We start from the raw sequence: 144,179 nt of genomic DNA, 5'->3' as shown, positions 1-144,179 counted from the left end.
AAAATAGAAAGTATAAACATTCAAATGATCAGAATTATTGAGAAGGGAAGTTTGAAAATTTGCTGTTTCTATCTTTTCATTAGATTTTGGGACGTCTCCCCTCCCACCCAAGAGCTTTGTAGCTTTGATGTTTTAATTAATATTTAATATCTGTCTTTGTAATTAATATCATTAATATTGGATATCAATATCTAGTCATCTGAGTTCTTTCTAATGAGGTTAAGTGTCTAGAACATGAAATGTCAAAGTCTTCTTAAATTGAGCTCCAGAGTTTAGTTTTAAATTACATGAAATTAGAGTAGGATACACACAGTTAGTTAGTGTTCCCATTAAACAGAAGGATAATATTGAGGTAGGAGCAGTCAGAAAACAAGGCATCTTTCTCTATGCTTTAAAACTTATTTTCTCCATTTTGGCACTGCTGATGTCCTCAAAATGATATCCTTGTAAACCACCATGTAAAGATGTAATTCTTTCACAGCAGAACCAGTAAGGAAAGTCTGTATGTCCTTGATTGCTTGTTATTCATCGAGGGTGAATACTGCAAATACTTACCATGGAGAGGAGGGAAAAATGGAAAGTTAGTGTGTGTCTTAAACATCCCAAGAAGAAAGTAATAAAATCTAACAGAGGTTAGTCATTCTGTACCTGGTCTTTCCTTCACTGTAATTAATTGGAAATTTTTCATTTTCTTGAACAGTACCAACACTAGGCCCTGCAGCCTCTAAGCAAACCTGCTGTAAAATACTTTCTATTATCTCTCTTCTATTAATGTGTTCATACAAATATCAGGTATGAATACTTCACCAGTCATTTTGTTCAGCTAAACTGCTGTGCTAAAAAAAAAAAAAAAAAAAAAAAAAAAAAAAAAAAAAGGATTTTTTATTTACACCATTGATTTAAAGATAACTTGTTCAATGTCACAAATGGCATTTGAAGGTAGAAGAGTTCCTCATTATACAAACACACTGAAAATGGTTAGGATCATACATCAAGAAAAACTAGTATCTTGGATTCTATTAAGGAGTTTACATGCTTAAGCTTGAAATCATGAAAACATTTTTTTTTTTTTTTTAATGTGCATTTTGAGAGAGGATTCAAAGAATTAAAAATAATAATAATAATAATAATGTAAATGCATCCACTGAAAGATTAATTCCCCAGCATAATACGTGTTCTTTTAGAACTTTTCAGAAGTCCAAAACCAAAAGTAAAAATTATTGTTTATCAAGGACTAAAATAGCTGCTTCAGGCATAAACCAGATGCAAAGTATATTCCATAATCTAACTTCCATTAGTGAGATCATTAGCAGATTTTGTAAACACTAGCTGTAAGCATATTTATGAGATCCTTTATTCACTTCTATTGAAAATATATATATATATTCTATACCACTAATGAATATTTTTTTAAGTGTGTGAAACTTCTGTTCAAAAGAAAATGTGAGTATTGCAAAATCTATCCTTAAGTTAGGAAATAATTCCATTTTTGCACTTTGTTTTACTAAAAGCCAGGACCAAAATGCTTGTGGTCTCTACAATTGCTTTCAACATTTCACACTTCACAAAATGGAGTGAGAATGTAAACAACCATATCTAAATTAGCATCCTGAACTTACTAGTTTGTATATTCTTTAAGTTTGTTTGAATTTGTTACTTTGAACTAGAAAGGCATGATATATGTTGAAGAAACCTCTAAAAATATTCTTTGTGAAGTGATTCCAATTTAGGATAAAATACCCCTCTCCCTCTCACTCACAGATAAATTACAATAATCTGAACATTCTCTTTTTCCAGCTGATATTGAGGGGACTGTCTTTCTGGAAAGCTAAAAGAAATGCATACATTGCCCATCGATCACAAAGTTCATATTGAATATATACTAAATGACTAATTTCTTGCACTTGCATCACAGCTTTCTTATCATCCTGGCCCACCTTTCCTCTTCCCTATTTTTCTCCCACTTGTATATTTGCTCTAGAGGACAAGATCAAAAAGAACTAATCAGTAGCCAATCCTCTGCAAACAGCTACAAAACAATCAGACTTATCCCCAGTTAATTCTGAATCACAGGCAGGTGATTAGTCCTGTAAGGGGCCTGATCTGCAGCGAGTGCAAGCCAGCACTACTTCACATGAATACAATTAGACTAACTCACACCGTCTAAGAATAATGCTTTGGGATTTAGTTTAGCTAATGCCAGAGCCAACAAAAAGCAATCCTTGATTCTTAAACCTGAGGTCAACTTAGGCAAGCAGTAAGTTATTGCTTGCTTTTGTTTATTTATCATTCAGAGCGTGTTGTTGTTTTATGTTTTATTAAAAAAGGAAAGATAGTGCACTAAGGTGTATCTTTCAACCCTAAAAACGTTTTATAGGTCTGTGTAGACAACTGATGCTATCTTCAAAGACAATAATAAGAAAATGTACTCTGTAAATTGTATTTTACCCTCATCATTTAAGGATTTAAAGTTTTTTGTTTGTTTTTGTTATAGCTGCAGGGTTTCATAATGCAGGTATATGAGAATTAGAATTTCTTCACATTCTGCAAACATTTTATTATACATGCTATAGGCAAGCTAGAAAAATAGGTATGCCAGTGATCAGGAAGGGATACATTATTGCTACATTATAATGCACAAACAGGTTTTATGTTCTTCCACATAATATTAGAAGCTCAGATTTATCGAGTCAAAGCATCTTATCATCACTCAGCTTTTAAATTTAGGCAGTAATCATTGATTTGTATCAGGCGTAAAGAAGTTCCCTTGTCACATTACTTACTGATACATGGAGTATAATTCTGATAAAGTATGGGAGTATGAAATAGGGTCATTAAGAATTATTTGCATGCATGTAAATATATATACATTCATTTTTACTATTAGCCTCTTCAAAGTGACATTCTCTTGTTATCTACTATTAGATGTTAAAAAAACATAAAACTATAAACATTCAAGAAGTCTGTGTAAATAATTTTCACTTTGTAGAGTTTAAAGATAAAATGTAAATGCAATATACTTAAAAAGTTAAAAATACATCTACAATAAAGAGATGCAATCATATGTTGTACTGTTAGATATTGCAGGAGTTCATGACAGAACCTACTTTGATAGATAAAAAGTAATTCAGTGCTCTAGCTAGTAATAATGAGAGACTTTACTCTACTTCTTAAATTAGTGAACAAATGCCCAGTGGGTGAAAGTGTCTGTTGTGTGTGGTTAATTCATTTTCACCTTTCCTCTACAGACTGCACATGTGAGGAGTTTTGTGGGCTTTATTTGTTTCCTTGAAGGAAGCTTGCAGACCATGTTTTCTGTGGTTATGTGCATTCTTGTTGGTGTTTCATACTTACTGGTATCATCATATTCATGAAGAATAATAGTGAACATTTTGAGAGCTCTTGTGGTAAATATATCTAAACCTATTTGCAGAGTAATTTGCTGCTCAAGAAAGAGAAGACACCATAGACAATAGTCCAGTCCCATACTTACAATCCCTTTAAAAAAAAGAAAGAAAAAAAAGTACAAAAAAAGTGCAAAGCTTCCATTTACATCTTTTTAGAGATTTTAATCAAGATTCCTGAAAGTGAAATTAATACCTAGCCATTTCTACTTCAAAATTTTATTAAGCTAAATGCCCGCTTCTGCAAGACATTATCGATTAGGGCAGCTGGTTCTTAAAATTGATCGTTATTTTCTGGTTCATTTGGAAAACTACAGAGAAAGAACAGATTTACAATGATGATAAATCAGCTACCAATAACAATATAGGTAACATTCTATACTGTGATATTTTAAGATATTCTTAGGCAGCTGATTTCATAAATTCTAACACCCCAGTGCCAAGATATATACAAGTCATAAATAAATGCCTCCTAGGTCCCACAAAATGCATATAGTTTAATATTTAAATAAAACTATAGAGCGATAGAATATATGATTTTGATACTGTATTTGTAACCCTTTGATTTGAGGCTTACTGCTCTTGTTCCAGTTAACACAACTGTCATACAGTTTAAAATGTAAAAAATATGCTCAAATTAATTTCTGAGAGTGGCTGAAATAGTTTCCAAATGTATGTGTGAAAAGAGGCATATGCTTAGAGGATTGTTTTCTCTTAATGATACAATTTGGCATTGTACTAGGTGGTTGGTATTATTTCTTACATCAGTTGTCCATAATTTTTGGAAAGGAATTATCATCTCTGTCATTCAATGCATTGTGATTCCTCAAGTGTGAATGAGCATAATTTAATTAGTATTCCATTATTCACTAGATCTTAATGGGGAAACAGTATTAAGCTTTTATAAGTTATATTTTGGTCTTTTAAAACACTGTTTACATTATTTTTGCGGTTTCAGTTAATCAAATTATTATTTACAGGTTCATTAAATAATGTCCACGTGTCTGTTATTCAGGTTGAAAAATAGCTGGAGTCCCTTAAATACCAGAGTTACTTGAGTAGAAGAAGACAGACATCAGAGATGTTCAATTGCTCTTTGGTTTCCTTTAAAAGTCAGCCCAGTTATTTTATCCTACATGGGGAACAGTGTTTAAAATAACTCAGCTGCCATTGCATGGAAGCTGATGCAAGATGATTGTGTGAGCTTTTCATCTTTCCAGCAGACTGGCAATAATAAAGAATTGCAACACTGGTAATGTCTTAAAATGGCATATCTATTTCTTTAATGAATATCTGATTATGGCTTCATTTCTAAAGAGTCCTCTGTCAGGATTTCTTAGATACAAGAGTCAAAGGATAGATAGACACTATGAGGCACTATACCTCAGATTCTGGATATGTCAGGTAAAATCATCTTTTATTCTTTTTTGGTGGAAGCTGAATTACTTTGAATTATAAATGAATATGCGGGAAATCTTCAGTAGAATATCTTTTTAAAACTGATATTTGTATGCCACAACTGCTGATCCAAAATCTAGCTGAATTTTACTATCTTTCTTCCCTAATCTGGAAAAAAAATAAAAAAATAAAGTGAACTGATGATTAATTGTTCGACTCGAAAGCTGAGTCATATTTATATCATATTTATTGACTAATGTCATGTTGATGCTACCTGATGTTAAGATGAACATCTGCGAAAATGATTCTGAAAATAACATCTTTTTTTTCATTAGAAGGCTAACTCCACTGTTTGTTAATAGCCCTGGACTATTATATCCCCTAGCTAATATACAGTGTTGGGATAATTTGTTATCCATAGTAGAGATTTTACTATTGGGTCCGTGTTTGCTTTTACTCCACCACATTCATTTGGACACTCTGGTGGAAACCAAAAATTTATTTTAATATGTACACTCTAATTCATCTTTAATAATGGTGCTCACTGTTTTCAAATAAAACATTTATAAGATTACAACAACAGATCTAATTTTACTTAGCATATTTCTGCTATTCAAGAGAAGTTACAGAATAAACCATTAAACCAAATTATTCAACTTAAAGCAAAAAAAAGCTATTCCAGTGTTCTGTTCAGTCATACCTTATCTATTTTTTTTTTTTTTTGAATCATTTTAAAATCAGTTTTAACTTTATACTGGAGCCTACATCTAGAAAACCCCAAAGTGAGGAAAGAAATAAAAATGAAGCAAATGCATAGACTTCTAAAATTCTGATACAGTTAAAACATACTTTTTTCTGTATTTACTGTCTCAAAATGTTTTTACCTGTACTAAACTTGTTTTCTGCCAATGTTAAATAAATCAATAAGACCCAGAGACTTAAGTAAAAATCATGCCTTACAACTTAATTTTCTAATTTACACAGAATGCCATACTACTATTTCAAGAAATATCAGATCATGGAATTATAGAACAGCTTGGGTTGGGAAGAACCTTAAAGATCATCTAGTTCCTACCTCCCTGCCATCATCAAGGGTGCCACTCACTAGATCAGGTTGCCCAGGGTCTTGAACACCTCTATGGATCCACAACCTCTCTCTCATCTTTTAGTTTAAAACCATTCCCCCTCACATTGTCAAGATTATGTGTATGTTTATGTGGAGCAGAGGTGATAAGAGAATTGTTTTACTCAATTTTTAATACAGGTTAAACAAAACAAATTGGAATAGATATTCTTATTGAAGTCAGTTCAGGACAAGATTTTTCATAGGCAGTTAGGAAAACGTGTAGGCAGCAAGTCTTACAGAAAATAATTGTTGAGATGACTCTAGTTTGTATTTATTTATGCATAATTTAAATACCATTTAGTCTGTGTTATATTCATATGCCATAACAGAAATCAAAGTTGTATTATGGTTTTCTCAACAAGTGAATTGTAGTTACTCTTCACATGGTGTATTCATCTGTCCAGGTGATCTGTTGATTCAAGATATGTAGCTGATTAAATATAGATAGGTAGTAAACATCCATATCATATCTTTCAAATAAATTATGACTTGCCTGTCATAGTGATGCAAGGATATCTAAAAATGATAACACCTTGAGGAGCTAACACAGTTTGTATTTTGCACAAAAAATGCAAGTGAATGTTACAGATTTTGATCTTTCTTTAATTACTTTTACTTCCTATTATTTGTCTGTGATACACTGTGTATAGAGGAAAAATCAAACAATTTTAACTATCTTCAGTATGTTAAAAGCACTATACTTTACAGAGGAGGCTTGGGTCAAGAAGTACAAAAGATTCTGTATGTAAGATTTGTCCTTATGACAGAACTAGTTGTCTTGAACACAAGACAAGACAACAGATGCATTAAAAAATATGTACATAATATACATATATATATATTTATTGCATACCTAGTGTGTCAGGAAATAAATATTGGGCATTACTTTTTTCTCACTGCTACATGTAGTTGCAGATCTACAGAACTTTACACTTTCCTTTTAGAGACAACCTTTCAAATTTGTCAATATACATAATGCCTAAATTGATGCAAGCATAAATAAAATCAAATAAAATAAATGAGTAAATAAACAGTAAGAGAAAGGAAGATTGCACTGGCTTTTTTGTTATTGTTGTGTTTGTTGTTGTTCTTATTTTTGGTGGTGGTGGTGGTGTTTTTTGTTTTGTTTTGTTTTTAGTTAAGGATATTATAGTTTATAAAGAAAGCTCCTAGAGAAGAATAAAATGTTTATGTGCACATTCCTTACAGATGATAGTCATTAGGAGGGGCTTTGTGGTAAACCTTTATCAAATAGAATGTGTGGATTTTAGTAGGAAAGAGAATTATGTATTATCACAGTTTGTAAGAAAGTTTTATTTTTAAAGCATTGACCATTTAAAAAGATGTTTGAGGAGAGTACTATCAAAGTGAGGATTTGTTCTTGCTCTTGCTGAAATCAGTAGATGAAATAAGCCCCTCTAAATGGAGAAAAATCTAGGTCAAGAAATTTTATGCCAAAGGTAAGACCATTTTTAAGTTTCTATACAATTTACATCATGTTTTTAAGTTCCTATACAATTTACATCATGTTTCTATATCCTTAAAAGGAATATGAGGATAATCTTAAAAAAAAAAAAAAAAAAAAAAAATCATTTTAAATATATTACAACTTCTCTAGGTCAGAAAGTTATTTTGGTAAATATCAGACTTTCAGTTATCAGAATTCTTTGGGGAATTATTTTGTGATAAAATTATTTTGTGGTAGAAATCAAATCAGAAATATATAGTTTTTTAAAACTGTATAATAATATTTTAGAGTAAGCAGTTCACCTTTGCTATTTGATGGATTGACTTCCTGAAGATAAAAAAAGAAAGAAAAAACAAAACAAAAAAAAGTGAATCATTTAAGGAATTACAGAGTCATGAAAAGAACCCCTTCTAGGGTTTTATTTCAGATTTTACTTTCCAGAAGCCATATAACCTTTCTGCTGCTGAAATTATGGTGAACAGATACAGAACACTTTACACATGTTGTTGCTTGCTGACAGACCTCCCCCAGAAGTCTGACCACATATCTAATCTTGATTAGATGTTAATAAGATTTAGAGAGAAAGAAGATGATATATGAAGTTTAATCTCTTCTTATGTCTTAAGAAGGACAACCAGGGCTAAATTTCCAAAAGACATCTTAAGAAGTTGTGTAATAAAGTGTGATGTGGTAAAAACTGTTAATTCTTTAAAGAAAGTAACATGTATCTACATTAGAGCAATAGTGCAAATTGGGGCTAATATTCCAATTATGTGCATATTATTCCAAATATGTGCATACACATATAAACAGTATATACACAAATCTGAATATTTTGTAGGAATAAAGGAACTGTCCAAAATGCTCTTGATATTGGAAGAAAGCAGAAAGCCTGCATGAAAATAAATAAATAAATAAATCTAAAAAGCACATTTCTGTGGAAAAATTGTAATTCTTCTCCTTAAAATTAATAACAACTCTCTAAAGAATCCTCTAAAGTTTTAGGATTTTCACAATGTAGGTTACATTTTGAAAAGTTCCTAAGTTAATTGTCCCATTCTCACTGAAATCAATAGCAATCAGGTCTGGCTGTGTGCAAGAGACTCAGTCTTATTTAAGCAATTTTTCATGGCAATTTTTCATTTGAAGGTGCTTCCTTGTCTCTCCATAATCTGGGCACCTTATATCTTCAAGTGCTCAGTCTATATGACGTGCATGAAATCAGGAGTTCAGGAAAAAAGAAATCAGGAAAAAAAAACTTTTTTTTTTTTTTTTCCAAAATAATAAAATAAAACTGGTTTTGCATGTGAGGCAAAATGTTTATCTAATAGGTTGGAGCTTGTCCTTTTTTCCTGAAGATGAAACCCTAACTGTTCTATAAGAGTGTTCAATCCACCAGCTATTTAAAGAGAAAGGGGAAAAAGTCATTTTCTCCTTTTGAACCTGTTTCTCTAAAGGGAAAAAATAAAAATAAAAATTCTCTATTGTGACAGAGCAAGACAGAGGGATTGCAACTATGACAATTTAACATGAATCATTTGGGACATTCAAATCTTCATCCTTGACCAGTTTAGAGAAGTTTCTTGCATCTGATTCTCAGAAGGTGTGTGCTTATGCCTTGTCCCTTGGGCAGTAAACTTCATCCCAGCTGCCTTTTTACTCCATTAATATCAAATTGGGCAATACAAATTTCAGCTGTTTCAGTAAAAAAGTATAATACTATTTGGAACATTCAGGAAAGCAGTGAATTCAAACATTCTGTAGACATTATATTTTGTTCTTCAGTGGTGAAGTTAGTTGTTTACAAACCTACACCACTGTTCCTTCCCTTATAATAATACAATAGTTTGTCAGCAGGCACTGTCGACAGAATGACTAAATAAATTGGAGTTGATAATCAAAGAACATTTGGCATCCAGGGAACTTCCAACCACATTCAACCACTGAGGAAAGGCCTAAAACTGTAGAACTTGTCTACATTTATCCATATAATGCTGCTGGGAGATATCTAGTTAGTGCCAACTACAGTAGCTCCAAAACTGGAAGTGGTGTAGCTCCATCAGTATGATGTTGCACCCTACTTAATCCTACCAATCAGTGAAGAGAATGAGAGAAAATATGATGTTGCCTTTTGTCAAATTCACCTGTGATAACCTGGGGCAAATCTGCATATCTTCCAGTCCATCGGGTAGCATCTAACTTGGCTCTGTGTAGCACTGTTTGCATGAACACTTTAATTGAGACATCTTTGGTGCAGCACTGCACAGGATGGGAGTGTCACTTCTGGTGACACTGCACAATACAGTTTTTCACAGTCAAGGATCATATCAAGGATCGTAGTAAGCCAAACTAAATATGCAATGGGTTTCAATACAAGTAGTGTTATAAGATGGGGTTGATAGTCACGGGTCCAGAACTGCAGTTGTTAAAAGAGGATACTGGTGTTGTAGCAGTAACTTGGAACTGCTTTGATTTAAGCAGGGTGCTTCCTTTTTATCTTTTATTTAATTATTTATTTATTTTAATCTGTCTTATTCTTTTCATCATAATCATTGTTTTTGACACCTTTTGTCTGCCTCTTTGCCCAACCCTTTCTTTATCTATTCACCTATCTTAAGGCATTTTATGTTATTGCAGTTTGTGAATTAACTTAAAATTTAAACCTTGAAAGATAATGATCACATTATGCAAGACTTTGTTTAGGCCTCATCTAAAATCATCAGGAGCAGAATATGTTATATTGGGAGAAAAAAAAAAAAAAAAAAGACAATGAGGAGAGGTTTAATAACATATGAAAGGTTGCTGAGGGAAGTGAAGATGTGAACCAAGAATGAACTCACTTTCACTTCTTTATTGAAATATAAATATACGCTAAAAGGATGAACACAGACATGAAAGGGGAAGGAAAAGGGAAGGGATTAAAGTTTCTTGAGACAGAAAGAGATGTCTGAAAACTTTGCATATGACATATTTAGAATGGGAACAATAGGTAAAAGCACTGTATTGTATGAATTCCACCTTACATTAAACAGGAAAACACTGAGAGATGGGAAAGACAAGCCCAGCACAAAACATTTATCAGTTACAAACCCAGTACTACTTTACATGGTGTTACTGCTCAAAACAAATGTTTAAAGCCCTTTCTGCAGTTTCTGAAAGGATAGTAACAGTATTAGCATCATCAAACAATTATGTCTTTTCCTGCTAACTGGAAGATATGACATTATAACTGTATTAAAAAGCTGCTGTGAAAACAATGATACAGAGTAATGTCTTAAAGCATTTGTTAGGACATTTTTTCATCTCATGGTCTTATGTGCTCAGGGCGCAGTTCTTGAAAGGAACAGATATAAGATTGCATTCTGATGGCTGAAGATACCTTCAAAAGTAACAGATACAAAATTGCAAAGCCTTTTTCTTCAACATGTCACAATGCTTTTTAGTGGAAAAAGAGCAGCTTGTAAAAGAGATGCAGAAGAGGGTGAGTATAAGTACAACCTACCCTCTTAAGGAGGGGAGCAGAGCTGCAGCAGTGAGTTTGAAAACTTAAAAAGTATTTAAGAAAATAATGAAGAAAATCATTTCGCTGTGTTCTGCCCTAGAGAAAGCAATGGATGAAAAAGAAAATATCTGCCATTTTACTAGTGAACAGCAATTAACCAGCTCTTAGACCCTGCACCCATACTTACAGGTTAACCACACTTAAAAAAAAAGTCCTGAACTTCTTGGGTTTTGCTAATTTCTTTTGTAGTCAATGCACAGACTTAGATTCTTGGATTGCTTCTCTTATTTAACCATACTTATACTAAATTGTTAAAGAACTCAGTCTGTTTCGAAACAGTGTACCCTTATACATTTCTATCATTATATACTTGGCTTGAAGCTACAACAGGGCTGGTTCAAGCTAGATATCAGGAAAAGGTTCTTCACCGAGGGAGTGATTGGACACTGAAAACAGGCTCCCCAGGGAACTGGTCACAGCACCGAGCCTCACAGACTTCAATAAATGTTTGGACAATACTCTCAGACACATGACCTGATATTTTTGTGTGGTCCTCTGGGGACTCAGGACTCAATGATCCTTGTTGGTCCCTTCTAGCCTGGGAGACTCTATGATTCTATTTACTGTAAGGAATTTCACTATTGTTCATTTTCTGAACATAAAGAAATATGCAAAGACTTTTTATACCTACATGTCTACATTTATATATATATATATACATGAATATATACATATACACACACCTATAGTAAAAGATATGCATGAGGCATTTCTGACAACCAAGTATCTACTGGAAGAGCAGGCGATACAACTACACATAACAGAACAGGTCAGTTACTTTACTGCTCATAATGAAGAATAGCATGGTTTGATTACAGCAGAGGAATAGTAGAGGAATAGAACTACTGTGGAAAATAAAGGTTAAAGACTAAGCTGGCTATTTTGAAGAGGAAAAAAATACCATCAGTAGCTGACTGAGCATTCACCCAAGTATGGAAGAACTTGACCCATACAGCTTCTCACATATGTCAACATGGGAAACACTCCAACAGGATCTCTGTTTTTTTATGAAACTCGGATGCTAGAGTACCTGAAACAGGATTGATATTTGCTTCTCCATTTTTCTTACAGTTCTATGTTTTCTCAATTCTGATCTTCCCAGACATGTATGCATATGGGGCAGCAGGATCCCATGCAGACATTTTGCAGCTTGCTGAGACAGACACCATCTCTGCAGTGCTGCTGCCACACACTGATCCTTTGCTTACTCACTGCAGTTTGATCTAGATCACCATAGCAAATATAGTGGATCTAGAATACTGGAAAGAGTGCAGGTGAAAAGAATCGAAGATGAACCAGCTCCAGAGGATACACAGAGTGTAAAAAATGTCCATTAAAAAAAAAAAAAGGTCAATAATGTAAAGCCAGATTACTCCATATGGCTTAGAAATCTGAGCCTAATGAAAAACTAGAGCATCTAAAATCAGCTGAAACTAGAAGAAAAAAAAATAAATAGGCAAACAAAAAACCCTCAGCCCACATTCTGTAAACCAGATCGGACCAACATACTGTAAACTGTTCATTTTATATACTTGAGTTACAAAGCAAGGGCCAAATTATCTGTATGACATGCCTCCTGGAAATAAATTTTATTTCCCGTGGCTGCAAAATGAAAACCTTGCCTTTAAGATATCCATGGAAGAGGTGTGGGGGTGGATGGAAGTTATTTGTTTTTGTTTTTTTTTTTTCACCTCAGTGACATCTCTTCAGTAACAGGCAGGATTTTGCCCTTTGTTTTCAGTTTGTATAATATCATACTGTGCTTAAATAACCTAGAGGGTGAAATTCAACCTGATGCAGCTTCAATTCCTTCAGGAAAATACAGCTATATTTTCCTTAACAAGCTAGTCTTCAGAGGTGTGATATAACATCTGAAATACAGCATTCTAAAGATCAGAGAGAAGTATCACCCATGGGGTACAGTGATGCTGAGAAATACAGAAGCCACAGCTCCTCATAGAGGAACAAAGTTTAAATAAAGATACAACAAACCCAACAATGCTGGGTCACACTACACTGAGAAAAGTCAAGCAAACATGAATGGGTCATGCTTTACTCACATCCCTAAAAAACACATCCAGCAAACATCCTTCAAACAAAACGATAAATTTAGTGTACTTTTCTAAAATTTGGGTGTGTTTATATCCTTTAGACAGAAGCATAAAACCAATTAAATTGAGGAGCACTAATTAGTCAAATTTCTAAAAGGATTATGACATTCTGCTTGGGTCCTCAAATACAAGCCTATACAGCATTCCTAGGAAGTAAAAATGTGGAAATGGAATTAAGGAAATAAAAATAACAGAAGGAAAATTTAGGGATGTTTTATCTTAAAACTACTGTGTAAGCAGGAAATTACAAATAGATGTGATTTTCCACAGCAAAGGATGAATCCAATGAATGTATCATGGTTTTGCTTTTGTGTTATCCAATAATCAATAACAGCAGCTGCATCTGTATCCCTAATTCATAGGTATGGATCAGTAGCTGGAAAACTGTTGACATAAGCAGTAAGTTCTTTGCAAGTCTGCTTGGTCAGTCTCCCCGGATTATTGGCAGTAGTCACTAAAGTCACATGGTGTTTTTGTTATTGTCTTGCCGGATGACAGGAAACTTTTAAAACAGGAGTATAATGAATAAAAAATGACAAGAATAATGCGGAGCAAAAGTCCTTACATCTACTAGCTATTTTGAATGTGAAAATCAGATATGTTTGAACTAATTTACATTACGAAGACTTTATATGTTACATAAATCTCAATTACACCTTTTTCCCTGAGGAGAAAGAATATATTGCTTAGTCTTTAGGAAATATTTAGGATTTATCTATAGATAGAAAGACTGCAGATATTGCTATTTTTACAAGAAAATCATAATTAACATTCATTTTTTTTCTTCAGAAATCCGGTACTTTGCAGAATCATGTTCTGGAGATACTGTGAAGCCTGTGCTCTTCAATGCTACCTTTCACCCTTAAAGATCTTCCTTCTAATTAAACATTATTAAACAAGAGAATGCAGACAGGTTTTCCCACTTTCAGCTACACAAAGTTAGTAATTCAATGGCTACATGCACATTAATTTACCTAGAACTTAATGGAATTTGCCCACACAGTTTCAATTCATACTCACACTTGCAGAACTATGCTGAAACTCTGTTCACATTCCATATATTCTTGCCTAGTGAAAAAATAGTTGCACATGCATGTGATTGCCTTGCTGGATCCCTTTCAAAGCCTTCTTTAGGAATCTGAATACGCCCTTCTGTGGGAAAAACTGCAGAAACAAAAAAGGAATGAAAACTCTTTAAGACTGTCCTTCCTCCCAGAAGTTTCTCAGAACTTGATTGAGGGCTTCAGATACAAGGGATCCTAAAAGAGCAGGAAGGATCAAAGCCCCCAGCATCAAAACATTTTGGTTTCACCTTTCACTGCACCTCCTACTTACAGCCATTGGTGTAGAAACAGTAAAGCAGGGAGAAGGAAGTGATGCAGCTCTGGGAAAGATGTTCAAATGGGAATTCCACTGTGAAGGGAGCCTGGCAGAAAGGTTATCTAAGTTGTACTATTTTTCTGCTTTGAATCCTGCTGGGAAAATATGCACCTTTCACTTTCTTAATGTCTGCTATCTCAGAGAAATTGCAGAGTATCCAGAGCTACAAAAGAACTGCGTGAGCTATACATATACACATAAAAACACACTCAAACATACTGAGAGCATAGATCAGCAGACGTTTTCAGTAATTCATTTTCTGTGAAATCATACTCTGCAATAGCAATGAGTTACTGCGGTGTAACCAAAGGTAAAATTTTACTCATCACAGACAATTCATTTCTATTGTGCTACATATAAAAAGCAGGATTATACAAAGCAGGAGTTTGTTGAAAAGTAATTGAAAAAATTGAATGTACATTATATATGAATAATAATGTAAATATCACAGACTATAATGTAAAAGATAACATTAAAGTTTTAGTTTTGAAGTACAGCATTTTAAACACAGTGAAAGAAGTTGAAGTGTATTTGGTAGTTACATGAAAATTTTCATTAAAAAAAAAAAAAAGTGGGTTTATTTTATGCTTCCTTTTATACCTAGATCAAAGAAACTTGTGATGTGCCTCATGATTCTAAATAAGATTATGCCTGTCCCCAAGGTTTTCACATATCGCAAAGGAATTGGCAATATACATCAATTGCTGTATAGGTGTAAAGTGTGATAAATGGATCTTGGTACACTGGACTTTATAAATTACAGCAGCTCACGTTTTACTGATTTCTAGGAGAGCATCTGTATTGACTTACAAATGATGCTCAGAGAAGCACATAGACGTTCTACCTGCTTATGAGCTGAATTACTGAAAAGCTTTTGGAAGATGAATGCTTCTCAGACCCTACATAGTGTAAATAAACTGAAAAATCATATATAACCTGTTTTAACCTCTTTCCTGATGCTTGAACTGTAGGTGTCCAAGTTTTCACATTTGTAAGGCATGACAAAAAAAAAAAAAAAAAAAAAAGCAAACAAAAAAACTGTTCATACGTTGTTATTAATCATTTACAGTAAAGTAACTATTGCACATTTGTATAAGCTAAATCTATCCAATGTGCAATTAATTAGATGTGAGGATCAAAGCTGCTCATTCCTTTTGATGTTTTTTTTTTTTTTTAATAATATATTTTAAATGTTCTGTCTTTTTTTATCTTTTGTGCCAGCAAAGAATAATAGAATGGCATGAGACATGTGACCATAGATGTTCACACTGAGTTAATACAACACATACAGATGTTGAAGCTAAATAAGAAATCTTGCACTGATATATTCATTATGAAATGTAAAGAAAATTATGGTAAAGAAGGTCATTCAGAAAGGCATACATTTATTTCTATGGACCTTGTTCACGGGCTAGAATTGTCAAGGCCATGTAAAGGACATAGGTGTTCAGCATGAACATTAAATAAATAGCAACTGGATATTCAGGTAATCTTTGCTGTTTTTGTTGTTGTTGTTTTTCATAAAATCATAGAATACCCCAAGTTGAAAGGGACCCACAGGGATCATCAAGTCCAACTCCTGGGTCCCCAAAGGACCACACAAAAAATCAGACCATGTGTCTGACAGCATTGTCCGAACACTTACTGAACTCTGTGAGGCTAAGTGCCATGACCACTTCCCTGAGGATCTTGTTTCAGTATCCAACCACCCCTTCAGTGAAGAACCTTCTCTTAATATCCAACTTGAACTGCTCCTGTCGTAGCTTCAAGCCATTTCCTCAGGTTGTAGCTTTTGTCTTTTTGTTTGTTTGGTTGGTTTTGTTTGTTTTTTCTGTTTGTTTTCCTTGTTTGTTTGTTTTGCCAGGGAACTTAAAACAGCACAAATTTATCGATATCCCATCTTTTTAATATCAAGAAAAGGGCACTTTGGTCCAAGTGGTTCTCATTATATGCTTGGAATATGATTATAGAAAATCTCTTCATGGCACTTCTTGTTTTTTGGATGCTTGGGATGGCAGATGGTCCTGGAGGTACGTTTTTAAAAAACGCATCTCTTTCTACCTCTGTTATCAAACCAAGAGTATAAGAATGGTCACAAGTGGTCCATATAGCCCAGTATCCTGTGTTCTAACAGTGGACAACAGAGGTGCCTAAAGAAGGATATTAATATAAGTTAGCAGCCAAACAGCTGAGCCCAGAAGGTTTTGATCAGCAACAAAAGTCTAGCTGGAGGGAAATGTATACTCCAGAGGCCAATGTTATTTTATATCTCCATTAATAACCTGAACACTCCTCATGGGAGGAGAGACTGAGTGGGCTGGGACTTTTCAGCTCAGAGAAGGAAAGGCTCGTAGGGATCTTATCAATGTTTATTAATATTATATAGGAGGAAATGAAGATGAAGGAACTAGACTCTTCTCAGTGGTGGCCAGTGACAGAAGCCAGTGGGTGCATATTAAAACACATTAAATTCCCTCAGAATGTTAGTACAGTGCAATAGCACAATGTGTGACATCTTAAATGATGGCCATATGCTTGAGAGTGAAACAAATAAATAAATAAATTATATATAAAAAAAAAAAAAAAAGACTTGATTTGAAGCTATTTATCAGTTCCGGTCTCACACAATAGCTTTAAGAGTACATAGAGTCACCACAGTTTCCACTGTTCCCACTGTTTAGGTTCAGATGGAACACCAGCAGTAACAGCTAAAGAGCATAGCAACATGGAGTTGGTTCTGATCATATACATTTTTAATTATTGTTCTGACATTATTAACCTATTTTTGATGTCTCAGTGTTTCACAGCTAATAATTTAAGATATGGCCCTTAGGTGCTTGAATATCAATACTCTGAGATTTTGGCGTCTAGGAATCAAAGTAATTTTAAAATAGGATTTGGGTATGTTAATAAAAGCTCTCCTTTGTGTTTCTCTTCCTCAGGTATGAAATGAATATACTAAAACCTTCTAACCACAAAGGGCTATTATAAAAAGAAACAAGTTGAACTTGTGAAGTAAACAATGTTTATATGACAATGTCAGATGGTAGTCACATGGACTCTTAGCACTGGATTTTGAGATAGATCAATTCTATATTCATATGATAGTTTCACACTAAAATGACTTAATTTATATTAGATGGATAGCTTTACTATACCTTTTACTTTTCTCCTGTAAAGTAAATAAATCTCAAATGGAACCAGTGCTTTTCAATATCTTCATCAATGACATAGACAATGAAATTGAGTGCATCCTCAGCAAGTTTGCAGAAGACATCAAGCTGTGTTGTGGTTTAAACCAAAGAAGGAAGAGATACCTTTCAAAGGAACCTGGACAGACTGGAGGAGAGGGGGACAAGTGAACTGCATTGAGGTTCAACAAGTCCAAGTTCAAGGTGCTGCACCTGGTTTGGGGCAATCACAGGCAGGAGTACAGACTGGGAGAAGAACTTATTGAGAGCAGCCCTGTGGAGAAAGAAGGAGACTTGGGGGTTCTGGTGGACAAAAGGCTTGACCTGAGCCAGTAGTGTGCACTTGCAACCCAGAAGTACAACTGTGTCCTGGGCTACGTTAAAAGAGGTGTAACCAGCAAGTTGAGGGAGGTGATTGTCCCCCTCTATGCTGCCTCGTGAGGGGAGAGCAGTAGATGTGGTCTACCTTGACTCCAGCAAGGCTTTTGACACTGTCTTCCATAACATCCTCATAGACAAACTCAGGAAGTGCAGCCTAGATGAGTGGATGGTGAGGTAGATTGGCAATTGGCTGGGTGGCAGAGCTCAGAGGGTTGTGCTCAGTGGTGCAGAATCTAGTTGGAGGCCTGTAGCTAACAGAGTCCCCCAGAGGTCAGTACTGGGTCCAGTGTTGTTCAACTTATTCATCAGCAACCTAAATGATGGAACAGAGTGCACCCTTAGCAAGTTTGCTGATGACACAAAGGCTTGGAGGAGTGGTTGATATCTCAGAGGGCTGTGCTGCCGTTCAGAGGGACCTCAACAGGCTTCAGGGTTGGGCCAAGAGGAACTTCATGAAGTTCAACAAAGGCAAGTGCAGTGCCCTTCACCTGGGAAAGAATAAACCCAAGCACCTGTACAGGCTGGGGGCTGACCTGCTGGAGAGCAGCTCTGCAGAGAGGGACCCGGGAGCCCTGGTGGACAGCAAGCTGACCACAAGCCAGCAATGTGCCCTGGTGGCCAAGAAGGCCAACGGTTTCTAGGGCTGCATTCAGAAGAGTGTTGCCAGCAGGTCAAGGGAGGTGATCCTCCCCCTCTACTCAGCCCTGGTGAGGCCATAACTGGAGTACTGTGGCCAGTTCTGAGTTCTCCAGTACCAGAGGGATGCAGAACTAACTACTGGAGCAAGTTCAGAGGACTGGAGCACCTGTTATATGAGGACAATCTGAAAGAACTGCTCCTGTTCAGCCTGAAATAGAGAAGACTGAGGGGAGAACTCATTAATGCATATAAATATCTGAGGGGAAGGTGTTGAGCCAGTCTCTTTTCAGTTGTGCCCAGAGACAGAATGAGAGGCAATGGGCACAAACTGAAGCACAGGAAGTTTCAGCTCAATATGGGAGTAAATATCTTTACTGTGAGGGTGACAGAGCACTGAAACAGGTTGCCCAGAGAAGTTGTGGAGTCTCCTTTTCTGGAGATATTCAAAACCTGCCTGGATGCCATTCTGCACAACATGCTGTAGGTGATCCTGCTCGACTGGGGGATTGGACTAGATGATCTTCAGATGTCCTTTCCAACCTCAGATGTTCTGTCAGTGCTGTGTCCAGGTTTGGGGTCCCCAGCACAAGAAAGATGTGTACCTGTTAGAGCAAGTCCAAAGAAGGCTACAAAGATGATCAGAGGACTGGAGCACCTTCTTAGGAAGAACTTCTTTACCGAAAGGGTTGTTAGACACTGGAACAGACTGCCCAGGGAAGTGGTGGAGTCACCATCCCTGGAAGTCTTTAAAAGACGTTTAGACGTAGAGCTTAGGGATATGGTTTAGTGGGGACTGTTAGTGTTAGGTCAGAGGTTGGACTCGATGATCTTGAGGTCTATTCCAACCTAGAAATTCTGTGTGAAATTCTGTGTGAAAACCTCTCCTGTGAAAAAAAGCTGAGAGACCTGGGGATGTTCAGCCTGGAGAAGAGAAGGCTCTGGGGAGACCGCATTGTGACCTTTCAGTGCTTAAAGGAGTCTTGTAAAAAAGATGGAGAAGGATTCTTTACTTGCATAGATAGTGATAGGACAAGGGGGAATGGTCTTAAACTAAAAGAGGATAGATTTAGACTAGAGATTAGGTGGATATTTTTCACTGTAACGGTAGTGAGGCACTGGAACAGGTTGCCCAGAGAAGGTGTAGATGATCAATTCAATTATTTTAAGGGTCTTGTTGTTCATATTTGTCACAGGAAAAAAAAAAAAAAAAAAAGACAAAATGGATAGAATATGTCAATCGAGATGTGGTTATTTTATTTTATTTTATTTTTTTAAGTAACTTCTATTTATACAAAGGAAAATAGTGACTCTGTTAGCAAAAAGAGGCACCCAGGCTGACCAGTTAATCCTAACTTTTGTTTTTGTTTGTTTGTTTGTTTGTTTTGGGGGGGTGTTAAGGGGAAGGAACATGAGCACTGAGTGTAACAGAGGTGGCAATTCAACAAAAAAATTTGTGCTCTGAACTTGGTTGCAAACTTTTCCTCATCAGCACTGTGGTGTTTTCTTCCTCTCAATTCATCTCTCATAAATCATTTCTACACCTTAATGGCAGACACATGACAGAGATCATGGAGAGATCATTTTTAGCACTTTAGGATGTACAATCATTTTCAAATTGTATTTAGTGTTGTTATTTTTACAGACATTCCCATATTGCTATCTGGAAACAGGCAACACAGCACAACACATTGAAAATTATTTCAATGGACAGCCATCCCCTGACATTCTTCAAGTATCCTTAGGATATAAAATGTTCAATTATTAAAATGTCTAGCACTGTGGTTTATTTGAACACTCTCTGGCCCACAATATCAGCCTCTCCTGTAAATGTTTTCAAAATATCTTGTTAAAATCCTTCTGAACTGACCTACAAAGTCTCCAGTGTTTACAATACTCCTGACAAAAATTAGGTTACTGACAGTGATACTTAGTTCACTCTAGCTGACTAGCACCATCTCACTGTTTCTGACTTCTTCTCACATGGTATTAAGAAGCCAAACAAAATGTTTATTTAACAGCAGAATGAAAGGCACACATAAATAAACTATGGACATCTCACTTAGAATAGACCATATTACACAGACTAGCTTGAAGAAATATTTCAAAAATTTAACTGAAGGGAAAAAGCAGTTAAAAAAAGATCAGTAATAGGCTATGTTCCTTTTTGATTGCTGCCTACTTCTCAACTGGAAATCTGGAAAGTAAATTCCTAATAAATTAGGCGAAAGTTTTCCTTGGATTTATGTTAAACACATTTTTCCTGAATTTATTTTAATTAATTCAGTCTGTACTCTTATACAAAATGGTAAACATGTTTAGATCTTGAATTTTGCTTAGGATCCAATTCTGCATCAGTTGCTTACACTGAATTTTGCTTATGGAAATAGTTTTGTTCAGTGGTGGTTACAGAACTTCTCCTTAAGTTTAACCAGGTATCTTTTAATATAAATTATTTAAAATAATTATTGCTTGTAGTAATCTGTGAACAGTCTAAGAAACTGAAGTTCTTGATCCACAAGGCTTACACAGAGGCATGACAGTACAGGCTTCACTATATTGTTATTAGCCACTTAATATCTGCATTTTCAGCTAAAATGTTAGTGTTATGATAAAGTCTTTAGAAGTATCCATTTTTATTGGACATGTCTTTTCTGAATCCTAACGCATATCTACACAGAACTAGATAAACCACAAATTTCATACAGCCAGCAATGAGCTATCAGATGGTACCTGCATTCAGTCTCCACTGAAATGGGTCAGCTTCAAGCCAGTGACCTGACAGTGAAAAATCCATTCTCGCTCCCCTGAGCATCCATCATCTCAGATAGCCTTTTTACTCTGCAATTATTTATTTTCACTAAACTCAGAAGTACCCTATGATGCTTGGTAAGATACAGGCAATTTAACTTTTATATTTGATATTTCATCAAAATGCAGAAAACTCTTTCATGGTCAGAGCTTTTACTCTTCTGGGCAGTGATCTTTGCAATTAGAACACAACTGCAGAAAATACAAGAGAACAAATACAGTCCTCTGTGTGTGAAGATATGCTGGAAAAACACTTTAATCAGAACTGAAGGCAACAGTCAATGTTGCCAAATATATATATATACACATATTTTACAAAAGAGCAAAATCTTCATAGCATATTTTACAAATACTTCACAGTTAACATAATGCAATCATAAAGTGCTCTTATAGCCACAGTAATTTAATTATGGAGAACCTTATTTCAATGAGTTTACCTGATAGAAAACACACATTTTCATCAGAAAGGCCAGAAAAACTATATCAAAATCATTGTAATGAGTATTTTCATTTATGCAGTAAGATACTTTCACAGTCTATGTCACCACATAGCCTAAGCACTTAGTTTAATAATATCTTTGAGTGTTTAAATTCAATGAAATGAGAAGACTTGTATACAGCAATGTATAAAGTTTATAGAATGTAGTTTCTGCTTCCCCCGCCTCCCTGGACCAGTAATGAAATAAAGAGATAACAGGAATATTTCAAGCACTTGAGGTAAAAATTTATCTTCTGCCATCTCAAACATAGTTACTTATTCAATATAAAAAAATATTATATTTCTGGGAAAGTAGTTGAGTCTTTTCCAGTGTTCATTTTCCTTTCATTTTGTAAAAGATTATGAAAGCATTATAGCAGTGACTTCATGAGATACAAACACTTAGTTGATTTTGATTCCTTGACATACCTTGGGATTCCCTGACAGGAAAGTGGTGGGTGATAAATTCTAGCATTTATTTTGTCTTACTTTCTTTGGATCATAAATTAATAATGTTTCTATCTCAATATATCCTTTCCTTAAAATTGTTTCATTTGAATAGTGTCTTAATATCAAATAAAAGGGATCTTCATTATAGCAAAGAAACAATTAAAAAAAAAATGTATTCACTGCATTTATGGGGGAAGAAAGTTTCAAAACCAACACCTCTTGAAACAGAAAGGTCTCCTATTTATATTGAGGAAACACTGGATAGATATTCTGCTGATCTTGGGTAGATTTTCAGCAAAAGTTCAAATGAAAGCACAGTGGAATACCCCACTCCTGAACACTTAAGGTAGTAACACTAATAGGGCAGAAAACTGGGCAAAGAGGAAAGTTGATAATTTGAGAGCAGAGAAGGAGTTATCATTAAAGCCAGCTTTCTATCATGTACTCAGATCATGATTTCTATTGCCATCATGGGATGGTAAGTGCACAGAAAAATTAAGACAGATAGCGTTAGTTGAAATGTTCTTAAAATCAGGATAAAAAAGGAGGAGGAGGGAGACAATACAAATAAAATGCCAACCAAAGAAAGGTGGGATCAGGTATATTTTTTCTTCAAAATTATTTTGTTTGATAAATTGCCTTGGAAATGCCAAGTGTAAAATGTAAACCAACATTTCCCCTCATACTTCTGTCTCACTAGACTTCTCTCAAATTAACTGAAATATATTTTCCTGTGGGTATTAATTAATAAGTTTGTGTTGGATAAAATCCATGTTGTAGTATTCTTTAATCCAGTTTTTGGGCAGCACCATGAGTTATTCAGAATATAGGAAAGGGCTTGGTAAGGTTTTTGACTCAACAGCCTTGAACAATGTGTCTAAAATTCTATTCATTGGTCTGAAAACTTCCATCTGTGTGAGCCATATATAGCTGAACATGCCACCACAAGCATTTATTACTGTCTACATCATGCTATGAAGGTACATCTAGACCTAGTTATATTGATCTATCAAAACAAAATATGTATGTTTATGCATAAAACATGCAAAAAATGCCTGGTACAATGATAAGTTTGAAATACTGAATGTCACCTCTGTAGCTTTCATAGTACCTCTTCTGAAAGTTAAAAAAATCTTTCTTTTTCATGCATCATCTATCGAACTCTACCCAGTCCACCTCACCATCTGTCTTCTCTTTCTTCTTTCTGCTCTCCAGATAAGATACTATTGACGTGTGTCTATTTAGTATGAACTAAAACAACGGTAAGTTTTTTTCTGAAGTTAAAGGAACTCGATGAGAAGTTGAGCGTAGGTGGTGTACAAGTTTTATTACACGTCCTGTTTCTGAGATACTAGCTTTATAAAGATTGTCAATATAAAATAATAGAACAGTAGAATTTTATTTTAAGAGCAATTCATGCCTGAAGGCATGCTCTGTAACTTGCTCTAGGTAAACAAAAGATGATGTTGCAATTACAAAAAGAAAAGGACACGATATATGTCTTGAGACTGACAATTTTATATAGGCTGATGACGTGAAAATTGGATATATTGATATTGATTCTTATGTAGATCCTATTTTGATATATGCTTTTATTTTACAGGCATTGACCTTTATGTGATCCCATTTATATGAATGTGCTGAATTCTTCAGTGCATTCAGAGTGTTACAATATTGGTCTGAATGAACACTTCCACAGTATTCATTATCTGGATAATTTACATAGAAATAACCCTATCTGATGTGCCATAACAGTACTAAAGATGGTATAGTGTAGTAAAGATAGTACAGAGAGATTAAGGCTTAAGTATAAGACATTGCTTTGTTATGGAGGATAGTTCATTAGATTGATCTTAGATGCTCTGTGAAGCTTCTAATGATTTACTTATGTAAAATGCAGAGCTCTGCAAAAAAAGGGGGAGGGGGGAGTAAAGAAGGCATCAAACCATGCTATCTACATTTATAACAAAAGAGAAGAAGTTTTGTAAGTGCTGAAAAAGTAAGAGAAAAAAACAGGTTGTCAAATCCTATTCAATAATACAGAACACATGGAAAAAGGAGAACAAATAGGTACATCTCATGCTGAACATATATATTAACCTTTTCATTTTAAAGTTTAGATTTTGATAACACGATTCCCCTGCGTATACCAGAAAAGAAATGCTGCAGTTTTGTGAGGAGTACAGTGATGGAAACCCAGATCATGTGAGTTTCAAGTGGGTAGGCCAAAAACTTTCTTACACCAACCTTCCAAAAAGGATAGTAAATTACATTCAAGTACAGGAAAAGTAAATGTTATTAACATTTAACATAGAAGAGTTGACATCATAAACAGAAAAATAAATAAATAAGTAAAAAGGGTTCATAATTCTTTCCATGCCCACTGTGCCCTTGCAGAAGGGATCCTAGTCCCCCCTTTCAGGGCTTATTTCATCCAATTGAGTAACATTTTGAGTAGCAAAGAGTTGCCCTCTGGTACTTTCTAACACCCCTGGCAGCCAGCTCAGTATCTGCTCTCTGTTCCTTCCAGCAAACTCTCCTTAAAGAACCAACTCTTGTTTCTTTGCTACGACATTGTGCCTGGCCTAGACAGCTAATAGGAACACAGATTTGTCATGCTGAGAACCTTCTGTTAGTTAATTGTGTATTCCGGCACTTGTATGATCCAGTAGTCATTCACCAAACTCAGATTCCTTTCACTGATTGAAGTTGGATTTTGATTAATAACATAGAGAACACCGTGTAAGCAAATGAAGTAAGGGCCTTTGTACATACGTATTTCTGAATCAGGCATCCCCGTTTAAAATAGGTAAGATGCCACATGGGATAGAAATGTCTAGTCATCAGAGTCTTTCCTTCCACCCTTCCATGGAAAGAAATAATATACCTAAATATATTGGACCCCAGAAGGTTGATCCATGTACAAAACACATACTTGGAAATGAATCCTAACACTACTAAAATGGGATCAAACCATCAATAAAGACCGGGAATCTTCATTGTGATGAAATTCAAGGGCTCAGAACCTACAGTAAAAGAAAACATAAATATTCACACACACACTGGAGATTAAACCTCTGCAGCATACAGGTGATCACCAGGTTCTCAATTCTTTATTTTTGAAAACCCTAATCTTAGACATTAGTCTACACTAATAGTAGCAGAAGGATCAAGCACAGTATTTCATACTACTGAATAAAACAATCCACCTTAGTGAGAGCAGTTTCCTTTTAACTATCCGCTTTTCAAAATCCTGAAGTCATCTAAGTTTTTAACTATTTTGATTTGCAAATCCTAAGCCAAAGCATAACCAAAGATTAATTAAAGCTAGAGGAGAAAGCCACACCTTCTAAAGAAACATGAGGTTTACAATACTGTAGACACCAGCTCAATCAAAATCTCTTTGAGGCCTACAGTACACTGAAGTCAATTCAGTTTCAGAGTTATATGCTATATATATATATATATTAATGCAAGAAGTTTATAAGCTGTGACTCTAAAACCAGTGATTATAAAAGGACAAGTGACCACAATAAAAGGGTAATAATGACTTAGTCCCTGTAGAGACCTATGCTTTTCCTTCTTCTTTATGACTTGAAGAATTTTTAAGTCATTCAGAGTATTGAAGTCCAGCATTAATCATTCTAGACTAAATTAAAATTGAGCTACCAATCCATGAACACTAAGCAAGTTCATGGCTTATGCAGCAATCAGCCTTATTCCTCACATTTATTAGTACCACAGGCACTGAGGCTCTCTGTTTTTCTCTATGTTTCTTCAAATCCTAATTCTAGTTTTAGGACCAGTTTTAGAACCAGAAGGACCAGTATTGCACTATAAAACAGAACATTGTACTTTGACATGTGCTGCTTTCAGCTGGGATAGTGTTTATTTTCTTCCTAGTAGCTGGTATGTTGCTGTGTTATGGATTTAGGATAAGAATAATGCTGGTAACACACAAATGTTTTAGTTGTTGCAGAGTGGTGCTTGTACAGAGCCAAGGACTTTCCAGCTCCTCTTGCTGCCCTGCCAGCAAGGGGGCTGGGGGTGCACCGGGAGCTGGGAGGGAACACAGCCAGGACAGCTGGCCCAGACTGGTCAAAGGAATGTCCCACAACATGTGGCTTCATGCTCAGCAATAAAACTGGGGGAGTTGACCAGGGGACTGCTGCTGCTTGGGGTCTGCTTGGGCATCAGTGGCTGGTGGTAAGAAATTGCATCACACATCATTTGTTTTGTTTATTCTTTTTGTGTTATTGTTAGTCGTTGTTGTTGTTGTTGCTCTTTTCCCCTTTCTTATTGAACTGTCCTTATCTCAACCCAAGAGTTCTTGTACTTTTCAGTTTTCTCCCCCTTCCCACTGCGGGGGCTGAGGAGTGCGCAAATAGCTGTGTGGTGCTTAGCTATCTGCCAGGTTAAACCACAACAAACAACAGCTCTTCTTTTTACTTCAGTCAGCCCTATGTAATACTGAAGCTCTTAACATTTTAATTTTCTGAACTTCCCCCAGCTCTGGAACAGAACGTAGAGGAACAATTCAGAATGCTCAAAACAGAGAAAGCTAAGTTCTGTATTTATAACAGTATTTTAGCACTATGATATACTAACATCAACTAGACTCCAACATTTTCAGTTTCAAAATCCCTAAGCTTCAACTTGCTTAATTTATGGCTCAGGAAGACCCAGCTCAAGAAAACAGAAGGTTTAAGACCCAGTGGAGAGCAGATTTTTTGTCCTGCAGAGAGACTCCCCATTGCTCTTATTTCTTTGGCCACTGAAAATTCAGCTCAGCTGGGCTCTAACTTCTTTCATTTTTCCCAGACCAGCCTTCATCCTATGCTTTCCCTCCTAAAAAGTATGGACATGTCACATGGGCACTTGACCCTTTTATCTACTAGGCTCATTCCTAGTCTTGACTAGATTTGAAGTATCAGTGTCTAAAATATAGAAATGTACAGTGCTTTAGCTGAGCTTGAAGCCACCTAAATACCTTGCACTTCTAGGAACACTGAAGATAAGTGGGATGCTGCAATTTGGTTTTGCATACACTAGCACAAACCGTTATCCTAATATCTGTCCAGACCTTGAATAAAAATACCAGGGCTGTTCATAACTTTGTAGCTTGTTTCATTCAAGTTTACCAGTAAGACACAGAGAAGGATAAATGCCATGAAAGCAGACTTCACTTATGTGGTGGGTTTTGGTTAAACCAATCTATTTGGCTAGCTCTTAGCCTAAGACAGGTTGGTGAAAAAAGTGCAATGTGGAAACGTGTCTCATTTCTGAAGTGAAGCAAAAATGCTTCTCAAAAGTTGAGATACACAGAGGCAATCTGTAGGATCAAAAATTTGTAAATATGAAGCTGCCTAGCCTACTTTTGGTTAGATAGCATATTTTTCATTCCTGTTATTTTTAATAACAACAACAACAACAATAATAATAATAATAATAATAATAAAATAATTCCTTTACAGATCCAATTGTTTGAAGGCTCAAATATTTGGGTGTCCTGCCCAGAGTCCCCACCAAAGAACTTGTTGTACCAAGAAACTGTAAATAACCTTTTAAGTGTTCTTTCCATTTTTTTTTCCTATCTGGAATTGCTCCAGGCTTTCTTTACTATTGCATATGTGTGTATTTAATGAATATCCACAAATAGCTGTAGCTCACAGGTCTAATGATTGAGTTGCCTCAGTAAAATGCTCCTTAGGTTCACAGGGCATACGAGGGATTGTCAAGTAGCTGAGATTGTCTAGCATTTCATTATACTGACACTGATATATGACTATTATTTTGACAGTGCTGCTTTGAAAGTCTTGAAAAGCACAATGAAAGGGTTCCTAATCAAATAGCCAATGTTATTTTACACTGTGAGAACTCTCTAGGGTAACAGAAAGTCAATAAAAATAATTAAACTATGAAAAGGCGAATATTCTTGCTCAAATTTAGCCAGGTACAGAAGTGCAATCAAAAGCAATCCTAAAGATTTTAAAGAAGTTTGAAAAAGTTTTGGTAGAAAAAGCACAACATTGTCTCAGTTGTGTACCTTATACAAACTGCACTTTTTTCCCCTATAAAAAGGTGTGGGGGGAAAGTGGACCAGTCTGGTTCAGCTCAAGTTTGCAGAGAGAAGGAGAAAGAACAGCCAGAAAGAACAGGCTGAATTGGATTTTATTCCCCAGGTCTGCATTTACAAGAAAAAAAAAATAAATGTATATATCTATATATAGGATGGTAAAGGAATACACATCCTTTGCTGTAGCACAATGAAAGGATGATTACAAAGTTGTTTTTTTTTATTATTTGATTTGATTTGATTTTTTTTTTTTCCTAAATACAGCAACTAATTGAAATGCTTGGAAGTTCTTCCCAAAGTTCTGTTATAAAAGACTGGGGCTAGATGAAGATAAGAATGGCTGGAGCAGAACTTCTACTAATCAGACTTCTCCCCTCTGTGTAAATAAGATTTAGATACGGTACAGGTTTTATGCTAGCTTCTTGTACAGTAGAGAATTTTATTTTTACATTAAAACCATTGTCAGACCGGTTCCTACAGTTCCTATTTAATTGACTGAGAACTTGCTTGAAACTGCGCCTGACCCTATTACTAAGAAGATGTATTTGCCCTCTGTCACAGAGGCTCAATGTTTATTGGCCCTTGATTGCTCCTGAGTCACGGACTGCTAGTTTGGTTTGTTGGTTGCTTTTTTCTTTTTTTTTTTTTTTAGCTGCACTTGGTGTAGCAATTGCAACTGTTTCTGCCCCATAGAGACTGAGCCGTAATTATCCTTGCCTTTGCCATCAGTTTGAGCCGGTACAATTCAAAGTACTGATATCAATCTTTAATGCTTTATGTAGCTTAAAGTCCCTACACATTGAGATTAACTTCTCTTCTCCAAAATGGGAGCTGGGAGATCAGTCCAAAGTACTCGAGATAGCATTCCCTGTGTGCATACGTGGGGCTGGAGGACACTTGACTTCAGTATTTACTTCCTAATTATTGACTTGCCCAGTTCATATATCAGCTCCTGTTTGTTAAATACATAGCAAATAAGAGTTGAGATCTACAATGTTAGGCTTTGAGGTGGATTAGTGAGAGTGTTAGTGCTACAATGTCCTACAGGGAGAGGATAATTAAGAGGGAATGCCATTTCTGATTTTCTTATTCTTTTATGACAAAGATTCTCTAACACAACTGTTCACTGGCAGTCTGATACCAGATTTCTATTCCAGTTCTTGGGAACTAAGTCTGAATTTGAAGTATCTATATGTCTCTTAAAAGAAAACTATCTAATCCGAATAACTGTATTTATTTATTTTCCATTTACAAAATGAGCCAAAAATTGCTTCATCTTAGACAGTATCATAAGAACAAGGGTATGTTAATAGATCATAGCTAACACCAAGTCTAGAACATATTTTGCCACAATGGTTGTAAGACTGGAAGCTTTTTACAGCAGTGTATTGAGCCCTAGGCACTGAAGTGTGATTTCAAGTATTCCCTTTCATAACAGCCCTATAGATTATGCATTGTATGCACAATGCATACATTAGAATATACTAATATACCACAGAATATATTAATTTATTTAGCACATTATATTAAAAAAATACTATGGGAGGATTCATCCTTAAAAGCATAACAATGATTGTACACTATTTCTGAGGGGGGGGGGGGGAAAGAAGGAAAAAAAAAAAAAGAAAAAAAAAGAGAGAGAGAGAGCAGAGAAAACAGGAAAAGAAAATGTAATATCAAGCAACTATGTTATCAGAATGGCTTTGTCAATATTATTCACGATATTAGAAACCTGTTTCAGAAGTTAAAATTATATATATCAAGAAGACTTATGTATGCACTTGCTTGGACATCTTGGCTCCAATGTTTATCTGAAGTGCTAAGCCACTGCCCACTGATAGAGAATGACAGCATATCCTTTTATTCTTCATCTAAAGTATCTTTATCTGTCAGCATAGCATGAATATACCAGAAAATCCAAAAGCCCCTACATTTTGTCTAAATTTACCAGATACTTTTGAAAGATGCTTCTGCCCCACTTATAGGAGGTTAGTTTAATTAACCACTAACCTTCATTACTCATCTCAGAAATCAGCAATAACATGGCTATAAATCTGAACAATAGCTAATTTTATACTCTGAAAATATGAAGTATTTGCAACTTTACTGAGTAGTTGTTTCTAGCCCTCAACTATGAAGTCTTTAAAATGTTCCCTTGTCTATCTCTTTTCAGGAATGCTATTTTCAGTGCAGTTTACTTTACGAAGATCCCTTTGAAGGAGTCCTCACAGAAGGAAAGATCATTTGGCCCAGTAGCACTTGGATAAGGACTTAGTATAATTCCATTTAGGATCTTCAGAAAGTACCTCTGAGATGCTCACTAAATCAATCAGCTGTGTCTGTTGTGGAAATCTACAAGGCCAGAGAATTTTGACATTAAACTTTCCAGACAGGTTCATTCAAAGTGATCGTTCCCAGGGTGAATTGGCTTGCGTGCACTATTTGGAAATGTACTTAGTATTTATGCGCTGCAGTATGTATCTGCTCTTCCTAATACAGAATGTACTGCATGCTCATTTGGCTGGTAGATTTCACTGGTGTATCTTATAGGAAACAATGACCCAATGACTTCAGAAGACAGTTTGAGTTTTGGAGGAAGGTCCAAACTTCTAGGTCCTTAGGGATAAACGGTGTCACAAAATAAGATTTTACTTTCTGAGAATCTCAGAGTGCTTTACAAATTTAACGTTACTCTCTCTCTCAGGTGAGCTGCTTTTAAAGCCATTTCTGTAGTTTTTCCAAAATCTGATAAACCCCACCATTCAGTATTGACTCAGCCCCTGCTTGCAGCTCACTTTGACTTCACAATGCCACCTCTTCAGGTCTGTATCAAGAGTGACTGATCGGTGGTCATTCAAAATGAGGGGGCAGCACAGTGTAAATATGATAACCATGCCTTGCTTGGTTGTGCTTTAGTGCTGTTTTTTTTTGAGAAGGAACAGCCTTTTTTAAATTGTTGTTCAAGGTGGGAGGTAGACAGGAAGCCGTTTGTGGAGAGGAGAGTTCAGTCAGAAAGGACCCACAAAAGACGGAGAGGGAGAAGGAGAGAGAGAAAGGGAGAGGGACAGGAGATCTCCAGCCCTGGCGTGCCTCCGGGAGGCGATCCCGGCAGCCAGGCGTCCCTTCCAGCGGCAGTGCCCCGCCGCGGACCCGCTGTGCAGAAGGGGTCGCGCTGTCCGGCCGGCGCGGCGACGGCGGCGGGGTCGCCCCCGCGGCACGGTCCTGCGGGGGCAGGGGGGCAGCGGAGGGGGCCGCCTCGCCCCGCCTCACCTGCGGCCGGCCGCGGCCCAGGTGCGCGGCAGCGGCCCCGCGCGGAGCCCTGTCGGAGCGGCCGAGGGGAGCCCGGCGGGGTGCGCGCCGCCGCCGCGGTGAGGGGAAGGAGGGGGTGGCGCCGCCGGCAGCAGGGTCCGGGGGGCGGACGGAGCTCCAGAGAAGGGGGAGAGGGAGGGAAGGAGGCGGGGGAAGGAGGGAGGGAGGGAACCAGCGATCCGTCGCAGCTTCCCCACTCACTCTCTCCGGCGCTGCAACTCCGCAACTCTCCCGTTCTTTGCCTGGACATGTCTTGAGAAAGTTGGATCTCTCCTTTTCGCCTTCTTTTCCTCCTTTTTATTTTTATTTTTTTCCTTCTCCTTTTATTTTTTTCCCTCCCTCCCCATCTCTTCTCCCCCCTTCCCACCGCCGTTCGAGTAGCAGGCAGCCGATGGGGGGGAGCCGACATGCCGCGCTGTGGCGATGGGGACGGGCGCCGCGCTCGCTGAGCGCCGGGGCCGCGGCCGGCTGCCCGCTGTAGAGGTGCGCGGCCGCCCGGGCTGTTCCCGTTCCTTCGCCGAAGGCCAGGAAAAAATAAGAAAGAAAAAGAGGAAAAAAAGAAAAAGGAAAAGGAGGGGAGGGAAAAGGACGCGCGCGGAGATGAACTGAGCTGTGGAGCAGACTTTGAGAGGGGAGCGCCGAGTCCAGCTGGCCTGGTGAGTTCTTTGTTTGAGGAGTTTATTCGCAGCGGGGCGCCCGCAGAGGTGCTTCACGTGGGGCTCGCCGCGCTGCTCAGCGGCAGCGCTCGGGGGGCTTGCGCCTCAACCCCGGCTGCTGCAGGTTAAAGCTGCCGTGTGCGTGTATCTTTGTATATATGCACTCACGTATATACGGGTATATATATATAAATATATATAGGCACGGAGACTTGACCTAGACGCACCCGAGGCACCACCGCCGCCTTCCCGGACCGACCCGGGAGCCGGGCTGTGCTCCGCGGGGCTCGGCGCCGGGCTGGGGGCTGGCGGCCGGCAGCGTGCCCGGCCTGCGGTGCGCTGTGGCGCGGCGCCCCCTGGCCGGCCGCTGCGGAACTGCGGCGCCGCCGGGGGCTGCGAGGGGGCTCCGGGGGGCTGCCCCGGGAGGGGGCGAGGGCGGCTGAGGGGAGCGGAGCGGCGCTCCCCGAGGGAAGGAGCCGCCCCCCCGAGGGAAGGGACGGCTCCGGGAAGGGGCCGCTGTTTGAAGGCGCCGCTCTCTTCTGATCTCCAGCCCCGGGGCGCGCAGGGCTCCGCTGAGGGAGGGTCCCCCCCTCCGCACAGCTGGCGTTATTTATGTACGGGGCTAATAAAGGGCCCCACTCGCGCCCCCGCCGGCTCCTCCCGCCCGCAGCCGAGCCGGGAGGGATTCCCCGGCGAACGTTTGATCGCTGCCGAGCGCGATCGCTTCTGAAGGAGCGGGGAGTGCTCCTGCGGGGCGTTCATCTGCAAAGCCGGGCCCCTCCAGCGAGCCCCGCGGGCGCCGGTCGCTGGAGGCAGAGGAGGGCAGCGGCTGTTAAATGCCCGCTGGGCTGCGCGCCCTGAGCGGGGACTGCGCGTCCCGGCGGCGTCCCTCGAGCTCCCCTTCCCTCTGCAGCCGCCGCTGCCCGGGCGAACTTTCCCAGCCGCCTCCCCCAACCTCCCCCCCCCTCCTCCCCGTTCCGCACTTCACCGCCCGGGGGAGCGGCCGCCGGCCCCGCTCCCGCCTACCCCGCGCCTGGCCCGGCCCCGGGCGGGGCGGAGGGGCCGGGGTGCGGGGGCCGCTCCCGCGGAACGCCGGCACAAACGAGATCCGGAGCGGCCGGCGCGGCGGAGGAATACGGAGCTGGGGGTGGTGGAGTCGTGGGGGGGACACGGCCCGGCGCCGAGGGGCAGCGAGCGGCGGGACGGGCGGCCGGCGGCGGAGGAAGGCGAGCGGAGCGCGCTGCGGAGCCGCCCGGTGCGGGGTCGCCATGCGGGGCTGGTCCCCGCCCCGCGGGCACTGAGGTGGGGGCGGCCGGGAGAGTCGGGGGAAGTTTTTTGGGGTCGGCCGGCCGAGAGGAGAGGGGAGGGGAGGGGAGGGGAAGGAGGGAGGCGAGGCGGCAGGTTGCTCCGAAGTTATGTCGAGGAAAAAAAAAAAAAAAAGGTGGTGATCATATTTTCCCCCTGGGGGCAAGGTGTCTGCCGTGGGATGTGTGTAATGGGCCATTGTGAACTTAATTCCCGGGTAAGCCGCGGGGAGAGGCTGGCAGCGAAGAAGTGTCTCGGGGTGATTTTCTCCCTTTGTTCCCGCTGGAGCGCGGCGCCTCCCGGTGCTCCCCTCGCCGGATTCCTCGGCGAGATGAAGGCGAGGAGGCGGCTCTCGGGGACCCCGGCAGCTCGCCTCGCTCCGCCTGGCTTCTCTGGCAGCGCAGACAAAACCAAGCTTTGTTGGGAAGGTGTGCTTAGTTTCCTGGGGTCAGCAAGTGGCAGTGGAGCTTCCCATAGCCAATGCTTATGAACTTTTTTTTTTTTTTTTGGGGGGGGGGGATGCATTAAGAAATTAAAAAAAAAAAATCAGCGCTGGCTTCTAACAGCAGTTTTTCCTGCGGTTTGAGCTACTTACAAGTTGTTCCCAGGCGGCCGCATGGGAAATACTGCTCCTGCTGTCTTGCTGTGAAAGAAAGGAATAGTGTGTAATGGCTGTGTCTCCTGCTCGCTGTGTACTGCCTTTTTACCTGTCTAAGCATGTGGTTATATTATCCAGCTATTTAGTGTGTAAAATTCCCTGTTTTATCGCTGAATAAGACTATTTCAAAGCTTTTTGTTCTCTGTGAGATCCTGAAATCTCGCATTTAGGACACTGGAAGGTGAGCTTTAGTAGTTGCAGCAGTACGATAGGCTACTGCTTTTATAACTTAGCATGAGAAAGAACCTTATATGGCCAAGTTATAACTGGTTTCAGTGAAAGCAAGGAAGCAAAAGAAAAAGCAAAGCTCTAAAACAGTGAAGATTTATATCTGTTATTTATTTTAGTTTAAAGCTGAGTGCAAGCTCAGTAAAACTATTTTTGGTCCTTGAAAAGTTGTCATCACGTTGAATTTCAACCAGACTTCTTAATTCCCAAAGATCTGCTTTTCTGTGTACAATGGATGAGTTCAGTATTAGACACACGGCAGTTACTGGTGTATGTAAATAGCCAAAATTGCCGGTGTGAAACTTTGTTTTGCTCAAGCTTGGGAATCTTTGCATGCTGTTTGAATACAGCAGCTGCATTTCCTTTAACAGCAGAGATCTTGACTGCACAAATCAAAGTATCTCATGAGATTAAATCCTACTGTGGGGAATATAAACATAAACCTTGCTGGAGTTTAGTCACAAGATGGAACTGCTAAGTTAATCTCTACGGCAACGTACATTTTTTGAATAACTTACTAGCTTTACTTAAGTAACTTTACTGTATGCTTTCATCATGTGTTAATTTTCTGTCTACCAACACACAGATGTCTCCCACTGTTGTCCCCGTCCCTTCCCCCTATCCCCAAAATCAATGAAAGCCTCTTTCAGTATTTATTTCAAAAGAAAATCAGATATTTATTAAGTTTTTGATTGGAGTCCTGAGAATGTTGAAATGGTTAAACCTGACTGGTCTACATAAATGATTGCTTTTAAAAAAATGAAAGAGAAGGTGTAACTGTACAGTTAGTACAGCCCACAAAGCCACATGATCTCCCTTAGACTTCTACAATAGGAACCCTGTCATGACAGTTTAGTTACTGCGGTAATAACTTTTCATAGTGAGTTTGTGTCAAATGGCATCACTTGTACGTGCTGATCAAAATTGACCTTTAAAGTAAATTGGCGATGTTTTGATCAGTAGAGACATTTTAGTGTTAATAATGTAAAGTTGCTATTCAGGGAAGTTGGTGTGCATGTGCCAAAAAAACATAGAGAACAAAGCAAAGTGCTACCTCATTTGTTAGAAATTAGTAAAAGTTTTCAGAAGACAATCATTGCACAAACAGCACTAAAGGACTTATTTTAGTCCCCAAAATGCTCCCTGGTGTTTCCCAAGTGCAGTGTTCACAGGCCGTGTTCTGAGTCTGGTTTGGCTAACACAAGCAATGTAGCGTAGTGTTGCAGGAAGTCCTTCTGGGCTTAACTGGCAGATCTTGTGTGTAGAAAGGGGATAACAATGGCACTGAGGCTCGTAGTAACAGCCTGTCTGGCCCAGTTAAGGGGCTTTTTCTGCCCGTGATTTTTCTGTGATTGGTTGGGGAGTAACTCCCACAATGTGTATTCACTCTTGATACATTTTGTGGAAGACAAAGCTTGTTTTGCCTGTTTGGCATTGAGGTTGCTACATACTGTGTTTGATGCTTAAAACTTGCAAGTTTCAAACTATACAGATTGAAGTAGATGTACTGCAAGCATTCCGCAAAGAGAAACATGTATATAACTTGCATCTTACCCAAATTATCAGCATTTGGAAGCTTTCAGTATAAGGTCACCCAGCCCACCTGATTCTCTGATTCTGTTGCCTTTACTGTGAAGTTAGTTCATATTTCTAAGTTGTGTTAGTTTGTTTTTTTTTCCCCATATGTGAGTGACACTGAGTTAAATCATTTTGTTAATGCAGTATCTAAGTAGTAAAACTGTCATTGGTATGAATATGCACATAATAATAACCATTCTTCCAAATAGGAAATTAGAGTTTGTTTGAGATCAGACTTCCAGAATAAATACGATGTACTTCTTGTAAACCTAGGGCTATGATGTTTTATTAAGCAAACAGTTGCGTTATGTCTTGGAAATGGATGCAGAAAATCCTAAAGTGGTGATACTCCAAAGATTTATTTAAAAAAAAAAAAAGTAGTTCAAAGCGTAGCCTTTGGCTAAAATGTTTGTGAAATTTAGTCATTCTGGCTCGCTGTAATGAGCCATCTGAGTTTGCATCTAACACGTTATCATTTTATCTTAATGCTTTCATGCTTTCTCTTAGTCGATAACTTTTTACATTAATACTTCAGATATTTATCAAGATTATATTATATGTGGATTATAGTCTTGGTTCAACAATTTTTAATTTCTGGTAGCTCTCCAAATTATGGCACAAGATGGGGAAAATATGTAACAGAAATATCTAACTTCTTTTTATTTAGCGCAGTTAACTGTCCGGTTGAGGGATGCTCTTCAGTTGTAGGTTGTGACTCAGCAGACATTAGAGGTTGCTGCTACAGAATGGGCTCTTACTGGTAGTTGCATAACCGTGTTCAGTAGCCTGCCTGTTGCCAGTTCTGAGCAGTTATTACAGAAAATAAGCAAAGAGTACTTAAGGTATTATGGCACAGAAAAATATTTATGTAATAGTAAAACCTACACATATGTTCAACTTAGAATTTTAATGAGGAGCTTGGATATCTTAGTGCAGTCTAATGCATCATAGTCTAATGTGCCTGAGATACGAGGAACAAATGATAAAAGATGCAGACAGATAGTGTTTTACATAATAAACACACCAGTTCTGACAGCGTATTGCCAACTGCTAGTAAGTAAGGGCTGTGAGTTACAGGATGCTATAGCTTCAGAAGACAAATGGGGTTTTGGATTTCAGCATAAATAAAAACAAACAAACAAAAAATCCTGGTGCAACTGACGAAGGAAAAGAGGGAAACTATGCAGTATAAGACCTGATCAATAAGTAGCTTTTGGTAGTGAAGAGCTGCTAAAATTCCAACAAATGGAGTAAAAGAACTAATAGCAGCCCTATAAATACAGAATCAGAGTTGATGCTCTTTGCTACTGAATTTTAATAGATTATAGGCCTAAAATGTGTCCAGTTTTGACAAGAGTGCAAAATGACTGGTGAAAGCTTAAGGAATTGTATTGAAGTGACTTGAGGAGCTACCTTGGCTCCAAGAAGAATGCAAGAGTTTCACAGAGAAATGTTCTGATAGGTAGGAAAGACTAGACAGTAAATTCTGTTTCCCTGAGTGTATGGTTTTGGAAGTACCACAGTTTTTGGAAGGCTCTTGTGGAACAAGTCAGGTGGTGAGCATTTTCTCTTTAACACTTTAATTTATTTGATAGAGCAGAGCTCCTTTCACCTGTCAGTTGAAGGTCCCAAGACTTCCACAGGGAAAGTTGTTTCTGTTGATTACTTCAAATGATGTAATCACTTCTGATGTGTGTCTTAGTGCAGTATAATGACTTCTTAAATTGCTTGAAATTTTAGAGGTATTGATATAGGTTATTTATTGCAGTAATTTTTGTGATGAAAATATTCGTTTATTTAGTAGCATATTAAGAAAATGAAGCCCCGGAGTCCCAAGTGTCTGCTTATTCTAAGGATAAACCATAGCCTAGGGAAAACAGTAGAAAAGAGAGAAATGATATTGTTAACCCATTGAAATCATGATTGTTGCAACCTCGCTCATTTGCCCTCCCAACCTTTCATTCTTCCAGCTTTAAGACCTTTTAAGTAGTGGTTCTAGCTAGTGACTTACCTTTTATTTTCTGCTATGGTTATAGCCTTAATCAAGTAAGTTAATTGCTAGATTTGAAAGACAGACCACAGATTTTTGCTTTTTTTCTTCCCCAGATGGATTTTTATTATTCCTCTCTAATATTTCCTTTAGCTTTGTGAATCCGACTCCTAAGTCCTTAGGACTTAGGACTTCTCAAAAGCGCTGATTTAATAATGGCTGTGATAGAATCAGCTGCTTCTGAGGCTTTGGAGTGAACTGTTAACACAGGCAGGTTAATTTGCTCTAATATCTCCTAGTGAGCAGAGATGATCCGTGGAATTTCAGCCAATATGATATTTCAGGTATCTAATCAAGCAGGTAGGAATTAAGGGAGAGACAAACAGCAGAAAATGTGTGTGGTGGAAGACGACAGCAGAATGAGATGCACTTAGAGCTGAGGTGAGCAGAACCAGTGTGAGGATAGGCACAGAGGAAAGTCTGGCAGGCAGAGGTAGAGAGGGGGAGAATAGGGATAAAATGGGGGAGAAAAGGTCGGGAAGAATGAAAGGAGGGTATGGTTGGGAATTAGTATGCAAGTTGTATGAAAAAGACCAGCCAGGGAAGGAAAGACTAAAGAAGAGGCAAGGGAAAAATGCTGAAGATAAGTAGGGGAAGGTAAAAGAGAAGAATGTATGGTACTTAATCAAGTTAAAGATGAATGGCTTTCTACTTGCTGCAAATAAATCCACCCCCCACACTTTTTTTTTTTTGAAAGCCTGGGTTTGTTGAGGAAGAATTTTAAAGCTTTGATTTATCATCCTGTGAGACATCTGGGAGTAACAACTCTTGCTGTAAACCCAGATGAAGAGGGTGGTCTTGAAGGGTCTTGTTCCTGAGGTTTCTACCTTTCGTTATGCTGCAGTCTTGCCTGGATTTAGGCATTGGAAATTATATACTGACTTCTTCCTCAAAAGGTAGAGCTGATGAGGCATGTCTCCATGTCTGTCTTGCTGTTTCAGGTGCTTTCCCTGTCATTTCTGGAGTGTGTTTAAAAGAAACGCATCTCCATAGATCTTCCAGTTATTTTTGTAGATTCATGTTCCCATAGCTCTTGATCCTCATTTTTCAGATCTGTTCAGAGAGGGGAATAAAGGAATATGCCTCATTCTTTATTGATGGTCGTACAGCTTAGTGATGAGCTTTTTTTTTTTTTTTTTTTTTACTTCTGCATCATTAGATATTAGTCATTTTACAATCTAAGTGAAATGAGCGAGAATAATTTACTATCAGAAAACTAGAACTAGAGGACTGGAGAGAAAGTTCAGTACTCCAAATTCATGCAGATCGAGTTTGCTCACTTGCTCGCTTTAGTACTGGCATATTTCTCCTAACAGTGTTGCTTCATGAAGTGTTTCAGATGAAGTTAACTGAGTGCATCCTCCTTGTGTCTAATTCTTAGAATTTGGTCTTAAGGATTCTTGAGAATTTGGGGGGATTTTAATTTACCTGCTTTTTTGTTACTGGAAATCACGTGGAAACTTTCAGCAAAAATGGTTATAACGTAGATGTATAACTAATAGTTTTCTTGCAAGTGTTTGTTCTAAACTAAGCATCAAGGTCATCTAAGTAGTATTTGAACAGTCATAGGTCTTAATTCTTCTTTCTCTTGTTTCAGGTTTTTTTTTGTAATTGCTGCCATGGGAAGATACTTGACTATGCTGTCGCTGCTGATGCTGCTGGTGCAGCATTTTGGAAACTGTGAAGGAAATCAAATCCCACATCATGCTCCACCAATGCAATTTACACAAGTACAGTATAATGCCACTGTGTATGAGAATTCTGCAGCCAAGACTTACGTTGGGCATCCAGTGAAAATGGGCATTTACATCACAAATCCGTTATGGGACATAAGATACAAAATTATTTCTGGAGACAATGAGAATTTGTTTAAAGCTGAAGAATATGTTCTTGGAAATTTCTGCTTTTTGAGAATACGGACCAAGGGAGGAAACACAGCTATCCTTAACAGAGAGGTAAAAGACCATTATATGCTGACTGTTAAAGCAGTTGAAAAAAATACAAATGCTGAAACACGCACGAAGGTCAGGATACAGGTACTGGATACAAATGACTTGCGGCCTTTGTTTTCTCCAACATCTTACAGTGTTTCTTTGCCTGAAAACACAGCAATAAGGACAAGCATCGCAAGAGTCAGTGCAACAGATGCAGATATAGGAACCAATGGAGAGTTCTACTATAGCTTTAAAGAAAGAACAGATGTGTTTGCTATTCATCCAACTAGTGGTGTGATAGTGCTAACTGGTAGACTCGACTACTCGGACACTAAGCGTTATGAAATGGAAATTCTTGCAGTGGATCGTGGACTGAAGCTGTATGGTAGCAGTGGCATCAGCAGTATGGCAAAACTAACTGTGCACGTAGAGCAAGCAAATGAATATGCGCCCGTTATTACAGCTGTTACACTGACTCCCTCAGAATCAGATAAGGATCCAACTTACGCAGTTGTAACTGTAGAGGACAATGATCAAGGTCCAAATGGAGAAATAGCATCATTAAATATTGTTGCAGGTGATCCACTTCAGCAGTTCAGAACAGTGAGGTCTGTTCCAGGAGGTAAAGAATACAGAATCAAAGCCATTGGTCCCATCGACTGGGAGAGCCACCCCTTTGGATACAACCTTACCCTTCAAGCTAAAGATAAAGGAAATCCTCCACAGTTTTCATCTGTAAAAGTTGTTCATGTGACATCACCACTGTTTAAGTCTGGTCCCGTCAGATTTGAAAAAGAGATATATAGAGCTGAAATAAGTGAATTTGCTCCTCCAAACACACCTGTGATAATGGTAAAAGCTCTGCCTAGTTACCCCCATTTAAAATATATATTTAAAAACACACCTGGCAAAGTAAAATTCAATTTAAACACTCACACTGGTCTCATTACCACTTCAGAACCCATAAAAGCACAATACTCATCCCATTTTGAACTTGAAGTTGTGACAAGTGACAGAAGAGCTTCTGCAAAAGTATTAATTAAGGTACTAGGCATGAACAGCAATCCTCCTGAATTTACTCAGACATCCTATAAAGCTTCTTTTGATGAGAATGTGCCAATAGGTACTAGTGTCATGAGAGTAAGTGCAAAAGATCCTGATGAAGGGGAAAATGGTTACGTGACTTACAGCATCGCAAACCTAAATCCTTTGCCCTTTGTGATAAACCATTTCAGTGGGGTTATTAGTACCTCAGAAGACTTAGATTATGAATTGATGCCAAGGCTTTACAATTTAAGGATTCGAGCTTCTGATTGGGGTATACCATATCGTCGAGAAGTTGAAGTTCCTGTTACTATTATTTTAAATAACCTGAATGACAATGTACCTCTGTTTGAGAAAATAAATTGTGAGGGAACAATCCCCAGGGATCTTGGTGTTGGAGAACAAATAACAACAGTATCTGCCATTGATGCTGATGAGCTTCAGTTGGTGAGATACCAAATTGAATCTGGAAATGAACTGGATTTATTCAGCCTAAATCCAAATTCTGGAGTACTTTCCCTCAAGCAGCCGCTAACAGATGGCCTAGGTGCTAAAATTTCTTTTCACAGTTTGAAAATTACAGCTACAGATGGAGAAAACTTTGCAAAACCATTGTATATCAACATAACTGTAGCTACTAGTCGCAAACCGGTCAACTTGCAATGTGAAGAAACTGGCGTTGCCAAAATGCTCGCAGAGAAGCTTTTGCAAGCAAATAAATTGCATAGCCGTGGAGAAGTTGAGGATGTTTTCTTTGACACTCACTCAGTGAATCTGCATGCACCTCAGTTTAGAAGTACACTCCCCAGTAGCATTGAGGTAAGAGAAGACCAACCTGTGGGCTCCAGCATAATACTTATGAATGCTACTGATCTTGATACTGGCTTCAATGGAAAGTTAGTGTATGTTATCTCTGGAGGTAATGAAGATAGTAGTTTCATTGTTGACATGGAAAGTGGAATGCTGAAAATCTTGTCTCCCCTTGACCGCGAAGTAAAAGATAAATATACACTGAACATTACTGTCTACGATCTTGGAATACCACAGAAGTCTGCCTGGCACCTTCTAGATGTAAGAATTTTGGATGCTAATGACAACCCACCAGTGTTCCTACAAGACAGCTATTTTGTAGAAGTGAGTGAAAACAAAGAGCTGAACAGTGAAATTATTCAAATTGAAGCTACAGATAAAGATTTGGGGGCTAATAGAGAAGTAAAATACTCTCTTCTTACAGATACAGACAAGTTTACTATTAATGCTGTGACAGGAGTTGTGAAAGTTGTGGGGGTTCTGGATCGTGAGGAACAGCATGTCTATTTCTTGAAAATAGAGGCTAGGGACCAACCTACTGAAGAACCTCAATTATTTTCAACAGTTATTTTGAAAGTGTCTATAGAAGATGTTAACGATAATCCTCCTAAATTTATTCCTTCAAATTATCATGTGAAAATTCGAGAAGATCTTCCTGAGGGAACAATTATTACATGGCTAGAAGCCTATGATCCTGATTTAGGCCAGTCAGGTCAAGTACGGTACAGTCTTTTGGACAGTGGAGATGGCACCTTTGATGTTGATAAAATAAGCGGAGCACTACGTATTGTACAAAGACTGGATTATGAAAAGAAACAACTTTATAACCTGACTGTGCGGGCCAAGGACAAAGGAAAACCCATTTCATTGTCCTCTACGTGTTATGTTGAAGTGGAGGTAGTTGATGTGAATGAGAACTTGCACCCGCCACGGTTCTCTATATTTGCTGATAAAGGCTTTATAAAAGAAGATGCTCCTGTTGGCTCCTCAGTAATGACAGTATCTGCTTATGACGAAGACACAGGACGAGATGGGGAGATTCGATATTCTATCAGAGATGGGTCTGGTATAGGAGTCTTCCGCATAGATGAAGAAAAAGGTAAGGCATTTTTCTGTTATCTTTATGCTTTAAGTAAAATGATATGCTGGCAAAGAGATGATAAAAGCTGCATTGTCACTGTTGAGAGAGGTGTTTTTGTTAGGACCAAAAAATAAAAAGTCACCAATAACAAGTACAGTTCCATCTGCCACTAGTGAAATTGTAAGTGTATATTTGATAAGTACTTTTCCTCTGTCCTCATTTTCATCCAGCATACCTAAATGCATTCTTAGATCTTAAAATATCTACCATGTGGCAAAAAGAAGAATGCTGTTGATATAAAATGAAGGTCTGCTTCACGTAAACAGTTGTCTTGTGGACTGTGGGGGGTGTGAAATTGAGGGATTAAATTGATTTCTGTCCAAGGACTGAATTCTGACATTTTTATGCTTTGCGTTCCTAAACTACAGCTCTGGTGCTTCATTTACTAGAAGTATTTATCAGTGCAGGTATTTATACTGCCATACTTGCTGTTTTTGTAGCTACCTTTTATGGTTATAGGTGCTCATGTTTATGTTAGTAATCAGTACTTTCTTCATGGAAAGGCTCTTGTAAAAAAAACATTGATGCAGCCTTTAAAAAGCTTGTATAAATCAAACAGACTGAATTGTTGACTTACCTCATTAGTGATGCATAAATTGAGGAGCAACTTTGAGTTATTCAAATGCCATGTATTCAGAAAAAAGCAGAAGGATGGCTTCTGAAGAAATCTAGTGCTGACTTCTAGTAGTGCATCTCTGTAACTACCTGTTCTTTTACATATCTGATAAAGATAGAGAACACTGATATTGTGTTACTCTTCGGTGGGGGTATGAAGAGGGGTTGCTTTTTTTTTTTTTTTTTAATCTTAGGGAACAAATTCCCTCCTAAACACTAGAGTGGGGAAGAATTCGTTTGCATTTGGTGGATGTGTTTGTCTTCAAACTTTGATCTAAACCAAGAAGCTGGTGAAAGAATGTAGAGCATTTTAAAGCTTGACAATGTAACTTAAAATGTCTTTTTTTTTCCTAAGAAATCACCAGCATTGTTACAGAAGGCACTCTTTGTGCCTAACTATCTGAATATTTTTAATTCTTTTCAAAATGAACTGTCCTTGATATAAGGTACAGCCTGATAATTAGTCAAGAAAGCATATTAAAGAATTTGTGGAAAGATGAGATGCAGGAAGCAACTTGGTGACTTTTTCAGCTTGGTAAAAGGCTCTTCTGACTTCACCTTTTAAGTTTCCTGCTGTCTGAGAGAATAGTACTGTGTTTCCAGTTCAAAATTTGATAAACTGGATTTTGGAAGTCTACTATTTTCAGTGGTTGAAAATTGTTTTATCCCCTGCTTCTAGGAATTGAGGACAACAGTCACATTTTCAGGAAAAAAAAAAGATTACTGATGGTGTTAGAAGCATCAAGTTCTAGGCATGGAATTGTTGCTGGCTTTCAAGCTATTGTTTCCATGTTAGTAGTTTTTATTCTATGCTTCAGAAGGTATGAAATTGTATTAGTGTTTGGTATTTTTACCCTTAATTCTGAAATGTTCTGGCATTTTTCCAAAGAGAACTTAATATAACTTTGCCACCTTTTTTTTTTTTTTAAGACTTACCATTGACTTAGGCCAGCTGTTTTTCATAGGTTGTCTGACTGTCTGCAGTTCTGTCCAAAACCTTAGAAGTAAATATCTTAATGGGGGCCCTAATGTGCCCATACTGCTAAACTTAGGAGTTGCTTTGATTACTTTGTTGTCTAATTGCTTCAATCTGTGATGCTCTTCAAGAAGACACAGAAAAAGTGCATTAGGAATGAATTGGTAGGTGGTCATATTATAGCTTTCAAATAAATATTTCTTAGCTCATAAATATGACAACAGTAGGGAAAGGTAGAGAGCAAGTTGATAGCCTATAAAATTGCAATAGTTTCTGTAGCACCTTCCCCATCTCACTTTCTATGTAAGAAATGGTTGCATACAGTTAACATGCAGCCAACCTAAAAGGAAGTATTTTTCACATGCGGTGTAATAAAGTCAAGAAGCTCATTTCCCCAGGAAGTTATAGAGACCAAAAGTATGACTAAAGTAAATAAAATATACTAATGAGTTTATTTTGAGGTTCAGCCTTATGCTATCTCCAGCTTATAAATTGTTAATTGGAAGCCAAGTGGGTGAGGAAGGAGATCATAATTTGCTACTTGACCTGTTCTTTTATCCTTGTACTAAGTATCAGTGAGCTGTTACTTCTAGGGAGGGCACTGAGCCAAAGGTCATGTTACAGAAGTTCTTAGGTGGTCATAAGGATGTCTGAAACGTAGAGTGTTTCCTGTTTTCACTGCCACTTCAGAGATGAGGAAGATGGAAAATCCTTTCTGTTTTTGCTGTACACATCATCTTAGGGTGCTTTATGAGTCACTCATACAGAGTGCATGCTGAGATAATTAAAGTGAAACTGTTGGTTATCACTGTAGTCAATTAGGGGTTTAGCAAACTCCATCTCCAGAGACCACTTAAAGTGGGAGGTCATACAGGGAGAGCGTGTCAGGGAGGGTTGCTGACATTCACTCATGATGCTAGAAATGAAAGCAAGTGTAGGATTTGATAGATTGAGTCAGACAATTCAGTTTTACAACAAATGAGTGAATCTAACAAATGAGAGAAGAAATGCCTGGAGTAGAACCTAAAGCAGAAGTTATATGGTACTAAGGCAACATTGAGTCCTTTTTCTTTCTCCTCCCAGATACCATACCAGCAGGCAATAAGGTAAAATGTCTTCCTATTTGTTGTTGTTACATATAAAGATAAGTGTTTTCATTAAGTATTTGCACTTCTCAAAGGTGAAATAAAAGATGGAAGTGAAAAAAGGTGTTGGAAAGAACTGCTAGTATTTCTTCCAGTTGTATAGGTTAGGTGAACAAGGCCATTCAGTGTTACCCACCGGGGTGTATGTGACACTATTGTAGGATCAGCAGCATCTGGTGAACTAGTTTCCACGTAGATCTTCAGTTGTTAAATGAGAGGAACCATTACTAGTTTTGCGCAGTATCTGCTTGTCCTTCTCCAAGGAATTTGTGCCAAGCAGGCTGTTCTCTTCCTGAAGATAGCAGGACTTCTGGGTTATTACTGTGAGCTAGTTTTTATCTCATATCAGAGTTTTCTTCTTTTGGTTTTGGTTTTCTTTCTAGTTCTCAGAATCTAGACAGCTGAGGGAATCAGCAGGCTTAGGGAGTATAGATGCCCTAGGACATTGCAGTGTTTGTGGAAAACAGGAGCCCATCTTGAAAGCTGTTCAGAAATGAAGGAAGTTTCAAACTGAATTCCTTTGTGTCCAGTTGCGTCTAACCTGATGTGTACTGGAGTGGCTGGACTCTAAGCACTTTTGCTTCCAGTAAAGTTTCCCTAGTGATGATTTATTTGAACTATTTTAATAAACCATGGATAATTTTACAAACATCTTTATCAGAAAATTCCCATGTAGGTCAACTGGCAAGGCTACCACCAGCAGGTGTTTTCTCAGTTTCTGCAGTTGTGGATATTTCCCAGAAGGTAGCCTAGTTCCAGAATGGTGTCAAGGGTGATGTGGCAGTCTGAAGTTTGTGCCTGATAACCTTTGTACTGCTCTTGAATCACGTAATTTAGTTACCTGTTACTAGGAATCTTAGTTTTTGTTTTTTTTTCAGTAACCTGTGTTTAAGTTGCTGTGTGTGAGGCTTACAGAATAATAATTCAATTCTAACAGTAACAACAATTTCAGATGATAAAACTAATTTGCTGCTTGGAAAAGACACAAGTAATACTGTGTTTAATTAGAACAAGGGTCTGTTTAACCTGCTATACCATCTCTAGCAGTTTAAGTAAGAACTTGAACCGAGCAGACAGGTGGTACTTATTTCTAATAGTTTCCCAAACTGGTTGCTTTCTGTTATGGAGTTCTTGAATTAAGTGGGGCTTGCAAATATTCAGTGGCCGTTAGTGGATTCTTTCTTGTGTTGTGCTCCCTTGGAGTCATATAATTTTTGGGTGTAACCTTACTACCTTAATAAGGAAAGATTATTTGTTTTGGTGAAGAATGTTAAGGGAGCAAGTAAAAAAATATTAAGGGGGGGGGGGGGAATGTGGAGGAAAACTCATTTTACTGCACTATCTCTGTGCATAAAATACCATCAATAAAGCTTTATGGCTATGAGACACTTTTTAATATTACCAGAACTATTTCCAGCAGGGAAGACAGTAATTCATTAAGGAGAATGAATAGGATTTTAACTACATGGAGCAAAGTACTGAATTATGTTCTTAAAAGGTACAGAGTATTGCTAACACATAATAACCATGTTAACATTTCTTTGTAGTGCTCTCAAAATTGCATTAATTAAAAGGCAGGGTATGGTTTACATTTGCACCTAAGGGACAACTTCAAATTCTGTATCTTCAGCACTCATTGGCTTTTGAGCTTTTTTTAATCATCCTACCGCTCGCTGGTTTTGAGTTTTAATAATGAAGACAGGCATTAGCAAATATTAGATACATATCATCAGTGGAGCAGAACACGTAAGTACCTTTTGAATATCTACTGAACCAGCGGTGTTTTCTGGAACAGAAGCCAAACGGGCTTTGTCTGACCTAACGGCTGTGGTACCTTCCAAACAGGGTGGCTGCACCCAGACTGTTGGGCACGGTCGCTGCTGCTCGTCAGTTCCTAGTTCCGTCCTGGCACTGTCTGGGAGAGCAGTGCCTGGCACAGGCCAAAAGCTGTTTAGCAATACAGAAAAGCAAGTTCCAATGCCTGAGAACATTTTCTAGGCTTGTTTTACTAATACAGTCTTAAACCATGTGAAGGTGGAAGTGGTGTTTTTAATAAAAGCTGAGAATGGTATGATTTTGGTTTTTAAGTTGATTGTAGTTCGGCAACCTCATACTTGAGTTCAGCAGCCTTACAAATATGGGCCTTTCTTTTCACTTTCAGTGAGTGCCTCATGTTGAAGTTTTCCCTTCTGTTTACCTCTGTTTGTTACTTTGTTTATATAAGTCATAAACACCAGTATATGTAACAACTTAATTTCATTCAGGTTACATTTAAAACAAACAAAAACCCCAGGGGTTCCTAACAATCTCCAATTTTCTACTATGCATATTCCAGCCACGCTGCTGTCAAAGCTGTGTGGTGACTATATGCTCTGTTTATCCGTAATTGTTACATTCTGTAATTCTGTGATCTATCAGATTAATAGTTTTCAGTGACCTATGACCTGAGAAAGTGTTGAACAAATCATGTTTTATAAGAAACGGTTAAACAAGAGATTTAAAAACTGCAATTGATGAAGTTGGTGTTGATAGCCAGGAAAGAATATTCCTGGTGGGTTTGTTATGGCAGACTATGAGGATGTGTTTTAAAATTTCCTGATTGCTTGCATTTGTCAGTGACATTTCTAGCTTAGCTTCTGTCCATGACTAGTCTCATCGACACGTAGGTTTTGACATTAAAACTTCTCATGTGAATATTTTGACTAGGTAAAAATGAGAAGTAAATGGGGAAAAAGACCTTCTCTGAGGGGATTCTCAGTGTTTTCAACTTGCAAAGTTCAATGCTTCTTTCCACTTTTTTTGAAGAGAGAACTGGATTAGGAGGTGCTCTATTTCTGAAGAATACTAAATGGTTGCAGCTTTTTGCACAGGAAATTCTTGCTCTAGCTAGTTCAGGTACTGAAGTCAATAAAACTCAGAGCACAGACTAATCTCCCAAGTATCTAATTAGCTTTGCAGAAGTTTTTTCAGCCTCCCACTGAATTCTGTACTGCCACATTACTTTGCTAGTGGTACTTATGGTAAATGATCTGCCCATGTAGCTATTGCAGCTAACCTCCTTCAGTGACTGAGGTCTAAATGTACCAGATTGAGAATTTTTAAGATTATTCTGAAGCATTTTGTTCAAAACAAAGTCTTGTGGAACAATGACTTGGTTCTATAAACTCTAATTTAAAATTAAATTCTTAGGACTATGGATGTTGATTTGGAAGGTTAATCTTTTCAGTAAGGGTCTGTGTCAGCACTTCAGTTAACATCTGAGAGCTGAAACCTGACTGTAGTGTGTACACTGGAGATTTGAGTGAAATTCAAATTTCACTCAGATGAGAGTATGAGGAGTTTCTTTTAATCACAGGATTTATGGAGGTTGTTCTTGGATTCTGGGATTGATCGGTCAGCTGCCACGCTAGCATCTGAAACAGAATTTCAAGTCAAAATGTGGAACTCAAGTGCAACTTATTAAACTCATTCTTTGGAAAATTATACAAGAACTGACATCTTTTATTTGTTTGAAGAGGGTATGATTAAAGCTCTTAAATTCAAAGGACATTTTCTGAGTTTGTGATAGATGTCTTCTATGCCTTTTTTTTTTTTTTTGTAGAAGTGTCAGAGTTACTATTTAAAACAAACATAGGCAACTGTCCATGCTCCGGAAACAGGAAGCAGTTTAGGTCAGAGATCAGAAAGACATTCTAGACATTCTCTTTGTAAACTCTACTTTTATGGAAAGCTTAACAAAATTGTGTGTGTGTATATATATATTTATATATAGATATATATATATAGAGAGAGAGAGAGAATATTTTAAAAAGGTGAAGAGGGGCAAGCAAAGACAGATTTTGTAGCTTCCTGCTCTTGAAAGATGTTTTCATGCTGATGTATTTGGTGTTTTTTCCAGTGGCATGTTTATTTTATGCTGTAGCTGGGCATTCCCTAGCTTTGATATTGAATTGGGAAAGAACAGCAGCATAAGATCAAGTTGAATTAATATAACTGAAAGACAAGGTTTGCCCATTTCAACTCCTCCATTGGTAGTCTTTTGAGTCCTTACCAAACTTCTCCAAAGCCCAGCAGAAGAAAAGGGTAGATCAAGTTGAATTAATATAACTGAAAGACAAGGTTTGCCCATTTCAACTCCTCCATTGGTAGTCTTTTGAGTCCTTACCAAACTTCTCCAAAGCCCAGCAGAAGAAAAGGGTGGTTGTGGCAATACCTGTTGAAGGCAGTTAGCAAATTATAGCCACTCAAAGTCAATAATTTGTCTTCTAAAGCATTTATCCCGTATTTTAATGACTTATTTTCCATACCAGAATCTTCAATGATAGTCAAACATGCAATAAGTAGAGCAGAGCTGAAAACCTAGTTTAGTCTGCATGAGGAAAGAGACGATTGTGTCTGTTGTGTGCAGGACATTTAATTTGTGGAGGCATATTATGGTGGTTGATTACAGCTATCTTAAAATTTCATTGTGTAGGCTATTCTTAGAATGGGATATCTTCTGCTTTCTAGGTAATGATATGTGTTGGATTTGAATGTGCTCAGCATCATCTCTGTATAATCTTCACTCTTATTTTCAAGGAAGATCTGCATGCCTTCACTCTTACAGAATTTTTCTTCAGTGGCATTGAGCCAAACTGGGGCCATTCTGCAAGGCAAAATTATTTATGTTTAAAAAGAAAAAAACAAAAACACCCCACACATTTGTATACTTTGTGCCTAGATTGAGTAATAATTTGCGTTCAAAAACATTTGTTTAAAATTTCATGCAACTAAAATATATTTTCCACCAATTTGTTATGGTTTTAAAAACGAAGTGTTTGGCACATAGATTTAATTTTACTAGACAGAACAAATAGCTGTAACAGAAGCTTACTAAGAGTAACTTTTATCTTTAAATCCTTTTTAGTATTGTGAGAAATTTCAAATTTTTTTTTTGAAGATGTATAAAACCACTTCAGCACAATTTGTGTCTGTTCAAAGAAGTAAAGGTTAGAGCCAGAGACCTGCTGTCAGCTAGACTGAAGACAAGTCCTAAATTCACTGCTATCCAGAAAGCAATCCAGAAAGCTTTTCTTTAGGAGATAGCTTTCTGTGAGTGTTGTGTTGCATTATTGCTGGTACCTACAGCCTGGCTGGGTGCTCACGTTTAGTTGTGCTTGTAAATACTCACATTCAGAAGGAATTACCTGGTTAATTTTTCAGTCCGGTCACAGCTCCAGCCTGCAGTTATTTAAAGCCTAATTATGTTCATTCAGGCTAAGATCTGGCAGTGAAGGTGCAGCTGGGTTAATTTTGGGTTGATTCTGTTATGTTTGGGTTACTGTTCAGATGGGTAGATGGTGCTAGAGTTGAGCATGGCATTTGGAGCTAAGTTTGTTTGGCAGTAATTAAGGAGCCCTGGATTATGCCCAGGTTTGCACCAGGGTAAACGAGGTCCTATCTGACCTGGAGCTAGCTGGATTACCTTGCCTTCCTAGGCTTGAAGGAAATCGTATGATTTGCATTTGTGATGGTGGTAAATCAGAGTGCTATTAGGTTGTTAATGTGGCTTTGACAAGGTGGCTTTGGAAGAAGCTAAATTAGTTTTAGACAAACATATTTATCTTGTGTTTTACTATTGGCAAGGGGATCTTCCAAAGCAGTTTGAGAGTTGTTTTAGGTATCCTGCTGAGCAAAACATCACCTCAACTGCCAAATAGAGATTCTATACAAAAGCTTGGGTTCCCATCCTCTTCTGCTTCTGCTGAAAGTGAGGGATTGTTTTGTTGTGCAAGATGTTGATTGGGCTGCAACTTGGTCTGATGAAAACAGAGCAGCCTAGGGGCTGCCTCTCTGTAGGAGATGAGCTGAAGCTGAGCCCCATGTGGTTGCAAAGATTACCTTATAAGCAGCAATCAATTCAGGCAGTGGAGTACATATTAAGGGCCTATTAACTTGTTTAGGCCTCTCTTTGACTTGAAAAGCACTTGTGAGCAGAGGAATAATAAAAGGGAAGGCTTGCCAAAAGCTATGGAAGGTGCATCTTGCCATATTGCTGTTGGTACATCTGTTGAGTTGGGGAATTTATTTCCTACTAAGCATCTGCTTAGCTTTTGAAGTACATATTAAGGTCAAAAGAGAGGAGCTTGAAAATGGTTACGTAATGTTTATTCTGTTCTTTGAAGATTTTAAACTTTAATCATACAGCATTTGGACATATTTAACAAAGGACAAACCTACATGAGTACTTGGCAAACTTCCACAGTTCATAACACGCGGTATTGCAGCTTTAGATCTTGGACCTAAAAATACTTTTGGCCTTGCTGAAACTACAGTTTGCAGGTCCATTTTACAATCTCTGTGTAATTCGTGTTTCATCTGTGATTTTATCGCACCAGTCATCCAAAAGTGACCAAGAATAAAGATCCAACTCAGCAGTCTCTGTGTGGCCCAACAAAAATAAAAAAAAATCTCTAGCATTCCAGTGTCATCAAAAAGGAATTTGGGGAAAACCAAAAGTGGCCAAAGAATCTAGCCACAGGACTGTAACAGATAATTTCCTTACTCAGAAAGGAGGTTTCCCTGCTTTGTTTTATCCATGCTTCTACTAGCTGCTTCTGTTTAATTTTAAATTTTGTGAACAAGGATAAATGATACATTTGCAGGTTTTGTAAAGAGTTGCCTAATTTTAATAGACGTTAGGGCTAAAGAGCAAACTGCTGAGCTAGTGGGTATAAATTGTCTTGAGCTACCAGTAGAGATGAGCATTTGAGTTCTTTCTGCTTAGAGCGGTGTCCATGCAGACTTGTAGTTGTGGCATCACTGACGCCAGAAAAGAATCTCGCCTGCCTGACAGGCGACGTTACACACAGAACATTTTGTAGTTGCATTGTTCTAAGGCCCAGTGTACTTTTTAGAGTAATCTTGTTGGCATGGATTGGCTCCAAAATCTGCATGTTTCCTAAATCAAGCTTTAGATTATTTATACAAAAGGCTATTTTAATTTTGCTGATGTAAAAAGCCTGAATCCACCTCTACGTGGTAAACTAAGAACAAACAACAACAAAAATATTCCTGGAATTAAATATATGTACAGAAATTATTATACAAAATTCATATTCTGTACAGGATTTAAGGATTAGGAGATTATGATATTAAAAATTCTCAGAAGGCTATTCTGTTACCTATATGTTTTACACTGACTGTTGTGTTAATGTGTATGAGCACTACAGAACTGCTACAGTTGTATGGGTAAAGAAATGAAGAATTTGGTAACCTAGTGTGCTAAAAATGAACACAATTCTAATGTGTCGCCTGTAGTCCCAGATGTATTTATGCACAGAGGGAGTTCTTGGTAGTTCAGCTTGAAAGAGTTGCATTATAAAGAAGCTATGATGGAATGTATGAATGGAGCTATGTATGGGATCTTATATTTTTATACCTTGTCCCCTCTATTTCTCCAAAGTTGTGAGAGTGAGGTGCATAGCTTTTTCAGTTAGAATACATTTCCATTCTACAGATTTATACCCCTGTCGTCCCATCCTGTCCCCCCTCCCCTCCCCCCAATCCTTTGCCTGTAGATTTGCCATGACAGGGTATATCCTGTCTCTATGAAAATTAGAGATTGCTGTCTAATGATAAGGGTTTAATCTGCAACGAATCAGACATGTGGAAACTTCTGTCTATGGAATTTTCTGTTTGATCTGAGAGGAATGCCCTTGCTGTGCCCTTCCTGTAATGAAAGCAAGGTAGAGTGAATCAAAGTGATTCTAGATAAGGTTGGAATGTGTTCATTGGTTATGCCTCTATTATATTTGGTGTTAAAATTTTGGTTATATGTATTATTTTACTTCCCAAGAACATCATAGTTCATCTTTTTAAATATACCTTTTTTCTGTTTTAGTTCAAGTGCTGTTTTTATTGATTAAATTCCTGAGCTAATTACTCAGCTTTGAACCTTGGAGGTGTCAAAAAGACAGATATTCTTGTCAAACATTGAGCATGCTCTGATAATACAACAGATTTGTTGTTACTTTAAATAATTTCACACTATTCATTAAATCTTCTGTCTTAAAGATTTCTTTGTGTAACGTTGTGAAGAACAGCTAACAGTTTCTTTCCCTGTGCCTTTTTTTTTTTTTTTTTACACAAACAGTTAATGATTAACAAATGTCCAGCTGCCTGTGCAAGGAATGTTAATTACTTCGGGTGGGGGAAAAAGATGACATGCCTTTGCATAAGGATGTTTGGTATCATAGTTCACTTTAAAGGTACTTTGAATAGTACAGAACCAATTTCAGCAAATTAACCAGAAATGGAAGAAAATGATGTATGTCTCTCTTCAATGGCTGTTTGGATGTGTACTTCCATACCTGTGCTACTAGCTAGGACAGGAATATTTCTGGGTTGCCTGGGTTTGTGTAGAACATTTTAAAGCAAAAAAGTGTGTAAGAAGAAATAGAAGCTTGCTACGAAGTCCTCAGAATTGTTTTGTGTATGCATTTAGGGAAAACATGGCTCCGGGAGGAGAGGAGGGGAAATAATAAAGACCTAACCAGTTCTTAGTCCCCACTATTTCATACCATTTCTGACTAGTTTTCCAAAGTTGGACTTGTGTGTCAAGTAAGGACGGAAGCCCAGAGATCAAAAACTGTGCTTGCAAATGCTAAAAAAAATATCTTGGAACCTGTACTTTTCAATTTAGTTTCTTGCTTACATTAAAAAATATTCATGCTGAATGGTGATGTTTTGGACTGACTTAAATCTTCCAAAGGATGGCAGCAAAAAGAAGTAATTAAAAGATCTGACATGGAAGAATGCCTTTGTTAAAATTAGTGTTAAAAATAAATACAGGTGCTACAGTATTAGGGGAAAAAAGATGAGTTGTCAAGCTGACAAGTCAATTTTGAGGTGCACTGTTTCTCAATAAGAGAATAATGATTACAGTGAGAACAAGATTACTGCAGATTATGTGGATTAAATTTGAAGTGAATATTGACCTAGCATGTGATGATAGGAGCAAATGGAGTTAGAAATGTATGCCATGTAATGTCTGTAATTCCAGAGGTGATTAAAAATCCTTTTGAAACTGAGTAGCTCAGTCTAGTCAAACACAAGAATGGCCAGCATTTTTGAGAACAGTCCTGCACAAATAAGAAGACTTGAGGAGATCACCTGATGCAATTCCACCTCTAGTTTCTGCATATTATTTTAATTACTTAAAACAAGGAAAAACATTCAGTGGTCCAGGAGCAAAATACATTTTGTGCCTAAATAGTCTGCCAGTTACCTACAATATCATAGTACCCTTTCACTTGCATTAAATGTTCTACTGTAGAAGGAGTTGATCAAGGTTTTATCATGATTTTATGACAGTTAAACTTGTTTGACCAAGAGTTTTTCAGTCACATAACTCATTCTCTTTGATGTATTCACTAAAGGTGCAGAATCATCTTCATTGAAAAATGTTTCTGTGGAGAGTAATTAGTGGAGGTTTCCAGCAGAAATTCTAACAGAGATGCTCTGTGTTTATGCAAATGCTTGCAAGTTCTATTATTAAGCAATAAATATGGGACAAATGAAATCTATAGATTAAATAATTTTTAAACTATTAACTTGCATTAGCTTCTACTACCTTTAGTTATTCATTTTTTTTCCTTCCAGAAAAGTTCTAATAAAACTCTGCAGGCAGTTATACATTATTTATGTGAAGGAAAACAAGCAGAAAAAAATCACACCAGGAAACTTGCAATTAAGCAAGTTTGAGATCTAGTAAGTCATTTATAGTTTTCTAGGTGTAACTGTACTTTTTACTTGTTAAGTATTGATTCTTCAGTGTATGTGTAATAATTTGTTTATATGTGGAGGATTTCTCATTTTCCTGTTATGATCATTGTAACCAAAGAAAATTAACTTTTTTCAAATCTCAAAGTTCTTTGTCTTCATGAATGATCTGTTCTCTCCTGTAGTCAGTGTTCACTCAGAAGCAAGTTCAGAAACACTTCTTTGACTGGCATTTTGTTTATTTTGAATCATACACAAAGGCAAATAACATAAAATTAGTATGGCAATTACTGATTGGTACTAGATCCCCTCTAGATACATGAGTAGAAATAAAGTCTGAATAAATAAATGAATACTTTGAAGGTTAATAAAACTGACTGTGTCAGAACGAGGATGAATGTCTTTTGATGTCACTGGATCCCAGATGCTTTAATCTCATGACTTCATTGATTTGCTTTGTTCTCTAACACTCCCATACCCACAGGTACACCAGCTCTTCTTTGTACACACTAAGCTGTTTAGGAACAGTGTTTCTTTTGGCAGTCATAGGGTGCCGTTGTGCATACAGCTACCTGGAGTAATAACACGAACAGCAATGGCAGCCTGGGTTGCAGTACTTCCACAGCATGCTTTTCTTGTCTTTTCATGTGTATCAGTATGCTTTCTAGCACAGACTTGCTCTGGCAACTGTCACTGTTCCCAATTAGTTTCTGCACCTGAAAATAGGCTGGAGACTGAAAGCTTGAACCACAATTGCAGTAGTTCAATACACAAATTAGTATAGCTACCACGCACGTGCTAAACTTCTGTTCCTGCATGTAATAAGTCATGAGCCAGTGGTGCTGTGAAACGCGGCTGTAATTGCTTCTTACTGCACAATGGGACTGCTCTGCATAACTTGTTAGGCTTTCAAAATTATTTATATGGAAGTAGTATGAGGTAGACTGCAATTGTTCAAATTGCAACCAAAAAGGGAATGTGAGAGAAATGTGCTGTATGCTGGAGAAAGATTTTTGGGTTGCTTAGGACAATTTTCCTTATTTAGGACAGTTGTTGAACTTTGAGATTTACAGACAAAAAGCAAATATACTTGTAGAACTGTCCAGGTATTTTAATAGTTTGCAGAGGCCTAAACAACTGCATCCTTCTGGATCAACAAAATCACTTTCTGTACAATTAAATATGTTTTTCCTGTGTGTAATTGGCTTCCCCGTGTGTCTCATTATTTTCCTTGTAGCCTCTTCTTCTGCCTAAGGGGGGACCTAGGTTAATCTGTCAACTCCAGTTAGTTTTGAAATTCCTGAGGCTGTTTGCAGAGGAATTTCCCCTTCAGAGGCTCCCCGTTTCCCAGTTAAATTTATTGGAGTGGTAACACAACTATTCACATTGTCAACAATTCTTTAGTACTGGGAAGGCTGACAGCAAAGTTAAGATTCTTACTGGGTGAAGCTGCAGTTCTTAAGGATACTTGCTTATTTATATGTGAGTATACATACACATTCTTACAAACTTGCTGATACACAAGCAAGTACATACACACACACGCTAAAAATTTGATGAAGTAACATTTCGTTCTTGGGTAAACAAATCCTAGGCCCATACAACCCTTTATTTGTTTCTAAATTTCAGACAGCTTCAGTCAAACTTCTACAATTGCATGACCAGTGTTTAAGAGAGCAGGATTTAAAGGTAACTGAATAGTGTAGCCAACATTATCCCAAAGTATTTTTGTTTAAATATATTGAATGATTCCAATTTTTATGACAATTGTGTAATTATATTTCTTGGGACACAGAAACCTGTTGTGTCTAACTGAAGACAAGTGTTCACCCTGAGTAAGGGGGTGGACAACTGGGACTATGATGTGCATCACATTTCTGCAGTTTGCTCGTGCTAGAGGGTGAGATGAACTGCTTTTGTGGATACTGAGAACAGCATTCGGCCCACAATCTGCTGGCCATTTCTGTGTTCGCTAATATTTCACAAACCTGCAGTAATGCTGGTTTCCAAAAGCTTCCATGGTGGAGTCATGTTTTGCAGCATGTTTTCTCTCAAATAACATATGACTGATCGCATCAGTATCAAAGCTTGTTTTACATGCTCTCTTCAAAGAAATATAGTTTGTATGTAGTAGTATTACAATAATTTTTCTCATTGTCATAGGAGTTGATGCTTTGTTTCCCTAATGTCATCGGGGGAGGTTTTCCCTCTACACTGAGCTTCAGCAATATGGAACTGTTCCTCCCCATATAACAATTAGAGTGCCTGTCTGAAAGCCTGATGTACAAGTAGCCTAGCTGACAGAAATAAGCTGGAGCTATTAAAATAACCGTAAATGAAGCTGACAATAGGAGCTGTCTGCCATTGTCCCAAAAGAGTTTTTGAACTGGAAGTAATCAGCCGAGTTCTAAGGCAACCCCGTCAGGGATCTTCTAATTGCAAAAATTCCCCCTCGCCACCCCGACTTCCTGAAAGCAAGTTTACAATCTTTGGGGGCCTTAACACGTTTATTACTTTTAGCCCAGACTACATTAGTATGGAGTCATAATTTCTGGGCATAATCTTTTATGTAGACAGTTTAAAGAAAGTATTTTTAGAACTTCTTTAGAACAGACTAAACACTGTTTTCAGTTCATTTGACTTGTTTTTGTACAAATGTGCTGAAAGCAATGTGGCAAGAACTGGAAGCCAAAACCTTGCTGGGTCTAATTATTTATAAATCTTTTTCTTGGACCCTAATGTGTTCTGCTTTGCCTCCTTAACTAAGATGTGCAAAATCTGTTTTCTTAATGTTTTAAAATAGAGTCCTGTGTTTGCAGAGTTTTAACTGTGCGCATCTTTTCTCCTAGGTCTTCATACTACCTCTAGGTATTTGATTAAGTAATAGCTGCTCTCTAAGCTATTGAACGTTCTGTATTTCTTCTTAAAATATCTGTATCTATCTCATTTATAAGCTGCACATAGGGGAGATCAATAGTGACCCTTTCTCTCCAACACAATTCAAACTGCTGCCATCTGTTCATAGTTCAGAAGCAATGCATAAACTGTTCCGTGTTTTAAGCTTTATGTCAAGGTCTGGGTTTGACCATATGCTGAGGTTCTCTGGATGCCAAGTTTTTGTCCCAAAATACTGTTTTATTATGAATGCATTGGGAATTTCTATGCATTTATGAAGGTGAGTCTGCCAGGTTTGACTGGACACTACTAATTTTTGGCTGTTCCAACAACTAGTCTCACTGTCGTTACATTAGTGTCATAGACAGAAATTATTTCATTTTTCATACATTATATTATGGAATTTGGGAGTTTTTAAAACTTATATCAAATTTACTTAAAGTAATGGTAGAAAACTGGATTTGGCTGTATCCTTTGTTATATTTCACCATTTCAGTGGAGTTAAATTTGAGGTACAAACCAGGTCAGAATTCCTAAATCATAACATTCATAATTTCATGATAAAAATCGTAATCATAAAACTGATTATGCTTGAGCTTTTAGTTCATTATTATTTTTTTCTGTTAAAATCGCAGATCTGTTCTAATGGTGATAATACTACTTTCTACATGGTCTAAAAAGTTGTGTGTGTTCTAGGGACCATGTATGCCCTACAGTATTATTTTTCCCCTTCCACCTTTCTGAACTTGCAATAACTGGACCCTGGAAAGAGCACAAGCATTGGTGGACATGACATGTTTGAAGTTCCTGCAGCTCCACAGTGAAATGTCATCTACCAGTTAAAGAACTGGTGCGAATTCATTACAGTTACATCAGCTTGCTAATACTGCTAGTGAGAAGTTATTTGAAACTTTCTAAGCAGTGATTTATGCTAGAAAATGAGCCATTTGTCCTTGAAACCATAACTAGAGTTGCTTTCCATTTAACAGTACTGTCTGAGCATGATTTTTCAGCTGGTAGTACACGAGATGACATGAAACTTATCCAGCTTTCTGTGTCAAAGAGCTATAAATACAGAAGTTTCATTCAAGTTTCTGGGTATCTGCTTTTATAAAGGGTGACAAAAGACTTGTGATTCCGGTATATAAATTTCAGCTTATTTTTAGTGTTTTTTTCCCTAGGTAGTCCTGAGAGAGATTTTCGGAGTTTGCTGAAGCAGAAATTATAAAATCTGATATTTTATTACTTATCTTCAATAACATATGCAAGAAATACGTTTTTTAAAAGAAAAAACTAGGATACAACCACTGTATAGAAACATATTTAGTGTCTAAATAAATAATTACATAAAATCTAAACATGTGACAAACTGTAAATGTTAAAAGAAATATTGATGACATGATAGATGACATTTAAAGCCTTTTGGGCTGCAAGTAATAATCCTAACTCTGTAGCCTGTGAACATAACCTGCTGCAGAATTTTTCAACGGTAGTTGTTTTTCTGGAGGGTTAAGGTTTTGTTTTTAATATTATTTTTGGAAAGCAGTTATCCAGGATACACACAAAAGGTAAAGGCACCAAGTTACTGAAAAAAGAAATCAGAATGTGTTAACTTCAGGTTCAACTATACTCAGGCAAAATCAAAGAATCACTGAATTGTTAAAAAGAAACAATGCAACTGTTTCAAACTAAATTGAATTCTTAGTGATGCATATTCATATTCCTTGGATGTTTGCAAACAAGTAATTTGAATTCTTCATGAGTTATGCAAAATGCAATATTGATGGCTTGTTGCTAGGCTGCAGTCTTCCTGAGTGTGCCTAATGAGATGCTCCTGGAGAAGAGGAGAGAGAAGAGTAGTGAACACCTCCCATTTATGTGTGATTCAAAGGCAAGCAATAGCTGCTGCAACTTCTTCCTCTCCTTCAGGGCTGTAACCAAGGATTATTTATATTCTGAAACAATACAGTTTAGTCTGTTGTGTGAATCAGACTTCTTGCATCTGATATGTGTGTAGCTTGTATTGTCAGTGGTAAGTTTTTAAATTACTACAAGTTCAAACCATATTTCTCTGGGTGGCTCTTGCACTTTGTTCCATAGAAGCATAAACAGGTGATGCTTCCTGTTACGAGTGCACATGTGATACAGGTAGAGAAGGCTAGCACTTTTCCAGTTCAGTTTATTTATCAAAATACTACCACTCTTACAAGAGAGAGGTTGTATATCATTTGTAAAAGTTTGTGCTGCCAGCCGCAGGTCTTTAGTATTTCACAAGTTAGAGTGTAGAGCCTTTTTTGGCACACTGCCCTGTTTATACAGGGCACAAGCTGACATTTCACTTCTGCAAAAAGAATCTCATTCCATTCCTTCTTCAGCAGGAGATTGTTTCAAGTTCACAGGATGGAGATTTTGGTCTTTTCAACTGACATTTTAAGTGCTGAATAGTTCCTTGTCTCTGTGACAGGACATACTCAAAATCTTCAGTACTTAAGGACAGTTGGTTTGTGTAGTATAAAGACCAATGTTTTATTGTGCTGCCTTGTTTGTTTTGGTTTTGTTAAGTGGTTATTATTTGGCTGATCAAATAATATTAAATTTCGTTGGCATCGGATGCTGTTGTAAAGGAACTGTAGGCTTAAGGCTCAGTTGTTCCTCACAGGATGCTCTGTAGAGACCTAAGTTACAGTAGCACAGCAGCCACAGGGAAAGTAAGGTTTTCTTTTTCTTTTATTATTTTCCCCATTTGGAAATTCAGTATGTTCCATGTGTCAAAGCTTTCTCTTTTCAGTGTACTCTATGGCACATAGGACTACTTGGCTGTACATATGGCCATACTTAGATACTTCATGGCATTTTCAGTGTCGGACTGTAGTAGTGGTAAGAGGTTGTCTGGCCCATCAGAAATATAGATAAATTGGCTAGAGGATTTTTTAAATTGTATTAAAAGTGGAAAGGATCTGAGATATTTCACTGGTGATAATTAGTTCTAGAATCACAATTTGTACCAGGTACTACAGACAGGTATAGTACTTGTAAGTAGTGTGCCCCGGTCTGCTGTAGTTTCTTTTATCTCGTGCACCATAACTGTTACTAAATTTTCATTCCCCTCACCCCTTTGCTTCCCCCAAAACTACTTTGCATAAAGTGGAGGAAAAAACAACAACATACATAATACACAGGGTTGCATTTGCCTACTGTCCTGGTTTGACTGTGCCTCTAGAAATTACTTAAGGGGAAAAGGAGAACGAAAGAGTATGGATGTTCTTAGACTCCTTTGGGGACTGCAGAGAAGCAGATAAGTACCATGTCTTCTATCCTGGATGCTTGGATGCTCTTTTATTTTTTTTTTTCCTCATCCTATCAGATCTGTTATAGCCTCTGTATTTATACAGCTCAGGGAAAAAGATGGTATAAATGTCTTATTGTTAGAAGACAAAGCATGACAATGTTGTAATATTTAGTAAGATTTTACTTTAAAAAGAAACAAAAAGAAAACAACAACCACACCAAACCACTAATCAAGGACTCTGATGTGATTATTTCATTGTTCTAAATGCCAAAGTGAAGTTCCACAAAACTTAAAGCAGCAATTTGACCAGAAAAAAATGCAGACTTTTGAGATGGGGTTCTTTTGACCCTTGTCCACATAAAAACTAATATTATAAATATTGGTAACTTTATAGAAAACTATATGCAGCCTATGTAGTGGTAAGAGAGATTCAGGTAGTAAATGGCAGTATGTACTAAGCTGAATACCACCCCTAATTCTATTTTTAATTGAAAAGATTGTGTAGACTTTAGTGATGGCTTACAAGAGTAAGTGACTTACTCTTTGGTCAGAACTCAAGCCAAAGTTACAGTCTGTGTTGGTGTAAATGCAGGCTTGTGCCGCTGAGGGACAGCATGCCGTTGGTAATAACGTGCTTAATCTACTCTTTTTTTTAAATCTTTAATTGGGATTGGCTGTTCATTGACGGTCATATTTGATCAAAACCTGTGTTCCTGCAGTTCTTAAAATATTGCCTTTTCCCCTCAGAGATGGCATTTCGGCAGCTGAAGAAGCTTTTTGATTTGTCCAGCTTATTAGAATTTAGATTAATTAAGTTTGTAATCAGATTTCAAGAATCATGTTCCAGGCCAGGGATTTCTCTTAGTGTGGTTCAAATGCTGCTCCCAGGGCAAGTTCTACTAAACTGTATTTTCATGCTTTGCTGAGAAATGATTGCAGGTTTTGATTTCCATTACAGAATCATTAATATTGTTAATGAGAGTTCTCATGGATAAGTACACTTAAGGAGGATCATCCCTGGGAATTGGAGTTATTATAGTTTAGGCATTTGTTAATCAGATAGAATTGGCAAAGGTAAGACTGTGAGATTTGAGATGGATTTATATGTTTATTTTTGTTTTAAGAGTGACTGGTTTTAGTGATTTGGGTTATGGGATTAAAGTTGGAAGTGATGTTGGTTCTTGGCCTGAGTGGGGTTAATGTTCTAATTTTTCCCCATTTTCTGTATTCTTAAACCAGCATGTTCCTCCATACTGAATGCTGTCTTATTTCCGTATAGTATAGTATTCACTTAGGACTTTTTCCTTCTTATAATAAAATCAACAGAAAAGTCCAGTTGCATCAAATAGTAGCAATATCTGGTCTAAAATTTCAGACTCACGGAGATTATAAAACTCCACTGTCGTCTTGCAAATGACTGAGAAACATTTCATCAGAGCTCTTTTGTATTCCCCTTTGGCAGTTAGCAACTGATGAATATGAATTTATTTTTATCCTAACCACCTGAGAAGCTTAAAGATTGCATGTCCAGCGAAGTGAAAATGTTTTTGGAATACTCATTTCAACATATTTTATGAACAATAATATTTACAGGTCTTTGGGATTATCATGCATGCTAAAGATTCTCTGGTGGAGCTCTGTGAAAGATTTATCTACTTGTCTTGCTACATAAAAAGCAAATGGCTTGTAAAAGTCAAATTTACTGATTTGCTCTCAGTATAGAGAATAGGAAATTTGCTGACTAAAAATTTTTTTTGGATGTGAGAAGAGTTGGAGATAGAGCCTTTAACACATTGAAAATATAATAGAAGCACTTCTGTACTCCCTAAATGCGATTTGCACCACTGGAAGAAAAAGGCAAAAGTACTTCTAAGAAGACGACACTTGCTGCTGAAATTGATGATACTGATTAATATCTTGCTGATACTTAATGGATCTAGCTGATTGTAAGATTAAAACAAATTAACTCTTACTTGGATTGGTTTATCACTTTTTTGATGTTTGATTTCTCATCATTATCCAGTCTACAACTTCCTCGTAAGGGGGTGTCGAGAGGCAGGAGACCTTTTCTCCATTAACACCAGCGACAGGACCCGCGGGAACGGGGTTAAGCTGAGGCAGGGGAAGTTTAGGCTGGACATCAGGAGGAAGTTCTTCACAGAGAGAGTGGTTGCACACTGGAACAGGCTCCCCAGGGAAGTGGTCACTGCACCGAGCCTGACTGAATTTAAGAAGAGATTGGACTGTGCACTTAGTCACATGGTCTGAACTTGGGTAGACCTGTGCGGTGTCAAGAGTTGGACTTGATGATCCTTAAGGGTCCCTTCCAACTCAGGATATTCTATGATTCTATGATTCTATGATCTGCTGTAATGACTGGTGTGAGGTCAGATTGTGCAGTAATGTTAGAGGGGAAAAAATCCAAGTTCTTCTGATTGTGTTTTCTGACAAAAGTGCTGAGGCAGGACCAGAAGAATTCAGGTTTTGGTAGTCAGTGCTTCCCCCCCACCCCTCCCAATCTCCGCCCAGGCTTGTGTACCGGATCAGTATCTGCTCCATTTTATTGTTGGGTGGCAGCAAAGTGCAGAAAGTTGAGTCACGTTAATAAACCAGTCATGCATTCTCTATCTGCTCGCCGAGCTCTGAGTAATGAAGAAGAACAAGGTGTGGTGAGCTCCCCCACCCCCTCAACATGCAAGCAATGAAAGGAAATTTTTGCTCTATATCCTCCGTTCTTCTTTTACATGTTTTTTATACCGGAGGTATGTTATTTTGGGTCTTCATTTTAATATTGTCAAAGTAATCCACTTGTCATGCGTGATGTCCATCTAATACATTTTCCAACTTGCATACATGCCTGTCTATTCCATCTATCTTAAACTCTTTAAGTGGGAGGGGTGGAGTATTTTTTTATGTTTTTTTTAAGTAACCTTTGCCTCTACTGTTTGATTAGGAATTAATCTGTTAATAACAGTAAAATGTAAACAGTTACATAGGCTTTTTCGCATATCTGAATGCTCATAATATGTTCTTTCTAGCTACTTTATACTTCCATTTGTGGTTATAAACAGCAGAGCATAGAGAGAAAATGTTCATCCAGCAATTCAGTGTCTGTTGGGTAAGAAACATGAGAAAAATGGAAGACTAATTTTTACTGAATAACATTTTGTGTTACTTTTGCACGCAGCATATCAGTGACCCTGTAGAAAAATGGAGAAATTCTGAAAACCAGAGCTACCCTGTTGGACGAAAATCTGTGTTATATGACTTGTTGAGTAGTCAGGTACTCAGACAGATTGCAGCCCTTTTCATTGGGCATTTCTGCAAAAGTCAGTGTCAAATATGCAGCAGTAATGCCAGATAGGCAGAACTAACTTGAAACGAAAAATGAACTGAAAATAAAGTTGTCCATTTTCTCTACTGTAAAATTAGTCACTATTCCTGTATCCCAGTAATGCTTCTACATATTCCTTTCTGAAATACTTACTGTTGTTGGTTTGGTGTGGTACTTTTTTCTTCCCTTTCCCCCTTTAGAATACATGATATAAGAGAACAGAGACATGAGAAATGGCAGTTCACGAAAGCATAATTGGTTCAGTCTTCCTTTCCTTGAGGGAGGCTTTGATAATTAAGGTGGTAGAATCTGTAAATGCCAGGTGAGCAGATTGCGGGAGAGCTCCACTACTGCAAGAGTCTCTTTCTCTGTTTCTTTAATATCAGGCAAGGCTATCTTAAAATTAATCTGCCACTTCTGATGTAGTTACTGTTAGGAATGCAGGGCAGGTGTAAAATGATAATGGTTGCTCAGTTCAGCACGTAAGCATCACCACTGTGCTCTGCACAGACTGCAAGCAACAGAGCAGCATTGCTGGAGGCCCTGCAAAGAGGGAATTACAACAGGCTAGGCTTGTGTTTGGGAGGACATGAATGTTTTACAAAATTTTCTGAGGCATGCACGGAATCTACCCAGACTGAAGATGAAGTGTTTGCATGCCACATCCAGCATTTAGGTTTAGAAATGAGGCCACAAGAATTAACACATTTACTTAACTCCCGGGCAAGTCTCCTGGCTGAAGCAGAGAAATGCAAAAGGTGTAACATAAGCAAGTTACAAAACCAGAATCCAGGTAACTGTGCTCAAGACTAGGTCTCCTTTTTTGAGAGAGCAAGTTCATGGTATCCTATTTAAAATAACTCTTTATATTAAATTGAGAAATGGTGCTATTAGCCACAGCACAAAGCAGCATCTTTATAGGATTTTTTTTATAACAAACTACAATTAAACAATGCAAATAAATACTGAGCTAAAGAGATGAATTGTAAAATGTCAGCGTCCTAAAGTGAACACCTTGACTTGGTTTCTGACGGTGTTCCTCTGAAAAGAAGGAATTTACAAAGCCACCAGTTAGCTTTCAAGAAAACTTGTATCTAATGCATATAGATTTTTTTATTTTTTTTTTCAAATTGCAGTGTGTTACCTGCCCCTTTCATCCCAGTGGTCTGAGACTGTATGCAACCAATTTCCATACTGACACCTGGTGGTAGTTCTGGGATACTGTGTTGCTTAAAATGCTATATATATGCATTTTGCAGGTTTAGGTATTAGACGCTGTTTCTTCCAGCCCTCCTAAGATCTTACTGACATCTTAAAATATAAGATGGTCAGCCCTTCATACATTCTCGGAAAAAGCAAAGAAAGTAATGAGTAAATGAGTAATTCCTCAATATTTATCTAATTTTGTTTAGCCTGAATATTTAAAAAATAAAAATTTCTGGGATATGTGAAGGAAATCATATCTATAGTTATTCATTTTTTGTAGGATTTATTGTGAAAGGATAGTGGCATAGTTCATCAGAGTGTTATTTAACTGACAGTATGCATGTTTTGTGAGTGGCTGGGCTCAGGACAAGGGCCACACCATGCGTAGTCACGTCATATGACTATATCAAAAGCCCAAAACTGGGATCCATGGTGACATTTTGGCTCATCTGAACTTCAGTCCAAATTAGGTTAGGTATAATATTAGAGTATATAATAACATTTTTTCTTATCAGTATAAGAAAAAATAAGAGCCATGTCAGAGCCTTTCGAGATTACCACAGGAGTGGCTGCAAGGTGTTGGTCTCTTCCTTCCTCTGGAATGTATTTAGCTTCATTTTAAGTTCTATCTAGAAAATGATTGATTAAGACAGCCAGTAAGAGCAACTCGATTAAGAAAATAAAAGTGCAGTTTTATGGTGCAGTAACTCTGTGAATCTGTGTAACATTCATCCCTTGACAAATAAGTTATGCCATGTCACAATTTTTTGATATACAACATATGCATTTTATGACTGTAGATTGTAGACTAAGGTGCTTGTAAAAACAGGGCTGTATTTCCTTCACAGTGGATAAAAATTTGAGCCCCTCATTATTTATTTAGTTCTGGTTCAGACAAACTGCTGTATGAGGTTTGTCTAGCTGTTCCATAAATGGTAATTCATTTTATGGGTGCTAAAATGAGCTAGGTGTTGCTTTCTATTCTCAAAGTAATGGCAACCAGTGGTTGGTCATAATTCTACAAAGGTTGCCTTAGGGTCTAACTTTGTTTTCCTTTTCTGTGAGATTTCTGCGTGAGCCTAAATACTTATGCACATTAAGAAAATTCAGTTAAATCATTTATTTGGGCATGTAGATAAGAATGTTTTATATTTAAGTATATTAATATGTATAACAGTAAACAGATCAAGAGTCTGGTATCCAAATCAGATAGTTTGATATACTATAACGTTCAGTATATTAATAAGAGAGTCATTCAAGCCCCCCAAAATTGTGTATTACCCATTATATTTAATCCTTCCGGCAAAATAGTTTTTTTTTTTTTTTTCAATAGTGTTAATTGATCTGATAAATCTCAAAAGACAATGGAAAGGAAGTTAAGTAATATATTGCTTTAATATCTGGAACACGTAATTGTTGAAAACTGTTTTATTGATTTTGGTTTTGGTGTTTTCAGGTTAGCTTTAATGCTTGTGTGTGTATATTAACGCAGCTTGTAGAATCAATGTCAGCTATCCTGAACTTGTTGATTTTTTTCTCATTTTCTAAGCTTGTTGCTTGCTCTGTTTCTGCAAACTTCTGTATATTTATTGATCGTTCTCTGTTTATCTTTTGTCCTGTTAAACAGGTATTATTGAGACAGCTGATCGCCTGGATCGTGAGACTACTTCACATTACTGGTTGACTGTTTATGCAACAGACCAAGGTGTTGTGCCTTTATCATCTTTCATTGAAATCTACATAGAAGTTGGTGATGTTAACGACAATGCTCCTCAGACAACAGAACCAGTTTATTACCCAGAGGTCATGGAAAATTCACCTAAAGATGTATCTGTCATTCAGATTGAGGCATTTGATCCAGATTCTAGCTCAAGTGAAAAGTTAACCTACAAGATTACAAGTGGAAATCCACAAGGATTCTTTTCGATAAACCCCAAAACTGGTAAGTACAACACAATGTTTTATTTTAAATATGAGTGAATCAATTTATTTGCATAAATACATAAAATGGACAAAATCAACATCTCTAATATTGTAACCATGCTTCAAAGTAGTTATAAATGGGTATCTTGGTCTCTGTCAATATCAGTAATGTTTACAAACCTGTAGAAGACTATTTGAGAGTGAAACTGTTCAAAGTACTTGACATCCGCACCCTGCACATTTAGGGAAGGCTTACTTCGGAGTAGCTTAGCTTTAGACTAGTCAGTGTCCATTTGCATTTGCAGTGCTGTAATTGTGCTCTTAGAATGTTTTAGTTTGGCTTCATCCAAACTGTTTTTGGTGATCTCTCTCTTCAAATTTTCATTCATAGTTTATTAGCCCATGCCCATCCCCTTTGTCTTGTCCACCAGCTAGTGTTAGCCAAGACAATGCAACGGGCTGTATGCATAACTGTTGCCGCTGTACAAGATACAAAATCTGGAAGGTAACCTATATGTGTGGTTGATGTGTAGTGAAAAGGAAGTGTGAATTCAGTGCTTTATTGGAAAACTTCAGAAAAACTTACTGAGGGTTTAACAGGAAAGTACAAATACAAGAAACAGCTCACCTTTTAGTATCTGTGAATTACAAATACTGAAATATATGTAGGGCAGAGAGACAGCAAACAAATAATCCATTTAAACTGAAGCTGCAGAGTGAGTTTAAAAACAACATAAATGTTGCTCTCCATCCCTTGTGAATGAATACTGAGAAAATAGGTATTCCGGATGTTTTTTACGCAAATCTTCCCTGATATTAAAAAAGAGGTAGCTGGGTAGAGCATGGTTCAGCTTTTCATATGTTATGTTTAGGTAGTACAAATAGTACAAGTTCTATAGTACAAATTACAGGAGACTTTTCTGATTCACTCAAATTTCTCAGAATCCAGAGATTTTTAGACTAGAGATGCTATAGGAATATAGATGGTGATTTTAATCTGTAACAAGCCTAGTAAGTAGAAAGGCATGACAAAAACCTTGTTATTCATTTAGCTCTTTGTTCACTGATGGGTGGAATTTCAAGGGGGTTTAGAGGAGAGAGAAAAAAAACAACAAACTATGAGTGAAAAGTGTTTTGTAGGTTGTGTTAACACTATAGCCTTCATTCTGTTTCATAGTTGTTTCAGCTTAGGGTATGAAAGACTTACATGCTGCATCAGCTGCAATTGCTGTGTCAGCAAAGCTCTGACTGCAAACAGAGGTATGTTATTCAGGTTATTTCTGACAAAAATTTCTTAGTGTGTAAGTCTACTTGTGAGACGCTGCCAACAGGCACATATGAAATAGCTATAGCAAGAGAATGTCTTTAGTATTGTTAAGGCCTATATCGACTATGCTTACAGAAATGCTGGTTTGCAACAAAGGCAGCCTACGAAATAAAACAAGAAATATTCAAAACCAGTCATCTAAACTGGGTGCAGTAACGGTGTTTCTTTTTCTTTCTCTGCTCACACACAATTCAAAAGGAAAACTTTTGTGGTCGTTCTTTATACTGTTACTCCTCCCTTCCTTCTGTTTTTGGAATTTATCATTTGCCTGCTGCTTTGATACTTATTTTTGTCTCAATCAGTGATACTGAGTTAAAAAAAAAAAAAAAAAAAAAGGCAGAAAAAAGTACCTGTGAGTTACCTGGAAAGAATTTGACTGGCTTTGGTGCTCAAACTGCAAGTGAACATGAATTCTACCTACATTTACTCTTTACTGTATATAATTGGCTGATCTGCTTTTGTGTGCTATGTCCTTATATCTTCTATACTGCATTTTCTCTTCTTCTTTGTTCCGGTCCTTTCCAAGTCCTCTCTGCCTTCCCTTGTGTAGCATTTTCCAGACTGTGTAACGGACAATTGCATGCCTGCCTCACATAAGTTTGGAGGTGAAGAAACATCTTTATTCTTGTTTTACGGGTAGAAAAATCAGTGTAGGAAGGGACTGTGACTTATCTTCAGACAGAGTTTGTAGTTTTCCACATCAGTAGCTTACTGGTGATCTCATTTATGCTAGAAAGAGAGCTTGAAGGAGCCCACACACAAGATGTTGAGGTGATAAAGAACACTTAATAGAAAGCTAATAAAGATTTTCTGTCAAGAGAGTTTCTTACCTGCCTTTATTGTGGCATACATACTGTAGAAGTAAGTATTGCAGTCTGGAGTACTGCTCAGCTCTGCATTAAAGGGGAAAAACAAATGGAAATAATTAAGTCAATAGATTGTACAATACAAGCACTGCAAAGAAAAAATCTCCCTTTGATTTACATTCAGCAGAGGAGGAAATATTGCCTTTGAGGGTGGTTAGAATAGCAGAGATGGGTAAATTCCTTGGTGTCTACTACTGCTACAGTTAGATAGACAAAGTTAATAAACACAAGAAGAGGGAAAGAGAAGAGGTGGGCAGAGGAAAAAACTCTCTTGATGATTTCTGTTGTGTTTCCAGAGTTACATTCAGGTAAGTTCAATGAAAATTAAATAGTTAGACCTCATACAATGTCTCCCATACTATACAGGACACCAGATTTCATGTCATCTAGTGGATGATATTCTTGCTTTCTTCTACATGTTCAGTTTGAAACTAAATCTGCAGTAGATAGTAACGTAGTGATCAAGGTGAGTTTTGAGGTTATCATATTTGTTACTTCTAAAGTCTTCTGTCTACTAACAATCAGATCTGTTTAACCTGGATAAGTCTTATTAGGGGTGAAAGCTCTTTCAATAGGACTGCAATGTTAAGGACCTTAAAGATCACTTTAAAAGATTTCAGTTATTGTTGTAACACAGTGTATTTTATCCCCCTCAGTTAATTAAAACAGGACTCAGCTGAAAAGTACATTTGACCACAATTAGTGAGATCAAATCCTGTCATGTTTGCTTCTGCAAATGTGTTACCCTTGTTGGACCTTGTCAGGCTGTCACATTGACTGTATTTGTCCAAGGAAGAGAAACCTTTGCAGGGCCCCAGGTTTCCCGTCCAGCTGAAAGGGAGATAGGTCTGGAATATGAATCAAGCTTTTAACTGTATGCCATTGTAACATTGAACGTGACAGAGTGAAAGTTAAGCATCTGTTACGTTTGTTACTTTGGTTGGCTCTGCAGCCGAGGACTGTAATGGCATTCAGTCCAAGTAAAGCAAAGACAAGTGTTTGGGTTCTTAAAATATGTGGTGAGTGCTAAAAATACATTTCAGCTGATACTATGTTATTGTCTCCTCTCTAGGTCAAGGATCCATCTTTTTCTGTCTTTTTATAGATTTAAACACTGTTGTATCATGGTCTGTGGCTACAACTCCCACACATTATAGTAATATAGGTTATAAATAGCAATAACCTACATGCAAATTATGTCAAGTAAAGTACTGCTGTCTGTTCTCACGCATGTAGCTAGTTTATTTCTAGAATTTATAGCCTCTAAAATAGGATGCATGTGTGTATTTGTGCAGTAAGCATGATTTTTTAGGTGGAGAAACTGACATGGACCTTTGTAGGGGATACTGCTTCTGTCACAGAAAGAAGATTATTTTTATGACAAGAAGTATCGATTTAACTGATCTGCTGGAAAGAAAGTGCTACTAGCTGAAGTGCTATCTGCATGCTTCTTAGAGTGATCAGTTTCTGAGTTTCCAGTAGATCTTCATTGGCACTTCAAAATATTTTTATTATTTTAAGTTATGAAATAACTTCCTTGAAAAGAAGCATTGCTAAGTTTTTCTTTGCATGCAGAAATGCTATTTCACTCTTTGGAACAGGATATATGACGCAGTATATTGCATGATATTTGTAATCTTTTCAGATACACTTAGCCTTTGGTTAAAGTAAATGAAATACAATTGTCTTTAGTTTGGGAGTTCCCATATTATGGAGGGAGAAAAAAAAAAAAAAAAGGAAAAGCTGCTTTACATTTAAGCTAGCTAAGTGTAATAAAAATAGTTGCCGTAATATTATTTCCAGAAAAGAATTAGAGCAAAAACTAATTGCACAATTTTCATAGTCAACCTGAACAGAACTGTAGATGAATATGTCTACAAGAGCATAGATTTAGACTGGATATAAGGAGGAAATTTTTTCATGGTGAGGCACTGGAACAAATTGTGCAGAGAAGTTGTGGATGTCCCATAGTTGGAAGTGTTCCAAGTCAGTCTGGATGGGTCTTTGAGAAACCTGTCCCTGCTCTTGTTGGGGAGTTGGGAGTGGACTTGATCTCAGTCACTTCCAACCCAGACTATTCTATGAAACTATGTAAAGTCAGAGTAAGTACTTTATATCTAGTTAACTTCTTGCAAAATATCTTATAATTAAATATGAAAGGTATTGTGAAGGAGTTGGAATTGGCAGAAATTGATAGCTATTCAGAACACATCCTGGGACTACTGTGCTTTATCTTACCACTTAAAACTGGAGTTATTGTGCTCCAGGAAAGGTTTGTGCTTTTAACAATGTTAATGTAATTTTCTAAAGCAAAGGGTTATGTCAAAGTAAACATTTTCTGTTTTTTGTGCTCCAGAACTCAGTCTGTGTTGTTTTTTTTCTGGTATGTATAATAGAAAACTGATTTTTTTACTTGCTGTGGGTGTGGCTCATGTGCTTGTAGGGGTTTTTTCTTTTTCTTTTTACATTTTGTAATTGCCTTCTAAGAAGGTCAAAGATTTTGAAAATTAATTATTGAAATACTCTTTAGTTGCTAACTTTCATTTTTAGAGGTGATGGAGAGTTCTATAATAATATTGTTCTGCTTATATGGCAGTAAATATCTTATAAGGAAGCTGCCAGAGTGCTCATCAGAAAACATGTCTTTTTCCTAGGTGTTTTATTCACAATCTGCTGCGATAGGTAAATTACAGATACTACACCATTCAAATGCCTTTAAGAGTTCTTAGGCTTCTTGTGTACAGGTAGAGTTTGACAACTATCCATCCTACCTACCTACAAGTACAGGTGGTATCTATTGGATACAATTGGGTACATTTTGTCTGAGAAAGCAACAAATTGGGCAAAAAATCTATGTGTTAGGGAATGAGTAATAAGGTGATTCACTTAAGCCATTGATTCAACTTCAGTCTCTTGTGGGAATGAAATATTTTACATCTCGGTGAAATCTTCCTCTCCTTTCACAAGATCTTTTACTTTAATAAACATGTCTGTTCATCTTCTACTTTTTTGAAGAACTGTACTCACCTACCCAAAGTAAGCAGAGGAAAATGTGTAACATCCTTAATTTGAGTCTGTCAGCTCAGCGGGTGTTTTATTATCAATTTATTCATTAATATAAGCAAATTCTGTCAGGGGTAGTATATTGACTTCAGACTCAGACTAAATGGAATGCTTATGTAGTATTTGTTTTACATCTGCATATATTTTTTGTTAGATGTGGATGTTAAAAACTTGTTATTGGAAACTCTTTTCTTCAAAAAACTACTTTAAAATCTGTATTGGTTCCTTTGGGAAACCTTATTTCGTTTGTTTTGTAGACAAGTCTCTTACTGGTCTGGAAAACAGAGATCATACTTTATAGCATTCCAGCTATACGCAGTGAATCACATCCATGGTTGTTTTTGTAAAATATTCAATGCAAACATTTAATATTTTTATTTTGACATGAGCACAATTGCACTGGACAAATTTATGCTTTTGTTCCATCTTTTATTCCTTCATATTATAATATCTTGATTTTCTTTATTGCTTTTGATGAGGAATGTTTGAAGCATGATGGTTAACATGCAGTAGTTCTTAGAAAGCAGAACAGGTATTCAGTATGGCATCTACAAATAATAGCTGATAATATTGTATACAAGTGTATATTTATAAGCTGTTTATGAATTATGTAGTTGCTAGCCTATATTGGATTAATCATTCAGTAATGGATCTGTTAGTGCCAATTCAAGAGAGTTATTGTATTCATTTTACTAAGAGCTTTCAATCGAAACATGTAATTTCATTTCTATCTGAGAAATGAGAGGAGCGTGAATTAGATGATTTTTGCTGTTGTACCTGGCAGGAATTGTAAAGGTAGTAGCCAAGCCAGCTCCTCATTGTAAAATGTATACTTAGAGTTCCTCAGTGCGACATTGTAGTGGACTGGAATGGAATTCTTGTTCTGTCCTTGCTTCTTGTGTTTTGTAGTTTTATTTTATTTTTATTCTTTCTTGCGGGGCAATCCCAAGCACAAATACAGTCTGGGTGAAGAATGGATTGAGAGCAGCCCAGATGAGAAGTACCAGGGATATTGGTTGACGGGAAGCTCAACTTGAGCCAGCAATGTGTGCTTGCAGCCACAAAAGCCAACCGTATCCTGGGCTGCATCAAAAGCAGCATGGCCAGCAGGGCAAGGGAGGGGATTCTGCCCCTCTGCTCTGCACTTGTGAGACCAATATAAGAAGGACATAGACATATTTGAATGAGTCTAGAGGAGGGCAACAAGGATGGTAAAGGGACTGGAGTGCCTCTTCTATGAAAACAGACTAGGAGAGAAGAGTCTGGTGAGACCTTATAGCAGCTTTCCAATATCTAAAAGGTGCTTATAGGAAAGCTGGGGAGGCACACTTTGTCTGGGAGTGTAGTGATGGACATGGGGCAATAGCTTTAAACTAAAAGACTGGAGATTTAGATTAGATATTGGGAAGAAATTTGTAGGATTCTGTGATTGCAAACTTGAAGAAAGGTATTCAGCTTTAACTGACCAACAATAATGGTTCAACAAAGTCAAAGCATGGATATGTAAGAGCTAAGAACATCCTTAATTGCTGCAGAGCTAGAACTATTAAACTCAACTCTCCAAACAAAGACAACTGAACTGTAGGCCTTACTCTGTGTCATTTTCACACAGATAGTATTGTTTTGCCATGTCATTATTTTAAAAGATAGCTACTCCTCAATGATACAGGCTTCATCTAAATAGTATGTCAAGGATTGCTGAGATGACGTATCTGAAAGAAGCCTGTACTGCTTTCTTTTAAGTGGCAGGGTATACAATGGAATAGCAAAGACTCCATTTGCAAAGCTAAAAGAGTTCCAGCTCTCCTTAGTATTACTGAACAAAAGATTGGATCCTAATCAGTTATATATAGGATAAACGAAGACCCTTTCACACTCTTTTTGATTACCTTGTCCATGTATTCAGCCCAGAAATAATTTCTTATCCTGTGAAATAAGGTTTGGATGTGTTTTTTCTTTTGCTGTTTTTTTGTTTTGCCAAATTGATTTGCTTACTTCCACTCCCCTGGGACTTCTGCTACATTTATTGTACTGACTAGATTTGGCTTGGGGAAAGAATCAGAGTTGGGTAGTAAATAACATTTTCTCCAGAAGCCATCCCTCAGTTCAGAAATTGAAAACAATAATAGCAAATGAGGCAGGGAGCTACCTGATGTTGCTTCATATAAGAATTTTGAGTCAGACATGCAGAAATGCTGAGTGCAAAAGCATAGCTTCATGCTTTGATATGAGAGTTGGTGCATGAATTCAAAAACTAGAGTGGAATTCATAACCTGGGTAGGAAATTCAAAAAATTATTTTTGAGTGCTTGCTACCCAGTACTTCAGTTTTGCAGGTATAAAATAGGAATAATTGTACTACCTAATTGCATTGGAGTGTTGTGAAGGTGTTCCTATTTATGAAGCACTTCAAGTAGTATTATGAGAATTCCACAGTCATTCCTTTGAAATTAGTAATCTGCTGGTGTAGGACTTAGACCATTTAGATAAGGCCTCCCTTATCCAGAGAATTCCAACAGAAACATTGAGTAATTACCCATTTTGGAACACACTGTGTCCTGTGATCTGAACGAGGCCTGAGTCTGTGTATCTTAACACACACTTACCAGAAAGTCAACTTCAGATGACTTTGCAGCCTTGACTCTGGAATTTCCAAGCTGAGTGACTGAATCTCAAGATTAGTGTTTTGTATAGGATTTAATATTATTTGATTCAACTTCTGATCATATTTTCTTTTTTCTATGTTCTTTTTTAGTATCTAAAGTTTTGAAAGTACTTACTAAAGTGATCCTGCAGTAGTTTAGGATTGTGGCAGTTTGTTTTCTAAATCATACATTCACCTCAAATATACATTATGAAGTTCACAACAACCTTCAAGCTGAGATAAAAGCTTTTCTGCATATACAATCCTACCATATAATGTGTTTTTTTATTTAATATAAAAAGTTTGTTCTATCAAATGGGGATAAAAGTTTTGGTAGCTCTTAGTCTATGGATTTTGCTCTGTGCTTATTAGTTAGTGTCTAGCAAACATTAGAGCTTTGAATTTATAAAATTATAGTAGCTCATGGGGAAATCATCCGTCTCACACGTTTATAACAATTTACACTGTTCGTACCTTTAAAGCAGTATCTCATGTGTGTGTGTTTGATTTGGAGACTGAGTGAAGTGAAATAGGAAATGGGTACAGCTGCAAACAACTTCCATGGGTTTCCGATAATGCTGGAGAATTACTCAGTGAGGAAATGAAGGGGCAGTGACCACACAATAGTATACACTTCATTTTGACAAAGGAAATCTTTGTTGCTTAACTACGTGTGGTTTTTAATCCCAATTGAGCTAATAGTTTAGAACTCAAATAAAACAGGCACTACTACATTACACACAAATGTGATTTACAGTTAAATAAAAACCACAAACACTGAAATTATTTTTCTTGCTACTTTAGCTGACAACAAATGACATGCTCCATTATTATTCATTCATGTCCCACAGCTCAAAGCGTATGTAACGAGTATGTGCCCAACTATTTGTCTGTCACGTGCAGAGAAAATAAAGCATTTCATTATATTGACTGTAGAAGAATTTTTTTTCCTTCACCTTTATTGAATATGTGAACAGAAGTAACCCAAATGCTTGTTAAACTTCTTCTGCAACTAGAGAGGATTACATGAGTAGACAAAAGTTTATGTAGACTTTTTTTTCTTGAGCCTGGGAAAACAAGTTTATATCTGTGAAATTATTAATAACATCTTCACAGTCACCATACAGTTTTTAAAGATTTAACATTTAAAAAGATGGAAAATCTGCTGTGTTATAGATGGTTTTTTATTACTATTTGCAAGCACTTACGTAGAGATCACTTCTTTTAAATTTTTAGATGATGGTGTTAGGGCTTTTTTAATTAATATTCTGTTATATCTTTAGAAAACTGAGCTGGGAAGAGCAAAAGGGGGAACAAAGTAGCAGTGCAGCAGTCCTTCCCCTCCCTCTTTCTGTCCTGGAACCACATAAAACCTTCAGGTCATACTCTTTATGATTTATGTGGGAATTTAAAAGAAATTAAGATTTTTCTTTCCATTATTCACCCTTACCATACCGTGTCACAGAAATGGTGATGGAGACATAGTCATTGTATAACTAATTTTTATATAACTCCATTTTGAGATTGAATATATAATGTGGGAAATTGCAGTTCTGGCCAGGGAAGAGTTGTTGGTGAGATAGAATTATGAGCCTCTTGCATAGTACCACTGCATATACCACAGAATAATGGCTTGCAGAGGTGTGAGCCCTTCAATGATAGGCTGTCTGAGTAGCATAACTGTAGTGAAGCTTGTATATCTAAAAACACTACTACATTAGTATTGATTTCCTATTAAGAGATGTTTATTCAGTCAGAAGTAGTGCCCATATCAACGAACTTGGCTTGATTTTTCGAATGATGAAAATAAAAGATCAAAACCTGGGTGATTATAATTTGTTTTAGCTAAAAAATTCACAGGAGTCAGTCAAAATCTAAGTGAGATAAAGAATTTCTCTCCAAATCTTGAACCAAGACATTTGACAGCAGTTTGTAATCATCTCTGTCATGAGTGTTGCATGGAGGACTTTCAGTTTCTTTTAAATCTGTAGGTCAAAGGCATTTCAGGCTTGTTATAGTTGTATTAAGTCTTGTAAATATAGAAAATAACATGCAATTAAAAGAAAAAGAAGAAAGAAAGAGCAACAGCATTGTGTAAATCAAACACTCACTCAGTTATGTTGGGAGTTGGTTGTATAGATAAGTACTGCCCTCAAACAATTACCTGTAATGGTGTAATAACAGTAGTGTTCTTAGTGTCATTTGAACAATTTCCTGAGTAATTTTGTAAATTCATATATTATCCTTAACCCCTTCTTAACGTCAATGAGGAGAAGATAATGAGGAGGATTATATTGCACAGCATTGTTATATTGTTGCCTGAAATTTGCTTTCATTTGAAAGATTGAAATGAGTAGCCAAAGAAAATTCCAAGAAGGTTATTTGTAGGCTACTTAAAACCCTGAAATATCTCAACATGATAATTTGTGCCTCATTTATCCATATACTCACACTATTTGAATTGGAAGAAGGCACCTCAAAAAAAAATAAATAATTTTTACTGATTGATTACTGATAGTGTTAGAACATACGATGTTACTACCAGCATGCTACTCATAGTTCTTGCCTTGGTTCCTTCAGAATATAAGCTTTTGCTTCCAGTGTTAGTTCTGTGATAAATGTTTGAAAAGCCTCTGCCAAATCTCATTTTCAAACCTTCCTTTGCAAGTTGTCCAAAAGCTATCTTTATTTTACCAATAGAAAGATAGTTCTGTTTGTTCCTTTCTTAAGGAGACACATTCTTGAACTTGCCTACGTTTAAAAATGTAGAAGACTGTAATTTTAAAATTGGATTGCCACTTCCACAGTTGACAAAGCAAGACCAGCCATCTTTTGCAGCTGAAGAGCTTTCTTAAGGAAATCCTTGTGATCTAATTTAGTGAAAAACAAAAAATGAAACAAATAAGCCACATAGATAAAAATAATAAGTATCCATGGATGGGGGTTCAGAAGGTGAATTTTGCTCTTCCGTAACCCGTATTTTCAAAATTGTAAAGGACTGGATTTTGTCCATAACAGTCAGTTAGTTAGTTTAATATCCTTTCTGTGCAAATCATTTAAATATTATTTTTTCTTGTTTCTATGTTTTAAAATGTAAAATTAGTTGCATAAAACATTGTGATCTTCACAGATCAATTAATATTTTATTAATTAATATTTTAATTTAATTACAGTTAACAAACTATATTATGTGTGTCTTCTTACTCCCCTGTGTTTGTTGTTGTTGTTTGTGATGGTGTCAATTACCCACATGGTTTTGTCATGGAAATCTAAGCTACATCTAATCATCAAGAAGTTCTTGTTTGCACTGGCAATATTTTATGGTCTGTGCACATTCAGGTCCACTGGGTGGTCTCATTTGTATAAAAATAGTCTTAGATGCACCACAATAATTGAGATCAAAACCCACCCTTTAATGTTTTGTTTCCATGGTTGTTATAGTAAGAGAGACCACATAAGAAACTAGTACTTCTGTTCCATTTTCTGGCATCCCATAGGGTTATTTGGAAACTACTTTCCCGAAAGGCACTTCTTCATAGAATAAATGCTTTTAACTAGACATTTTAATTTCCTGTTTAATATGGAACATGCCAGTATAATTTTTCAGAAAATTTTAAACCACAGTACTCATGGTTTAAAAAAAAATCTAGCAGTACTAAACTTTACTCTTCCTTCTACTAATATACTTTACTGTTTGGAGAATTTATTAAATATCAAAAAGAGTTCAATAGTTTCAAGAGTTCAAATGTTACCTAGTTGTTCTTAACCAAAGCTGTCATGATGTACATGCTATAATTGCACCAAAACAGACACTGGTATCTATCTTAGTAAAAATTGTTGAATTACACAAGAGCAAGTTTGACATCAAGGCAATAGCCAACATAGAAATCTGCTCCAGTATTTTCTTTGAGGTCATGTATTCTTAATTAGCTGTAATAACTTCTAAAATCTCTCCATTAAATTTTAGGTTTGTGTAGCAAGATGTAGTTGAAATACATGAAGGCTCTGATTTTATGGTTGTTGATATGCACCTGTAACTCCAAATCTGTTTGTTGATGAATATGTTCAATTAACTCAATGCAAAAACGTCATGATTAAACTTTGTTTAATTTTAGAGACAGCGTTTACCAACTGTTAATAGCAGTTAACAACAGACTGAAGTCCAAAGAGTATTTTTTCTTTTCCTTTTTTTTTTTTTTTTTTTTTTTTAAGAATTTGCTACTTCCTGGCAACATACATAATCCATATATATATGTTTCAGTGGTATTATGGGAGATTAATTATGAAATTGTAAAACTGTGACAGAGAAAGTGGCCACAAAACTCATCTCACTCCTTTAATAATTGTTTTCAAATATTTCTCTCAAATAATTATGACTTTTTAAAGCATAACTCAGCGATAGCCACAGTGAGCTAAAAACTTCATTTCCTTGCTCAGGGGAAAAAAAAAAAAAAGCCAAGTTTGGAAAGGAGCATAGGGTTTCTTTATTCAAACACTGCAAATGCAGCAAGATTATGTTAGGTTGGAAAAGGTTGTTCAAGGTGTTGTGAGATTTTATAGCAATAATTCTGCACTTACTTATTGAAGATAGTAAGTCTCAAAATGAGGGAATAAAGGAGAGTGATGAAGATAAGGTTAGTAAGAGAGTTAATTACTCTAGGAATTTGGGCTTTGAATGGGTGTGACATCACTGTACCAGATAGGGCCGATGGCAAGAGTATTTTTGCAAGGTCAGCAAAGAGATAACAAACTTACAGTTTTCTGTTGATAATAAGATCAAAGTTAATTCTATGGGAAATTTGTCATCGCTGTTACTAGCTTCCTTTTAATAATTAAATTTAGTTTTAAGGTTCTTTTTTCACACAAATTTATTTTAAACAATTTTTATAATTTATTAACTTGGTTTGTGTGTGTGTGTTTGTGTGTGTGTTTGTGTGATTTTACCTTATGCTGCTTATGACTTCCATTTTTTTTTTAATCTTCTCAAGTACAAGAGAAACAACCTAACAAAAGTATACGATTGCCAGTAAAAGCAGTTACTTACTAAATGCTCTCAAGTATTCATCTTTCGAGGTCCCTTCCAACCCCTTCAATTCTGTGATTCTGTGATTCAGAATGATGAATATTAGACTTAGGTTAGTTTTTCCAGTGTAGCTATTGTGCATGGGGAGGGGTGTATGGGGGAGGAGGAAGTGGTGTGATTATTTATATAATTATATTATTCTCCAAACAGTTTTACTAGTTAAAAATAAAAAATAAAAATAAAATATGTAGTTATACCATTATCTTAATAAATAAAGGCTGAACGTAAAGTACTCCATGGCTAATTGTAAAGCTACATGGTTAATGTTATAGGATACATTTTGAACAGTTTCCTATAATTATATGGTTACTAAACACAGATTTTATACTTCAGCTGAAGTATAGCTCAAATTCCACAATATTTATTGGATTAAATGACTTGGTTATTTACGTAAATTGTTTTTTCCTCTGTATACCATATGTTAATAATCTTCGGTGGGTTGTTTGTCTTTGCTCTCTGCTTGCAGTCACTAAAATGATTAATGAGCACTCTGATCAGCAAATTCCAGGTCTTTGTATCTGGATGCTGTTAAAATAGTTGAGGGAAGTGATTCTTAATAAGTGCAAGGTGCACATAGGAAGTTATACTTTGTAGTTGTACCTTTGAGTACTTTGAGTAATTAAATTGCCTGGCTACTGATTAACTTGAAATGTTGCCAGAGATCTAAGTAACTTAATTTTTGACCCTATATACAAAGCTTGCAGTCCCTCCTAGTAACATGTAACAAACTGATAAACACTGATGTAGTTGTACCTCAATAAATGGCTAATGTGCTGACACAAGCAAGCCCTTATGGTCTAGGCTAGTTATCCCTTATTTAATGCAGTCTTGGGCTGGGTGGAACCAAGATCTCAGTTACTCATTACGTTTCTTTCATAGAGTACTGTTCAAAGGGCAAGACGTTTATTCAACTGGGATAAGTGCGACAAAATGATTTTTGTGTATGAAATCTAGAGTATATGCATCAGCATCTGAAATAGGAAATAAGGAACTGCCTAAATAAAAGAAGGTGATCTGCAAAGCCAATGAAGTCTGGACTCCTGTGAAGCATTTTAGCCCTTTAAGTCTCAACTTGACCTTGCTGCATGTGCACTGGGAATGGCTGCTGGCTTTTGGCCTCATCAGCTGCAGGTGGGAAATGAAGACAGAAAAGCAGCTAAATGCTGAAAGACTGTGCTGGTTGAGTGCAATCATGCTATACTTAACGGAAAGGGAAAACTGATTTCAGCACAGTATACGACAGTAACATCTCTGTTTTAATTTTTCTAAAGCTAGCTCTTTATAGGGTGGTGAAACCCTTTTCTGTAAAATAATCAAATCATGCATGAATCAGGTTCATACATGAAGTGGAAAACTATTCCTTAAGCCCCCAAAGTAGATTTAAACTGCCTAGAAAAGTCTGCTAAGCACCAGAGTAGAAGGAGAAACCTGGGCTTTCAGTCTCAAATTGGTCTCATTTTTATACTTATCAGTCTTTTGTTAAAATAATAGAAATGATTACTTTTAAATGCTTCACTTGAGCAGAAAAGGTATTTCTAACCATTTAGCACTTTTAAATGGTATAGCTAGTTTCTTTTGGGACTGTATGCTTATAATCATATTTTCAGCACTTGAAAATTATTGGTGATGGTTTTGTCAGTGGTTTTATTGAGAGCTGTTAAGGAGCTTAGGTCAAGGAAGAGTTTGAAAAGCAAGTCAAATTGCTAAGGAACAATCTGCAGGGCCATGTAATAAAAGAAAAAAGTACCATTTCTTCATGGTGTGCTCTCTCTAGTATGATAGTTGATTAAGTTGTTCATTTTTGTGTGTTTTTTTTTTTTCAGCTCAGCAGCCTGCATTCATAGTGATATGTTACAAAGTCTCACTGTCTAGCTTGAAATCATCTATATATGACTGGTGGGACATGGACTTTAAATTTTAGCAGCTGCAAAGCTGAAATCTGATCTAAAATCCCTCTTCTATTGCTTTCCATTGACTTATTTTTATTAACCTGTTTATTTACTTCAGTTGTGAAGCGATGTTTGGCTTACATAGAAGACAAGATTTGACTGTAGTCTTGCCAAAAGTATATCTGAACATAGTATCAATAAAGAATTTATTTAGAAAGGAAGTATGAACCTTTTCTGATGGTCATTGTAAAGTAAATTAAGTGCAAATCATTATTAATTTGAAATCAGTTGAAAGAAAGAAGATTGGGGGAGGGAGGGGGAAACACACTTGTTTTTCCATGGCCATGATGAAACAGTCATGGATTATTAATCATTTTATCCATTCTTTCAGAAAATGTTGAAATACCAAAAGCAGTTCCAAACATCCTAAGAGGTCTTCCTGACAGTGGGACTTGAAGTTCGGTGTATTCATTTATAAGAGAAGTCTAGGATGTGACTTGATCACATTGAGTACTTTAATGAGGAGGAAACTACTGATCCCATACCTAAGGGCACAACAGTTTTTTTGTTTCTTGAAGAGATATAATTGGTTATCACTGTACAGAGAATATATCCTGTAATTGACCCGGTATGTTAGGGTTGTGTTATGCAATAGTCAAAACTAGGTTATCATTAGAGCCACATGTAAATTTAAAATCTATACTTAAATTCTTACACTGATCGATATTTTTAGACATTGTAAAGAAAATTCCAAGATAATGGTTTTTAATATTCATTAGTAATTTACCATTTTGGAACTCAAATTGGAGGAATGGAAGTGTAAATAATTACAAATAAACTGATCTAGAGCTTTAAATTGAGTTGTACTAAAACAGTCTAGAAAAAAACATTTCTGCAGACTGGTTATGGTTTGCATTCAGCAGGGAAGACAAAAATCTCGTCAACAAAATGTAACTGTAAAATTATGACTACCCTTATCAGATTTAATTCCAGTGTCTTGTGTCTGTTGTTGATAAAAATGTTATATCTGCTTTCCATTTCCTTAAACCTTCAGTGCCAATGCATTCAAAGATCAAAGAAGCTGTATTTATTTTTGTATATTACAGTTCAAATACCGTTACACTGCATTCAAACCAAACCGATCAGCTCCAGCTCACTGGAAGCAACTAGCAGACTTGGCACCTGGTTTAGTCTTTTGGATTTTGGGGTTTAGGGTTTTGGCTATTAGCTAAACTCCCACCCAGCTGCTCGCTCCAGTGGGATGCAGGAGAAACTAGGAAAACCGGAAACAAAGAAGGCTCATTCATCGTGATAAAGACAGGAGGATTGCTTACTGACTGCCATCGCTCCCAGGCTGACTCAACCTGAGGGAAATTAACTTCATTCATTCTCAATCAAAATAGATTCCAATAGAACCACTGAGATGATCCATGTGGCTAATAGAGTAGCGTTACTATTCTTAGCAAGGTGCCTACCTACTGTCCTAGAATTTTTTAAAAGAGTTTGCCATTTCAGTATTGATTGGAAGTTGTTGTTGAGGTGTTATTTTTCAGATATGGGACTGAGATGCAGAGGTAATGGGATGTAACTAGGCACTGAGATGAAAACGTGGGATAGAATAAATCCCTACTAATGTCAGCTCCCTTGTGCTATTTTCTTGTAGCAGTTTTCTTAATATTTATGCAATTCAATGCTGTACTTGCATTTTTGTCTGCGTAATATTGTTTGAAGTGAACAACTGAAATAAATTGTATTTGGATACAGTTGTAACTGTTTTGATTTTGCAGTAGACCTCATAGTAGATATCCCCCGAATGTAAACCCTAAGGAGGAAGGAAGGAGGAACAATACAATTGTTTGTTACCTGGTGTGGGGTTTTTTGTTGTTGTTTTTCTCAAGGATGTTTACAGTTAGTTTCAATTCATTACAGTACTTTTCCAGCTAGTGAGGCATAACAGCTGTGGTTTTATCCAAAGACTCTAAATTATACAGCTGCTGTTATGAAAATGTTACTGGTGAGGTGAGTTTTAAAACATTACTGAATGCAAAGATTGAACTAATTTTCTAAAGGCACCATTTGCTCACCATTAGCTTAGAAATGTTTGTTATAAACTTGTGTTTTCCCAAGGATGGCTGACCTATCTTGACTTACTGTGCACTGATTCCCTGGTGGAATAATAGTGATGGAAATTACTGGAGCTGATAGTTCCTGTTGTGTTCTGGGGAGGACAAGAGGGGACAAGTGTGCAATAAGAGGGCGCAGAAGGAAAACAGGAAAATATGACTGCAAAACAATGCTCTGTGAGTCAGTTTTGCTTCAAAAAGGAATGTGTTGTCACAGTGCTCTTTCAAACACACTCTGTCATTTCTCTCATTCAGCAGTGAACAGATTCTCCACACGATGTAGTAAGGATCTCCAAAGTGATTATGTTACACACTTCTTCAGAAATTAATTAAAAATCATCTTTCATTGTCACTTCTGTGCTTTGCAGCATTGGTAGCTAGGTAGCCAAGGCTCATCACAACCCCAGACTAGCAGCAGAAGAGTAAAACATTTGCTCTAACACAATACACTGCTGTGAGTTTAAGGACAGTGGTTTGGCTTTCCTGTAACGGTGCCTTCTTTCATGTATTTAAGATGAGTATTTAAAAATATTTTATTAGAATTGAGAAGCATCACCATAGATGGAAGATGCAGGAGTTGGCTTAGCTAGAGGTTGGCAGCAGTTTTGGCAATAGAGGCAGTTGATCAGACAATGATGAATATAGTCTAGTGAAAGTGAGGTCCAAGTTTCATAGGATTAGCATGATGGGGACAAGGATCACTTTGCTGGATGTTTGTTGGGCAGGAGAATAGGAACAGAGTTAGGCTGGAATTGAGGGGCATTTAATGGTCAGGTGGGGATTTAGTGTATGCAGAAGTGTGGATATTCATTTATGTGTGTAAAGGTAGGGCAATGAGATCTCCAAACTGTTACAGGAAAGAGGGGGAACTCAATCTAAAAAATGTGAGAATGTTAACTCAGTAGAAAGAGCAGACTGTTGGCTCCTGTCATGGGGAGCTGATTTACAGTAAGTCCAAAGATTCTCTCCAACCATCTTAATGAGCAGTCTGAAAAGCCATAGTGCTTGGATTAGGAATGCTGGACTTTATCATCCTGGCTGTAATTCTGAAATGTTCTAACAACAAATTAAATCTATCAGTGCAGCACTGGGTGTTTAGAATGTACAAAAGCTTGAGGGGGAAAAAAAAAAAAGGAAAATCTCAGTGTTTGCTATAATCAAACCCTTTATAATGTTAAACTGTTGTGAAACAAACCTCGCTCAAGCTAATGTTTCACTTAGGAAAGTGGCTAGCAGTAAAGGGTTAAATGCAAAGAATGTCATGCATGTGTATGTGATTCTAAATCCAGAAGTGTTACATTTCCTTTGTTGGCACTAGTTTCTGCTGAATTTACAGGATATATATGGTGAAGACTAAGCCCTTCTGTTAATGGTCTGAAGTGTTTTAACAGCAGTGTGGCATGCTTGGTTGAAAAGGTTGGAAGATTTAACAGATCAAAGCATTATACATTTTGTTCATACTATATACTTATCTATCTGCTTACCTTTTTGAGTTCTACTGAGCAGCTTCATTAAGAAAAAATATATATGGAACTAGCTTTTCTTTAACAAACTACTGTATGTAGAATAGTGGAACAAGATGGAATTCTTTTTTGGAGTGCTTGCAGCAAAGGTTTTTTTTTTTTTTTTTTCCCCCCCAAAAGTATTAGCTGGCATTTATTAGCAGTGGCTCCAGTCCTTATGGCTCCACTGGGAAAAAAAGTGGGTAGGAAACTGCTGAAAGATGCCATCTTTCTACGCTCGTGTACGCAGTTCTCTACTTGCTGCTGCCATGAGAGATGGAATCTAATATTGTGCAGAGGGTGCAGAATGAATATGGGAAGTGTATTCAGAAAAACACAAGCATAATGAGTTGTTTCTGCTGGAATTTCTTTATTCTTGGTCTTTTAGACCCCGCCCACCCCCCAACCCAGCTATTCAGTAGCTAACTCATTGAGTGGCTGTGCTGAAACTTGCCATTCTCCCTTGCAACTCCAATGAGTCTCAGGGGATTAATGCTTCATGGGAGGGCTTGTGATGGCTTTCTCCAGAGGTATTTGATGGAAGGGAGTGGTTAGGAGAGCCTGGGTTTCTTCAAGTCACCTACAAGTCCCTTTGCTCAATGGAAGTAGATGAGGCATCTGCTTGGCCATTTGTTCATTTCCAATTAACGGTTCTATGCAGCTCCCCATAGAGCATGTGAAAAAGAAGTGGTGTGGTTTGGCCAGCCTCATCCAGGAAATAAGGAGAAAGCTTTGTTTAGAGTATGTGACAGTAAATATTTCCAGTTGTCATTGTTCACAGCTCTGTAATCTCTGTGGGAAGATGTTACCTCAAAAACGTTAATACTTTGATACATACTTTTCTCCCTCCCTCCTAAATTCATAGTACTACCACAACAGTTCCCGCCGCCCCTTTTTTTTTCATTCACACTTTCCTTGGAATTAAGGGCAATTATTTCATAATACTGAAAATACATACCACAAGGATAGCATACAAATCTTCTGTGTTGCAAAAGTATAAAAAGGTGAAGTAGAAGATGATAGAAATTTGTTCAGAATACTAGGTGTATGATAGATTTGATAAAATGGCAAGTCAAATTGCTTGAAAAACAGGGGGCAGATATGACTATAATTGAATGGTTGTTCTTTGAACTATTTTTTGAAGAACAGTTGAACCTTTGACAGCCGTAATATTGTGTTATATGTTTTGTTCATATTATTTAGTACAGGCTGTCTGTTTTGTTGGAATATGTAGACTACAATTCTGTTTTGACATAAGCATTGGATAGCTATGCACAGATGGTGTACAATTCTGTTTCTGTTGGCCTTTCTCTTTTAAGTGAAATTGAAATATTTATTGATGTTGCTGTTCTTAATTATATGCTCAGTTTTTATCAGCTGTGAGACAACTGCTTGAGTCAGGCAGAGCTAGTGCTGCACCTGAGCTAATGAGCATGTTTTTTCTGGGAACTGAACCCAAATACTGGTGTTAGCTCGGTTTCTTTGCCACACAAAAGCCATTAAACTGTTTGCAGGTACAAGTTGGCCCTACAAACTGCCATCAGTGTGTTCATTTGGCACTTAGCCTGAGCTAGTAAATCCCAGCTTGGCTTTGCACAGAGCTCTGTCTTGTATATTTGAATGCCTGGCACATTTAACCCCCACCATGGGCAAGCCATTCAGCTATAACTGAAAGTTGACTGAGTTTACTTTTCATGAAACTCAATAGCTAAAATTTTGAGCCTGCTATTAGGGAGAATTATATAGCTAAGTTCCTTTTGTGTTTAGATTTTATTCATTTTTCACCCTGAATTCTTTGACTTTCCTCATTTAAAGCAAAAAATATCATACCTTCCTAATATTGCATCAAATTTGTATCAAACTCTTGCAACAATATCTAACATCTTGCACCAAAAACTCATCCTTCTTCTGTGTTACTGCCAGCAGCAGTACTGTTTGAGTCTTCAGCTTTGCTAAATCAAGCCATTAGGTGTGTCCACATGCACACATACTCAAATTGCTGTTTCACACTATTAGTGCATCTCTTCAGGTCATCCTTACTCTGTTAATATTGGTAAAAATAAATACAAGCAGATGTTTCCACTGAAGTGATTATTCAAATTATTTATGTAGTATGTGTAATCATTCTTTGAATAAGGTATATGAACACCCTTTGAAAAAAGACTTATTGTGAGAGAACTACATAAATTACTGTTGTCAGAAACAAGACATGGATGGGTCAGAAAGTAGAACTGCATCTGTTGTCTTAAGGACTACTACAGCTTAGCTTTCAGATAACAAAGAATATTTTCACAAACCTTAAGGACTGGAAATCCCTCAACCATTCCTTTAATGAAAGCTAAGTGCTGCAAAAATGGAAGGGACCACCAAAGAAGAAATTGAGATTGGATATATTGGTGACTACAGGTTTAACATAACCCCCGTCCAGATTATTTTCTTAGAGGATCTGATGAATTATTCTTTTATGTTACAGGTCTAATTACAACCACATCTAGAAAACTAGATCGAGAGCAGCAGGGAGAACACATATTGGAGGTAAATAATTTCTTTCATTCTCTGAAAAACAGTGACTACAAGTTAATTATTCTTTTACAGAAAGTTAAGTATGCCATACTTGATTACCATATGAAGAACTTAGATAATTGGATTTCAGAAGTAATTTGTGTCTGTGTTATAGTGCAATGCACAAAGCTATGCATTAAAACAGTGTGTTGGGACTTTTTATTAAGAATTAAGATACAAATAAAGGCTATTTTTTTGTTTTTATATCAGTAAGCCAAGATCTTATTTCAAACAGTACAAAGACATGATTGTTAGAAAGAGCACTGCAATTCTTTTTTCTCCTCTATTGAAACAGTCAGTGTTACCCTACTGATTATAGACCTCTGAAAGATGCACAGATTTGTTTTCTTTTTTTTCAACATTGAGAATACAAACAGATTAAGTAGACTTTTTTTTTTTATAACTTATTCATCAGTCACTTAAAGAGATCTGTTGACAATGTGCATGACAGATTCTAAGAAGATGACATTTGTGACACAATTCTTTTATTTAGCTACTTTTGATTGATCATCTGGAATTTATGCAATAGATACTCTCCTTCTCTGTCAAAGAACTTGAAAGAAAATGTAGACATCTGTGAGTTTGCCAGTTTCCCGTTACTGTCATGTAATGTGATGGCATTGCCCTCCACCAGCAACTTAATATTCACAGTGATTTTAACATTGTACCTAAGATCTGGAACCATTATTACACACTCCATCTGAATGATAGGTAAAGGACTGCAATATGAGTCACCAAAACTAGCTTTAAAACTTCTCTGGTTTTTCTCCAGAATTGTCGGAGCAAATCTGGACTTACTCAGTACTTGTAAAACCTGTAGAAACGTTTTCTGATAGAAATATAAGCATAAAAACTGCATAGATTTGTTGGAGAATGTAAACCTTGATAGCATGAACTATTCTTTTGCAAAACTCTGGAGTACAGAGAGTCCTCTTCGGTCTTTTCAATCCCTTAGGCACGTTGGAAGCTGGATTAATATGATTTCTTATCATGATTTTAACTTCTATACCAGAATTAGAATGAATTCTTTTCGCTTAAGTAGCAATAGGGTGGGATTTCCTCTAAAGTGTGTAGTAGTAATAGAAGCTAAGTGAATTAACTGGCTAAGCTAGAAGTAATAGCAAAGTGAATTAACTGGCAAGTGCTGTTTAGTACTAGACACGTTATTCTTGTAAATTGTAAAGCCACTATATTATTCTCTTTTAAATTGCCTCCTGAAATCTGCTTGTGTCAGTTTCCAAAAGCAATTCCTGTCACTTATATCTTATTTCTGTGACCCATTGCTATGTATATTGATTGTAAAATTGGTATCTAATGACTTTTGCTCCTATGAATATTGTATTGGCTTTTCTGTTGGACTTACACATTAAATAAAATGAGCTGTGAATCATTCTCTAACCCCAAAGCCACGTGGCGCAGTATGGCTTTGAATGCATGTAACTTATCCCTAGAACAGGCTGGCTATCTCCAAGTTGCCTGTTGAGAGTGGTGCCTGAATTCAGTGAATTCCTGACTGTACCTAGGCAATGTTTGGGAGAGTGCTATTTGATCTGGACAAAAGCTTGTCAGAGGTCGTACTAGCAGTGTAAAGGTATGGACAGTTGTCCACTAACACTCATGCTTGCATTATGGATCCTGCTTGGTGTCATGCTGTGAACACAATAAGATCAAAGCCCTGCGATACAAAAAATAATAAATAAATAGATAAATGAACTGAGCTAATTATTCCAAGATGACATGTACAGAACTCAGGCTGTTCTAAGGTTACAGTATCCCACAGTGGTACATAAATACTCATGCTTTCACCATTCTCTATAAAGATAGCAGATTAAGCTGCTTGTGCTCTAGTTTGGAATGTTGGTTATTGCCTGATGGTATTGTTTATAATTCTTCATTCTTTCTTCAGTTTGAATCCCAGCTGATTAATAAAGTTGTAAATAAAAGTCTGCAAAATATCCAGTGCAAAAGTCCTGAACTGTAGTGTGATAGTGACAGGCACTATGGCCCAAAGTAGCAATTTTCCCATTTGTTAGTTTTATGTTGACACCTTTGAAAATAGATTGGAAAGAAACCCAGAAATGCACAGAATGGTGGGCAATGTTGTCAGCCACTCGAGCCAAGTGCTGTGCATCTGGCTAATTAATTGAGTATTGAAATGTTGACCAGATGGGTTGGTGAGTTTATTCCTTGTTTGCTATTAAAATTGATCTTTGATTGCACTCCTGCTTATATAGTAGTAATTACTATGCCCCATTCTTTTATTCCCAATTTGTAACTATTTTCTGAGTTCCAATTTGATGGATTATTTTTTATGCTATTATTTTAGACCAGCTTCATGTCATTCTCTCATATCTTAGCATTCTGTTTGTTTTATCGGTAATGTCTTCAAAACTCAGGTTGCCATTAAATCAAACTTCATTTTCTTTAAATTTGCCATTTTTCTTCTTGGCTCAAAATTAAGCAATAATGGAGCAATATTAATTTTATGTTAACAGACAAGTTATTCTGTACCCCATGATGCACATCTTTAACTCCTTATTAGCCAATAATTATAGCAATTAGTTATTATCAATTATATTATTGGCCAATAATAACTCAATAAGGGGTTAAATAATAAAAGGTAAAGTAATAACGTAAGATTGCTATATATGATATAAGTTTTCATATCAGTTTGGTCCATTTCCATCTCTTTCTATGTTTTCTGATTTCAGATTAACAGAATTCTTAATTTTGCTGTATTTTTGTTCAATATGCATACATCAATAACATCATGTCAGTGCTAGAGTTAATATTGCAGAAGATTCCTTATTCATTTCCTGGCATTTTTATTAGAAAATTTGACTATTGCTCGAAGAACAGATTTCATTTCATTTCCCAATTCAGTTAGGTTATGGTAATAGATTGTTATGTGTATTGCTTTAAAAGGGTATTTTTTAAGCTTCTTTCAAACAAGATAGTGATTTTATGTCTTAAAATATAGTTTTTTAATGCATAGGCCTGTCAAATTCTGAAAATTATAGTATTATAAATTGCATCTTTGAGATGTAAAATCAAATGATTAAATTCAAATGTTGTAAGGAAACACTAGGCTGAAATTACGTTAACATATTATTATTACAGTGAAGCTGTTATTAAAGATACTATACTTTTGTGCTGTTCCTGAACTCAAAAATTTAATATTTCCTCCACAGTGCTGCAAAACAGTAGAATAGATTTAATATATATCTATGCTACAAAATAGCAGAATGTATTTAATATATATCAACTCCTTCATGCCACACATAAAGCATGATAATGTTAAGATAGTAGCTGAGTAACTCTTTGTAGTTCTTTTTCTAAGTATTTACCATTACAGCTTTACTCAACAGTCTTTATGTAACTGAAGTTAGAGAATTACTTTGCAGTCATAGGAAAATCTGATTTTAAAAGAGCATTGTCAGAAAGACCATAGTTGAATTGAACACTAACCGTATCTTTTTTTAATAAAAAACAGGTAACAGTAACAGATAATGGTATTCCTGCAAAATCAACAGTTGCACGAGTGATTGTGAAGGTTTTAGATGAGAATGACAATAAGCCTCAATTTTTGCAAAAGTTCTACAAAATCAGGCTTCCAGAGCGCGGTAAGCCAGAACGAGAAAGAACTGCTAGGAGAGAGCCGATCTATCGAGTTATTGCTGCAGATAAAGATGAAGGCCCCAATGCGGAGATCTCTTACAGCATTGAAGATGGTGATGAACATGGCAAATTCTTCATTGAGCCTAAAACTGGAGTGGTTTCATCAAAAAAATTTTCTGCAGCGAGGGAATATGATATCCTTTCTGTGAGTCAAAATCTCATATATCATGAATATGTGAAATATTCTTTTATCTGTATTCTCATCACATTTTATTCAGTAGCTGGCAGATGAGTTACTGCAGTATCTGGAGGAAGGAAAGCGTCAACAAAGCGAGAAGTATTGCTTTGTGGGTTGGTACTGTTTTTTAAAGGATGCTTTCAGATGTTTGTATTGAGCAAGTGAATCAAGAAGCTTACAGTTCTTTTCCAGAACTTGACAGATAATGAACAGAATGAGGGAGCATAAACAATCACATTGACTCTCTTTCAGGAAGAAAGTGAAATAAAAGTGAATTTATGGTAACAGTTTATGCTACTGTCAGGTGCTACACGTTTTTTCTCCATTTGCTCCCCAGCTAATGAGGGGCAAGTAGCACTCTGAGAGACACTTAGCCCTTCTGGATATATCTCACACAAACAAACATGCCTGGAGCTTATTATTACTTTTCCATTTATGTGACATAATGATTTATATGACTCTGTAGCCTAAAAGTTGTGTCTGTTTCACAGATTAAAGCTGTAGATAATGGTCGTCCACAAAAATCATCAACTACACGGCTTCACATAGAATGGATTCCAAAGCCTGTCCCACCCACAGAGCCCATTTATTTTGAGGAAGCATTTTTTTCTTTTACGGTGATGGAAAGCGACCCAGTTGCTCACATGATTGGTGTAATAGCTGTTGAACCTCTTGGAACACCACTTTGGTTTGACATAACGGGTAAGGATGCCTTAAGGGCTTTTATTATTAGAAACAAATGCATGGAGTCTGAGATACTGGAGGGCTCATTGCAGCTTGCTTTCTTAACCGCTCTTCTAAGTAATGCAGTTTTGGCATTCTTCAGCAGTAGATATTTTTTCCTGAAGGATTTATTTTGTTGTAAATCAAAACAACTGTTTTTATCAATGCCACTATATATCAAAAAATAAAATTGCATTGCAAAATATTTGCTGTGTTGCAGTTTTGTAAATGACTTATGAATATTGTGTCAGTAAAATTAAAACAAATCAAATCAATCTTAAAAGTTATATGATAGGGAAAGAAATAAAATGCCACTTTTCTGCAAATAGGGATAGTGCACCCAAAGAGAGATTACACTGTTCACACTGATTTCTTTTCCTCTGGGCTGCCCCTCAATCTGCTGCCGTCCTCTGACTCAGTACTAAAAGGCAAGCTCACGTGCTACTAACCCCTGCAAACTTTTCTTTACATATTCTTCCTGTTATAACACGCTTTAATCTCTGCCATTGGAAGTGGAATTCTAGTCAGTAATATGACTATACATAGATGCTCTGGTGACAAAATGAATAGTACTTTTTTAATTTTAGACTAACTCATTAAACCACTGAGTACCAGGAATACACAGAGTGTTCACTGTATAACTGATACTAAAAACAAGTTCTGACCTGTGTTACATTTCAGGATCAAGTTGAACAGCAGAGCCTTGTTTCAGGAGAGGTATCTGTAGTAAACTGTTTCTGGTCTTAAGATAGCCCTGTAAGATTCAGATTTTCCACCACATTCACGAGAGAGATAAGGCATCTTAGTTACAACTAAACATTTTATCCATGGTTATGGTGTGAAGTTGTCCTTAGCTGTTGGGGCGAACTTTTAAAAAAATACTTCCTACAAATCTAATCAATTTAAAAATCTTTTCTATTGGTGCTTATGTTTTAGGGGATTCTGAGAATGGCAGCAGTTAAAGACAACGTTTGTAAAACTGATATGTGTAGCAGGAATATAAAAATGCCAAATATTTGAAGGTGTTCTCAGAAAACATTCAAGCACTCTCTAGGACAGAGAACTCTTTCCTGAATGCATGCTACATATGTGAACAGCATGGGACAGTACTGATAAAATTGCCAATGTATTAAATACTTGCACAGAGTTTTTGTTCAATTCTTTTGAATCTATTCCAGAGGGGAAAAAAAATAGTTTTTGTCCAAATAGATCAGAGTCAAATAAAAAGAGTTTGCTTTTAGACAAATAGTGGGGAAAGAGATCTGTAAAACTTGGTAAAGGAAGTAAAGGGTTCAAAGATGCCTCCTTGTATTCTTGTAGGGGCAAAGCTATTTTCATTAGAGGTATTTTGAAACTGAGACAGTTCTTTTACTGTTCTCCCAGACATGCATCCACATAGACATAGGAACAGAAAATCAGAAAATATAAAAACAGCTTAAGTGAGCCAAGATGGAATATGAGGAGAAGGCTCCAATTCAGACAGGGCCATCCAGTCAACAAACAAGAACATCTGTAGACCAGATAGAGACCATTAAAGGAAAGGTGAAGAAAGGGATGTTGTCAGAAAGAGGTGAGTGGTTCACAGAGACGAAGGACAATAAACAGAAGAGGACTCAGATGTCCTTTGCTCCCAGTCTTTAGAGTTTCTGTTGAGTAAATCAATAGCAATTTCTGGGGTCTAATTAGCAGAATTTGTTAACTAGACTAGAGATGTATTTTTTCTAACCTTTTTAGTTTGTTTCAACGGCTGTGCACTCTGAATAATGTGTACAAATGAATAGAATTCTGATGATAATGTTATTTTGAATTGTTGCTTCAAAGCATGTAACACAGTTTAATGGCATTTTTAAAAAGACAAATGCAGAAAACTCCAAAGGGGAAAGAACAGGACTTGTCCACAAACTGTAAAAAATGAAATTATCCTGATTGTTTTCTTAGTGAAAGTGTTTTGGAAAGTTTGGTATATGACCATGTTGATGAGTTATCAGCTACTTTTGTAGATTATCACTTTACTGCCCTCTTTTACTGTTTCTAATAGCATGAATTAATTTGATTGACAGCTTTCCTTTGTGTTCTGTGCTTGCTTTCCATGCTTTCTTTCTTTTTGGCTGAGCCAGGAGACAAGCTTGCTAGTGAAGTATTTTACATCTTTCAGATGGCTTGTGACCTGAACTGTACAGCAGAAGGTATCTGCTGAGATCACATAATTTATTACCAGATTATGAGATCTGAAATGAAAGCGTACATTTATAAAATATTTATTTTATTAACCCTTCGGAAATCAAAGTGCTCACAGTTGCATTTGTGACAGGTTCGTTTTTGTTTTGTTTTGTCATCATTACATTTATACGGCATCAATTCATAGCTTCCAGTTTTGGTTTTAACCAAAACTGTTGCTGTTACACTTTCAGTGTACCAGATGCAGAAGTTTGGGTTGAGTTCTGCTTCAGCGGATTAATACCACCACCACTACTGTAAAAAATTAGGGAATGTCTTTGTGATTCCCTTGAAAAGGGAAGAAAATAAAGTTGATAAGAAGAGCTTGTCCTTGTATCAGGGAAACTGGATGAAAAGGTTCATTCACCCTGTTCTTCCCTTATAATGGAGATTACTCCATTGAGATACTAAATTCTACTTTCCTAGCCATCTGAGAAATTGGTATCACATACCAGCTATAAAAAGTTAGACTCATTTTCTGAAGTTAACATCTTGCACAAAGCCAAAGTATTTTTTTTTCATGTAAACCTGCTCAAAACGAAAGTGCTGTGTTTCATGCTATTTGGTTTATATCTGTTCATGTGAATCAGAGCCACTGAGAGAAACTGGCTTTCAATGAAATTAAAAAAAAAAAATAATGTAATTATGTTTGTCATTAATTGTTACCAACTATCTTAAATCCAGTGAAGCAGAATCCAGTCCATCTTTCCCAACCCGTTATGTCTGTCATGCAGTGAAACCTTCTAAAGGTGAAATCCTTTTACATGTGAATGGAGGCCCATTTCAGTATTTACTGTTCTTTCTTAGATTAAGTATGAATTTGCAACTTTGGGAACTTTACCCACTCACTTCTAGCCTTGGTTTTTCTTAAAAGGCATTCCATGATTTCCAAAACATAGCATGTAAAAACTATTTAAAAAATAATAAATAAACAGAGTATGCAGATCTTATCTGAATCCTATCCTTGTAAAATGCAATTAGAAAAACACATGTACATAATCAGGAGAAATTGGTTTGCCATATCTAGCACTGGCATGACCAAAATAAAAATTGGCTCGTCCATTTTAGGCAGTTTATTGAGAGGCCTAAAACAATTGAAGGTAAATGGCAATATTTATCATTGTTAACAATATTTGGACTTCATGGACATTGTATTCTCACAAAGGTCTGCTCAGAATGGCTTGATGATGATGATCAATTAAATGTTTAAATGACTAAGTGTAGCTATTGATACACATGGTTATTTAACTGTATTTCAAAGGGAAATTTGAAAGTTAGGCAAAGGAAGATAATTTGCTTCAGAAAAACAGCATGGGCATTGGTCATTTAAACATTTAGCACTCATCTGAAATCTTACTTCAGTAAGGAGGGGTTAGGTAATGAGTTCTTCAGATACTCTGCATTGACCTGAGTATCCTTTGGAGGTATTAAAGCTTTTTCAACCTTATCTATATTCATGTATGAGTAATTTATACTCTGATTCAAGAGATATAAATTTGACAGTATTTCTGATTTGGGGTTTTCATTTATTTCAATACAAAGTATGTTTTTCACTATTTATCCTGAATGTCTGTTCATAAAATAAACTAACACAATTCGCCTGGTAATTCTTAGTTTCCCACTATTTGGAATCCTAAAATTCTGATTAAAAAATAGAGAATCCTGTCTAAAAATCTGTCCTACTAAAATAGACATATGTCAGAGACAGTAGGATAGACAAATCAGCTTTGTCCAAAATTAGTCAGTTTTAAATATTTTAAGTAGCACCATACTGCATTACCAGGAAAAAGAAAAGAAAAAAAAAAAAAGGATTTAAAATAAATGTGTATATAAGTACATGTGTATATAGTTCCACCTTCATTAAGCATCTGAAGAAAGAACATGACCATAACATGAAACAATGATGCTGTGTTTTATGAACTTCTCTCTCTCCTCATTTCCTGAACAAGGTGGCAACTACGACAGTCGATTTGATGTGGACAAGGGCACTGGAACTATCATTGTTGCTAGACCTCTTGATGCAGAACAGAAATCAAATTACAACTTGACGGTGGAGGCAACAGACGGAACCAGATCTATCAGCACTCAGGTAATGGACTTCCTGAAGAAGTGTTTGTAGGAGGAGGAATATGGAGCTGCATGGGGAGAGAGAGTTTCCTTTTCTATGTAATTTTTTTTTTTCATTCTGAACAATTAATATGCTTTATATAAATTAGGGATTTTGTCTAAAACAGAAGTGGATTATGATATTCATAGAGCCGTGGCATTTGGCAGTCCAGGAAGGTGTATTTTAGTATGCTGTAGTTTGAGTTGGCAGCTTTTAATTTATATCATGTTTCTACATTAGCTAAGAAAATTAAAGTAGAAACAAAGCCCTTCAATGCATGATTTACTCAAAAGAAAAGGGTTAATACTTCTTATTTAAGTTATCCCCTCTTTATCCTACTCCTCCCAAAGCACCACATTATGTGATTACTTACAATGGTCTTTAAAATCCAGGGTAAGTTTTTATATTTTTTTCCAAGGTCTGTGGCTGGCAAATGGTACAGTGACCAATGACTGTTTTTTGAAACTGAGTTTCTCCTTCTGCATGGTGTGCGTTATAGAAATGAGGTTTAGGTGATAGCATCATTGTATATCCTCCTGAGTAGTATTGTTTACCTTCAGTAGAGGTAGAGATAGCTGCTTTCTGGACAGTGTTTGGCAATATATGACAAGTCACGTTTCTTTAATTTCTTTGCTAAGACTCCATGGCAGTAGCAAGTGTTTGCAGTCAGGTTAATAGAATGTTATCTGTAAGGCAGAAGTATTTTGTGACACTAGTGCAAACAGCTCATAGTAAAGGGAGCTGTGATGTATTATCCCTCCTGTTTCTCCCATCTAGTTTCTTCCCCCAGCCCACAAACTGATTATAGTTGGAAATAAGGTTTACCTGAGGTTGGTGTGAATGGAGCTGTAAGCATGGAGGAGCTTTCCTTTTCTTCCAGATGGAGAAGAAAGGTTTTAGTTACTGAATTAAAGCTGTTGGATAAAGATGGTGATATATTTGTGTTATCTGTAATTGGGTTACCTCTCAGTTACAGAGCTCAAAGAGCAATAAACACGTTGGTACTCTTATGTACATAGAAATCTGTGTTATGAACGTAATTTCTTGTTCAACTTTTGTATGATATGTATGTTCTTCTGTTGTTTTAATCTATGTCTTATATGTCATCTTCCCCCTTCCAGCCAGAGCAAAAAATAGCTTGTCAACATTTAGGATTTGAAACAGGGTCTTTATTGAGATGACTGCATTTGATAGGTCAAATATACTAAATTCTGTAGTTGAAGAGTACAAGAATAGCAATTTTGTTTGAGAGCTTGCTTTTACTTTAATGGTGACAATTATGAGTGATATGGTAATCCACAAATCTCCAAATATGACAACAGGTCCCTCAGTAGAGCTTGAATTAGTAAAGGATGAATGTATGGTCTCAATGACAGCAGATATTCTATCCACGCAGTTGCTTATATGTAGCTGAATACATAGCAAGCATCCCGAGCTGCCACATTTGAACCATAATCTTTTTTTGTCTCCTGAAACAACCAAGAATTGGAAGGTCACAGAAATACTTTAATCCTCACCCCTTCTCTTCTCTGGGTTATGTGATTCATTTAGTTTTTCTCAGAAGTGCACACTGTAGCTTTTGTCCAATTTCTTTAAATGAAACTGTTGTTTTAGCATTTTGTAAAGCTGGTTGAACATTATAACCATTTGCCACAACAACCTTCTGCAGAAGAGTTAGAATACTAGTCTTGAATTTGTAGTCCTTTTATTTCTGATAGCTTTTTGTATGACTTTAATTTGTGTCTCTACTTTCCTCTCTCCGCTACAGTTGGCAAGAAGAGAGGTTGTGGTTTCTGTTGCAAGAGCACAGAAACTTCCTTGTCATTATCATCCTTTTTCCTCTGCCTGTGGGAAAAGGACAAGTTACACTGTTGCTGTTTGAGTCTCGTGTTACTGTGGTATACAGATTGAGAAGCATGGATTAGTGCAAACTCTGAAACTGTTGGTGCATGTACAGACTCCTGATTTCAACAGATTCCCTTATCTCTCCCCATAACTCCTGATTTTCTTATCTCTTCCGTAACTCAGCCCACCCAAATGGACTGATCTCTTAATATAGCCCTCAGCATTGTAGTTTAGAAGATGCATTTCAGGAATGAGGCTTAACTTGAGAGAAATAAAAAATGTTAATGTGAAATCAAAGTTGAAGGTGTTATTTATGACTACCAGCATGTACAAATCCATTACTTGCTGCTGAAATAACCCTGATTAAATTTTGAATATTGATGTTGTTTTAGATCCTCCTAAGAGCTGATAAACAGTTAATAAGGAGTGACAGACACAAAAACTGAATACTGAGTGCATACATTAGTAACAGCAATATGCTATGTGCAGCTTTTAGCTTACAAAGTAAACATTTGAAATACAGTAAACAATTTAACAGGCCTTGATTAACAGCATACTAAGTAATTTTATAATTCAACTTGAAAAAGCTAATGACATTTTCAAGATATTGGGAAGGAAGACGAGACACAAGAAACATCGATCTCATTGTGTACAAGTAGTGTATTGAATCTGACTTTAAACTAGAAGGCTTTTGCTGGCCTTGGGCCCTTAACATCTGTAGAGCATTTGACTCTTTCAGGACTTCAGTTAAATAGCTTTTTTGAAAAATACAGCAGCAGTAGGCGTGGAGGCTATTAGAATTTTGTGCACATCTAAATGCCAAATGCATGATGCAAAATAAGGACAAGCAAATTCCAGGCCTACAGAAGTGGTGTTTGACAAATTATATTAGAGATGACTAGGAAGGATTATAATTTGAAAAGCAAATCAGTGTACTAATGTTTTCAGATTATTATGTTTTGGTCTTAAATAGAAAAGGTTATTCACAAGATACAAGAAGCAATATACGAACTATTGAGTCACTTTTTGAAAACAAATAAATAAAAGTCCTGTTTTGAGCTATACTACTTCCAGTCCTTGCTATGACTATCAATTCTTTTCATTAGAAGTAACACTTGAAATGATGTAAAGCTAATTGCAGCATTTTACCTATTGCTGTGCTTTGCAGAATATTTAATGTTGCTTTGTGCAAAATTTATATGGACATTATGCTTTGGGGTTGACTTAGGAATGAAGGATAGAATGTTCTTCATTGATTAAATGTGCATTTTTGCTTGTGATCACCACTCTGCTCCACAGAGGCATAAAGGAAACAGAATGCATTTTTATTATCTCCGGATAATAAAACTTTTTGTTTATGAACATGAATATAAACATGTCAAAGTAACTATAATATTATTATGAATGAAGAGAGGAGATTTAAAACTCAACAAGAATTCAGCAAATGAAAAATTAGTTTAAAACAATCCAAAAGAACATAATTTTTAAACATTACACACTGTGTTTTGCCAGTGACACATATCTACTCTATAACATACTAATAATCAATGCATTCCTATGCAAATTTCAGTTTCACCTGCTATTTAAGTAATTCATTTCAAGTTCTTCCCCTAAGTAATCCTGGTTTGCTTTGTTCTCTTTCTGTATCACCAGACTGTATTGTTCTCTGAGAGATCTGTGAGGAGAGAAAAATTGTGCAATCCAGCCCTTACATAGCCCTGCAGAGTCAGTCAAGTCTCTTCAGTTCCACACTGCTTCATTTCAGAGATCACATTATGGTCTATTAATGTCAAACTTTTCTATTGTGTGCCTCTTCACAAAGAAACTTCTTTCTTAAGTGATAATACTCATATAATTCATTTGAATCTTTAAATAATTTCATTGAAAATTTGCAGAATTGTCTTTTATTATACATTTTACTTTAGAGTAGCACAAACTCTTCATGTAGTTACTTTGTTCTCAAGCACACAAACCCATCTCATAGTGTGTGTCTTTAATAACTGAGAGTGCAATTTTACTTTTGTGTTCTGTTGCCTCATATTTAATGTGAAGGCCTTAACAGTTTACATGACAATTTGGTCTTTTCACATTTGAAAGGAAATTGCACATCTAGCATCTGTCACTTAGCATCATCAAGAATATCTGTCTTGAAAGTAGGGTTTCCTTAGTCTATTAGTTCCTTAGACCAAGACTTTAGATTGGAGGGAAGCCCTGGAGCTCATCTAGTTAAGCCTAGTGGCTCAAAGCAGAGCAAGCTGTAAAGTTGGATCAAGTTGTTCAAGGACTTGTCCAGCACCTGAGATGACAGGGCTTCCACCTCTTTATAGAATTATTCCAGTTGGAAAAGACCTCTAAGATCATCTAGTCCAACCTTTAGCCTAATACTGACAAGTCCACCACTAAACCATGTTTCTAATTTCTATATCTGCACATTTCTTGAAGACCTCCAGGGATGGTGACTCAGCCACTTCCCTTGACAGCCTGTTCTAATGCCACATAACCCTTGCAGTAAAGAAATTTATCTTAATATCCAACCTAAAGCTTATCTTCTTTGGACATATTTTTATGTCAGTGTTAGGCAACCCTTCTTGAAAATTTTTATTTTTATCTTATGTCTACTTGTAATTTCCCTTATTGAAGCTTGTCAGTGTTGCTTCTTGTTCTTTCACTGTGCACCTCTTAGAAGTCTGAATTTTAACAGCCTTTAACTGTTTTCTTTTCAGTTTGTCAAGATCCGTTTTGCTCAGCAGGGCTCAAAACTATAGTGGATCTACAGTCCCACAAGCAAGTGCTAAGTAGAGGGGAGTAATTCCTTTCCTCCTGCCTGCTGATCCCCTTATTCAAGCAGCCCAGCATGTGGTTAGCCTTCCTTACTGCAAGAGTGCACTTGGATTCATGTTACGCTTGTCCATCAGATAGGCATAAAGTAACAAATCAGTGAGTGAGAAATGAATCCTAAAGTGTGTAGATAAAAGACCTTTCCAGCTGAGTCAAATATGAACTCTGAATTTTAGGTACATTTAAAATGATTACAGTTATAGATCAGATTGTGTATTTGCAGTTGTGTTTACCAGTATTCAGAAAAGCTGCATGCCTGAGCAAGTAATTTGACAAGTAATTTGAATACCTGAGCAAGCCACTCATAATGACTGAGTCATTGTGTTAATTCCTTAGCAATATGTCTGTTAATAATACAATTAATTGGCATCACAGTCACTACATTTCAGGTATTTCATTTAGTACTTTGCACAATTTTTTGGGTGCTGTGTTCTAGAAATTCTGTTTTCCTGCACTGGTTTTGTGTAGTTCCAGCAGCACAAATGGCCACGTCTTCCACTCTGCAGATTGATCTAACACAGTTGCTCTGGAGTTGCATTCCCCCTCACCACCAAGTTTCACCATAGTTTCCATGTTTTCTTATCTGGAGAGGAATACACATGAACTTAAATAATGATTTTGATTTAGATTCATCAAAATTTACACTTTATCTTTTCACTCACTGTTTTTCTGAGTCTGAACTTAATAATCTGCTAGAAGGTGGGAATTGAATAAAAAGTTGTTGAGGTGTACTGATTTTGAAAGCACATTATCTGTGTACGAATTGTGTTGTATATGGTCTCCTAAGCTTTTATTTATACAATGTGTACTAGTCTAGTTTGATTTATATTGAGGTTGGGGTTTTCTGCTTTTTCATTTGTTAGTCATCTTCATTTGGTTTCATTTTTTATTTTCTTGAGTGTGAGTATTCAATGTGCAGGTATATATTTTACTAAACTACTATGGAAGTGACTGTACTGGACCATTCAGAATTTGATATCAGTTCTTCTTCCAGAATGCATTAAAATGTATTTTATTTATACAGAATTTAAAAAAAAAAAAAAAAAAAAAAAAAAAAAAAAAAGGAGAGAGAGAACTTTTTTTTTTTGTGTTGCTCTAATAATGATAATCTAAAAAATTGCATACGTAAGGTCATATTCTCTTCATTCTTGCTGTTCATTTTCCAGTTGAATTTGTTAATGAATATAACTTTGACCTAAAAGACCTCCTGGATAACCTACCATTAATTTTCTCTCTACTGGAAATCAGTATTTTTTCTTTTTATTTTCTATCTGTAAGTAGTTTCTAATCAATGAGAAAAGAAGCCAAACTCCTTAGTTTCCATAGCAACCTCTTGCGAGGGATTTTATTGATGTGCCAAAGAATTGGTTATTTTCTATTTCTTCTGTTTTCTGAGAATTCTAGTAGGTTGTGGGAGGCAGCATTTTCCTATAAAAAGCGGTGATAGTTTGTATTTGTCACAGGAGGCTGTTTCAAACACTGAAGAATGTGCCGTATAATGGATTATGTCTCACTGATCTGGAACGCCTATGAGTAAAATATTTAGAGGGCTGTGCTTGTGGCTGCAGATACCAGTGTGCACACACGTGTACATGCACATGCCCCTGCTGCCTGGCAGTGGAGCTCAGTATTATTAGCAGTGCATGTTACATTAGGAGCATTGCCATCTATTTGTTGTTCCTCTGCAATTCAGCAGAATCTGTGTGTGGTTCTCATCTTGTCTTGCTGATTTTTTTATTTCATTTAGCAGCTTATTCCAGTCCCACTGCTTTACCAGTATCACATTTGTATTTTGTTTTGCGTAGGATCATGCTCCCTGTTCTTCTTAGTAAATGGGACTGAAGCAGAATTGTAATTTAGCACAGGCTTCCTTTGTTTTAATTGCTTTTTTATATTTCCTGGTGACCTTGTTTACCCACAGGTTGTTTTGTGGTTTCAAATAAACTTACAACTTCTTTTTTTTATTCCTTGTGTAGCATTTTATTCTATATCTAACTCTTAAGACTGCACACTTGCCCTCTTCAACTCTCTTATATTACATTTTATGTGCTTGTCTATCCTTTTTTTATTTGAGGGCAATTATTGAAAATAGTCTTTCTGGTAACAATTATTTCAGCTAGCAGAGTGGGTGACATCCCAGTTTTTGGGAAGACCATTGTATTTTATAATACAGAGTTACCCAAAAATTACACAACCACTTCTGTCTTTGTATTCCCAGATTCTCACTTCAATTCATGAGGCTATACTGTAGTGCCTGCAGGGTTTGGTGCAAGACTTTGTTACTTATATGCAGCTATCTTTTTGCTGTTACTTAGAATAAAATCCTTCAAATCTTCTTAGAAACTCTTTTTGACTTTAAGGAAGGTGAGGCAGATTTGGATTTAGTGAGTCCCTTTTTTCCTCTACCTGTTCCCTATACCTGTCTCTCCTTCTCTGAAAAAAGAAGAAAAAAATAATAATAAAAAAAAATGCTTCTGGAATTTGCTTCTGGAATGCTTCTGAAAAAATGCCACTGGAATTGTATTAGCATTATGATCTAATTTTCATCTTTGCTTCCCAAATATGATCAATGTTTTTCCCTCCCTATTGTATCATTTCAGGTGTACGTCAAAGTTATAGACACAAATAACCACAGGCCTCAGTTTTCTGCATCAAAATATGAAATTGTTATACCTGAGGACACTGTACCAGAGACAGAAATTTTGCAAGTCAGTGCCACGGACAGAGATGAGAAGAATAAACTCATTTATACTATGCAGGGCAGCACAGATCCCATCAGTCTTAAAAAATTCCGTCTGGACCCTGGAACTGGATCTCTTTATACTTCAGAGAAACTGGATCATGAGACCATGAACCAGCATATTCTCACAGTAATGGTAAATAAGCACAATATTTGTTCTGTATCCTATAAAAGTTTTTTTCATTAATTTCTTTTTAATTTGTCCCCATAATACAAACATTCATTGATTTGTGTGTTTAATTTGTATGCAGGCTTTGTCTCTGGTACAGAATGAAGGTTGAATTATTACTAATGTTTGATAAACTTCAGAGTTATTAGTGATAATTACTAGTGTTATGCTAATTGTTTCAGGTTCGAGATCAAGATGTTCCTGTAAAGCGCAACTATGCTAGGATTGTCATTAATGTTAGTGACACGAATGACCATGCTCCATGGTTCACCAGCTCTTCTTATGAAGGACGGGTATATGAGTCAGCAGCTATTGGATCAGCAGTGCTCCAAGTTACAGCATTAGATAAGGACAAAGGGAAAAATGCTGAAATTGTGTATTCTATTGAATCAGGTATGTTGACATTCTTACATCTTAGTTCTTGCATCTTTCTAAAATGTTATTTGATGATACTTATGATATCCATATGCTTCTGCAGAAATAACCACTGAATTGTCACAATTGAAGTTAAACTTTCTGATACAAGTAGCAGGGAAGGGCTTGCTTTGCAGGGTTCCCTCTAGCTGATTTTAAATCACGATTGCTATTCTCGTTCAATAAAATATTTAAGAATTCCTTTAATAGCCAGTCAATTTACCATAGAGAGTCCTTCAGATCATAGACCAGAGAAGAGTGTTAGGTGCAGCTACTTATTTTTTACTTCGTAATGTCTTCCTGAATATGCTTATAACAATGACGTTCTAATGACAGTGATTTCGAATGGTGTGAATATGGGATGGCACTGATTGAGTTCACTTAGCATGCAGAAGTGAGTTTTGGTTTGGCCCATGAAATCTAGGTACAAGCCTACTATAACTAAGGTCCTGAACTATTTAGGCACTATGCCTGAAAAAAAAGTTATTTATATTTCATTAACTATGTGCTGTATGACCTTCAATCTAGAAAGTGATTTAAAATAAAAGTCCCAGTCACAAGCATAAGAAATTGCATTTTAAACAGAACAGTAGGTAAAATTTGTTCAGTTACAGTTGCATGCAAGGTGTTATGCACAAGTGTTTATTCTTGTTTGACATAAGTTATTTTGTAAAGGTATGTAAATTGTAAGCATTATTCATTTCTTCCTCCAAAATGTTATTTTGTTTTGAAAACACATTTAAATACTATTAAAATGAAGCTGCAATTATAATTGTTTGAACAAGCAGAATATATTTGATAAAATTCTTAAAATATGTTTTTTTTTCTGTTATTTGTAAAAAATACTACTTTTTTGCTAGGCAGGACACTAATGTTCGTGAAACTTTCCATTTTGCTAGTTTAGTAGTTCTTGTTTTATCAATGCCAAAACATTGTAAGAAAAATATGTGTATGCACACTGTCTAAAATTAAGTTAAACCCTGTTCTCTTCATTTCTTCTAGCTTTTTATAGGAGTAAATGTAAGACTTAGGTTAGGTTATTTTATAGGGCCGGGAGGTTAAAGCATTATAATTGATGTTCTAAGCTTATGGAAGGAACATTCCTTAAATGTTTGTAATTACTGTTTAGATTTGTAATGGGATATTCTAAGAATGCCACTGTGTTTAGAGCCTCCACGTAAAAAAAAAAAAAAAAAAAGACCAACAATCTTTTGCCTACTTGTATGCATAACTCAGAAGTTCTTAAAATTTTTTTCCATGCTGAGAGCATGGCTTTAGTAACATAAATTTTAAGGAAGTAAAATGTTAAAACTCACTGTATTTAGTACATGAGCTGAATATTGTGTGCTGTGTGTTCTTTTTATTTGGAAGTATAAAGAAAACAAATGTTTATCAAGTGGCAGCTGGCAATAATTAGCAGGTAGTATTATTTTTTTCCCTAATACTTCATCACAAGGAATAACTTGCCTATGTATTAATATGAAATTAGAAATGCAACTTTTGATACAGTTCAGAAAGATTAATTTTGAAGCAGTGCTTTAATGCTTAAACAATTAACATGATGACAATTAACGTATCATTAAAACATTTCAATTTTTCAGAACAGTCTAGTTATTTTAGATCATGAAATTTAACTTGTGTTCCACTAATGTTAATTTATGAACATAATTTTTTCAACTTCAGTAGATACTTAAGTGGGCTTATGCACAAACTCAGTTACGAAGATAATTTAAAGAAAATAAATAATTTATAATGTGGAAATTTGCAGAGTACTTGCCATCTTTTGAGTTGTTTTTGTTTTGTTTTGTTTTTAATGGAAAATATTTTGCATTTATTTTCAAGTCTTGGATAGCTCTACTAACTTTTTATGGTTCCGCAAATAAACTTAGAATTAGTGCGAGCTCTTCATTACAGAAAACTTTGAGAGCTTACGAATGATTGTTAAACAAAATTGTCTTTATTTTCTCTGTCTGTTTTAGTACATGGCCAAATAAACTTTTGTTTTTTTAATTTGTATATACCTTTATCTTAATTTTCTTTTTTTCTCATAGGCAATATTGGAAATTCCTTCTTTATAGATCCCATCTTGGGTATGATTAAAATTGCAAAGGAATTAGATCGTAGTAACCAGGAAGAATACAACTTGATAGTAAAAGCTACAGACAAAGGAGATCCTCCAATGAGTGAAGTGACATCTGTGCGCATATTTGTTACAGTTTCTGACAATGCCTCACCAAAATTCACAGCCAAAGAATATTCTACAGAAATTAGTGAAAGTGCCAGCATTGGCAGTTTTGTTGGAATGGTTACAGCATACAGTCAGTCTTCAGTCATTTATGAAATAAAGGATGGTAATATAGGTGATGCCTTTGCTATCAACCCCAACTCAGGCGTCATTGTTTCTCAGAAGATTCTTGATTTTGAAACTTTGCCCATTTACACATTGACTGTGCAGGGAACAAACATGGCTGGCTTGTCCACTAATGCAACTGTTTTGGTCCATCTTCGCGATGAGAATGACAATACACCAATTTTTATGCAGGCTGAATATACAGGACTCATCAGTGAATCAGCTTCAATTAACAGTGTGGTTCTAACTGACAAGAATGTCCCATTAGTAATTCGAGCTACAGATGCTGATAAAGAATCAAATGCTTTGCTTGTTTATCAAATTGTTGAACCATCTGTCCGCAAGTATTTTGCCATTGATTCTAGCACTGGTGCCGTTCGAACAGTAATGAGTCTGGACTACGAGGAGACAAACATTTTCCACTTTTCAGTTCAAGTACATGATATGGGGATACCACGTTTATATGCAGAATATGCAGCTAATGTTACTATTTATGTAATTGACATCAATGATTGTCCTCCTGTGTTTTCAAGAGAGTTGTATGAGGCATCCATTTTGGTTCCAACCTATAAAGGCGTGAAAGTCATCAGCGTAAATGCCACTGATGCTGATTCAGGCATTTTTTCACAATTAATTTATTCCATTATCGATGGCAACATTGGAGAAAAATTTGCAATAAACCCTAAGACTGGAGATATAACAGTACAAAATACAACTCAGTTACGAAGCAGATATGAATTAACAGTGAGAGCATCTGATGGCAGATTTGCAAGCACTGCATCTGTAAAAATTAATGTGAAAGAAAGCAAGACAAGCCAGCTGAAATTCACACAGAGTTCTTACTCTGCAACAGTGCAGGAGAATTCCACCGAGGCAAAAACAATAGCTGTGGTTACTGCTATAGGGAATCAAATAAATGAGCCTTTGTTTTACCATATTCTAAATCCAGACAGCAGATTTAAAATAAGCCCAACTTCAGGAGTCCTTTCAACAACAGGAATACCGTTTGATCGTGAACAGCAAGAATCTTTTGATGTGGTCATAGAAGTGACAGAGGAACATAAACCATCAGTTGTTGCACATATTGTAGTTAAAGTGACAGTGGAAGATGTAAATGATAACGCTCCGTTTTTTGTTAATCTTCCGTATTATGCTGTTGTTAAAGTAGATGCTGAAGTAGGCCATGTTGTTCGACGTGTCACTGCTGTAGACAAAGATACAGGCAGAAATGGAGAGGTACATTACTATCTTAAAGAACATCATGAACATTTCCAAATTGATCCAACTGGTGAAATCTCACTGAAGAAGAAGTTTGAACCAGACACACTAAATAAAGAGTACCTGATCACAGTAGTGGCAAAAGATGGAGGAGAACCTGCTTTTTCTGCTGAAGTTATAGTCCCAATTACAGTTATGAATAAAGCTATGCCAGTTTTTGAAAAGCCTTTCTACAGTGCAGAGATACCAGAAAACATTCAGCTCCATAGTCCTGTTGTACATGTACAAGCAATCAGCCCAGAAGGACTTAAAGTGTTTTACAGCATCACAGATGGAGATCCTTTCAATCAATTCACTATCAACTTCAACACTGGAGTTATAAATGTCGTTGCCCCTCTTGACTTCGAATCTCATCCAGCCTACAAGCTGAGTATTCGGGCAACAGACTCTCTAACTGGGGCACATGCTGATGTGTTTGTAGACATAATAGTGGAAGACATCAATGATAATCCTCCTGTGTTTGCAGAGCAGTCTTACACTGCAACCCTTTCTGAGGCATCTGTCATTGGAACATCTGTTGTACAAGTGAGCGCTACAGATGCTGATTCTGGAACAAATAGGGGGATTTCCTATCATTTGGTTGAGGATAACAGTGAAAGTCATGACTACTTCCACATAGACAGCAGCACTGGACTCATTCTCACAGCAAGAACTTTGGACTATGAAAAAATTCAGCAACACAAGTTACTAATAAGGGCAATAGATGGTGGCATGCTGCCCTTGAGCAGTGACACTATTGTAACTGTTGATATAACTGATCTCAATGACAACCCCCCTCTTTTTAACCAATTGCTTTATGAAGCTAAAATTAGTGAACTGGCTCCCCGTGGACATTTTGTGACATGTGTGCAAGCCTCAGATGCAGATAGTTCAGATGTTGACAAGCTGGAGTACTCCATTCTGACAGGCAATGACCAAAAGAATTTTGTAATTAATAGTAAAACTGGCATTATCACTGTCTCAAACCTACGCAGACAGACGCTAAAGTCACATTACAATCTTAATGTGTCTGTTTCTGATGGGGTTTTCAGAAGTTCAGCCCAAGTTCATATAACTGTAACCAGTGCCAATATGCACAGCCCTGTTTTCAGCCAGAATGAGTATGAGGTTGAACTAGCTGAAAATGCTCCATTGCATACTTTGGTGACTGAAGTTAAAGCAACAGATGAAGATTCTGGTACTTATGGCCACATCACTTACCACATTGTAAATGACTTTGCCAAAGATAGGTTTTATACAAATGAGAGAGGGCAAATATTTACCTCTGAAAAGCTTGACCGTGAAACACAAGCAGAAAAAGTTATTGCCATTAGTTTAATGGCCAAAGATTCAGGAGGAAAAGTCGCTTTCTGTACAGTCAATGTAATACTTACAGATGACAATGATAATGCTCCTCAATTCCGAGCAACAGAGTATGAAGTAAATATTGGATCTGATGTTCCACGGGGTACTTCTGTCATTAAAATCTGGGCTTCTGATGCTGATGAGGGTACAAATGCAGATATCACATATGCTATTGAAGCAGAGTCTGAAAATGTTAAAGAGAATTTAGAAATTGATTCATTGTCTGGTATCATTACTACAAAAGAAAGCTTAATTGGATTAGAAAATGAGTTTCTAACCTTCTTTGTTAGAGCAGTCGATGGTGGATCCCCCCAGAAAGAGTCAGTTGTTCCTGTCTATGTTAGAATACTACCACCAGAAGTGCCTCTTCCAAAATTTTCAGAACCGTTTTATTCTTACACCGTTTCCGAGGACATTCCAATTGGAACTGAGATAGATGTTATCAAAGCGGAGCATAATCAGACTTTGGTATATAGTCTGATTAAAGGAAACACTCCTGAAAGCAATAGAGATGATTTTTTTGTGATTGACCGACAGACTGGAAGGTTGAAACTTGAGAAGAATCTTGATCATGAAACAACTAAGTGGTACCAATTCTCAGTGCTAGCACAGTATACAAATGAAGATTATAATGTTGTTTCCACAGTAGAGGTAAGCATTCAGGTAAAAGATGCAAATGATAACAAACCAGTTTTGGAGTCTAATCCATACGAAGCATTCATCGTAGAAAACATGCCAGCTGGAACAAGAGTCATCCAAGTTAAAGGCACTGACTCAGATTCAGGACTCAATGGGCAGGTCACTTACAGCTTAGATCCTTCTCAAGAACTGGACATTATAGAGTCTTTTACCATAAACATGGAAACTGGCTGGATTACGACTCTCAAAGAACTTGACCATGAGAAGCGAGACAAATACAAAATAACAGTGGTTGCATCTGATCGGGGTGAAAAAATTCAGCTGTCTTCTATGGCTGTGGTTGAAGTTACTGTTACAGATGTGAATGACAATCCTCCACGCTTTACTGCAGAGATATATAAAGGAACAGTCAGTGAGGATGACCCTCCTGGTGGAGTAATTGCCATCTTAAGTACAACCGATGCTGATACAGAAGAAGCCAATAGACAAGTCTCTTACTACATTACAGGTAACTCTTTTTGAGTAATGTCAGAATAATCATTTGAGTAGTCCTGGAATGAAGTGCGGTATAACTTAATCCTTCAAATTATTGAAGAACACTGGAAATCATGTAGCTGCAGAGAAAGAATGTGTGTGTCTTAAAATGAAATAAGGACTTTGGGGGGGTGGGAGGGGAGGGGAAGAAGAGTTTTAGAAAACAGGTCTTTGACTTTCTCTTTGGCATGTGCTTTGCTTAACATGCTTTCCTAATTTTTTTGTTTGCTTCCTATATATCACATTTTATTAAGAAATATAGATTTACACTAAAATCAATGATGCAGTTAAACAAGGAATCCAAGAAATATTGTAAAATAAGTATTGCTTTCCAGTGGAGTATTCTAATGTTATTCTTTCTGTGTAAGTGTCTTATGATGTTATCTATAATGCTACATGAATTTCTATATTGATTTTTATAGATCCTATTGGCAGCAGTTGGGTTTGTTGTATGAGCCATCTACTGACTATATCTACCTGAAAAATGAAGCTCTTTCCATATAAAGCCACAGAAAGTGGCTGCTTGATTGCATTTGGATTTTTTCTTTCAAAAACTATGTTGATGGAGCAACATTCTCCCTCTTGTCTTTAATTAAATGCTTCTTTTCATATTTTAGGAGGTGATCCCTTGGGACAGTTTGCTGTTGAAAATATACAGAATGAATGGAAAGTCTATGTGAAAAAGCCCCTGGACAGGGAAGAAAAGGACAATTATCTTCTAAATATTACAGCAACTGATGGGACATTTGCAACTAGAGCTGTGGTGGAGGTTAAAGTCCTTGATGCCAATGATAATAGTCCTGTTTGTGAAAAGGTAGGCACAGTCTTCTATCTTCCGCGTCCAGCTGCTTCTGTAGGTAAAATGTAAGCACACTTTAGCTGAAACTGCTTCTCAGGAGTTCTCAGGATACAAACAGGTATACGTTTTATGCTGGTAACAGAGCTTTGGACTACTAAGATACTGGACTAGTACTGCTGTCAAAGAAAGCAATGGACAAGTTTCTGTTTAAAAAAAAAAAAAAGCAAACAACAACAATTCATTGATACAATTTTAACACTTACTGGGTGTTAAAAGAGTACGAGGAGTATTTTAGTTCATTTCTCCTGTGTTAGTGCATGCTTTCCCAAATATGAATTGCTCTAAGCTACTGCCATTATAGGTTACATGCTCTTTTTTCTGAAGGAAGCAAAGCCAAAGAAAGCCACATACCATCACTTAGTTGATGTATTTGTGATAAGAGTAGACGAGCTGAAAAGACTGGAATGTTTTCCTGCAGATGCACTCAGCAACATCAAAAATCTGTAATCCATAAACGTTTTCTTTTTACTAAGCTATCTACTTTACCACATTTGATAGTCTGCAAAAACAGATATGAAAGGTGGAGAATGGGAAAATGAGGAAAAAAACAAAACAAAACAAACACAAGAAGGGGGAAGTATGACTACATTATAAGAAACGCCTAGATTTTCATAGCTTTTTTTTTTAGCATGCTTGGATTCTTCATAGCTGTCTTGTTGAGCACAGATTTGATGTTACTGGGTAGAAAGACAAAATCTTTTCTTGTCCTAGGAAGGATCAAGTATACAGTGACTGATTCTTTTTAATAGTCAGTGATCACTTACATACAAATTATTGTAGTTAAATACAAACTGGAAAGTCAGTGTTTTTAGCTTTATTCTTTTGATAATATTGGTGTTATAAGTCTCAGTCCTAATTGAAATTACATCACTCATTTAAATGAACTGTTAGAGTGCTCAGAGACTTTTAAACTGGAAGCTTGTATTTCATGCACTGTTACATAAAAGATCGACGTCAGTTTCTTCTAGATTGAGTCAGACCTAGACAAGTTGATTTACTGAAAGAGGAAAAAATTGCCAAAAATTCAGAACTCCTACCTTGGGAATGTACTTAATTAGCAGTTAATCAGTGACAAGTGGTTAGAGTTCTTAACTATGCATTGACACCCAAGAGTCCCTGTGGTTTCAGTAATAATTAGCTTTATGTGTAATTTAATAAATGTGAGGTAATTAATTGGAAAATCATAAGCCCTTATCATTTTCAGGTATTTCATTCTCCAGTTCACTTCATGTTTTTCCAAACATTGAAACAGAATATTATCTCATCTGTCATTCTTTCCATCCCCTTTCCAAGCCCTACTTACTCTACGTGTTACGTCCTTCAATGAAATTTTAAAATCTTTCAGGCTTTATACACTGACACTGTTCCAGAGGATGCCCTTCCTGGTAAACTCATAATGCAGGTATCTGCTACAGATGCAGATATTCGTTCCAATGCAGAAATTACTTACACATTGCATGGCACAGGAGCAGAGAAGTTCGGACTCACTCCAGACACAGGTAATAATGCACACAAAATTGTAATTATCATGTAATTTTATAAAATGTTATATGATTACATTAAGACATGCATAAAGGTCAGTATTTTAAGTTTTGCATTATGGTTGAGTTTGTTATGTAACTGTTATTTAAATTGTGAGTTTCTAGTACAAATACTAATAATATATTGATTAGAAGTCAGGGAAAAGGCAAGTGTTAAAACACAAGGAACTAAAGAGTAAATAAGGTAACTTCCCAGAAGCCAGAAACTTCATGCAGAAGGGACTGGAGTAAAAGTACACCATGAATGTTGTGCTTTTTATATTTTGTTAGTAGCAATCATAGTTTGTAAACTGAGAATATCTTAATTCAGATTCTCTCTTTGACATCATTTGGTTTGGTATGTTAAATAGGCTGAGGTTAGAATGAGCAACACATTTCCTTTCTGTAGTAAATACCAAAATTGCCTCCAATTTCACTGGAATCATTTTAAAAGCAAGATAAACTTTTAAATTCCCTGGATTTGTTTGGTTTTCATGGCATTCATATCTTCTGGGTTATAAGGTAGGTCAATGCAATGTTCACTTTTTATTTCATAGGGGTTGACTTTGTCACCTCTGTGCTATGCTTGCATGTTGTTACATAAATTCAGAATTGTTGGGGCTAGAATACTTGCAAACAACATTTCAGAATACTTTTTTTAATCAGTCAAAAGAAGACAATGACTACACTTTATGCCTGTCATCATGTTTTCTGTCAGTTGGGTAAGAAAGTATGTGTTAGACTTCTAGAAATTTTTCTGTAGCAGCATGTTATATTTGATGGTGTGAATAGCTCTGTTTATTCATTAAATGTTAGAGGAGAGGGCCAAGTCAATACCTGTGGAAGAAACACAACAAAATAGCCCAGGACTTCACTTTGCATTTTATTAAAACCTGTGTTCTCATATTTTAATTTTCTTTACATAGTAACTTACTAATTCATGATTGTGCACACATTATCTCTGGCCTATTGGGTATTCTTACTCTAGCTAAATTCTTTTTTCAGAAGAATTTAGGAAAAAAAAAAAGCTAAGGGTTTTAGTATTTAATCTCTTCAAGCACAAAAGGCAGGCTAATAACATGCTTTGTCCAAAGTGGAACTTATTAGTGCAGTACAGCTGCTGACTTAGCCACTGATTAAATTATCCTAAAAAAGAAAATTGTTGTTTTGTTTTTCTGGGTACAAAGATTTTAGAAGAGAGCATATTAAAGATACTTGATTTTTGCAGCTTGTATTAACTTATATTTGTTATCTGTTTATAGGTGAATTGAAAACATTAATGCCACTTGATCGTGAGCAGCAAGCAGTTTATTACCTTCTAGTGAAAGCCACAGATGGAGGAGGAAGATTCTGCCAGGCTAATATTATTCTTACTCTGGAAGATGTGAATGATAATGCCCCAGAGTTTACAGCTGATCCGTACTCCATTACAGTATTTGAAAACACAGAGCCTAAAACCCTTTTGACAAGAGTGCAGGCAACAGATGCAGATGCAGGTATGCATTCTTTGACCAATACTTTTGTCATGGTCTCAAAGTTACAGTAATGTTTATTTAGGCTTACCCTGAAAGGTGTTAAGTCTTTCAGTGGAACTGACAGATTTTCAATACATCTCAGGACTAGACTCCTGAAAGATATATTTAGGTCTACTAAAGCATGTAACACCTGACATCCATATGTGAGTGACTTGGAAAACATCCCTTTTGTCTCTTTCTGTTAAAAAGAAGAGGGAGGAAGGAGACAAAATTTAGGTTATTTTTTGTGTGGTAAACTGTTATGGTCAGTTACATCCTTTTACTCCTGATGTAAGTGAAAGAAGACCAAGTATACTTGTGTAAATATTTATTCATAGATTTTGAATGTGCGTTCCTCAGGAATGGCATTAATGATCACACCATAAAGATAACCGGTCAATTGAAATTTTATGTAGGGAGTAGATGATCTTAAGAAGTTCTTAAGAAGGCCACTTCAAACTACACTACTCTATTCTATTCTAAAAGCATATGCTGCCCATTAAGATTTTTGCTATCTCTTTCATCACTGTTTAGTTATAATTATTTAAGTGAGTGTGAACTGAAAATGACTTTAGATACATGTAGAATTTGTTCTTAGGCTTTGTTTTTGGAAGGAAGAACAAAACAGCATAAAGTATTTAAAAGTGTATGATTTCCATATATCAGCAGTTTATTAATCACATAATTAATAGTTGCCTTAGTCTCTTGAAACAACTAACCTGCTTTGTGCTATGATATAGCTAGGTTGCTGAATTGAAAGGCAGCAGACAGATGTTTTCACACTTCACTACTCTTTGAGACTCTGGAGCAAAATACTTGGTCCAAAACCCTGTAGGCTTTTTGTTTGCTCTGCTTTACAGCAGTGTTTGCCAGAAATGACGTTCCTGTTAATTTTGGGTTATAGTTCTTAAATAAACTTACTGGAATGATGTCTAGTTATTTGATACCGCCGAACTCTTCCATATCCTCCTGTGTTATTTTTTAAGCCTGCTAAGCAGATGCTGTTGTTCTAAAGTTATAATTAGATTTGTATTACTAATCGTTTCATATTAGCTAGTACTGTGACTGAAGCAGAACCATGCTTCATATTTTTTTGTCTGGCAGAAAACTGGTGCAATGAAGTGTTAGCTTAATTTTTTTTAATTAATTACATCTTTTTGGAAATCATTCTGGCCTTGACAGGAGCCTTTAACTCCTGTTGAAATTTACTTTAGCATGAATGACAGTATTTAACATGCATATTTTATTTCTATAGCTATCAGACCTGTTATTATGTTGGTGTATTTTGACTGCTGATTCAAACTCTGCCAATGTTTTCAAAATGCAGGGATGAACCGTAAAATCCATTATTCACTGGTGAACTCTGCAGAGGGCCAGTTCTCTATCGATGAATTCTCAGGAATCATCCGGTTGGAGAAGCCTTTGGATCGGGAGTTACAAGCTGTGTACACTCTGATTTTGAAAGCTACAGATGAAGGTTTACCTAGAAGACTTTCTTCCACAAGTAGCCTCATAGTTTCCGTTTTGGATATAAATGATAACCCACCTGTATTTGAGCATAGGGAATATAGTGCGAGTGTATCAGAAGACACTTTGGTTGGAACTGAAGTTCTGCAGATCTACGCTGCAAGCAGGGACATTGAAGCCAATGCTGAAATCACATACTCAATAGCCAGTGGGAACGAACATGGAAAATTCAGTATTGAGTCAACAACAGGTAACAGATTGCAATTGGTCTTACTGCAATGCTTATCCTGAAAGGATATGTTAGCCTCACCAAGAATAGCGCTTATACTATGTTCTGCAATAATTCATCCAAATATATAATGCATAATCTATATGCATCATCCATACCACCATCCTGGCTGTGAAGCCAGCGCTACTGTCTATTTACCTGTTTTGATAGGATGCCTACTAAACGAGTGCAACAGAATGTAGAATAGTAACTTCATTTATTGCTGTTATTATTATTTAGGTTAGATTCATAGACACAGATCCATATAACCTGACTGATCTATATAACACCTGGCTGGCAGTGCTGGGCCTGATTCACCCCAGGAAAGGGAAGGGATTGTCCTGCTCTGCTCTGGGCTGGTGCAGCCTCACCTCAAGCACTGTGTGTAGCTATGGTGTTCCAATATAAGAAGGACATAAAACTGTTAGAGAGTGTCCAAAGAAGGGCTGTGAAAATGGTGAAGGGTCTAGAGGGCAAGACATACGAGGAGTGGCTGAGGTCCCTTGGTTTGTCCAGCCCAGAGCAGAGCAGGCTGAGGGGAGGCTTGCAGCTCCCTCAGGAGGGGAGCAGAGGGGCAGGCGCTGAGCTCTGCTCTCTGGGGACAGCGACAGGACCCAAGGGAACGGCATGGAGCTGGGACAGGGGAGGATCAGGCTGGGGGTTAGGGAAAGGTTCTGCACCCAGAGGGTGGTCGGGCACTGGGACAGGCTCCCCATGGCAGTGGTCACAGCACCGAGCCTATCAAAGTTAAAGAAGCATTCAGACAAAGCTCTCAGATGCATGGTCTGATTATTGGGTTGTTTTATGTGGAGCCAGGAGTTGGACTTGATGATCCTTGTGGGTCCCTTCCAACTCAGGATATTGTATGATTCTAAAATACAGCTGGCAAGAGTAAAGGTTTCCTAGCTGGAATGTTCCCCATCCAGGGAGAAAGACATGGTTTTGTAATGATAGAAGCATAATAGTCTTTTCACAAAAGCCATGTAATCAGAATGAGTGGCCAGACTCAGTAAAAGAAAGATCAGAAATTAAATTGGCAGGGAAAAATACTCATTGGCCTACAAAGACAGTAATTCTAGAGGAGTTTGATGCAGCATTAAAGAGAGATTGGAATATTCTATTCAAGCGTATATCCAGCGTAACAGTGGAGATTTTAGGCTTGCGTGTTAATCAGATTTAGTCTCTGGAAGTACTTAGGTTCTTTGGAAAAATTTGCCCTACTAATGACAATACTTTTGGGTAGAAATCATGACTTTTTTAACAAAGTTAACAGCATTTATTTATACCAGTGCAACAGAAATTGTAATTCTTCCTAATGCTTTTTCCAGTGTGCACACTGGTGCAGTAGTGTAGTACTTTGCTAGTTTAACTTCTTCACATATTTGAAAGACGATTCCAGGAAAACACTCTTCCAGCTGTAAATTATTGTGTATATTAGCAACTGAACTATTTTAACTATTTGGTTAAGAGCTCGCATTTTAACTCAGGTATCTCTATCAATCAAAATCATGATCAGGCACTTCTGTTACTGGAGTATCCTTCGTATTCTCAATACCTGAAATTAATGTTGGTCACAAGGAAAGACAAGCTAAGGTGTTTTTGTATTTTGGGTTAATTGTAATTGAAAATATTGAAAAGGACATTTTCTAAACTTCTTCATTATTTTATTCTTTTTTAATTATATAATGTGAGCCAGGTAGTTTTAAATTATAAGAATCTTTTGTGGTACTGGCAGGAATTTTTGATTTTTTTTTAACGTGTAAAGCCTGATTATCTCACTGTGTAGCTCTAGCTTTACAGGGACAAGTTGAGCCCTGAAGAAGCTGAGTATTCATCAGAACAAAATCAGAAGTTTCAATATATAATACTACAGTAACAGTGGAATTTCTATGGTTTTGTCTTATTTTCTCCAATAGGAGCCATTTTTATCATTGAAAGCTTGGATTATGAAAGTTCTCATGAGTATTACTTGACAGTGGAAGCCACAGATGGAGGCACACCTTCATTAAGTGATGTTGTAACAGTGAATATTAATGTAACAGATATCAATGACAATACTCCAGTGTTCAGCCAAGACACCTACACTGCAGTAATCAGTGAAGATGCTGTGCTTGAACAGTCAGTCATTACAGTACGTATTGTCATTTTTTTCCCTTGAAATACGCTGTCATAACAATCATACTTTCAGTCTTGAAGGAATAAATATTGATTTGAGAATGGGGATAAATGAATAGATAAGTTTGCCACTGAGTAACTGAAAAATATTTTGAAGAATTTTCAGAACCAGCAACATGAAATGCTGTGGGGAAGTATATTATTTTGTGGTATATTTTTTTTTCTCCTCATCAGAACAGGACTTAAAATAATTTTCTGAATTCATTCTGAAAATTAAGTGATAATAATATGTTCAGAATACTATGATGTTTCTCCTGAGAACTACATAATATGTTAGACCAAACCAGCTATGATCATCTTCAGGATGAGTTTGTTTGAAAAATTATAGAATATACTTAGACTGTTTTAAATGATCCTATAATATTCCTTAGGTTATGGCAGATGATGCTGATGGACCTTCCAACAACTATATTCACTACGCAATTATAGATGGCAATCAGGGAAATCCTTTTACAATTGACCCTACCAGGGGTGAAATAAAAGTCACTAAACTTCTAGACCGAGAAAAGGTAAGTTTTCTATACTTTTTGAGCAGTGGGGATTTAATTACGTATTTGCTTTTGATAACCACCATTTTTGGATATATTTGTAAATTAATATTTCAAACATTCTAAAATTATTACAGCCATAACAGAAGTGAAAGCACCTATTTATGTCAATGCCTTCTGGGGTTGAGAGGTAGGGGACATCTGCAAGGGGAGAGAAAGGATTAAATATATAAAGGCAGGCTTTAATGGAGGGTTGCACTAAAATATTTCTTAAAAGAAAAGCTGAGTTTGTTATTCTTTCTTTATTCTTCATTGAATATGTGATTTTATTATTATTATTATTTATTAGATTTCAGGATATACTTTGACAGTTCAAGCTTCAGATAATGGAAACCCACCTAGACATAATACAACCACAGTTAACATTGATGTTTCTGATGTAAATGACAATCCTCCAGTGTTCTCAAAAGGAAACTATAGCGTTATCATCCAGGTAAACTAAACACATACAGTAAAGTTTTAGTAATTAAAAAATATTATTTGAGTGTTAATTTGTGACTTTAAATATTCTGCAAGATAAGATAAATTTAATATTTCCATTTTGTTTTACTGTGTTTTTAATTAATGTTGTCAGTGATACTGCCTGCTTGAACAAGTATTAAGGGTTACAAAATCCATGTTATGCAGTCTATGTAGAAACTTATTTTGCAAGTAGAGTGTGCCCTTTTTATGTACTTCACATGTGTATGTGTATATCTATGATACATTGAATTCATATGTACAATGTCCTTAACATCATACATAATTTTCTATTTATTTTTGATCTTCGAGTTACTTCTTGGGAATAGATATTTAGGTATGTGTTACCGTGAAGCAGATACTCTGCATTGTGACACATAGCTCAGGAGTTAATTCATATTGTTCTCTTCTGGGATCAGAGGCATTACAAAACAGGAGTAGTATTTTGTATGGCTACATACCAATCTTTTGACTAATTTTGCACCTTAGGATGTTAGTAGTGGGCTAGATTCTCAGATGGCTGATTCAGAGAACTCTCTACTAAAGCAAAGATAGCAGAGACAGTTTCTGTACTTTTCTTCCTGAATCCAGTAGAGAATGAATGGAAAGAAACAAAAGAATCACATTAAGAACTCTATACTGGTAATGTAAGTCAGTTCAATTCCTTGGGTCCTTTTGCTGTCACTCGTGCCTGGCCTGGCCTTGTACGACAGATAAATAAGGATCAGGCAGTGCTATCTGGTACACAGTGCCGTGCCATCCAAACGTACTACTTCTGTTCAAGACCATGTACATGATTTGTAAAGGTACTTTTCCAAAAGAGGACAAGAGGATTCATTTCTACCCAACATTTAGAGTATGCAAGTAAGGTGTCATGATTTATTTTTTTTAAAGTGAGAACTGTATTTTTGTGTGTTGTCGAACGTATTTTGCTTTCCCCAAATACAGTCTTAAGCCAATGTTAGTAATGTTTCCTTTACTCAACTAAAAAAGAAGATATTTTGTTTTATTTTTCATTCATATTAGCCCATCCCAGTATAAGGGACATGGAGAAGAAGCTGAAGGAGTTGCCCAAGAATGCTGGTCTGCATTTCCTGTTACCTTGGAAATGTAAAAATTTGGTCACAGTTGAAAATATGCTTAGCTATTATGAAAACCAAATTAACTTAGTTGTCAAAATGTAAATATTTGTATTTTTAAATTGTGATCCTTGTCTGCTTTGCTTAAAAGGAAGAAAAAAGAAAGAAGCCCAGGCTGCAGTATCTGATAAAATTAACTTGACAGAATGTCACCTACTTAATCTCTCAAGAACAGAGAGTATGCTTGTTAGGTTTTGCAAGCATGAAAGAATAGCATTTTGTTATTGTTGTACTTTGGAATACACTTTTTTACATTTAAAATATGTATATAAAAAATCTGGTAAATACAGCATAACATAAATATTCTAGGAGAGGTATTATGATTGTTAGATAAGGTTGTATGTGTGTATCAGATGCATGATAAACCTAAGTGTGTGAGGTGTCTGAAACCTAGGGCATCCACATGATGCAAAATTGACATTTTATGATACAAACCTTTAAACCAGGATTTCATATTTTAACCAGACCATAGCTGTAGTCAGAACAATAATAAGGGACACAGTGGGTTAGACAGAATAGCGTGCTTTTGTAGTCCTCCCAAAAAAAGGCATTAGATTATTCTTAACAGGTGTTTTAGCTAAATTTGAAATCTTTGACAACTAAGTAATTAATCTACTATAATTTTAATTCAGACCAAAAGTAGAAATAGGTGTACAAGGCTGAGCTACTTTTAACAATCTCAAAGTAAAAAAAATAATGTTTAAGTGTGTGCTGCCTTTTATTGTTTTTGTCATTATAAACAGAGGGTGGTGTTTTTTCATAATGTTGTCATTCTGATTTCACTGATACTGATTGACTGGATTGACAGTGATTTTTTTTTCTGTTGTGAAAAATCAATCTCACTGTATATCCTTATTTACAACAAAGCTGATGTGGTTGCATTATACATTTATAGGAAAATAAGCCTATTGGATTTAGTGTGCTGCAGCTGGTGGTGACAGACAAAGATTCTTCACACAATGGTCCTCCTTTCCTCTTCACCATCCTGAGTGGAAATGAAGAAAACACTTTCCAGATTAACCAGCAAGGAATACTGACAACAACTGCTGCACTGAACCGCAAAGTGAGGGATCACTATTTACTTCATGTTAAGGTAGGATACACTGTGTCTAGCTGTTTTGTGTTATTAGTATAAATACTCAACTTTTTCCACTCATGCTAAATCCACCACCTTTTCATGTTACTTGGAGGATAGCCACTTGTTTTTCTCAGAAGATCTTGACATGCTAAGTAGTTATTTGAGGCATGTCCCTTGTGGGAAAATGTTCAGAGACAGTCTTGATTTAAATGGAAGTCTACACAGGTGTAATAGTAACCTTAATTAAACTCACTGCAAGTGTCCCTTGTCTTTCACATGGGATGCATTTTTCAGCCTATGCATTTTGTTTTACTCTGGCATCTATCTAGAGAAGCCAGCAGAAGATGAGTCTCTTGAGCCACCTACTATTTGTTGCAAACTTCGTCTGACAACCATCACTGTGATGCTTGAAGCCGTGAGCTGGACTGCAGTGATAACAATGGAAACAGGGATTTTAAAAGTTACACGTCATAGCAGTACTGGCATGTTTTTCTGTACTGCTACATTGTTCTGTCAAGGGCAATTGAAAACAAATGAGTGGATGGTATCAGATAGCATTCAGCCTTGCTGTCTGATTCTCATAAACAGCACTTTACTTGTAGGTCTCAGAATTTTGCAGTGGAAAAGAATTCAAAAGTGACCGTGAAAGGCAACTATCTGTAAATAGTTGCTGCAGTTGTGCCAAAAGACCAGGCCATGTTCAAAAATCAGTTACATTAACAGAGAGTATATAGCAAAGTTCTCTAAATACTTTCTGTAACCTAACATAAAGTTTAAGCCTTTTTTTTTTTTTAAATCAAATCCAGCCCTTTATAATTCAGTAATAAATTAAGAAACTGTGACCAGGGAACTTGAAATTGGTAGGCTAAAAATAGTTGGCCTTAATTCTTACACTTCATTTCCAGATACATATTTTAAGAAAACTTCTCACCTTTATTTTTACATGGCCTACAGGAATTTCTTTAAATCTCCATGTTATTCTCCTGTGTAATATTGCACATAATTTCTGAGCAAATGTGCAGAGTGCTAGACCAGTAGTATTTGCTCCAGGGCATAGTGAATTCTGTCCACACTGGGGTAATAATCGTGGTGTATTTGCACATCTCTCTCTTCTTTGGGCAAGGAAAAAAAAATCCCACAGGTACTGTGATTTCCTGCTTGAGTCACTGAAATGTGGTATAAGGAGACATCAGTATAAGAATCAGCATAGATAAAGGCTCCATTTCAGTTCTAGATAAGGAATATGAATATTCCTTATATGATATATTTCCATATACATGGATGAAAAAGGGGGGTAGGGATATAAATCGTCCCCCTGTCAGCTATTTTCTTCTCAGTAATGACCTTATGGGACAGGTTAGCCTTGAAGTGATGGCTCTGTTGGCCTTCCTAGGCTGCATGAGTCCAAAAGAGCAGTAGAGGTGGGCTTTGTTACTCTTATGTAATGGGTTTTCCAAATTTTTGTCACCTTTTTGCTAAGGGAAGAATGTCAAGTAGTATTTTTCCTGTATGTGCTCTTAGTATCATACAAGATTTGTATGTTTTATATATTTTTTTTTCTGAGCAGTAACTGATTTCTATGTATTTTGCTTCTAAAGCATATTCCTATGAATGCATGCAGCTGTAATTATGACTGTTCTGTGGAGCCTTACACTGCCTTTGTCCCTTTTCATGATTTACCTGAACATTTGGTCCTTCCTAACGTGTCTGCCTGTATGAGGAGCCTATCTAACACCTTTCTCTAGGTGGATTTATTTTCATTTCCAAGTCATCTAGGCTGTAGGATGCCTGTAAGCAGCCTGTCAGTACTCTATCTGTCTTATGTTTAGCATAACGCTTGAAAAGTGTCTTTTTTCTAAGACTTTTTCTTCTTTGTTTCTAATGAATAAAAGGGATATTTTAATGGCACACAGTAATTAAACAAGCATCTTAAAACAAATATACTAATTTAGAACAAAGGCTTTTCAAAGATCATACATCCTAAAGCAGACTATACTAATGTCATTTTTTTAATGCTGTTATCACGCTATCTCAATGTTTGTACCTGTCTTATCCTTTGATTTAAACGTTCCCTGTCTGGATTCTGGAAGTATGTCACCGTCTTTCAATTGCCATTTATCATCGTTTATTATGATAGCTTTTTAAATTGACACAGTGCTATAATTTGCTATTATCTTTTCTTTAGCGAGTCAGCATACACAAGTATGAAGGCATCCAAGACTAAAACTAGGCATTTCCGATCACAAGCCTTCAGTTTCAATGACACACACAAAAACAAATAAATGACCTTCTGGGAAAAATACTCTTTCCCTTTCCACTTAAAAGAATGACTTTTTTTAAAAAAACAAAAAACAAAGGCATCTTCTCAAGTTTACCAGGTTTTTAATTTTTGTTTTGTTCTTGCAGCTCTTAAGTTGATGGCTGTGCATGATGCGTTGATGCTTGGTTTTGTTTTTTTAACTGACCTTCATTGCCCCTGCTTTTCAGTACTCTCAGCTTTCACCTTCATTACTTTCTGAGTGGATTGCTGAGGCAGAGGTCTTATTTTACAGGTTTACTCTAACTGAGAAAACCCTTCCCCCCTACAATACTTACACACACAAACCAGTACCACTAAGAATCTTTTACACGATCCTTTTATTTAACTTAAGTGTTTTTAAGAAAAATAAGGATTTTTTCCAACAGCCACCTACGTGTTCGTGCCACTCACATTTGCTTTCCAAAGGAAATAGATTATCCATTAACAAATGTCTCACAGCATTACTGTGTGAAATCTTCAGCTATGAGTCATACAGTCTTTTGTGCCACAGTCTGAAGTCTTTAGTTTAAAACCACAGCAGATTTTTAAATAACTGAACTATTGAAAAATATTTTCTCCTGGGGCTCTTCTTTCCTTCTTGCTGTCCATTTGTTGTAATTTTGCTTGACTGTTTAAGTATTTTCTTGTTTTCCCTTGGGCATTTGTCCTTTAGCTAAACTGCCTTCCTTGTCTTGTTTCCAGGCAGAAATCTAGGCAAAACAAAACTTTGCCAGCAAAAGCTCTCTTTCTTTCTCTCCTTATTTATGTTTGGGTAACTAGAGGTCAAGCTTCTAGCCATGCCTGGCTTTTGGAGTTACTGATAAAAATATGTAGTTCTGTGACACATAAGTTACCTTCTTAAAATTCTAATTATGTATATATTTGCAGTAATCTTGTGCCGGAGTTTTTCTTTTTGCTTAAATTTAAATGAACAATCAAAAGCAGCTTCACTGCATAGATCTGCAATGTGTACCACCTACCTGTAGTCATCATAAAATTACTGTAAAATCTTTTGAACAGTGCAGTATATTTTCCCTCTGTTCTTTCACATCTGATCCACTTCTTTGCCTGTTTCTGTAATCTCACTTTCAGTAACTGGGAAACAGCTCTGGGAAAAAGCTAGAAGCGAAATAAGAACTGAGAAACAGCAAGAGAGAAAGAAAACCCAGGGGAATGCTGTTTTCTCACTCTTCTCTTTTTTTTTTTTATTTTTTTTTTCTCTCTTCAACCACCAGCAATGTATGTTTGTGTCAGAAAAAGGGTGGAGGGCAGGAGACATGATGTTTAAAAAGGCTTTAAAATTGAATTAGGCTGATTTTATTAATTACTTTACTTGTCTGAAGCAAATACCATTACAGGCTGCTTTTTTCCTCTCCATGATTGCTAATCATCAAAGAGAGCATAATTAATTATAACTTTCTATATACATTGTTTTAATTTTACAGTACTGTTTGGTATACTGCATTTAGATTGTCTTCAAGACCATCTCCTAATAACTCTGGTGAAGCATGTTGTAAATGCATAGTCCATGAGTCATTTAGAGTTTGTAATTTTTTTCCATGCTTGAAATAAAAAAGCTTCAAGCACCATCTGCTGTCTGAAATCAGCTATTGTGCATTTCCTCTGTATTTGCCATAAGTGCTAGTAGGCTTCCTTGCATTTCCAGGTATTAATAGTACTGTATCCTTTTAATCTTAGAAATGAAAACATGTTTGTGTGTGTGCACTTTATGAGTTTTCTGAATTTTCAAAATTAACTTTTCATAAATGTGCATTTATGAATTTTTGTAAAGCATTTTCCTTTAGGAACATTTGAATTTTCTTTTGTATAGAAAAATACAACACTACTGCATAGAGCACAGTATCTACAGTAGAATTTGATGAAATAAAGCAAAAATTGAATTCTGTCCTCATCTTCCACTAGGTCACAGATAATGGAAAGCCACCGTTGTCATCTCTGACTTACATTGATATTAGAGTTATTGAGGAAAGCATTTATTCTCCAGCAATTCTGCCTCTGGAAATCTTTATTACAGCCTTTGGGGAAGAATACTCAGGTGGTGTCATTGGAAAAATTCATGCAACTGATCAAGATGTTTATGATACTTTGACATATAGCCTGGACCCCAAAATGGAATCCTTGTTCTCCGTTTCCAGTACCGGGGGCAAACTAATAGCACATAAGAAGTTAGATGTAGGACAATACCTCCTAAATGTCACAGTTACAGATGGAAAATTTACAACTGCAGCTGATATTACTGTGCACATCAGACAAATCACGCAAGATTTACTAAATCACAGCATTGCAATACGCTTTGCAAACCTTGCTCCTGAAGAATTCATTGGTGATTACTGGCGCAATTTCCAGAGAGCTTTAAGAAACATCTTGGGTGTGAGGAGAAACGACATCCAGATTGTTAGTTTGCAGCCTTCTGATCCTCCTTCAAACCTTGATGTCCTCCTGAATATTGAAAAATCTGGCAGCTCTCAGCACCCAATGAGAATTTTGCTTCACAAGATAAACTCTTCTGTGCCTGACCTAGAGGAGATTTTAGGTGTCCGGATAATTGATGTTTTCCATAAGCTATGTGCGGGCCTAGACTGTCCTTTGAAATTCTGTGAAGAAAAAGTAACGGTGGATGAGAACATCATGTCAACCCACAGCACAGCCAGGCTGAGTTTTGTCACTCCCCGTCATCACAGAACAGCAGTTTGTCTTTGTAAAGGTAAGAAAAGCAGAATAGATAACAGTATCCTTCAAACAATTTGTCTGGTTTTGAACAGCCATAATCCACTGGGGAAAATGAATATTACAGGACAAAGAGTAAGAATGTCCTGTAACCCTCACTGCAACGTTTGCCTAATTATATTCAGAGTAAGGAGTAATTCTTCTCTTTAAATGCGGCAGCAAGATTTTATCTAATGTAAGTTGATGGGAGAGGATTTTTATAGGTACCCCATCATTTTCCAATTTATGAAAGAAGTTCCTTCAGTTGTTGCCTCTTCTAAATTGTCTGAAATAATGGCTGTTCAGTCTTGCATGCACAAAAGTTCTTGCAAAGTACCTAAATATTTCCTGGTTTCTGCATGGAAGTATCTCACAGACCTTCCTAACTTGGCTCTGAATGACAGCTTGAACTGGGAAATGAATATGCATCAAAATACATACAGGTTTATAACAAATAATGAACTTGTCTTTCACTCTTAGGAAATCAACATAGCTTTTAAAAATCATCAACTAACATTGTTGGCTGAAATCACACCTGAAGTAAATATTTAAAACCCATTCATTTTCTATCTCAAACACACAATTCTTCTCCTCTCCCTAAATGAATGTATTCCCTAAATTGAGTGTATTTCATTTTACAGAAGGGAAATGCCCCATAGTAAATAGTGTGTGTGAAGGAAACCCATGCCCTGAAGGTACCGAATGTTTAGGAGATCCAAAGGAAGGAAAATACACCTGTGTTTGCCATGACAGCAAAGCTGGACAGTGTCCTGGTGAGAAATTTTCTTAAAAAAATCTCTGCCTAAAGCCATATTATTACTTTCCAAAGGTAAATTTGATTCCAGTCCAGTGTTAACACATTTCATGCTTTTCTGTATCCCTCAGAATCAGTTGGCTCTGCTGTGACATTTAGTGGGAGCAGCTATGTGAAATACCGTCTCATGGAAAATGAGAACAAAGAGGAAATGAAGCTGACAATGAGACTCAGAACCTACTCTGCTCATGCAGTTGTTATGTATGCTCGAGGAACAGACTACAGTATCTTAGAGGTACACGTCTTAACCTCTTTTATTTTTACTATAATCTTTGTGGAGTTGTTACAGTTGAGAACTGCCTTCAAAGTAGAGTTTCTTGTGGATCCTGGTGGCAAACTTGTACAGAATGTTTTTAATGTGTACAAAGAATCTGTTTTCTTCAGTGTTTAAAGTTAATACTTAAAATAGATCCTTCATATTTTTTTTTTTATTTATTTGTGCATGATATAAGTCCACACAGAAAAAGTTTTTAAACTATGTGGGAGATTAGTCACACAAAACATGAGATTAAAGGCACATCTTCAAGTGCTGCAATCTTTTGATGATGATCTGTGAGTTCTTTACTGGAGAAAAAAAATGTACTAACTATGCATTTTAATTGAAAGAATCCTATAAAATGAATCATAGTCACTGTGAATGTTTGGAATATAATGTCAGTAAACTGCTCTTTATGAAGACCATCATAACCTTGTCTCTCCAGCAAACAAAAACTTTTATAGGTGTTGATATTTTGAAGTTCTACTTTTTGCAGGGATTCTCTGTGAGGTCCACTTGTTGATGATGTGTCTTTCCTCCACAGATTCACCATGGACGGCTGCAATATAAATTTGATTGTGGCAGTGGACCTGGGATTGTCTCTGTTCAGAGCATTCAGATTAACGATGGCCAGTGGCATTCAGTATCTCTTGAAGTGGATGGAAATTACGCACGACTTGTTCTGGACAGGGTGCATACTGCATCTGGTACTGCTCCTGGTACACTTAGGACACTAAACCTAGATAATCATGTGTATTTTGGCGGTCATATTCGGCAGCAAGGTACAAGACATGGTAGGAGTCCTCAGGTTAGCAATGGTTTCAGAGGCTGCATGGACTCTATTGTACTTAATGGACAAGAGCTTCCCCTGAACAGCAAGCCACGAAATTATGCACACCTGGAAGAATCTGTCGATGTGACTCCTGGGTGCTTACTCACCACAACAGAAGGTTGTTCAAGCAACCCCTGTCAGAATGGAGGCATCTGCAATGCATTGTCAAATGGAGGTAAGCTGTGCTGGATTGTTCTGCTGCTAGTTTTCAAAACTTCTTTTCCCACTTACTTGCCTTGGAAAGCCAGAACAGTTTTGTAAATAATTTTTGCTTTTCCAGTGAGTTGAAGAAGGGTGGTTGTTAGCCAGGTAGGAAAGGCTGTGTCTGCGTGTGGTCTAGGCTCAGTTCCTTGGGATAGGAAGTAGGCAAAGCTCATGAAGCAAAGTTGGGATTTACTCATCTGTGGCAACACCTGAGGTCTGTTCTCTGACTGCCTGCTTTAGAGCTTAAAAATTTCTGAAAACATTGTGAAAAGCTTCAGTTCTGTGAGACAAGTGGAAGTTAACCTTGAGTCATACCCAAGAAAAACTAGACTGTTAGACTTTCATTCATCTTTTGATAAAATATTTCTATGCCTATTCTCTCTCTCTTTCAACTAGTAGGCGGGCAGGGAGGATTTTGTCTTGAATCCAGTAAAGCCACATGTGTCTTTCAAAAAGACTGTATTTGATTTCAGGTTACTACTGCAAGTGTGCTCCTCTGTTCATGGGAACTCACTGCGATGTAAGCGTCAACCCATGTGCTTCCAACCCCTGCCTTTATGGTGGTACTTGCATCTCAGTCAGTGATGATTTCATCTGCCAATGCAGAGGACAATACACAGGCCAAAGGTATGTTTGTATGGTGGGGCTTTTTTGTACAAATAAACCCATTAGATCAAAAAAGAAATCAGGGAAATCTAAAACAAAACAAAAAAAATGTTACATTTATAGCCTATTTTCTATTTTCTACTCAAAAGCCCAGACTTTGAAACCCACTGGAGTTGGTTAATGCCAACCCCTGTGTTGCAGCCTTGAATCCCATACTACATACTGAACTTACAGTTAATAGCTCTTTTCATTATTGTTGTTTTTTCTCTTCTTCAGGTGCCAGCTGGGTCCATATTGTAAAGACAATCCTTGTAAAAACAGCGGCAGGTGTATTGACAGTTTGGATGGACCTGTTTGTGAGTGCGAAGCGGGCTTCCGTGGAGAAAGGTGAGTATAGTATCATACTAATTCCATTTAAGAATTATACAAATTTTCCTTAAATTCTGGGGGTAGAAAGCAGAGGGAACACACTGAAACAAACCGTGGGCTAAGATGCACACAGATACATGTGCACATTTATCCAACCACATCTAGTGGACCATGGAAGTTATTCCTCAGGCATACAAATTAAACCATTCTAAGACTTTGCGGATGGAAGCACACAGAAGGTGCAGAAAGATATAACACTGAAAAATGGCAAACTGGCACATTCTGAAAGAGCAAGGAAAGAGGCAGACCCAATGCAAAGACTCCTCGGTCTAAAGGAAACATTCTAGTTAGAAGTCCCCTTCAAGAGAAATTCCTCAGCACTTTACAAGGAAACAAGCTTACGTCATTGTTCTGAAAAGCCACATAATGCTCTGAGACTGGAGTCCATGGCTTGGACTGGCGCACGCTTCATTGGGTTAGAAACTGGCTGGATAGCCAGGCCCAAAGAGTCGTGGTAAATGGAGTCAAGTCCAGTTGGAGGCCAGTCACTAGTGGCATCCCCCAGGGCTCGGTGCTGGGGCCGGTCCTCTTTAATATCTTCATCAATGATCTGGACGAGGGCATCGAGTGCACCCTCAGTAAGTTTGCAGATGACACCAAGTTAGGTGCGTGTGTCGATCTGCTTGAGGGTAGGAAAGCTCTGCAGGAGGATCTGGATAGGCTGCACCGATGTGCTGAGGTCAACTGCATGAAGTTCAACAAGGCCGAGTGCCGGGTCCTGCACCTGGGGCACAGTAACCCCAAGCAAAGCTACAGGCTGGGAGATGAGTGGTTGGAGAGCTGCCAGGCAGAGAAGGACCTGGGAGTGATGGTGGACAGTCGGCTGAATATGAGCCAGCAGTGTGCTCAGGTGGCCAAGAAGGCCAACGGCATCCTGGCTTGTATCAGAAACAGTGTGGCCAGCAGGGCTAGGGAGGTGATCGTCCCCCTGTACTCGGCTCTGGTGAGGCCGCACCTCGAGTACTGTGTTCAGTTTTGGGCCCCTCGCTACAAGAAGGACATGGAGGTGCTTGAGCGAGTCCAGAGAAGGGCGACGAAGCTGGTGAGGGGCCTGGAGAACAAGTCCTACAAGGAGCGGCTGAAGGAGCTGGGCTTGTTCAGCCTGGAGAAAAGGAGGCTCAGGGGCGACCTTATTGCTCTTTACAGATACCTTAAAGGAGGCTGTAGTGAGGTGGGGGTTGGCCTGTTCTCCCACGTGCCTGGTGACAGGACGAGGGGGAATGGGCTTAAGTTGCGCCAGGGGAGTTTTAGGTTAGATGTTAGGAGGAACTTCTTTACTGAAAGGATTGTTAGACACTGGAACAGGCTGCCCAGGGAGGTGGTGGAGTCACCATCCCTGGAAGTCTTTAAAAGACTTTTAGATGTAGAGCTTAGGGATATGGTTTAATGGGGACTGTTAGTGTTAGGTTAGAGGTTGGACTCGATGATCTTGAGGTCTCTTCCAACGTAGAAATTCTGTGATTCTGTGTGATAATGGCAGTGGGGCCACAGATAAGTAACATGGATAAAAATTTCGCTAACAATTTGAGTTGATTGAAGTCTGCAGTCTTGATAACATAGCAAATTACCTGGTACTGTACAGCAGGTACTACATATTAAATATATCTAGAACTGTTGAGAGCCAGGAAATGACAACAGTGACTACTACTGTAAATTAACCATTATTTCTTTACTCTGTGTCTGGTAGGTGCCTGACTGATGTTGATGAATGCACAGAAAACCCCTGTCTTAATGGTGCCCATTGTGAGAATACTTACGGTTCATATCACTGCAATTGTAGCCATGGCTTTGGAGGAAAACACTGCACAGACATTGTTCTTAACAACTATGTTTCAACGCCTTGGAACATTGGCTTAGCCGAAGTAATCGGAATTATTGTTTTCATCGTGGGAATATTCTTGTTAGTTGGGATTTTTGTTGTTTGCCGCAAAGTGATCAGTAGAAAGAAGAAACACCAGCCAGAACCTGAAGACAAGCAACTGGGAGCTACAACAGCTTTCTTGCAAAGACCTTATTTTGATGCAAAAGTGAACAAGAACATCTATTCTGACATCCCACCACAGGTTCCTGTTCGTCCCATTTCATACACTCCAAGCATTCCAAGCGACTCCAGGAATAATCTGGACAGGAATTCTTTTGAGGGGTCTGCTATCCCTGAGCACCCAGAGTTTAGTACTTTTAACCCAGATTCTGTACATGGGCACCGGAAGGCTGTAGCTGTTTGCAGTGTAGCACCAAACCTGCCACCTCCACCTCCCTCCAACTCTCCTTCAGACAGTGATTCAATACAGAAGCCCAGCTGGGATTTTGATTATGACAGTAAGAAGTGTTCTTATTTTGTTATCTTTCAGTTCAAGATAGTGATAAAGTTTCTGAGTAAGGACTACAGTATAATTTTACTATGAACTCAAAGTCCATCTGTGTTATGGTAGAAAAGACATTATGAGTTTACAAGTTTGTGAGTCTGATTAGGCTTCATACTACTAACTTTTGTTAAAATGCATAGATCTTAGAGACCCTTGATTTTTATTGATTCTTTTAATCTTAATTTTTAGGGTCTGTTAATTGTCTCACTCTTTTTTTTTTTTTTTTTCTTTCAGCTAAAGTAGTAGATCTTGACCCCTGCCTTTCAAAAAAGCCTCTGGATGAAAAGAGCTCCCATCCATACAGTGCTAGAGAAAGCATGTCTGAGGTCCAGTCTCTCAGCTCCTTCCAATCTGAATCATGTGATGACAATGGTACGTAAACTATAATCATGTCGTGCTACCACTTACATTCATTTGTTCTGTCTTTGCATCTAAATCTCTCAGTATCAATAGGAGTTACACGTATCTAATATATATTAAATAATAACCTATTTAATATATATTAGTATCTATTTTAAAAACTAACAGATTTGGGTATTAAAGGGTTTTGCCTATTTTACACCTCATGTTAGTTACTTTACCTTAAAATATATATTTTTTTTATTCTGTTAGAATTTTAAGTGTGAACATGCAGCACAAGGTGTTTGGAGCCTTGTCTTAAACAGCGTTAAAAATGCATTCTCAGATTTGAGAAACTCTTCTAGGTAATCATTAGTTATCAATTTATGCAAGAATACAGTGAATTTAAAAAATAGCCTCTGCACAAATATAACTTTAGCTTTTGACGTTCAGCTTTCAGTAAAGCTTTCTGGTGTTACAGTTTCATTTGTCTCCTTCTCTTTTTCTTGCTGCGACCTCAGCTCCCATATGGATCAGATCAGTTCTGAGTGAGAGCAGAGTTTAAGGGACCGCTTGTAAGTTTGATTACTTTAGTAATGAAGGAAGCTGCACAAAAAAGAATTTTATTACAGTAGAGCAGTATACTTGGCTTTCACCATGATTAAACTGAATTCATTAAAAAAATCATGCATTGAAAAAAAGCCCTATGAAAATACAAATATTTTAATCGCAACTCCAGTCCAAAATCAGCGTACTTATTTGTGGATTGTGTTGTTATTATTATTAATTGGAAGTGTTTTATTTTTCCATTGTGATGACAGATGCTTTTACAGTTGATACAAATGCATCTGTGTATTCAGAAATATTTCAGATTGATTGGACAAAACCACAGCGGTCTCAAAACACCTTATCTTAGTGAATTAAGCTATAACTCTTCATTCCAATTCATGCTTTTGTCTCTGTATGGGAAAAAGAATTTGAAATTCCTTTAGCTTAGGAAATAAAGAACATTCTACTTCTCAACAAAGGTAGAGTGGTTTGTTCTTTAAAAGCATGGAAAGAAACATCTGTTAATGATTGGTGAAAGTAAAACGGTATGCTTACAGTACTCATCATTTTATCAGTAGAATTGATATCAACTTTCTTCCTGTGGTATTAAGTGTTGTGCAGTACATGTTGTTCTCCCCTCCCCTTCATCCCATATATTTCATACATGCCTACTGGTATTTCTTGTATTACTAAATTATCAATATATGGCATCGTTCTAAGATAAATAGCTGTAGCATCATAGAGATTATTCCTTCCTCCCTTCTAGGTAGATTCTGAATTTATTAGTTTGAAATTTTAATCCCTCAGCCTTGCAAACAAATTGCATGTGCCTACCTCATCCTACTCCTTTAAAAGTAAATCCTTCTCCCTTCCAAAAGTATATTGTGATTAATTAATCTTTTAAATATTTTCATTCTTATTTAAAAACAATCAAAATTGTCACAACCTGAATTTCGCATTCTTACTATGATACTACTGTTCAAACACAAGTAGGTCAGCACAGGTGTTTTCATATATATTTTCCATATTCCAGCATTGTAGTTCATTTTAGTGAAAGATTCTACCCCTCCATTGAGGGGAAAAAATAGCAGTTGGCTGCCTAAAGGGGAAGCCTAATGTGTTATTCTTTAATTCACCCTACTCAAGCAATAAACTAGACCCTTCTAAATGCTATCTAGATGAAGTATGATACAAACACTCTACTAAGGCAATATTCCAGAAATTCTAATACAGTTAAAGCACTTCTGTGCTTGTGCAGAATTTGTTTCAAGAGTAATTGTAACAAGTACTTTACCATGTTTATAAAGAATAAAAGTCAGGTTCAGAGATGTGTTTTAGATGTTGTATGCAATTGCTTTCTACATAGGGAGTATCTGTATAATCTTGCTTTAAAAATAGTAATGAACTGCAATTTTACAGTATTTTTTGTATACCTGTATGCTGTTTAAAGTGATGCTAACTATAGGTTTGTTTTAATTTGCTCCTTTTATACCTTTTACAAGCTTCCGTAGTGACTGTAATACACCTTGTCAATGCTGTTGTTGACTCGGTGGAAAAAGAAGGTATATACATGTTTTCATATTTATTTACTGCTTTGGCAGAATAATGCATGTTTGTCTCTAGTAATTTAGTTCTAGCAGATGGGAGTTATAAACTTTACTTAGACTTCCTGATAAGCTTTAGTAAATAATATATTGTATGTGTATTATATTTTCATGTGAATGCTGTGGCTACCCTGTGGACAGGTTCAGAATGTGATTTCTTGCAAAACATATTGGTGTACAAAGGTCTTTGTTCTTACTGTTGTCTGACACTATTCACAATAAAGCTTCCAGCAGAATTGAGACAGCATCAAAGGCAGTTATATACATTGAAGTAGATGAAAAAACAGCACTCCCTGTTCCTTTTCTTTTCCCACCTGCACCAAGTGGCAGTGGCTGGGCAGAACATGAGTAATCCGATACCCACTTCCTTGGTCTTTAGGTCAGTCTGTCTCTTTAGCAGAAAATGCTGATTTCTAGTGTGAAGTTGAGGTATATAGGCATACACATCCCTAACAATTTAAGTAGTTGCTTGCTACTTATTCTTACTGGAATATCTAAAACCTGTGTTTATGTGTATGTATGTTCCAAATACATACACACAAACACAAACGTATTTATGTGAAGTTAGATAGAAGCAAAGTAGCAATTTTCACTGGATTTTTTTCTTCCTGCTAACATTTAAGAAAAGATCACTCTAGAAACTACAAACTTTACAAAATTATAGTAGTAATAGAGGTGCCAGTGAGCCCATACAAACACTAACATTTCAATGGACTTGCATATCACTGGAACTTTCAGGATATCTAAGTAGTTTGCTCCTTTATATCCCCACACACACCACTACAAGTCTGCAGAGGTTACTTCTGAAATTACATCCACAGTGTATGTTTTTTATTTCTTAATAAAAAAGGTCTTATAGTCTGTTTTAACTCCTACTGGAAACAAAGCCCTTTTAAGAACATTAAAATGTTTACAGTAGCTACAGATTGGTTTATTATTTGAAGTACAACCTCTTTTTGTATGTCTACACATTATAAAGTAGACAGATGCAAAAACTTCTAATCACATGAGACTGTCATTAATGTTTACATACAGAGCGTAGTTCTCAGTGCTGGAAAATTGTAATGTGCGATAACCTATGAAAGGGTGAGATACAAGACTAGAAGCAGCAAAACATGAGCAATAACAACTTACTCAGATTTTCTCTGAGATTTTAATGAATATAAACTAAAATTCATGGAATTAGTCCTCAAGATACTCGGAAGTACTGTTCATTGGTTTAGTATCACTAAGATAAAAACAACTTTTATGCATTGCAGGCTATTCAGAAAGGATAGAAAGGTTAATATGTCCTGCTCTGCTGTTTCTCTCTCTAATTTCTAGTCTTAACAAGCATTCCTTCTTTCAAAGTATCATAGGTAAAGAATTGTGCTTTGGAGCACCCTAAGAATGCTGCCAGTTTGAGCAGCAGAGATCCTTGCTCAAGCTTTCAGCAAGATCAAGCTCTGGGACAAATGGTCTTTTCCTTTAGGCCCCACAAGTGGCTCTGTCCAATAAGTATCCTGGAAGCACAAGTTACAGCTAGACACAATCATAGGACACTTGTAGGCCTGCATTCCCTGCAGTGCACCTCAGGGAAGGTTATAGCTCTCTGCACATCAATGGTGCAGAGTGCAAGAGGAAATACAGTGCCAGTCCACAATGTATCACCTAGAAATATGAGTACATCGGGTTCTATCTTATTTCTGTATTTTGTGCTAAATGGTCTCAGAAGCAGAGTACAGGACCCAAATCTCCTCCTCTCTTGGTTAAAAGTGCTCTAAACTATAAGGCTACAGTCTGTAAGTTGACTTCAGCTTTGCACCATTTCGCTAGAAAACCAAAGAATGCTGTCTTCTAAGTAGACCAATAGTTATTGGTCTACTTAGACCAACATTATCCTGGTGATGAGTCCAGAGATCTTAGACCATTCTGAAAATAGATAAAAGGATCAATTCTTAGAAGATTCTGGGATTAGGATAGGCAGTCATCCCTCTTTTCAGACCTGTACCAGGAATATAAATTCCTGAAAATGTACAGGTTTAAGATGTCAGACAGTACAGAACATTTCTGTGCTAAACATAAATTGTTGGGATTGCTGTACAGCAGCAGGCAGGTCTCCCTGTGCACAGCCTTGGGAAGCTAGAAAATAAGATAAGTTCCTTTCTTTGGGTTAAGACACAGTGCTACATCTATTAAGATTTATACCTTTTAGTATTGAAAACCAATGGGAAATGGGAAAAGAATAAAATCTGATCAAATCTCATTACCCAATTTTAAGAGAAGTCTTAAGTTATTGGAATGAAATGAGGATTTCAGCAAACTATGGATTCCAGATTATTCCACTACAAAACAATGTCCCAGGTAGGCTTTACTTTGACTCGGTAGCCATTCTACAAATCTAACAGAGGAGCCTTGGAGAAAAATGCCAAGTTTAGTACTGCTAAATAGATAGGCATATTTGTCTACAGTACATTAAAAACAGACAAAAGCAGCATCATAGGACAGTCAATACGTTTGTCTTTACAGTGGTTTTAGTATTTTATTCCTAACGACAGATGTTTTCTCCTTTTTCTTCTCATTCTGCCAACTAAAGAATCTTTTGCTGTTCCTGACCTCAGCAATTCAAGAGGTGACTTCTGCATGCAGTTCATTGATATTCACCAAAGTATTTTTGTTAATACTTGGCTTTAACACAGACTCACCACCAGCTGCTTGCTGTGCATTTGTCTGCAGTGATTATTCTTTACTAGATTTGCACTTTATTCCAATTCTGTATTATTTTCCTTTGGGATGTTTAGATTAAAAATATATACATGTATATTTTTAATGAGATTAGGTTTACATCTAGTTTCCAGCAGAACAATAAAAACTTATTCAAGGGAAGGATGCAAAAAGAGGATCAAGTTGTCATTCATGCATGATTAAGCTTGATTTTGCTATTTTGTTCTTGTATTCGAATGCGGAATGTCTTCACTAATAGTCCAAGATAAAGGGATTTTATCAGAGGGGTGGAAGCACTGAGAGAAACCGTTTTTTGAGTTACTGTGGAGCTAACAGCATTTTGTGAAATTAAAATTAAAATTCAGCCAAGTGGTAAAGTCATTTAAAATGGTCTAGATACTTTACCAGTTAGCAATTATTTCTTTCATGTTGGAAAAGCAAGACTTATGCATGCTAGGTATATTAATAAGAAAAACAGGCAGCTGTTAGCAACGTAGCTGTAATTACTCAACAGTTGACTAAGAGTCTCAAGGAGGCTGTTGGTTATTTGCTCTCCAGTGAACGATTTGTTCTATACCATTATGTATTGTGACAGCATATTCCATAGGTGACCTACAGCTCTTCCTGTGTTAGGTGAGATGTCTGAAAAAATTTACCAGTTTAAATGTGAATGATGCAATACTTAATGCATGGCAAAATGTAAAGTTGTGTTGTGTTGAATGTCTTCTGTGGAACTGGGCAAACTGTTCTCCAATTAACAAGCAGTATCCTAATCACAGTGATTGCATTGTCTTAATACACGTTTTGACTTCTCATTTCAGACTGACTTGAAGATACTAATACCGCTTTTTTAAAAAAATGTTCACTTTTCAGGTTATCACTGGGATACATCAGACTGGATGCCAAGTGTTCAGCTGCCAGGTATCCAGGAGTATCCGAATTATGAAGTGGTCGAGGAGTCAGCTCCCCTCTATACGGATCCAAATGCCATCGATACAGACTATTACCCTGGCGGTTATGACATAGAAAGTGATTTTCCACCTCCACCTGATGACTTCCCTGCACCTGATGAGCTTCCACCATTACCACCAGAATACAGCGACCAGTTTGAGTCAATACAGCCACCCAGAGACATGCCAGCCGTAGGTAGCTTGGGTTCTTCTACAAGAAGCAGGCAGAGGTTTAACCTTAACCAGTACCTTCCCCATCATTACCCTGCAGACATGTCAGAACCTCAGACCACAACCAGTGGTGTCAATGGCAGTTACAGAGAACCTTATGCTCCTTACACGCTAGGGTACAATAGAGACTTTGAAGCACCCACTGTAGACAACATGTCCATGTCTGTGTATGCTTCCACAGCTTCATGCTCTGATGTGTCAGCATGCTGTGAAATGGAATCTGAAGTCATGATGAGTGACTATGAGAGTGGAGATGACGGTCATTTCGAAGATGTGAAAATTCCTCCACTTGATTCCCAGCAACATACAGAAGTTTGACACTCACACTCAACAAAAGTGCCTGGACTATTAAACTATCAATGCTAGATCAACCTCCACAATCTTTTATTTCCCCCCCCCCCTCCTTTTTCCCAGCCACAGTGAATGCTTCTATTTCAGTGAGCTAAACTGGCATGGTAACATTGGATCATGCAGTTCATTTCACTAAATCAGCCTGTTTCCATTTCCTGACCTACTATAATTGGATTGTTCCAAGATTTCCATTGACTGTGCCATTTCTGAATGTGCTTTTTGTACTTGCATTGTCTATGTTAAAAAAAAAATCACATACCACTTCTCCATGTTAGCATGATGCATATTTATATAGTTCTAATAAAAATTAATTTTCTCCTACTTTTTGTAAATGTTATGTACAGTTTTGATTTTAATAGTTTTAACTAGATTTTGTAGATATTTTGTGAATTTGTTTTCCACTGAAAGTAGTGGTGTTTGTGTGCCATTAAAAACTAGCACCCTGACTTATTATAATCAGGGTATCACCGTATGTATTCCCCCAAAAAAACTAAGGTTTGACATTTCATTATAAAATCTCAGCATATTCACACAATTCCAATTGTACATAGGTTAGGTCTGATATTTTTCTGGGTCAGCTACATGGAAATGTCTTAAATGGGTTGCTGTATTTTAGAACTGTAAACATTTTTTCCCTTCTTGGAAAGTGTGTTGAGGACCCTCTACATACCAGTTTAGAACCAAAACCACCATGACACAGTTTTTATAGTGTCTGTATATTTGTGATCCAATGGTCTTGTAAAGGTTTTTACTGGAAATTACCATTAGCTGGTCTTTCTTACAATAAATTATTAATAAAATACTTTAGCTTTGCTCTGTGTATCTCTATTATATAATATACAATTGACAAAGCATTCAGTGCAGCATTTTTAAAGTCTGTGTATGTTTTGTACTGTATTAAGTTAATTGCTCCAAGCAATTGCTCCAACCTTTTTCTCTCCTCAGAAACCAAACTGCAGTTATGTCAGAGATGCTCACTAGATGGCAGCGTGTGTCTACTTAACGGTGTTTTAAAAAGTAATTGGGCCAGTATGAATAAAGATTGATGGGTATCAAACTTGGTAGCCTTCTCGGTAGTTTGCATTTTTCTTTAAACATATAATATCAGCTGTTATGTAAATTACTGAGTATTTTTTCTGAAGTCCCAAATACGTAGCTAAAGAGAAGAACCCAAACTTTAAAATAGCTTCCTCCTTTCCAAATTACCTTAGTGATTTTCATTACTATTTGTCTTTTGATTGTGCACTTCCATGCTGGAACTTGTGCTAATTTTTGAGTTTGCAATAAACATAGTGGGGGGCAGTTAAGCAGTTTATTATTTCATTTGCAGTTTCATGCCTTATGTTAACACTGAACATTTACTTTTAAATCAAGACAATATACAGTTTGCCTGTATATCGCCCTGATATTTTTTCCAGAGAAGAACAAAAGCCTCTAACAAATTTCTCCAGTGTAAATTTGTCCTGATGATGAGCTAAAGGAGTAAGAAAACTTCCTTCTACCACATGCATGAGGGATACTAATTTCAGGGCAGACTCCATAGCACATTGGTTATTTTTTTTTTTATCATAGCTGGCAATCTTTTCAGCTCTATTTCTTCTTACTATCTCAGAAAATTCTGCAGCCTGGAAAGGTTCAATATCAGATTCTCTCAGGCATGAGAGAGCTAAGCTTAAGCCTTCCACCACCTGGAAGAACAGGGTACAGGATTTGTATTTCTACATAAAACAAGTCAGCCTGGCAAGCTGCATAATAGAAACAAGTGGATTACAGGACAGACCCAAGCACTGCACAGCCATTCCTTAGTGTTAACTAACCCATATGCAGGTAAGAAGCTCTTTACATATGTAAAAAGGGAGCTTAAAACAACATACTGACTTTATGCTATAGCATACACCCTGATAACAAAGAGCTTTTTGTACAGCAGGCCCACTGTTGGTTAAAACATTTTCTTGTTTAGAAGCTTAGAAAGAGCTGAATAAAAGGTAAAATGCTCTATATTAGTTTAGATCACTGCATAACTTCTGGAGCTATAAAGGTTAAGTTTTGTGGGAGTTCTGCTCAACATTTCTTAGTATCTGGTTCTCAGTAGAAATGGGACCTGTAAAATCAGTAAGAGGAAGGCAATACATAGACTCGCATCATTTCCTGTTGTCGACGGAAGGAAGACCCAGCACATCAATATGAGTGAACAGTGAACTTCAACTTTAATGGATAGCTCAGTCGTCTTTTATCTAGTTTGAACATAATCAACTCATACATATTGCAGAAACTAAGCTCAGGATTGGTTAACACTTCCCGGGCTTTTCAGTCTGGTATACGTGCCAAGGCTCATGTGAGTTGAGTACGGTGCTTCACCAGCCCATTGTCTCCCAACTGCTCAACATTCACATGTCCTGCCTCACTTAACGATTCCTCCACAATTTCCTGCTTAGTATAACTTCCAGGCAAGATGAAAACCTGTCCTACAAATACATTTTCCTAAAGTTCCTAGTTTACAGAAGAAAGGTTAGGAAAAGAGACTTTTAAAACTGAGAGATGAGAAGGACAAGCCTCAAACTTGAGCATGCTTTATCAGTACTGTGAACAGAGGAAACTCTTTACTTTGCAAAGACAACTCCAATTTTCCTTACAATAAAAACCTTATGTGAACAACTAGAATTCCCTTTTTTCTCTCCACAAGACCTATGTTAGGCAATATGCAACACACAAGTTTATACTTCACTGCAGGAGACAAGGCCGCATCATAGCAGCCACTTAAAGAAATAACAGGTAGTTCCAACTCCACAACAGCTTAGCAGCTGGTGACAAAATCCGCATTAAACAAATGCTTCCATTGTAGAAGTACCAGGAGCTATTATTACCCAATTCAAGTCCAGCTAGTACAATTAAAAGTGTTTTCCCACATATACAACAACATGCAATAAATATTACTGATCTCCTTATAATGAGGAGTCTAAGCTACAGTAAAACAATTCCACAAGTTAGCATCAGTGGTGTTACAGGATGGTACCACCACATACGTAGTGGATTCAGCAGTCCCTCCTTGTTTCCTTCCCCAAAGTGCATTTATGGCCATTGGTCTGCTCCTGTGGTGGCTAGCTCAGCACCGTTAGCCAGACCACCAGACCTAAGAAAGGTTCCCTCATCTTTCAGTCAACTCCCATCAAGATGGTACAAGTTGCTGCAGTAAATAAGTGGAAGGCAAGGAAGGATGCTGGATTTCTCTTTTAGTTGCTGCTAACTGCGTATTTTAAAAGGCATCTTAGCTTAGTTCTCTTGTTGGGAAGGGAACTTGTTGCCAAATGCAGAATAGTCCCTTTCCATAAGCTGATTTACAGGGAAGGGGAAATCTTCCCATATATTTTCTAAGGCTCTCCATTGACTTGGATGCCTTTAAATGGTTCTGATGTCTGTTCAATAATCTGAGTCCTTCCAGCTTCTGGAGAA

General features: G+C 36.9%; 1 protein-coding gene across 8 annotated transcripts; it reads left to right on the top strand.

The window, feature by feature from the left end:
* The first annotated feature begins 31,936 nt into the window (after positions 1–31,936).
* FAT1 (FAT atypical cadherin 1) lies at positions 31,937–141,542 on the top strand. Of its 8 annotated transcripts, none has more exons than XR_011096312.1 (30): positions 31,948–32,437; positions 39,854–43,143; positions 68,035–68,349; positions 89,300–89,361; positions 92,882–93,211; positions 93,736–93,946; positions 96,085–96,153; positions 98,134–98,273; positions 105,575–105,850; positions 106,066–106,276; positions 108,349–112,416; positions 113,060–113,256; positions 114,647–114,800; positions 116,084–116,317; positions 117,663–118,052; positions 119,987–120,201; positions 120,617–120,754; positions 121,083–121,226; positions 123,287–123,484; positions 127,692–128,493; positions 129,137–129,268; positions 129,381–129,544; positions 130,110–130,572; positions 131,075–131,228; positions 131,484–131,594; positions 133,324–133,955; positions 134,237–134,374; positions 134,863–134,916; positions 136,393–136,452; positions 139,070–139,101. XR_011096312.1 is itself a non-coding variant. In XM_068681449.1 (30 exons), exons 2-30 carry the CDS (start codon positions 39,876–39,878, stop codon positions 140,694–140,696), a joined length of 13,938 nt encoding a protein of 4,645 aa, XP_068537550.1. In that variant the 5' UTR covers positions 31,949–32,437; positions 39,854–39,875; the 3' UTR covers positions 140,697–141,542. The 8 variants fall into 8 exon arrangements, 7 of the variants coding, with proteins under 7 accessions (XP_068537556.1, XP_068537550.1, XP_068537552.1 ...); XM_068681449.1 differs by lacking the exon at positions 134,863–134,916 and adding an exon at positions 140,071–141,542 and having other exon boundaries at positions 31,949–32,437; positions 139,070–139,105; XM_068681450.1 differs by lacking the exons at positions 31,948–32,437; positions 134,863–134,916 and adding exons at positions 33,548–33,739; positions 140,071–141,542 and having other exon boundaries at positions 139,070–139,105.
* Positions 141,543–144,179: the final 2,637 nt, after the last annotated feature.

Source organism: Anas acuta, chromosome 4, assembly GCF_963932015.1.
Source record: "Anas acuta chromosome 4, bAnaAcu1.1, whole genome shotgun sequence".
In the NCBI taxonomy this organism is placed as follows: domain Eukaryota; kingdom Metazoa; phylum Chordata; class Aves; order Anseriformes; family Anatidae; genus Anas; species Anas acuta.
This window is presented reverse-complemented; position numbering and strand designations above follow the sequence as displayed.

What these genes read in the sequence shown, in the direction of transcription:
- FAT1 (XM_068681449.1), top strand. Translation starts at nt 39,876, where the DNA reads ATGGGAAGATACTTGACTATGCTGTCGCTGCTGATGCTGCTGGTGCAG. An exon ending in CCAGATCTATCAGCACTCAG is followed by an intron (nt 98,274 to 105,574) that starts GTAATGGACTTC and finishes GTATCATTTCAG; the next exon opens with GTGTACGTCAAAGTTATAGA. An exon ending in ACTATTTACTTCATGTTAAG is followed by an intron (nt 123,485 to 127,691) that starts GTAGGATACACT and finishes ATCTTCCACTAG; the next exon opens with GTCACAGATAATGGAAAGCC.